The 105,473-nt window shown below is 44.0% G+C and overlaps 3 protein-coding genes and 1 non-coding gene across 5 annotated transcripts; all 4 read right to left on the bottom strand.

The window, feature by feature from the left end:
• Window positions 1-13,901: 13,901 nt before the first annotated feature.
• Window positions 13,902-29,529, bottom strand: LOC132566220 (cytochrome P450 2K6-like). The gene is made up of 9 exons (XM_060231023.1): window positions 29,101-29,529; window positions 25,639-25,801; window positions 23,165-23,314; window positions 21,736-21,896; window positions 20,186-20,359; window positions 17,073-17,220; window positions 14,747-14,931; window positions 14,413-14,554; window positions 13,902-14,117 (listed from the first exon to the last, which is right to left on the bottom strand). The coding sequence occupies exons 1-9, from the start codon at window positions 29,281-29,283 to the stop codon at window positions 13,930-13,932; spliced, it is 1,494 nt and encodes a 497-aa protein (XP_060087006.1). The 5' UTR covers window positions 29,284-29,529; the 3' UTR covers window positions 13,902-13,929.
• A 7,437-nt stretch (window positions 29,530-36,966) lies between these two features.
• On the bottom strand, window positions 36,967-56,149 carry LOC132566149 (cytochrome P450 2K6-like). The gene is made up of 9 exons (XM_060230902.1): window positions 55,753-56,149; window positions 53,619-53,781; window positions 51,164-51,313; window positions 47,477-47,640; window positions 46,557-46,730; window positions 42,819-42,966; window positions 39,724-39,908; window positions 39,011-39,152; window positions 36,967-38,195 (listed from the first exon to the last, which is right to left on the bottom strand). The coding sequence occupies exons 1-9, from the start codon at window positions 55,933-55,935 to the stop codon at window positions 38,008-38,010; spliced, it is 1,497 nt and encodes a 498-aa protein (XP_060086885.1). The 5' UTR covers window positions 55,936-56,149; the 3' UTR covers window positions 36,967-38,007.
• On the bottom strand, window positions 54,457-54,531 carry TRNAI-GAU (transfer RNA isoleucine (anticodon GAU)). Its single transcript has one exon. It is a non-coding gene; the product is annotated as a tRNA-Ile (tRNA).
• Window positions 56,150-59,313: 3,164 nt separating the features above from the next.
• LOC132566209 (cytochrome P450 2K6-like) lies at window positions 59,314-95,209 on the bottom strand. Of its 2 annotated transcripts, none has more exons than XM_060231002.1 (9): window positions 94,865-95,209; window positions 89,548-89,710; window positions 86,931-87,080; window positions 75,246-75,406; window positions 66,448-66,621; window positions 65,193-65,340; window positions 62,971-63,155; window positions 62,119-62,260; window positions 59,314-61,227 (listed from the first exon to the last, which is right to left on the bottom strand). In XM_060231002.1, the coding sequence occupies exons 1-9, from the start codon at window positions 95,036-95,038 to the stop codon at window positions 61,040-61,042; spliced, it is 1,485 nt and encodes a 494-aa protein (XP_060086985.1). In that variant the 5' UTR covers window positions 95,039-95,209; the 3' UTR covers window positions 59,314-61,039. The 2 variants fall into 2 exon arrangements, with proteins under 2 accessions (XP_060086985.1, XP_060086995.1); XM_060231012.1 differs by having other exon boundaries at window positions 65,193-65,334.
• Window positions 95,210-105,473: the final 10,264 nt, after the last annotated feature.

Here is a 105,473-nt window from a genome sequence, read left to right as displayed (position 1 = left end):
CATCCTAAGATCATTAAAAAGGTCCCCACCTGGAATTGGCAACCCTACAGTCAGTGACTGTAATCTAAGAGATGCCGCTTCTACCACACTGAGAAAGCAATCTACAAACATTTAGGGATTCAGAAGAGTAATCAAACAAAGTTTTGAACTGATCAGAAAGACCTCTAGAACTAGCAAAATATTAAGACAGCAGTGCAGCTTAAAACAATAGAAAATCATTCAATCGTATTAATGATATTATTAATTAATAATAGAAAAAGATGAAGAAGATATTGGATTTATATCCCGCCCTCCACTCAGAGGAGTCTCAGAGCGGCTCACAATCTCCTTTCCCTTCCTCCCCCACAACAGACACCCTGTGAGGTAGATGAAGATATTGGATTTATATCACGCCCTCCACTCCGAAGAGTCTCAGAGCGGCTCACAATCTCCTTTCCCTTCCTCCCCCACAACAGACACCCTGTGAGGTAGATGAAGATATTGGATGTATATCCCGCCCTCCACTCCGAAGAGTCTCAGAGCAGCTCACAATCTCCTTTACCTTCCTCCCCCACAACAGACGCCCTGTGAGGTAGATGAAGATATTGGATTTATATCCCGCCCTCCACTCCGAAGAGTCTCAGAGCGGCTCACAATCTCCTTTCCCTTCCTCCTCCACAACAGACACCCTGTGAGGTGGGTGGGGCTGGAGAGGGCTCTCACAGCAGCTGCCCTTTCAAGGACAACCTCTGCCAGAGCTATGGCTGACCCAAGGCCATTCCAGCAGGTGCAAGTGGAGGAGTGGGGAATCAAACCCGGTTCTCCCAGATAACAGTCCGCGCACTTAACCACTACACCAAACTGGCTCTCAATATCAATTTACATTTATAATTAATAATATTAATTAATATCAATAATATTAAGAATTAACAATAATATTAGTAATAATATTAAGATTAATTATTAAGATTAATTATATATCTATTTCTGTTTCATTGACTATGCTAAAGCCTTTGATTGTGTGGACCACAACAAACTGTGGCAAGTCCTTAAAGAGATGGGAGTACCAGACCACCTCACATGTCTCCTGAGAAACCTGTATAAGGGTCAAGAAGCAACTGTCAGAACGGGATATGGAACAACTGATTGGTTTAGAATAGGAAAAGGAGTTTGACAAGGATGTATATTGTCACCCCGCTTATTTAATTTATATGCAGAGCACATCATATGGAATGCTGGCCTGGATGAAGCACAAACCGGAATTAAGATTGCCGGGAAAAACATCAACAACCTCAGATATGCAGATGATACCACTCTAATGGCAGAAAGTGAGGAGGACCTAAAGAACCTCTTGTTGAGAGTGAAAGAGGAGAGCGCAAAAGTAGGCTTGAAACTCAACATCAAAAAAACTAAGATCATGGCATCCGGCCCCATCACACCTTGGCAAATAGAAGGGGAAGACATGGAAGTAGTGACAGACTTCACATTTCTGGGATCCAAGATCACTGCAGATGGTGACTGTAGCTGTGAAATTAAAAGACGTTTGCTCCTTGGGAGGACAGCTATGGTGAACCTGGGAAGTATAATAAAAAGTAGAGACATCACCCTGCCAACAAAAGTCCATATAGTCAAAGTGATGGTATTCCCAGTAGTAATGTATGGCTGTGAGAGCTGGACCATAAGGAAGGCCGAGCGCAGAAGAATAGATGCTTTTGAGATGTGGTGCTGGAGAAGACTCTTGAGAGTCCCTTGGACTGCAAGAAGATCAAATCAGTCAGTCCTAAGGGAAATCAACCCTGACTGTTCCCTGGAAGATCAGATGCTGAAGCTGAAGCTCAAATACTTTGGCCACCAAATGAGAAGGGAGCACTCGCTGGAGAAGACCCTGATGCTGGGAAAGACAGAAGGTAAAAGAAGAAGGGGACGGCAAAAGATGAGATGGCTGGACAGCGTTACTGATGTAACTAACACGAATTTGAACAGACTTTGGAGGATGGTGGAAGACAGGAGGGCCTGGCGTGACTTGGTCCATGGGGTCGCAAAGAGTCGGATTCGACTGTAACTAAACAACAAAATAACATTAACATCAATAATATTAATAACAGGCTTGAATGGAACAGCCCAGTCGAACTATGCAACCTCCACAGCCCTCCCTGCAGAGCCTCTAAATACCTTGCCACAGAAACCAAAAATACAGTGTGGAATGCGGATCCATCTACCTGTTTAAGCCAGCAATGGTTTTTTGTTTTGGGGGGGAGGGGTGGAAGGATGTTATAATTCCAGGAAATCCCCAGGTCCCACCTGGAAGCTGGCATCCCTACAGGATATCGTAAAGCTGCTGCATAAAAGGCTTCTGTACTTGGGGTTTCTTAGCCCCTTGCTTCTCTGCCTTCTGTCCATTGCCCCCCGCCCCTGCTCTCTGCCACTGGGAAAAAAAAATTACAACTTACAGTGGAGCTGAGGCAGAAGAAGGTGAGGTTTGCTTGGGAAACCACGTGTGCGAATCATAAAGAGCAACAAGGAAATCCTGGGAAGGAGGGGGAAACGCTGGTCTGGGAGGAGCCAGAAAGGTTTTGGGAAGGAAGACAGTCAGAGTGGGGAGGAGCCCAGCCCGAGGTGATGAGGAAAAAATCTAGGAGAACCTGCTTAAAGCTTGCCTTCCTTATCATTCTGGCAAAATAAGGTGTGGGAATGTTTTGTCCATTGCGAAATCGCTAGTTGTCATCTCATGCCTAACTTGCAAAATTAGCAAGAAGAATTTACAGCAGTATGGTTGCCAGCAGGGGTCGTTTTGTAGAAAAAAAGGTGGTGGAGCTCATTAGCATAACTCATTAACATATGCCTCCCCCCCAGCCAAAAGCAACCTGATGCAAAAAAGGAGAGCCCCACGCGAGCGAGGCCTGCTTGGTCTGGCTAGAGATCCAACCAGCCCAAGTAAGCCTCGCTCACCTGGGGCTCTCCTGGGCCGCCCCCCCCCCAGTCAAAAGGCCACCCCAAATCACATAAGAAGTGGTGGCATGGGCTTCTCCAAGGGTTAATGAGGGCTGCTGGGGGTGTGGCAAAGCCCCTGGTGGCTGGCTGGCTGCCCACTCTCCTAATCCAGGAATTGTTATGCAGCTGCACCTGCTATTCAGTGGATAAGGTAGGTGGGGAGGAGGAGGGGGAACCCTCAGAAAGGTTCAGGAGCTGCGCTCCCGTGAGTTCCTGCTGAATCTGAGGCCTGGTTTCCAGTAGTACCATATTTGAATCCGCAAAATGTGGTTCCTAATAAGGCTTATTATTGGGACTTGCTTTTTTCCTAACGCATGCCATTCCTTATTTGTATCTTCTCTGTAGCAAACATGTATTTGTCTTTGTTTTTATGTATTGTCATATTGGTTTGGCATATGTTAAAAATAGAGATTATTTTTTTAAAAAATATTTTTTTAAAAAAGGAGTAGGGACAATTTCTTGCTCCAAATGCATTCTACAGAGGGACAGGTCTTTGAGGAAAACCATGGGAGGTTTTGTTGATCTGGGAAAGTTTAAAAGAGAAGAAAGGCATCCTAGGAAGGCGGGGAACAGATCGGCTGATTTTAATGTGTGGGTGTGTGGCGGGGGGGTGGGGGGAACATCCAGCTCCAGAAAGTCAATTGAAGAGACGTGACGCCACTTCTCTCTCCTCCTCCTTTGCACTGATTCTGATACTTGGCTCCAGTGCTCATCCCCCCGACCCCCGCAGAGTTCCCAAAGCACCCCTTTGCTTACCATTCAAGAGATCCATCTACCTGTCCATCCTTTTGCAGCATGTTCAAGAGCCCCGTGGCACAGAGTGTTAAAGCTGCAGTACTGCAGTCGGGAGTCCTCTGCTCACAACCTGAGTTCGATCCCGGCGGAAGCTGAGTTCAGGGAGCCGGTTCGAGGTTGACTCAGCCTTCCATCCTTCCGAGGTCAGTCAAATGAGTCCGCAGCTTGCTGGGGGGAACGTGTAAATGACTGGGGAAGGCAATGGCAAACCACCCGTAAAAAGTCTGCTGTGAAAACGTTGTGAGAGCAACATCACCCCAGATTCAGAAATGACGAGTGCTTGCACAGGGGACCTTTCCTTTCCTTTCCTTTCCTTTCCTTTCCTTTCCTTTCCTTTCCTTTCCTTTCCTTTCCTTTCCTTTCCTTTCCTTTCCTTTCCTTTCCTTTCCTTTCCTTTCCTTTCCTTTCCTTTCCTTTCCTTTCCTTAATACTAAAAGACAGCTGGCGATTGAGAGCCCAGAAGGGGGAAGCCTTTCTCCAGCTAGCATTAGATGTGCTCAGGGCAGTTCTGCTTAAGGGAACTGGGAGGAAGCAGAGTCCCGGCTGGCCCTAGAGACTAGAGACCAGTGGCTCTCCACACACCCCGCACACACACACACTGCCTCCTGGGACAGCGCTGGCCCGGCAAAGAGCACTGGGCCATGCTGCCACTGCCAGTTCCACACACACACACACACGACCTCCTGGGACAGAGCCTTTGGACTTGGAACTGGGCCTTTGAATCCACTTTGTAGCCTCCCCACCCCCACTACTCATTCGGGGCTGGGGTGCCTCCTTTCTTCCGCCCTACTCACTTGGCTGAGTTGCCAGCTGGAGGGAGTATGCTCGCCTGCCCACCTTTTAGGCGGCTGGGGAGATAACGCATGTGGGGAGGGGCACTGGAGCCTCACTCTGTGAGAGGGCCAAGCAGGAGGTGGAGGTGGCTGAAGTGAGCAGGGGAGGCAGTCAGGCAACACAGCTCATAAATAAAATAGAAAACCATGCCGGGGGCGCCTAATTTGGCACCCTCCCCGGCAGGTGCCCTGGGCAAATGCCTAATTTGCCTAGTGGAAGGGCTGGCCCTCTTAGGGATGTAAAGGGAAAGAGATCTGCATTTTTCTGTAGCACAACTTAAGTCGCCTCCGGAGTTGTGTGATGTGCGAAAAAAAGTTTAAAAGAAGTGGTTCATTGTTGGTTCATTATAATGTCAGCGTCCTGTATCTTTGTTATTGATATTCCACTTCCTTTTTTAAAAGGATCTATTCATTTATTTCAAATTATTTCACATTTGGGGAACTTATTTCTGGCTGTAATTTCAACACACACACATGCCCCCTGCGCATCCACCTGAGGTAGAATTCTGAGTGACTGATAACTCTGTATCCCAAGGTATCCTTTTGCCTGACAAATTTCAGACAAAGGAGCTTTCTGCATTCAATCTTTACTCCCACTTTTTCCAGAACTCGAGACACTATGTCTTTGATTTGAATAGTTTCCCTTCATTCTCCATATGCAATTATTCTTCGGTACCTTGTGCCGTAAACTCAAGTCTCTGGGGATTATGCTTTCTGCATACTCATGGAAGAAAGAGTGCTTTGAGCCTTGATTGCTCTTATCCTTTGGAGAAGTAGCCAAGGTGCCAGCATGAGTCTTCTCTTCTCTCTTCCCTTCAATGCCCCATGTTCTCTCTTTTGCCAGTTTTCTGTAGCTTTCTCAGAGAGCCAGTTTGGTGTAGTGCACCGACTCTTATCTGGGAGAACCGGGTTTGATTCCCCACTCCGCCACCTGCACCTGCTGGAATGGGCTTGGGTCAGCCATAGCTCTCTTATCTCGGAGAACTGGGTTTGATTCCCCACTCCTCCACTTGCACCTGCTGGAATGGCCTTGGGTCAGCCTTAGCTATCGCAGGAGTTGTCCTTGAAAGGGCAGCTGCTGTGAGAGCCCTCTCAGCCCCACCCACCTCACAGGGTTATTGTGGGGGGGGGGAGAAGATATAGCCGCCCTGAGTCCATTTGGAATGGGCGGGATATAAATCGAAAGTAAATAGGAGATTGTAAGCTGTGAGTCTCTGATTCAGACAGAAGGGTGGGGTATAAATCTGCAGTCTTCTTCTTCCTTTTCACAGACATGGCTGGAGGGAGGAATTTGTCCAGTAAAATCAGAATGATATTGAGTGGGTGAGCCATTTCAGCATTAACAGGAGAATTATCGCTAACGTTATGTAATGTGATTAACCCAAGGATAATATACAAACATCAACAGTTAGCAGGCCTCGGATTCAGTGGGAGCTCACAGGAGCACAGCTCCTGAACCTTTCTGAGCGTTCCACCTGCTCCTTCTAAGAGTTCCACCTCCTTATCCATTGAATAGTAGGCGTAACTGCATAACAATCACTGGATGAGCTCCACCACCTATTTTTCTACAAAATGACCCCTGACAGTTAGTATCTGTCCTGCCGCCTCCTGGCCGGGACTTACCCTGCCAACCCCGGTCCCACACAGCACCCCTAACCTCAGAGCCAACAGCCCTGCGCTCAAGATGCTCACCGGAGAAGGAAGGGGTCGGGCAGCTGCTCCGTACACCCCCAGCAAGGAATGGGGTATTGTCAAGGACACAGGCCCCTGCCGTGATGCTGAAGCCGTTCCAATGGAAGCTGCCCCAGCAAAACACTGTGCTCAACTACAGGTGCGAGTCTCCATGTCACCTCCACAGGCTGACAGGTGGTCCGGAGACAGGGAAACCCAGTGGTGCTTGGAGCTGGTGCTTTGCCTTCCACCCAGCAGTGTATGGATCCTCCAGAACTGCGACAGGCCCGCTGTGAAGTTGTTGAAGATGCCCAGGCAGAAGAGGGCAGATCCGGGGATCACAATGGCCCAAAGCTTGTGCCTAAGCACCCCCGCTTAAAAGAGGGGGAGGGGGCAAGTGGACAGTGAATGGGGGAAGTCCAGGGAACCGAGAGGGGATATAACGAGGCAGCCAAGACAAGAGGGGGAGCAAATAGGAGTATACAGTAGGGTTGCCAATCTCCAGGTGGGGGCAGGGGATCCCCCGGTTTTGGAAACCCTCCCCCCACTTCAGGGTCATCAGAAAGCAGGGGGAGGGGAGGGAAATGTCTGCTGGGAACTCTGTTATCTCTATGGAGATTTATTCCCATAGAAAATAATGGAGAATTGTTCCACAGATATTTGGGGGTCTGGGGGGGCTGTTTTTTGAGGTAGAGGCACCAAATTTTCAGTACAGCATCTACTGCCTCTCCCCAAAATATCCCCCAAGTTTCAAAACGATTGGACCAGGGGGTCCAATTCTATGAGCCCCAAAAGAAGGTGCCCCTATCCTTCATTATTTCCTATGGAAGGAAGGCATTGAAAAGGTGTGCCGTCCCTTAAATGTGATGGCCAGAACTCCCTTTGGAGTTCAATTATGCTTGTCACAGCCTTGATCTTGGCTCCACCCCTAATGTCTCCTGGCTCCACCCCCAAAGTCCCCATATATTTCTTAAATTGGATTTGGCAACCCTAGTATACAGTGGAGCTGGTGTCTGGGCTGCTGATGAAAAGGAAGAGAGAGAGAGTGAGGAGGCCAGCTGAGCAGTGCCCCAGTAACAACTGACATGGTGATGTAACCGGCCTACTACCAGATCTGAGACCCTCCCCCCCCCCCCGGCCATCCTCAAGGCGAAATTGCAGCCAGGTGGGGCAATGGCCGCACGAGGGGAAAGGCCGCCTAAGGAGGCAGGGTACGACAGTCTCAAATCAAAATGCAAACCATCAATCCATGCATCCATTTTCGTTTCAAGGAAAATGTTTGTGGTTAAAGTATATTTAGTTTATTTAGAGAGTCAGTTTGATGTAGTGGTTAAGTGTGTGGACGCTTATCTAGGTGAACCCGGTTTGATTCCCCCCTCCTCCACATGCATTTGCTGAAATGGCCTTGGGTCAGCCATAGCTCTGACAGAGGTTGTCTTTGCTTTGAGAGCCCTCTCAGCCCCATCCACCTCACAGGGTGTCTGTTGTGAGGGGGAGAAGATATAGGAGATTGTAAGCAACTCTGCGTCTGATGCAGAGAGGAGGGCAGGGTATAAATCTGTGATTCTTCTTCTTCTTTAGAAGTGCTTCTTGAAAAAACTATTTTTCCAGTTGCTCTCTCATTCTCCTGACCTTCACTCTAAACAAATGTAAATGTTCAGCAATTGCCCAAAGAATAAACCTGTTAAATTGGCCACCTAACATAGACCAGAGATGAAGAGGCTGAAAAAGGGGAGGAAAGCGGGAGGTGTGTAAATATTTGCAGAAACAATTCTACTTTAAATAGTATCAATTTCAAAAAAGAGCAGAACAAAAGTTCATGGCAAAAGCCCTTTTGGGAAGTGCAGGGCAACAGTGTGCTGGAAGCGGTCTGAGTGCTGATCCACCTAAAATAAAATCAGAGCCACGAAGAAGCCCTGAGACAAAGTGGCAGTGAAAGTGGGAGGGAATGCTGAATGGGAGATTGAGATGCGCTCAGAAACTGAGGAAAAAAGACCGGTGCAGAAAGGGCCAAAGAGGAAAAAGCATCACCATTTTCAATAACGCACTTCAGATCACCATTTGATTTCTGATACAGTCTACTTTAAGCAGAAAAAAGGATAACATTGTTTGACATGGGTGCAAAATGATTGAGAAGAGAATATTTAGACTGCTGTATCCCAGTCATTCTTGGCTAATTTTTTATATAAGCTGTACGCAGTAATATGCTTGGAAACTGACATGTCTCTATTGGCGACCAGAGCTTGGCTTGCTGCTGTCAACTTCTGCTCCGTCTACACTACATCTCTGAATCTGAGAGCTTTTCCCACCATATGCTCTCTGAATATAAATTTTCCACCTGGTCAAAGTACATTGTGGGGAAAATCAAGTCTTTGGGCCTATCCCTGGAATCATTGTCCATGCTGTCATTTTCGGCAGCATTTCACCAAATTAAAAGTAGAATTTTGGACATTGAATGCTAGGAATTATGTAGTCTGGCCAATAAGACTTGTTGTCCGCTGTGGTTTGAGATTCCTCTCACCATGGGGAAAATGGCTTCATGCTTTCCCCTTTTGTTGACACCCCAGCATTGAAGAGCTTTCTCTCCTGCTAGCTGTAATGCTTTGCCTTCTACCACACTTCTTGGCACTCCTTAGCTTGGCTAGTAGTAGTAGTAGTACTACTTATTCTTAAATCCTTTTTGAAGGATTTAAGAATAAGAAAGCGATCATAGCTGCTGTTCAAGATGTACAATGGTCAAGAATCACTGTCGTGCGGTGAATAGAAAAGATGTGTGGAGACACAACTGAACAATTGTTGAAGGATGTTTCAGCTTTCTCACTCCAACTGGATGAATCTACAGACATAAGAGACATAGACCAGTTACTAGTCTTTATCCGGATGGTTTTTGAAGACTTCAGTGTTAAAGAAGAACTACTTGGAATTATTTCTTTAAAAGGGAGAACTACCGGTCAGGAAATATTCAGCTCTTTCCATTCTTTTGTGACAAAGTGTAATCTTCCATTGCATAAACTTGTTTCCATCACTACTGATGAAGCAAGAGCAATGACAGGTGAGGTTAACGGTTTCATAGGCCTCTGTAGACAGCATGACGACTTTCCAGATTTCCTTTCTTACCGCTGCATCATTCACCAGCAAGTTTTGGCAAGGAAGAGACTCAATACAAAGACTGTCATGGACATCACTTTCAAAATTGTAAATTCAGTTCATGGAAGATCACTTCAAAGACAGCTTTTCAATCTTACTCTTGGTGAAGGGGCAGCGGAAATCATTTTGCACACAGATGTATGGCGACTAAGTAGGCACAAATTTCTGCAAAGATGTTGTGATTTGCTGAATGAAATAAGAAGGTTTTTGAAGGAGAGGGGAGATGACAAAGCAGAGTTGGAAGATGAGTGGTTATGTGATCTGGTATTTCTCGCTGACTTTACAGGTGAATTAAGTGTTATGAACATTGAACTACAAGGTAAAACAAATGCATTGGCAAGATGATGAGTACAGTTTCATCCTACAAGAGCAAATTTGAGCTAATGATGACTGACCTTGCAAACAACACTTTTGATCATTTTCCTAATACGCAGGACCATCTGGAACAATATCCAAATTTTGTTTTTCAGAACAACATGTATGTGACAGAAATCTGCTCTGTTATCCAGGAATTTGAAAAAAGATTCTGTGACTTCCAAAGAATTGAAAAAGTTGTGGAGAACTTGTCATATCTATTCAAAGCAGATACGGACATTAAGGAAACTGCAGCTGTTATCAGTAAAAATTACTCATTGAACAAGGCATCTCTTGAAAACGAAATAGTAATCCTTAAAAATGACATTTTTCTCAATACCCGTGCTGAGCAAGAATCGTTTTGGAAGCTAGTGCCTAGAGACAAATTTCCCAACTTGAGAAGATGCAGTGAAGCTGTACACTCCTGTTTCGGTTCAACTTATTTGTGTGAATCTCCGTTTTCCCTTCTGAAAATGACAAAGAGTACACAGCGTTCCAACATGACAGATGAGCATCTCCAGGATTCCCAGAGACTGGCCCTCATGCAATATTCACCCAACTTCAAAAAGCTGGTGGATGAAATGCAGGCTCAGACGTCTCACTAACTAACAAGAGCGAAGTTTTAAAGATTGCACAAGATCAGCCTGGATAAATACTTGACCTACTTTTAACACTGATTACTCAATAAACGTTAAAGAAAGTTATTAAGACAGTGAAGTTTTAAAGATTGCACAAGATCAGCCTGGATCAATACTTGACCTACTTTTAACACAGATTACTCAATAAAAGTTAAATAAAGTTAGTGAGACAGTTAAAGAAAGTTATAAAATGAAAATTTAAGAAAAACTGTTCGCAGTTCTTTCTGGATCTTCGTCTCTCTGTTTTGGTTTTGCTTATTTTGCTTACCAGTAAATGACAGAAGGTGCATTGTAAATTTGAGGGGGGCAGTGGAACCCAACTTTGGAGGGTTAAAATTTAATTCGAAACTAATTTGAAACTTAGTTTTCATGGTGGTAGATCACCAGCACCTTTGTCCGGAAAAAATAGATCATGACCTGTTCGAAGTTGGACATGACTGCCATAGATTGGTGAGATTCCCAGAGTGCCACTTGACATGTTTGATGTCAATTCTGGGTCTTCATTAGAACTGATGCTGCATCGAACGATACTAGTCTTGCCCTCCCTTTCCACGGCTGCTTTAGTTAATGTTGATGGGGAATGTGGGAGAGCCAATGCAGTTTTATGCACCAGTAATGTGCACATGACATCCCTAGATTTTCACTTTTAGTGCAGATGGAAACTTGCTAAAGGTATCAGATTGAGGTATTACCTTTTCAGAGTTTTTACGGATCTTTATTCATACAAGGGTTTGGCAAATAATTTGCCCTCATCTGACAAATCTCTCAATTATTTAAAAGAAAATTGAAAGGGAAAGCAACTTCATTTTCATTAACTGCAGCATCACCGGCCTACAGCCCATGTCGACACTCCCTAAGTATCTCTTTCCCGTCATATAAAGGCTAGAATAACACTCTCTTCACTAAATCTTTGGCTTAAGTTAAATAAAAACCCTTGCCGTCTTGCATTGTTAATTTTTGCAGGACGATTTTCTATCAAGCTGACTTAAGGCAGTCCAAAACAAATAAGCACACCTTGGGTATTCCGCTGTTACAGTGCTCTATTTGGGCTGCGATACAGCTAGCCAGTTCTTTAAGCAGACTAAGAGCCCCGTGGCACAGAGTGTTAAAGCTGCAGTCCTAAACTTTGCTCACGACCTGAGTTCAATCCCCAGCAGAAGCTGGGTTTTCAGGTAGCTGGCTCGAGGTTGACTCAGCCTTCCATCCTTCCAAGGTCGGTAAAATGAGTATCCAGCTTGCTGGGGGGGGAAGTGTAAATTATTGGGGAAGCCAATGGCAAACCACCCCGTAAAAAGTCTGCCGTGAAAACATTGTGAAAGCAACGTCACCCCGGAGTTGGAAACGACTGATCCTTGCACAGGGGACCTTTCCTTTTCCTCTTTAAGGAGAATGTGGAAGATATAGAATGGCAATCTAATATTTCTAATTCACCTAATTTTATCATAACCCCTCAAAGACGTTATCAACTGCAACCAGCCTCTTATTTATATAGTCTGGGAAATGCAAATCAGAGAAGAGCTTTCTCTTTTGCAAGGTTAGCAGTATTGCCATCAGTACTGCCATTGCAATGTTCGAGGGCAGATACAACAATATCCCCTAAGCTGGAAGATTCTGTCCCTGTAATCCTGGCGCGATTGAGACAACAAAACATATTTTACTACATTTGTTTGCTATACAGTGAAATTCGCTCGGCTTGTATCTCATTGATATCAGAGAAAGGTTCTGAAATCTCCAATGTGGAGATTGTTAATAAGCTTCTCTCTGATGCGAACATGGAGACTATGAAGAAAACAGCGAAGTTTTGTGCTCAAGTGACAAAATTGCACTCAATATACCGGTATTTGACAGTCTGTTATTACTAGAGTTGTAAATTTGTGTTTTTAATTCTAGGAATGCTTTCTTTTTGTGTGCAATTGTTGTAGCACCTTTTTGTGCATACTGGCCGTGGTCCGTTAATAAACTGAATTTGAACTTTTCCCAACACACAAAGGCCCTTTTGCCTGACTTTGTCTCCTTTTGATGGCTGAACAATGCCAACCATTCTTGGAAAAAATAGATAACATGTCCACACTTTAATCTGGCATTCAACCTAGTTTTGGGACACAGGTGATCTTGTTCACTCTGACTGGGACACAAAGAGTGGAAGTGGAACCCCTTAATTCTTTCAAAAACCTTCAGTACAGTTGAGAATAGTGTTCTTTTGGAGCGGTTCACTGAGAGGGGTACTAGGAGCACTTTGCTGTGATGGTTCTGTCCCAACTTGGAGGGGCTCATATGCATATTAGGCCACTCATGTAGCCAATCCTCTAAGATGTAGCCAATCCTCCAAGAGCTTACAAAAAAGAGTCTTGTAAGCTCTTGGAGGTTTGGCTACATCAGGGGTGTGTGGCCTAATATGCAAAAGAGCTCCTGCTAGAATTCCACCCCTGGGGACAGCTATTGTCCATGCTGTTCAATATTTGCATTAATGTGCAGGAAGAGGTTTCTGGTGATTTAATATGCACAGTGTTTAATAATTGTAATGACAGGTACATACAGTAACACTATTAACAAAGGTCATTAATCTACTTATGATAAGAATAGAAAGACAGAAGAGAGAGATGTGCCCTCAAAGTAGTTGGTAACCAAGACTGTGACTGAAAGCAAAATAGATGAATGAATGTTCAGAAAGTTTGTGTCTTACTATTCTACTAAGTCAGTGTGGAGCTCTCTAGGTGGCAGTCCTTCTGGTTGCAGAAACACCCCACTGGATCAAAGCCAGTACCTTTCATTTTCCGCAGCATTTCCTCTACCACAAAAATTGTTTCACCAAGAAATCAGTCGAGCTTGCTTACTCATTCAGTGAACAGTGGTCTGTGCTTTATATCTTCTCTGACTTAAGGCAGTGTAATTTCTCTAATAAATTCCAGAATTAGCAAAATAGATAAGAAAACCAAGTGGCCTTACATGTTCGTGAAGCAGGTTTCATATGTAAAACCCAACACTATTTATTTTGTCTACATAGCTTGTACCATTAGAAGAATCTCACTTGGAAGAATATGACTGTTGTTGGCTCACTTTAGTTGTTTTGGGGATTGAAAGACATTTGTGATGCATCAGTACAAGAAATTAGACACAGAAACAGGCCTCAGATTCAGTGGGAGCTCACAGGAGCGCAGCTTCTGAACCTTCCTGAGAGTTCCACCTCCTCCTTCTGAGAGTTTCACCTCCTTGTCCATTGAATAGTAGGTGCACCTGCATAGCAATCTCTGGATGAGCTCCACTACCTATTTTTCGACAAAATGACCCCCGCACAGAAACATTGTTATTGTAGAGCAAACAATTCAAGAAGTGAAGTCCAAAGTTTGAACTACGTTATGTCTCTGATTAGCTTGTAGGGGTTCCACAGATAGCTATATGAAACATGAAGGTTTGTGAGTGACAAAGCACGGTGTGGTTCTGCTGAATCTGAAATGCGTCTAATAACAAAAAGATGCAGAAGAGGAGGCTGGTGTGCAGAGGAAGCTAAGCACTGTTTAATGTTAAGAACATGGCAAAGCACAGAAACTGAAGGGTATTGGAGGTGTTGTAAACCCAACTGCAGGGGTCAGGTCTAGATCTTCTTTAGATGTCCCTGGGGCTGGCTGGAAAGTGAATCTCTGCAGGAGACTTGTAAAGAAGAGGAAGAGCTCCATTTTAGCAAGGGTCTCACCAGCACACGCTCGCCGACCTGTGACAATGAACATGAGACAGAGGAGCCCTGTTTATTGAGCTTCTTTATCATACTTTTGTACCATTTCTCCCATAGAGTGATAGCCAACAGAATTTACCATAAAATACAAGAAAGTAGAGATGAAGTTCACTGGAATACATAAGGACACAATGATGAAGGGTACTGAGGAAGAACACTAATCTTGAATCAGTAACTCAGAAATCGGCTGCTGGGATGATGTTCTTCCAAGTAAGTGGGTTTGGTAACATGATCAATTAATTAAACCCACAGTGATTCATGTAAAAGAAGTTACCTGCAGAGAAAGGCAGGAAGGCATCTCTCTTGACAAACTTCCCTTCGGAATCAAGGAAGTGCTCAGGATAGAATTTAAAGGGTTTCTCCCACTCAGATTCATCGTACAGCACTGAGAACAGTAATGGAATAATATGTGTTCCCTGCAAAGGCAAGGCAATGAGTTATTGATGAAAATGAAGATGGCCCATCAGGCACATTAGCTATCCTCCAGACAAAGAAAATGCCATCTTACTAACAGAGTTACATGAGAATTCAGATGCAATGAAATGAAAGCAAAATTTAAAAATGTGCCCTATTCACTGGGCTATGAATGTAAGACAAAGAACGATCACCTTTGGGATAAAGTAGTCTCCAAGAGTGACATCTACTGTGGTGCCATGTGGCACACTGGTAGGGACAATATCAGCAAACCTCTGAACCTCGTGAATCACAGCATCCGTGTAGGGCAGTTTTGCTCGGTGCTCTATCCGCGGCGGAGCTGATCCGATTACCTTTCTTATTTCTTCTTGAACTTTCTCTGAGAAAACAGAACATTTCCCCCCAATGAATTATGTTTCTGTTTCAGATCTGAATTATTCCCTAAATATACAGGGGCCATCTTAATTAGTATGAATGGATCTTGCTTCATGCTCTTGAAAAAGGGTCCCTTGTCAAAGATCTGGTAGTGGAGGAGACTGTCCTGTTCTGCCTTGGACAGTGATTTCCAAGGGCGTTTTCGCACTGACCTTAATCGGCAGCGACGCCCCTCTTCACCGCGCAGGATCTGCGCGGATTTCACACTAATTGCCGCGGAGCACCCGGAAGAGCCGGAAAGTCCCGTGGCTTTTGCGGCGCAAATGGAAACTGGTTTTTGGCGGTTTCCGTTTGCGCCGCAAAAGCCGCGGGACTTTCCGGCTCTTCCGGGTGCTCCGCGGCAATTAGTGCGAAATCCGCGCAGATCCTGCGCGGTGAAGAGGGGCGTCGCTACCGATTAAGGTCAGTGCGAAAACGCCCCAAGAGACCTCTTGAGGGGGAAAGAAAGAAGGTGGAACCCACTTGGAAGTTTTGAATCTGGGGAAGGAGGACACTTAGTGAAAGACTTCAGGGAGTATTGATTTCTCCCTGGGCATCTGCTGCAGGAATAGCAGAGTCATTGCTTCTTGGAGAGCCATGTTTTGCTTCACAATCATAGTAAGTATCCACTTTTTAGCCTGCATTGGTCTATCACCTACAACAATCAAACAGAGACACTCTAGTGCAGGGGTCGTTTCATAGAAAAACAGGTGGTGGAGCTCATCCAGGGATTGTTATGCAGCTGCACCTACTATTCAAGGTGAGGAGGAGGAAGGTAGACACTCAGAAAAGTTCAGGAGCTACACTCTTGTGAGCTCCTGCTGAATCCGAGGCCTGCTCTGGTGTATTATGAAGCTCTTCCTCTGCCATTATTTTTGGCTGTCTAAATATTATCGTATACTCTTGACTGAAGAACAGTACACTCCTTCTATCTGGGATACTCATCCTCTTCCACTGTGTGTTCAGCTTCAGGAGGGACGCACACGGAGCAGTGAGGGAGGGAGGGGACAGTCGCCTAGCCGGCCAGATCAGCCGAATCAACTTTGGTGATCAATGGGGTGACAGATGTCACAGCCAGATCACTGTCACATCTGGCCACCAAAAGAGTCTTTGTGGCCACAGGAATGTACAATGTTTGTTTTGTTTATGTTTAATTTGATTTATACCCTGCCCTCCCCACCGAGGCGGGCTCAGTCTCATCTTTGAACGGTCACTCAGGTGGCAGGAATTAGTGAAGAGGAGAAAGGGGGTAAAATCACCACCCCCAAAATAATGTTTCAGAAGAATGGTAGAAACTGTAGGGCAGGGAAAGTGTCATATGCCCGGCTTTTGTGCTCAGTAGAGTACAACTAAAGTTCAGATCGAATTGAAAACACATACTGTTATTGATCTAGATATCACTATTTTTTCAGCAAAGAATCTGCTTTGCCAGTAAAGGTTGCTGTTCAGCAAAGAATAAATTTGAAGGGAGAGCCCATTGTAAACCTAGGGAATTAGACTGCATCAGGAAGTCTCATGTCACAGCAGCAGGACTTAACAAAAGCTTGGGATTTTGGAAATACTTTAGCAAAACTCGGGATACTTTATTATTACCCTCTGCTGTGAATTGTCAGTATACTTTTCTTTATTATATTTGCACTTTATGTGGTTACTTTGCATATGTATTTCTTGCATATCATACTTCTTTGAATCTGTTGTTTATCTTTTCTATTTTAAAAATTTTTATATGCATGCATACACACACACAAACACAGACGCACACACACACACACACACACAGAATCATTCAGTCATTAATGCTTGGATACCAATAGGTCATAAGCATATAAAAGGATTATATTAATATACAGAGAACACAGATATACAATATGGGAAACACAGATATAAAATTTTACATAGGAAATGATACCATAAAGTGTCATAGAGGTTAAACAGGAAGTACAACTCTCTGGTGCTAATGTAAAATTTTATATCTTGTTCTCCCTCATTCAAGTAACACTCAACAGTTTCAGGTGTCCCTCCCCCCCTTCCCCCATTCTTACCTCTATGCTAACTGGAATCCAGATATCTTAGAATAATGGAAACCAACCAATGGAAAGAACTTACTCTGAATATCAGGGTATTTCATCATCAGTAACAGGCCCCAACGCAAGGTAGTTGAAGTGGTCTCCATGCCAGCACCAAATAAGTTCTCCACAACAGCTTTTAGGTTTTCATTATGGAAAAATTCATTGCTCTGGTTCTTGTTCTTTTCCTAAGATATAAGATGAAAGAAAGCTTTTCTTTCCGCTCAATGCCTTGAGCAATACAGCAATCTGAAATTCCATTTGCAATTTCTATTTATTTCTCAAAAGTCAAAAGGATTTATTTTTGTGTCACATCCAAAATTATATTAGAATTTTGATCTGCAATGGGACCACCCTGCTTGGATTAGAGGTCAGGGTTCAGGTGTTCAATCCTCTAGGGGGAAACCCTAAACTGAATTTGGTCTCTGTGGTAACCAGGTGCTGGGTTTTTAGGAGACCTTGAGGCCAGGCCTCAGAACTGTCCTACAGGTAGAAAGACACTAAAAGGATACTGGTGGCAATGGTACCCTACTATAAGGAAGTGGAATAGCTCACTCCAGGAGTTGGCAACCCAACAGAGGAAATGGACAGAAAAGTTTCTGTAGGAAAAACAGGCCTGTTCCATCACAAGAACTATTATGATCAATTTGCCTAATCCATTGTTTACTTAATTTTACTTATTCAGCAAGCCCCAATGGCTTGATAGATTATGTGGTAAAAGCAATAGCTAACCATTTCTTGTCCATGATCTTAAACCAGAATGATTTATTACAGTCCTCCTTCAATAATGCCAGATAGCTATTAACACAAAAAAGTAACTTTAAGTGTAAATTAAGTGCAAGAATTAAAAAGTAAAAGCGTTAGCACTTTTACTAATTTAATTAATTAATTTTAAACTTAATCAGAAATTTAATGTTTAAATGTAATTTGTTTTCTTTGCTTTTTTGTGTAGTTGAAATTCAAATGATGTTGTCAGACGCCCTGAGCCTGCTCCGGCGGGGAGGGCGGGATATAAATAAAATTATCTATCTATCTATCTATCTATCTATCTATCTATCTATCTATCTATCTATCTATCTATCTATCTATCTATCTATCTATCATCTATCTATCTATCATCTATCTAAGAATTCATGTCCTATTTTCCAGTGATGGCTGACTGAATTTGATGTGCAAAGCCACACCAGCAACACAGCATGGAATGTTCAGCAGCTTTCTGAGGAAGTAAAAAAGTGGAAAATCAATAGATTCCATGACCGCCTTGTTATTGCCACCCCGTTTAAAAAATAGGGGTTACCTTTAGAATATCTCTTCTCTTAATTGTCCGAAAGAAATTCAGAATACTCACAATATAGGTTTATTTTTCTTTTCCACAGTTGTTTGAAGCAAGGCTCAGTTTAAATTCAAAGCATATAAAATTCCAAAATAAGTAAATTCTTTAACTTGTCCTAATTCACACACACACACCAAGGATCAACAATATTTTTTAGAATTCTATTTTTTTGTGAAGTCCACCACCTTGGACTTCTGACAATTTACTCTCAAACCTTCTTTACAACAGTAGTCAGGGGAAAGAAGCTTTCAAGATCTCTGCAGGGGGGGTTTTGGGAGAAAAAGCCCAGCAGCAACTCATTTGCATATTAGACCACACCCCCTAACATCGGTAGTTTCACATAGGGTTTTTTTTGTAGAAAAAGCCCAGTGGTTACTCATTTGCATATTAGGCCACTCCTCCTGACACCAAGCCAGCTGGAACTGCATTCCTGTGTGTTACTGCTCAAAAAAAGCCCCGAATCTCTGTGAAGCAAAACAAGGGATAACAGGACTACATCATCGGGATACGGCAAAATAGGAACACTATGGTGAGTCAGACAGGGATAGTGACAGGACTGAACAAAATGGTTTGTCAAATCATTTAGCTGTAAATTAAATAGGAAATGATGCAGCAGGTAACCTTGTCTAACAGTTCAGTTCACTTTATTAAGTTTAAAAGCCTATAGGCCGTACGTTCTCCTGCTTTTGCAGGCTCCTTCCTGCCCCAGTCAGCTGGCTGGCTGGGAGAAGCCTCGCCCCCACAGCCTACCATGTACGTGTCTTTCCACTTCCTAATGCTGGTGTCAAGTCTGCTGTATTTTTATTAATATGTTTTCTAACTCTGGTTCAGAAGCAAGGGATTCTGGTCCCATATTGAACACCGAATGCTGCTAGCTAACTCTCCTTCCCCCCCTCCTCTTAGCTATGCCTTTGTTGTGTAGTCTGCTTTGAAATGCTGATATGGGAACAAGATTGCGGAGCCTTCTCAAGCCGGGTGTCTGTGGGAGTGCGAAGCGCCAAGGCCTTGGCATGGGAACGAGGGAGTAACATCCTAGTGTGAAAATATACTGCCTAGAGTACCCCGCCCGTAGGAATCCTTTGATCTATACCTTAAATGCTTGGTTAATGTCCATGTCCCTCAGTCCTTCAATTGTTATCATGGTCTTTGTTTCTGCTTTCAATAAACTAGAAACTTTGTTTCAACCAAAGACTCGTTATTGAATTCAGCTGACTTGACAGCTGGAAGCTTGGAAAGGCTTCCTTTTGGGATGGTGCGTCTGTGCCTTTAAATATGTAGGACCCAGACTGAATGGGGGTGGGATGAGCCGGCAGAGCAACATGGCTGCTCCCAGTAGCTGTGAAAGCAGCCCAGACGCTCCATTTGTTGTCCAATCTTTTCAGAGATCATTTGCATTGGAAAGAGTAAACTGGAACTTTTGGCTTTCTTGTGTTAGAATTTGGGACTTCAGCAACTCGTGAGTAAATAGCCCCAGTGAGAACACAACAGTGTGGTATTGCAAACTGTTTATTTAGGCTGCTCTGTGTGTGTGTGTGTGTGTGAGAGAGAGAGAGATGACTTGCAGCTGCTTGGGTGAGGAAATGAAGACTGCATTCAGGGGAACTGCACTGGTGTATTTTCATTTATTTATTCTAGGGAAAGTCTCCTGGTTCCACCCCCAAAGTCTCCCGGCCCCACCGCCAAAGTCTCCAGGTATTATCTGAGTTAGACTTGGCAACCCTATCTAAACCAGCAGAGCACAGAAGGAGGAGAGAGCACATGGCAGCTTTAGAGAGAGGATGAAGCACTCGGCTGATTGCTGAGCAATGATCAGTGTTTACCTCTTGCTGTTGGATTAGATAAGTATCGATAAAATTTCTCTGGTCATTCACATCTAGTTCTTTGAGGTGTTCTATGAAGGTGGCCTGTATGAAGGTGAACAATTCATCCCTGTTCTTCAGGACAGTCTTGCGACCACCAGAAAGAAAACCCAGAGCAGGGAACATGTTGTACAGCTAAAAGAATAAAACATGATAAAGGACAAAATCAAGACATTTCCAATTCTGACTGCTGAGGCAGAAATCTCAATGGAATTTTGAAAATCTCCCATGACCTGGGCTTTTTTTTGTAGCAGGAACTTCTTTGCATATTAGGCCATGCCCCCTGATGTAGCCAGTCCTTTACAAGATTATGCATGGGATGGAGAAAGATTATGCATTTACAAGATTATGCGTAGGATGGAGAAAGTAGAGAAAGAAGTACTTTTCTCCCTTTCTCACAATACAAGAACTCGTGGGCATTCAATGCAATTGCTGTGCAGTCAGGTTAAAATGGATAAAAGGAAGTACTTCTTCACCCAAAGGGTGATTAACATGTGGAATTCACTGCCACAGGAGGTGGTGGCGGCTACAAGTATAGCCAGCTTTAAGAGGGGATTGGATAAAAATATGGAGCAGAGGTCCATCAGTGGCTATTAGCCACAGTATGTATATATATATGTGTGTGTGTGTGTGTGTGTATGTGTGTGTGTGTATACACACGCACACACATATTGGCCACTGTGTGATACAGAGTGTTGGACTGGATGGGCCACTGACCTGATCCAACATGGCTTCTCTTATGTGACACAGAGTGTTGGACTGGATGGGCCACTGACCTGATCCAACAGAGCTTCTCTTATGTGACACAGAGTGTTGGACTGGAGGGGCCATTGGCCTGATCCAACATGGCTTCCCTTATGTTCTTATGTGTCACAGAGTGTTGGACTGGATGGGCCATTGGCCTGATCCAACATGGCTTCTCTTATGTTCTTATGTTCTCTTATCCTCCTGGAGCTGACAGGGCTCTTAGTACAGGGCCTACTGTAAACTCCAGGAAGATTGGCTGCAACAGGGGCCTAATATGCAAAGGAGTTCCTGCTACAATAAAGCCCTTCCCATGATGCTTTATTACTAAACCTTCCCACTGGTTTCCTAGGAAAGCAGTGATTAGGGTTACCAGGCTGTGCAATCACTGGGAGATTAGGAATGGGGACATGGGAGATGGCTTGTTGGCATTGCATGTGGTATGACATCACTTCCAGGAAAAACCACAAGTGACATCACTCTATGTGCGACATCGATATCTTTTAAAATCTTTCTCCCACTATTTCAAGCAGTAACAAGCAGCACAGGTTGCCTGATGTGCTGGCGACAATTAAAGTGGTACAGTTCTGAAAGGACTCTTCCATATATTTTCTTAAAAATTTCAAATAACTTGTTTCTCCGAACAAATTTTGTACCTGCTATGACGTCTTGAGTTCATGCAGTGAATCTTTAAAGGCATGAAGTGTCCACTATACTGTTTGCATTGGTATTTTAACTATTTCAAAACCAAATTTAAAATAGTTTACCGTGACTGAGGGACTTCCCACAAGCCGGGCGTTTTCGTTGAGTAAGTTCAGTAATCTCATAAACATGGGATCTTCATATTCATATCGCTTGCTAAGTAAAATGGTCACTATAATATTGGCAACAGCAGCATTCATGATTGTAGTAGTCTCAAATGGTTTCCCTTTAGAACAAATATATTACAATGAAAACAGGACATTATGGAATCAACATCAGTATTACTTGTGCCTCCTTCATTAGCTTGCATATGCTTGGCTAGCATTTATCATTCATTCTGTGCTGACCCAGAATGCTCTGCTGTGTGCAGACACGAAATTCTAGTCCAGATCAGGTCAAAGTAATGCAAAGATACAAAGCCAAGTCACTATTGTGTACTGCCTCTTTAAGAGGCTGAGTAGGCCTCAGAGCAAATAGGACCAACATACCTGCAGGATCATCGCCTTCCATATATGCCCAGGAAGTCATTATGTTTGGCCTCACAACATTTGTTGGCCATCCCCGGCCCAAGAGACACCCGCCTTGCCTCAACTAGAGCCAGGGCTTTTTTGGTCCTGGCCCCGACCTGGTGGAATCAGCTCCCTACAAAGATCCGGGCCCTGCCTGGCTTATTAGCCTTTCATAGGGCCTGTAAAATGGAGCTGTTCAGCCAGGCTTTTAGTTGAGGCTGCGGGCATCTATTCTTGATCTGGTTGGCCTCCCCTATCAGCACTGTCACCTGTGAGATATCATGATGCGATATGCCCAGGCTGGGCAATATGTGATATGGTAAACTTCTCTGAGCGCTGTTGAGCTGTCTGTTTTTAAAAAGTTTTTATTATATTTTATTGTTTTATCATATGCTGTACTCCGCCCTGAGCTCTATGGGGAATGGGCGAAATAGAAATATACTAAAATAAATAACTAAATAGGAGAGTAGAAGGGACTGAGTGCTTCTCTTCTCTGTCTCCCTGTTAGCAGCCTGAAGGAATGCAGGGCCTACTTAGAATCTGCAGAACCAGGCCAGAACAACCGTGGCCTAGAGCTCCAGAATCAGCTTAGGTAAGTATCGTTATTCCTTATTCCAATAGCCCAGTTACCTGCCCTACAGTTACTGTTATGTAATGTACTGAGTGACGAGACGTGTTGAAGGCAACATACTTTATTGGCGAGTACATCACAAGAGGGGGGAACGCGGGCCGGGTCCCGTTTATATACATGCCCCGGAACAACCCTCCGTCTGGCCAGGTCCAATCCTGGCCAGTTAAACTTCCCGCCACAGATCTTGATTGGCGGAGCGTATTAGCGGGCTACATCCGGGGACCAGTAGTCACCTCTGTAGCGTTCGCTGTGTTGTACATGAAGACTTGAATGCAAGACATAACATGTTAATAAAGAGTGTTGCTTTCTCCGGTACACAACTGGATGTTGTTTGCTCCACTACACAAAACTGACCTTCAAAAGATTCAACCTTCTGTATTAGGAAGTGGCACTCCTCAACAATTCTGTCTTCTATGGTCTTCTTGCCCATTCCGTAGTCCCTTAAGGTGGTTATTGCAAATCGTCTCATCACTTTCCAGTTCTCACCATTAGAAAGAACAATACCTGGAGAGGAATATATGTTAGATTGATATGCAGGACAGCAGTTGAAGACCCATCGGCCTTGTTGGAGAAGCTAAAATTTTACCTACTAGTCGGGACTAATATAGGAAATGGGGGGGGGGGGGGCAGGAGAGAGATAAGAGAAGGTAGAGGAAGAAGTACTTTTCTCCCTTCCTCACAATATGAGAACTTGTGGGAAAATCGTGAAATTGCTGAGCAGTCGGGTTAGAATGGATAAAAGGAAGTCCTTCTTCACCCAAAGGGTGATTAACACATGGAGTTCACTGCCACAGTGGTGACAGCTACAAGCATACCCAAGAGAGGATTGGATAAACATACGGGGGAGAGGTCCACCAGTGGTTATTAGTCACAGGGTATAGATGGAACTCTCTGTCTGGGACAGTGATGCTCTATATTCTTGGTGGTAGTGAGGCAACAGTGGGAGGGCTTCTAGTGTCCTGGTCCCACTGATGGACCTCCTGATGGCACCTGGGTTTTTTTGGCCACTGTGTGACACAGAGTGTTGGAGTGGATGGGCCATTGGCCTGATTCAGCCTGGCTTCTCATATGTTCTGAAGTTCCTTGTTTCATTGCAAAACATTTTCAACAACCAGCAAAAGCAGGACTGAAATACAAGCAGTGAACAAAATGTTTACTGTCTGGGTTCCCACTGTTTGTCCCTAAGAATGGAACCAGCCCCTATCCATATAACCAGGCGTGTTTCTAAGTCACCCTGTTAGGGCTGCCAGGAAGATTTCCCAGAATGCCAGCTGCTTCTGAGGTACGTTGCCGCTTCACCCCATCGACTCTGTGCAAGGCTAGGGAAAGAACACTCATCGATCATGGATGCCCCTCTTCCCACGATGTGAGCTTCAATATGTCTACCCCTTCCTTTTCTCTCTCCCTGCCACCAGCCTCCCTGTTCATTACTCAGGGATGGGACGTTGTGTTGTGCATGTGTGTGTTTGTGTAAACTGTTGTTCAGTCACATCCATCTTACGGCAACCCCTTGGAGTTCTGAAGGCAAGAGACAAACAGACGTGTTTTGCTACTGTCTGCCTCCGCACAGCAACCCTGGACTGCCTTGGTGGTCTCTCGCCCAAGTACTAACCAGGACTAACCCTGCTTAGCTTCCAAGACCTGACAAGATCAGGCTAGCCTGTACAAGTGGCCTTGAACTGTAAGAGCCCTGCTGAAGGGGAGGGACGGTGGCTCAGTGGTAGAGCATCTGCTTGGGAAGCAGAAGGTCCCAGGTTCAATCCCTGGCATCTCCAAAAAAGGGTCCAGGCAAATAGGTGTGAAAAACCTCAGCTTGAGACCCTGGAGAGCAGGGGAGGGATGGTGGCTCAGTGGTAGAGCATCTGCTTGGGAAGCAGAAGGTCCCAGGTTCAATCCCTGGCATCTCCAAAAAAGGGTCCAGGCAAATAGGTGTGAAAAACCTCAGCTTGAGACCCTGGAGAGCAGGGGAGGGATGGTGGCTCAGTGGTAGAGCATCTGCTTGGGAAGCAGAAGGTCCCAGGTTCAATCCCTGGCATCTCCAAAAAAGGGTCCAGGCAAATAGGTGTGAAAATCCTCAGCTTGAGACCCTGGAGAGCCACTGCCAGTCTGAGAAGACAATACTGACTTTGATGGACCAACGGTCTGATTCAGTATAAGGCAGCTTCATATGTTCAAGATATACAAAAATGCTCAATGTTTTATCATATGGAGAAAGTGAAAGAGCTGCATGAGGGAAGTCCTCCTTTGATGAAGGAATAAATCCCCCGCCACTGTCGTTTGTGCCTCTGTTTTTGAATGCTTTCTCCTGTGCTTTTTCCATGATCTCAATTGCTTGGGGGTGTCCTTTGCCCTCAGGGTCGGGGTAGGGAGGAAAGAAGTGCTTGTATTGAAGTAGTTTACTCCAGCCTAGTTCTATAGATAGCAGCCCCATGGCGCAGAGTGGTAAAGCTGCAGTACTGCAGTCCGAGCTCTCTGCTCACGACCTGAGTTCAATCCTGGTGGAAGCTGAGTTCAGGTAGGTTCAAGGTTGACTCAGCCTTCCATCCTTCCAAGGTCAGTAAAATGAGTACCCAGCTTTCTGGGGGGACGTATAGACGACTGGGGAAGGCAGTGGCAAACCACCCCTTAAAAAGTCTGCCATGAAAATGCCGTGATGTGACGTCACCCCAGAGTTGGAAATGGCTGGTGCCTGCACAGGGGACGACCTTTCCTTAGTTCTATAGATGGGAAAACTTCAGATTGCATCAGTCATGGATCATGACTCTCGATGGCTGTAAGTCCTACCTACGTAAGCAAGACCAGCTATTCTTCAGAAAGAAGGATCTCACCATGACCATGTTCAAATTCTTCAAACATTGGGATCATGGGTCTGTCTGCAAAGGCATCCGCCTGGTTCACCAAAGCCTCCTTCACAGTCTTGTAGCCTGCCAGAACAACAATTTTCTGGAATCCCAATTGGATGGTGAAGACAGGGCCGTATTGTTTAGAGAACTGCAACGAAAGGAAAAGTAAATGAGAAACATAGATCATCTAATAAGTCAGGGGTGGGAAACCATTTTTCTGCCGAGGGCCGTTTGAATATTTATAACATCATTCGTGGGCCATACAAAATTATCAACTTAAAGAACAGTGTTCCGCCAAGGGAAAATGATTCAGGCTGGCAAAATTAATAGAAATAATTGTTTTTCTATTTGAAGTCTTGCGCGGAGAGCCTAATTTGGCACATACCTATACCGCTGGCCCGCCACCCTAGGCAAATGTCTAGGTCCAGGGGGGTTTTTTGTAGAGGCCACCACGTGGCTTGGCTCAGCCCAGCAATCCCCGAGGGCTAGACCAAGTGATCTCGGGGCGAACGTTCCCCACCCGTGTAATAAGTGATTAAGATAATATGTAGGTTATAAGGAAGGCTCAAATTCAGTGTTAAAATCTGCCTTAAAGCTAGAGATGTAACCTTTCACATTTCTATTACATTTCCTTTGAACATTTTGAAATATATTGTTTATTCTTTTAAAGAGAGAAAATATTTTTGAATGTTGTTATTATGATGTTTTATTATCTGCTACTATATCTGAAAATATATTTTATTAATATAGCTGATTTCCCTTGTTGCGTGTAACTATTCATGATATCTGATTTTTTTTTTGATGAATTGTTATCTCCCCTAACCCCCTCTTTCCCTTTCTATCCCAATTTTCCTTTGGAGAATCTTTTTTTTTAAATGGATCATCCAGCCAGGGTTTCAAATTGGTGTCAATGAAAATAGTTGACACATTTGGTTAAAATTTGTTGATCAAATACACACCAGAGGGAGCCACACAGACACACACACGAAAAGTGCCAAAAATGTCTCCTAAACAGAGGCTAGGGTTGTCAGTCTCCTGTATGGCTGCTGAGTGGAAGTTTCTGTTCTTTTCAAACCTTCCTGGCTACAATGGGGAACAAGTGCACAATGTGGTGTGTGGGTGTTGTTCCTTTATCAAGCCACAGGGGGAAGACAGAGCATGTGTATGGAGCTTGGCCTTCCTGGTTGCAGGTCTCTAGAATTTTCTCAGTTTTTGTTATGAGCAAAAGATCATTTTACTGACCCATGGGGTGACATCACATCATGATGTTTTCTTGGCAGACGTTTTATGGAGTTTTTTGCCATTGCCTTCCCCAGTCATCTACAGCTTACCCCCAGCAAGCTGGGTACTCATTTTACCACTCTCAGAAGGATGGAAGGCTGAGTCAACCTTGAGCCGGCTACCTGAACCCAGCTCCCACCGGGATCAAGCTCAGGTCATGAGCAGAGCTTGGACTGCAGTACTGCAGCTTACCACACTGCGCCTCGGGGGTCCTCACTTTGTTATGAGACAGAAAAGGAAAATACTGGAGTGTCCAGTTCAATACGTCCTACACAGCCCTTTCCCAAAGGAAGGAATCCTCCTGTAGATATGGTTCCAACAGAATCCAGATAACCAGAACTATACTCCTGTGCATCTTTACCTAAGATGAACCATTTCCCCCTGAGATGCAAGTTTTCTATATGTAGGGAATTTTTTAAAAATGTAAAGTGGCATTCAAACATGACTTTCCCCAGCTATAGCTCTTGGTGGAAAAAGTAGGAGGAGGACAAGGAGAAGAGGAGAAGGAGGAGGAGGAGAAATTGTATTTATACCTTGCCCTCCACTTGGAGTCTCTGAGCAGCTTACAATCTCCTTCCCTTCCCCTCTCAACAGCAGACACTCTGTGAGGTACGTGGGGCTGAGATAACTCTTTCAAGAACTGCTCTTTCAAGATCAGCTCTGAGAGGACTTGTGACTGACCTAAGGTGACATCAGCAGCTGCATGTGCAGGAGTGGGGAATCAAACCTGGTTCCCCCATATTAGAGTCCACTCTCTTAAGCACTACACCAAAATGGAAACACAGGTTGCAACTTCAGGGCACTTTCCACCACCACCTCTCTTAAGATAAGACTGCTGGAGTTTCAATGATCTAATTTCAGTCCCAATCAGTGCAATCCTAAAAACACAGAAAGCCCCACAGAAGAGACGTGAGTGAGATTCCTAGTTGATTCTCTAGTGCAGGGGTCCCCAACCCCCGGGCCATGGGCCAGTACTGGTCCGTGGCAAGTTGGCAACTGGGCTGCACAGCCCAGTTGCCCCCTCCGGCAGCGACACACAGCCTTGCCGCCCACCCGACCCCATAGTGCCTCCCCCTCCCTCCGTTCGTACAAGTGAAAGCCCGGGGAAGGCAGCGGCGAAGCAATCTGTGGCTCTTTAAAGGCCGACCCCCCCCCTGTCAATCAGATGTTCGATGGAAAAACCACGGCAGCCGCACGAGCGACTGGCTGAAAAAGCTGTACTACCTTTTGCCTCATTTCCACTTCCTTCCTGGGCATGGGAAGGAAGGGGAAACGAGCCAAAAGGTAGCACAGCTTTTTCAGCCAGTCACTCGGGCAGCTGCCATGGTTTTTCCATCGATCATCTGATCGACAGGAAGAGGGGGGACGGGGGAGTGGTTAGCCTTTAAAGAGCCACAGATCGCTTCACCGCCGCCTTTCCTGGGCTTTCACTTGTATGAACAGAGGGGGGAGTCGCCACGGAGGGGACAGGGCCAGTGCTAGGGGGTTCTGCCGCTGGAGGTAGACCCCTGCGCTGTGCCCCCCAGCCCCTTTTTGAAAGCTGAGTATGCGGGGAGGAGGAGGTGCTGCGGGGGTGGCAGGGGGAGAAGGAGGGGGCGAGAAGTAAATATGGTGTCCCCACGCTGCCGGCCCTGGGGCCACTATGGATAGGCCGGACCTGGGGTCGGTCCCTGGGACCAGAAAGGTTGGGGACCACTGCTCTAGTGCATGATCTGCCTCCAACATAGCTTTGATTTCAGCTTTCTATGTTTTCATTATTATTTATGGGGTCTTCTTCCCCAACTCAATTTTCAATATGTTTTCTTAGAACGGAAATAAAATCTGAAGTCCTTTTCAACTGGACTATGGCTTCTCCAGGAACAGGTCATTATCTTCTAAATTCTGTTGAAAGGGGGAGGGGGTTTGAGGAAGGTTTGGTTTAATTTGGTAAAGGTCTATGAATTTATTTTTGGCACTACAGCGATTTAGTTAAATAGATGTCAGTTACAGCATAACTTCTGATGTACTAATCTATTGAGTAAATTTTATTAATGCATAAGCACGTTATGTGACATATATTTGTCTTCACATTAAGGCTCACCTTTGTGTTGAGTAAACTTAAGGTCTCTCTTCTTTAAAAGATCTGGACAAGACAGGGATCTTGAACAAAACAAACAAGAAGGTTACCTTTAACATGGTTCTGTAAGGCCTCTTCAGATCCATTAGGTGAAGGTGTCCAATAAGTGGTAATGGGCATGGTCCTGGTGGAAGCTTTTGGCTACTGCTCTTCCAGAAATTGGTCCTTTTCCAAAGGAATGCAAGCGTAAGGATAAATAGGAACAGCACAGAAAAAGGATCCATCCAACCCATTTCCTGCTAACAAGAAGTTGTTTGTCGAGGTTACAGAGGAATTTGCAATGGATTTTGATAAAGAGTTTTTCCCCTTTATGAGCCACACAGATTTGTTTATATGGACATGGTCCAGTATAAGCTCTCACCACTCATCGAATCCATGCATTTTTGAAGAAATATCCCCCAATATCCTGTTTACTTCTTTCATAAAAACCCTGCGTTTGAATGGGTGGTGTCGAATTCATCAAATGGAAACTTGAAAGGACAGGTCTAAACTCTCTTGACTCCTGACTGAAAGTTCAGCCCAATATTATCTGATAGGTTAAGCTAGTTAATTATCTACTAGGTCCAAAGAGTAGTGTTGCCATTGTATAGTTGGGCTAACTACTGAACCTGCAATTATTGAAAAGTTCCGATGATGTGAACATGATTTTCTGAATTGTTTTCCAATTGGATTAATGGCAAATGTTTTGAAAGAAATGTAAGGTACCTGCTCCATTTCAACCTGTCTAGATATCAGGGATGCAAAGGGAAAGAGAACATTTTTCTGACCTCTGGAGTTGTGTGATGTGCAGAAAAATGTAAAAGTTGTTGGTTCGTTATAATGTTTACATCCTGTGTCTTTGTTATTGATATTCCACATGCATTTTAAAAAGATCTATTCATTTATTTAAAATTATTTCACATTCGAGGAACTTATTTCCGGCTGTAATCTCCCCACCCCCCCACCCCAAATCCACCTGGGATAAAATTCTGAATGACTGTAGCCCTATATCCAAGGACTCTTTTGCCTCCCAAATTTCAGACAAAAGCCCTTTCTGCATTCAGTCTTTACTCCCTACTTTTTGAAGACTTGAGATTGTGTGTGTCCTTGATTTGAATCGTTTCCTTTCATTCTACAAATGCAATTATTCTTCTGTGCAATTCTACATATGCAATTATTCGAGTCTCTGTGGATTATGCTTTCTGCATACTCACGGATGGAAGTGTGTTTTGAGCCTTGAATACTCTTATACTTGGGAGAAGTAGTCAAGGTGCCGGCATGATACTTCTCTCTTCCCTTCAATGCCCCATGTTCTCTCTTCATTTGCCAACGTCATGGATGGTGGGAGAAATTCGTCCAGTAAAATCAGAATGACATTGAATGAATGAGGCATTTCAGCATTAACAGGGCAATTTTCACTAATATTATGTAATGGGATATACAAATATCCCTCGTTAGTATCAAATCAAAATGCAAACCGTCAACACATGCATGCTTTTTTGGTTCGGGGAAAATGTTTGTGGCCAAAAGTCTGTTTGGCTTAGAAGTTCTTCTTGAAAAACTGGTTTTCTGTTTGAGCTCCCTTCCTCCAGACCTCTACTCAAAACAAATGTAAATGTTCAGCAATTGCCAAAAAGGAAACCTACTATCATATAAATCAGCCACCTAACATAGACCAAAGATAAAGAGGCTGAAAAAGGGGAGGTCAGTGGGCAGTGCAAGTCGTCACAGAAACAATTCTGCTTTAAATAGTAGTATCAGTTTCAAAACAGAGCAGAACAGAGGTTCACAGCAAAAGCCCTTTTGGGAAGCGCAGGGCAACAGTGTGCTGGAAGCGGTCTGAGTGCTGATCCACCTAAAATAAATACAGAACCAAGAAGTAGCCCTGAGACAAAGCAACAGTGAGAGTGGGGGGGGGGGTGCAGAATGGGACATTCAGTCGTTCTGTTATACAGTCGATTTTGAAGATGAATATAAGGTTGAAACCTGAAACTTTTCTGTTAGGACTAATGGACAGCCAACTAAAAAGTAGACATGGAATACTATTTTTGTACATGACGATGGCTGAGAGAATAATATATGCAAAGAGACAGAACTCAATGCCTATGATAGACGATTGGATTATAAAAATTCCTGACTTAGCTGAAATGGCAAAATTAACTGCTTTCGTTGGGGGAAAGTCTTTTTAATATATTTATAAAGAATTGGGAACCTCTGATTGACTTTTTGCAGGGACTGGAAAAAATGAATTATTAACTTCTGGATTTGTGGAGTGAGTAGCAAAAACATTATAGATAGATAAAAGAGAAGATTTGGTTATATAAGATTGTACTAATGGAATAAGTTAGTGATATGCTACCTGTAGATGCAAATGTATGTAATTTATTTCTTTTCCTTTCCCCTTTTCTCTCTCTTTATTTTTCTTCCTTTTTAAATGAAAATAAAAGTTAAATAAAAATAATATTAAAAGAAACGTAGAAAAAAACAGGTGCAGAAAGGGCCAAAGAAGAGAAAGCATAACCATTTTCAATAGCGCACTTCAACTCTCCATTTGATTTCTGATACAGTCTAAGGAAAAAAAGGATAAAATTGAGATATGTCTCATGTAGATGCAAAATGACTTGAAAAGACAAGTTAGACTGCTGCAACCCAGTCATTCTTGGGGTTTTTTTGTATAAACTTTTGCTAGCCTTCACCAGGTATGTTCCGTGTATATTATTCCGATATTACAGATTGTCATGTGAGAAATTTTCAAACTTCATTACAATAGAGTATTGAAACTCGGCTGTAGTTTCCCCCTCTGTATTTTAATCCCTGCTATGCAACACCTGTAATGGCACCTCTTTGTAGCGCTCCAAAATGTCCTGTATTATTCTCCCTCCTTGACTTCTTTAGAGTTTCATGGTGAACTTTTCCGCCACCTTTAGACCTCTTGGTTTAACCTGAAGAACAGAATGGGTTACTTGTATTGGGTAGGATGATGGAACAGTTATCACCTGGGGGTGTCTGTGAGGTAAAAGGGAATCTCCCTCGACTTCTTTAGTGTTTCCCAATGACCTTTGCTGCCACCCTTAGACCTCTTGGTTTAACCTGAAGAACAGGATGGGTTACTTGTATTGGGTAGGATGGTGGAACAGTTATCACCTGGGGGTGTCTGTGAGGTAAAAGGGAATCTCCCTCGACTTCTTTAGTGTTTCCCAATGACCTTTGCTGCCACCCTTAGACCTCTTGGTTTAACCTGAAGAACAGGATGGGTTACTTGTATTGGGTAGGATGGTGGAACAGTTATCACCAGGGGGGTGGCTATGAGGTAAAAGGGAATCTTGCTCCTTGACTTCTTTAGAGTTTCCTGATAACCTTTGCTTCCACCTTTAGACTGCTGCTTTAGACTGCTGCTTATGACACAGTCTGGAGGGATGGTCAGCTGTACAAGTTTTTACACATTTTCCCCTGCAAAATGCTGTTTTGACTCCTAAGTAACATGCTGAGCAGTAAAACTTTCCAAGAAGTTATGGGCCATTCAATCAGCAAGTAGGAGAAACTGAATAATACTCTACCCCAGGGCTCAGGCCTCGCTCCAATTCTTTTCAATCCATACATCTCTGATGTTATTGAGATGATATCCAGGAAGTTTGCTTATGCTGATGACATGGCAGTCGCAGTAAAGCACAAATCAATTGAAAGGACTGAGGAAATACTTAGGGACCTTGACGTTTTGGCTGACGCAACAGTAAATGGCAGCTTATCCCCTGGAAAAACAGAATGCTCCTGTTTCTATCTCACTAACAATCTTGCCAACCATTAACTGAATGTCTACTTTAATGGCACTTACACACAACCATACACCTAAGTACCTTGGCAGTACCCTGGACAGGACCTTGAGCTATAAACACCGTCTTATCAATGTAGCAACAGAAATATACAGACAAAACAACTTTCTCCAAAAGTTATGTGGTACAACGTGGGATGCATCTGCTACAACCCTTAAATGGCCAGCTTTTGGGCTGGTGGATAGTTCTGAGTAATGTGGCGCTTCAATGTGGTTCAACAGCCCCCCCTGGTTGCAAACTTGATGTCCAACTGAATACAACCATGAGAACCTGGGGGAGGGACAGTGGCTCAGTGGTAGAGCATCTGCTTGGGAAGCAGAAGGTCCCAGGTTCAATCCCCGGCATCTCCAAAAAGGGTCCAGGCAAATAGGTGTGAAAAACCTCAGCTTGAGACCCTGGAGAGCCGCTGCCAGTCTGAGGAGACAAGACTGACTTTGATGGACCGAGGGTCTGATTCCGTATAAGGCAGCTTCATATGTTCATATAACCATAAGTGGATGTATTAAACTGACTCCGACCTATTGGCTACTCACGATCTGCCACATCACTCCCCCACATCCCTGAATACAAGCTGCTCTTCTTCTCAGCCACTTTAACACTGCATCCCTTACTGCTCTCTTTGTAAATTTAACATGCGCTTCTTCTGGGAGGTGGTTTTTCCTAGCAAAGCTTGAATGGACCCTATAAATAAGGTCTCTCTCTCTTTGGAGTTCCTCTGGTTCTATTCCTATTATAAGTGCAAGTGCTTCACTCAATGATGTAGTGAGGTCGTCATCGTTTTCTGGTATATTTTGAAATCTAAGCATGTAGGCTGCCCTTTCCATTTCCGACTTAATCAAAAATCTTCTGTCCCTCTTTATATGTTTTTTCTATGCCTTCTACTCTCCGCTGTACTTTCTTTGCCATACTATCAACCTTTTTTGATGGCTTCAGCCAGTTTGCTTATCTTTTGTCTGTTCTCAGAAAGCTGCTTTTGCTTTGGTCGGACATCTGTGTCAGACTACTTTGTACTTGGCTCAAGCCTGTTGCAGAGGCCACTTGCAAGCTTGCTCACAAGTCTTTTAAGGACGCTTGAGATAGCATTGTTCCCACTGATTTAGGTTGGAGAGGGAGCTGGTGAGGGGGGTTGATTTAGTTTTCTTGTTTGTTTTACTCATCATATATTCTATTATATTCTCAAGTGCTGGAGAGGAAAGGGCTTCTAAACCTATCTTACAGAATCCTTTCCCATACACACTGGCAGGATGAGCGATAATTGAACATATGAACATATGAAGCTGCCTTCTACTGAATCAGACCCTCGGTCCATCAAAGTCAGTATTGTCTTCTCAGACTGGCAGCGGCTCTCCAGGGTCTCAAGCTGAGGTTTTTCATACCTATTTGCCTGGACCCTTTTTTTGGGAGATGTCAGGGATTGAACCTGGGACCTTCTGCTTCCCAAGCAGATGCTCTACCACTGAGCCACCGTCCCTCCCCTAACTGAAACCAACATAGCTTGTAATGTTTTCAAAGAAATTGTCACTTTAAGTATACCAATAATAAATATATCAGTCAATGATACGCAAAATGTGACACAAAATCAAAAGGCAAAAATTGACTGTTTTCATAACAGGTCAAATGCCGTTTAACTCTCTGAATTCTTCAAACAAAGTATTCCGCCGCCGCAAGTACAGACAAACAACAGAATGTTTGGAGTACACTCTATTTTGTCTTATTGATAGATCTCTGTGCTCCTAAAGTGTAAACCATCTCAGCTTCCTTAGGCACAGTTCATTCAACTTTACCGTATTCTACTTAGTTCAGTTGCATGTGAATTCAGCAGACTCCACACAGCTTCCTTCTATCACGTTCTCCAAAACAGTCACAAAAAATAATACGATATCCAGATATGTCTCTATACCTTTAATAAATTCCCCAAACCGCAATTAATGATAATCCACACAGGGGAGGCTGGCTGATGATGGATAATAAAAAACCACAAGGAGGAGGGTAGATCCCAAGTACAGTAACTCAAAAAAAGAGGAGGGGGGGGGTTTGAGAAAAACCACAAGGTGTAATCCATTCAATTGTAATCCGGTTCAAATCTGGTGCATCTGAAGTTTAGTTGTAATCCATTTGAATTAAGTCAGTCCCAGTAATGCTCCACCTTATAAATCCCATTGGTTGTACAGTCTAAAAAAGAAGTCTTTATGTCAAAGTTATTAGCTTTCATTAAAATCTGCCTTCTAGAGCAATATAAAGACTACTTAAAATTAAAGTAGTTTCAGGATCTCTCTGATTAGCTTCCAAAGAACCAGTCTCACCAGATAGTTATTAGTACAGGGATAGAGCTTCAGTTTATCTCCTTTCCAAAAATTATGATCCCCAATATACAGTTCCCATCACATGTGAGAAAGTCATAAGAGGTTCTCACAGGTTAAGAGTGAAAGCCGATTCTTCTGGGGGGGGGGGATTGCCCCCTACCCCCTCTTTTATAGTTCCAAATGTTGCCAAAACTGGTTAGGTTCTTAAAGCCCTCTTTCAGTAAGGCACTTAAACAACAGCAGACTTACAGAATTTAAAGATAATAATTCCACAAGGTAGATGGTAGAAATTCTGACTTACATCAGCTGTTTTTCCACCGGCATCCGCAGCTTGATGCCAATATGGCTCCCATGTCAGTCTGCACTTTGGAGCAGACTTTAGGGGCTCAGATATCCTGGCTGCCACCTGGAGAGAGCTCCCCATTGTGCTCCTTGCTGCTGGAGACCTTCTCCAGGAGTCTCCTAATATCTTGGGGTCCCCCAAGACCTACAAATCATGTGGTTTGGCTGTCCTCTGCAGCAAAGCTCAGAGGAGCATCTGATCACATCGCTCCGAAACCCAGAAGTCCCAACTTTGAATATAGAAGGAAATGAGGGTAAAATATTGATCAATATTTAAATGATTTTAAATAATTTTAAATGAGCTCTACACCCCTAGGTTAAAAACTTGCCCCTTTGACTGTGACTGTGTGGGTAGTTGGTGTCAGACTACCAGACTGGGACATGTGTGGAGACACTCACCAAGGTTTTGTATTATTTTCTGCTCTGCTGGTCCACCGAGGGACTGTGCTGCTGACCCTTCCCCATGAAGTACTTCCTGCTCAACTTTAAAGGCACACACACACACACATTTTGAAACGGACCTGTTTGCAGGCTTCTAAACCTTCTTGGGATCTAGAGGTGCATGGTGACTATGGGGGGCAGCTGGCTGGGGGCGGAGGGAAGCCTATAAAACTGGGAGATGCCCCACTGGGACCTGGGGATTGGGAAGCCTAGGTGCAGACTTTTTTTAAAGCTTCCCTAAATAGACCTAACCCTTATATGCAAAGGAGTTCCTGACAGAATTCCACACCCGGTTTTAGTGCAATTGAAAATTTGTAAAAGGTATCAGATTGACATATTACCTTTTAAGAATTTTAACAAATCTTTATTCACATAGTAGGGTTTGGCGAGTAATTTGTCCTCATCTCACAGATTTCTCAATTACTTAAAAGAAAATTGAAAGAGAAAGCAACTTTGCTTACATTTACAGCAACATCACAATAGGCCCATATTGACACTCCCTGGGTGTCCCTTTCCCATCACACAAAGGTCCTTTTACTTGTTCCATTTTGATGGCTGAACCATGCCAACCCTTCTTGGAATAGATCAGATGTCCACATTGAAGTCTGGTGTTCAACCTTGGAGAACAGGTTACAGAAGGAGACAGAGTCTGGAATATGTGGAACCAAGTGGGATAGCCAGGTCTCACTTTCTAGCAGGAGCTCCTTTGCATATTAGGCCACACCCCCTGATGTAGCCAATCCTCCAAGAGCTTACAGTAGGCCCTGTAAGAACAGCCCTGTAAGTTCTTGGAGGACTGGCTACATCAGGGGGATGTGGCCTAATATGCAAAGGAGTTCCAGCTAGAAAGTGAGACCTGGGGATAGCTAGATGCGATTATTCCCAACTTTCCCCTGTTTAGTGGAAGTCCTGAACTGTTGTCTGAAGTTGGTAAAGAGCTGGCAGTAGAGTAGCCACATAAACCTATGGCAACCATTTGCTAGTATAGCATAAAAGGTATGGAAGCAAAAACAAACTAGTATACTGGAGAATTATTTTTATTAGTACCATTTGCTAGTATAATATAAAAGGTGCAAAAGCAAAAGCAAAGTCACATATTTGGTGAATTATTTTTTATTATGACTAACTTTGACAACTTTAATATGCACAGTGTTTGATATTTGTAATTACAGGTACATAACATTAATCTACTTAAGAATAAAAAGATGGAAGAGAGGGATGTGCCCTCAAAGCTGATGGCTAAACAAGAGCGTGATGGCAAGTGAACTAGATGAATGAATGATCAGAATGTTTGTATTTTACCATTCTACTAAACCAATCTGGAGTTCTCTAGGAGGAAATCCTTCTGGCTGCAGAAACCCCCGCACTGGATCAAAGCCCATACCTTTAATTTTCTGCATCTCTTTCTCAACCACAAAAATTGTTTCACCAAGAATTCAGTAGGGCTTGCTTACTCATTCAGTGAACAGTGGTCTTTGTTTTGTACATTCTTCTCAAACCCCAGAATTAGCAAAAGAGGAAAGAAAACCATCTGGCCTTATTATATGCTTGTGAAGCAAGGTTTCATATGTAAAATGCAATACTAATTACATTTATTTTGCCTACATAACTGATAATATTGGAAGGATCTCACTTGGAAGTATATGATCACCGTTAGCTCACGTTGGTTGTTTTAGGGATTGAAAGTCGTCTGTAATGTCTCCATTCAAGAAATCAGACACAGAAACAATGTTATTGTACAGCAAGCAATTCACGAAGTGAAGTGCAAATTCTGAACTAAATCACGTCTTTGATCTAGTTTGTAGGGGTTCCACAGATAAGAATGGCTTTTTTTGAGCAGGAACATACAAGGAACACATTTCTGTCTGGCTTGGCATCAGTCCTAATAGGCAAATGAGTTCCTGCTGGGCTTTTTACACACACACCCCGCAGGTAAGTATTTCAAACACAAAGGTTTGTGACCAACCATAGCCTGGTTCTGCTGAACCTGAAATGTCCTTATTAAGCCAAAAGGGTCAGAAGAGGAGGATGGTCTGCAGAGGAAGCTAAACATGGTGGGATATTAAGAATGTGGCAAAGCACAGATTCTGAAGGGCATTGAAGGCGCTGTGAACCCAACTGCTGGGGTCAAGTCCAGATCTTCTTTAGAAGTCCCCGGGGCTGGCTGGAAAGTGAATCTCTGCATGAGACTCACAAAGAAGAGGAAGAGCTCCATTTTGGCAAGGGTCTCTCCAGCGCACACTCGCCGACCTGTGAAAATGAACATGAGACAGGGAAGCCCTGTTTATTGCGATTCTTTATCATACTTTTGTATCATTTATCCCTAGGATTGCCAATCCCCAGGAGGGGGCAGGGGATCCCCCGGTTTGGAGGCCCTCCCCCCGCTTCAGGGGCGTCAGAAAGCGGGGGGAGGGGAGGGAAATGTCTGCTGGGAACTCTGTTATTCCCTATGGAGATTTATTCCCATAGAAAATCATGGAGAATTGATCCGTGGGTATCTGGGGCTCTGGGGGTGCTGTTGTTTGAGGTAGAGGCACCAAATTTTTGGTATAGCATCTAGTGGCTCTCCCCAAAATACCCCCCCCCAAATTTTAAAAAGATTGGACCAGGGGGTCCAATTCTATGAGCCCCCAAAGAAGGTGCCCCTATCCTTCATTATTTCCTATGGAAGGAAGGCATTGAAAAGGTGTGCTGTCCCTTTAAATGTGATGGCCAGAACTCCCTTTGGAGTTCAATGATGCTTGTCACAGCCTTGATCTTGGCTCCACCCCTAATGTCTCCTGGCTTCACCCCCAAAGTCCCCAGATATTTCTTAAATTGGACTTGGCAACCCTATTTATCCCATAGAATGATGGCCAAAGTAATTTTCCATAAAACACAAGAAAGTAAACATGAAGTTTACTGAAATGCATAGGGACACAATGATTAAGGTACTGAGAAAGAAGACTAATCTTGAATGAATAATTGAGAAATAGCCAGCTGTGACAGCGTTCTTCTAAAGAAAGGGATTTGGGAAAATGACCTGTTAGTTAAACCCACAGTGATTAATCTGAAAAGGGAGTTACCTGCAGAGAAAGGTAGGAAGGCATCCCTCTTGGCAAATTTTCCTTTGGAATCAAGGAAGTGCTCAGGATAGAATTTAGAGGGTTTCTCCCACTCAGATTCATCATACAGCACAGAGTACAGTAATGGAATGATTTGTGTTCCCTGAAAAGGCAAAGCAATGAGTTATTGAAGAAAATGAAGATGGACCATCAAGCACATTACCTATCCTTCAGACAAAGAAAATGCCATCTTAGTAGCAGAGTTACAAGAGAATTCAAATGCAGTGATATCAACATAAAAATTGACTTGGATGGACAGTGCTTTCAGAGTTTGAAACTTTTGGCACAATCCAGACAAAGTCAGGCACACCGACGGTGGCTCAGTGGTAGAGCATCTGCTTGGTAAGCAGAAGGTCCAGGTTCAATCCCCGGCATCTCCAACTAAAAAGGGTCCAGGCAAATAGGTGTGAAAAACCTCAGCTTGAGACCCTGGAGAGCCGCTGCCAGTCTGAGTAGACAATACTGACTTTGATAGACTGAGGGTCTGATTCAGTAGAAGGCAGCTTCATATGTTTATATGTCCACCCCCATTGTTTCCATAATACAAACCTATGGGATGTAGAAGAACTTCATTAAGTGGCTTTCTTATTCCACGAAAGTAAATGTTAATTGCAATACATTCACAAAGGTGCCATATTCAGCTGGGCGATGGATGTAAAGCAAAGGACGATCACCTTTGGGATGAAGTAGTCTCCAAGAGTGACATCTGTAGTGGTGGCACGTGGCACGCCAGAAGGGAGAATATTACCAAACCTCTGGACTTCATGAATCACAGCATCCGTGTAGGGCAGTTTTGCTCGGTGTTCTATCCGAGGCTGAGCTGATCCAATTACCTTTGCTATTTCTTCTTGCACTTTCTCTGAGAAAACAGAATATTTTCCTGGAATGAATTGAATTTCTGTTTTGGATTTGGATTATTCTCTAAGGGTGTTTTCGCACTGACCTTAATTGGCAGCGAAGCCCCTCTTCACCGCGCAGGATCTGCGCGGATTTCGCACTAATTGCCGCGGAGCACCCGGAAGAGCCGGAAAGTCCTGCGGCTTTTGCGGCTCAAATGGAAACCGCCGAAATCCAGTTTCCATTTGCGCCGCAAAAGCCGTGGGACTTTCCGGCTCTTCCGGGTGCTCCGCGGCAATTAGTGCGAAATCCGCGCAGATCCTGCGCGGTGAAGAGGGGCTTCACTGCCGATTAAGGTCAGTGCGAAAACGCCCTAACTGTACTGGGGCTGTCTTATGGATCTTGCACTCTGCTCTTGGAAAAGGGTCCCCGCTCAGGGATCCAGTGACAGAGGGGGCGTCGCTGTTCAGCCATGGACTGTGATATCCAATAGACCTTGAGAAGAGAAGATAAAGTTTTGGATTTGGAAGTTTTGAATTTGGGGAAGGAGGACACTTAATGGAAGACTTTAGGGAGTATTGATTTCTCCTGGAGCATCTGCTGTGGGAAAAGCAAAGTTGTTGCTTCTTGGAGTGCAATGTTTTGATTCACAATCACAATAAGTATCCATTTTTTAGCCTGCATTGGTCTATTACCTACAACAACGAAACTGAGACACTCTGGTGCATGTCCTATGAAGCACTTCCTGTACCGTCACTTTTAGTCATTAAAATATTGTTTTTGTGGTCACAGGAATGCACAATGAACAGTCACTCAGGTGGAAGGTATTTGTGAAGAGGGGGTGAAATCACAACCCAAAATACTCTTTTAGAAAAATGGCAGAAACTGTAGGGTGGGGGAAGTTCTATATGCCTGGCTTTAGTGCTTAATAGAGTACAAACTAGAGTTCAGACCAAATTTGAAAACAGGGAAATATTGCATCCTGATGTATAATCACACTTTGAAGCTCTCTGTTTCTAAGGCTGCATAAATAGACCCTTGGTATTTTAATATTTTTTTTTTCTCATTAAAGGCTCTTCCAAACTCTTCTTGGGCTGTAGAATCTTGTTTTTCTCTGGAAATTTGTTAACTTGTTAATTTATGAGTTCTCATAAGATGGGTGTCATGGGTGCTGGGGACCCTGCAGAGGAAGTTGAGTCTGACGAGGAAACTGTGCCCCTGCCACCTGCACCAGTGCCCCTGCCTCCTGCTGGAGAAGATCCCAGCCCCCCTGCCTCGCCCTCTCGGGTGGCTCGTGTGCGTGACCGCCTTCGTCAGGACCTCAGGGATCGGAGGAGGGCGGCACGCTCACAAGCAAGACGCTCCCTGAGCCCTGAGTTCTGAGAGGATTCTGGCCCTCCTAAGAGCAAGGATGCTTGAGTTATGACAGGATCCTGGCTGCCTCCCTGAGCCAGCAATTAGCCCAAACGGGCAACAGCCAGCAGAGGGCTATATAGCTGTGGGCTTTGGGAGGAGGCTTTGTGGAAGCAACTAGTCATCTCCCTGACATCCTAGCATCCACTCTGGCTTGACTTTGGTTCCTGACTCCCTGACCTTGGCTTTTGACTTCTGGACTCCCTGACCTCGGCTTCTGGACCTCGGACCTGCGATACTTGTACACTGATTTGGATTTGGCGCCTCAGACCCTCCTGCTTACTGGCTACAGACCTCGGACTGCCTCTGGACTTTGCCTGACCCGGCCCCAGCCGTGACAATGGGGAGGAAAAGCAAGGGAGGATGAGCTCAGATCTGTGTTCACCAGCAAAGTCTATTAAACAATTAAGAACTGATTTCCTGGAATTATTCAAGGATATGGTAAGTAAAATATCAGCTTTCCCTGCTCTTTCCTTATTAAATAAATGGGAGAATTTAGAAAAAGAACAAGATTTAAATCTCTTCAGTCATCTCCAAGTTACCATTTCCAGGTTCCTCCTGATTCTCCTAAATTATCAGAGGAAGGCAAGCCAACTTTCTAGTGTGAGTGAGGAATGTGAACTCTCAAAAAGACCTTTAACTGAAAATTATAGGAGATCAGTGTCTCCTTACTGGTTATGCTGATTTTCCAGTAATTCAGTCATGTCTTGTTTCAACTTAATCAGTTCAGTCATGATTTTATCACTTTTACTGAGGTTTTAAGCTCCTTGTCTTTTTTGAAGAGGTACAGAAGATGGGGAACTAAATAGACCACAGAATAACTCAAAGTTTTCCATGCAGAAGTCATAATTCAAATAATTAAAGGAAGAACAGGATGTAGGAAGGAATCTCATTACAGAGGGGTATGCAGACTGCAAAACAACCATATAGCTATTTATATTACCAAAAATTATTTGAATCATGGGCACCGGTGAAATCCTAAAGATATTATCTATTCTTAAAGCCAGCCATTGGGGAAAACTCTGTAGTTTATCCATATGCACATAGGTGGAAACTGGAAGGGACAGTAATGCATTGCTGGTGAAGACCCCCCCCCCCTGCCCCCCGTAAGTTCCCTCCTTGCCCTCTCACTGATTTCCATTTTTAAAGTCACCAAAATCTTCTTCATGGCCATTGTAATGTCTGCTTTGGCTCCAAGAGTGAGCGTAAACGGTCACTCACTAAACATGATTGGAATCTTGGGGAAGGGCACAACAGATGCAACTTTAGAAGATAATTCAACCCAACCCTTCTGCAGCGTTACACCAAATGAGGAAGAACAGAAGGTATAACTCATTTGTTTGTTTATTGTTATTGCAGTCTTTAGACCAAACAGAAGTATAACTCACTGATTCTTGTTTGCCTTCATTCAGGTAACATCCAAATGGAATCTCAGGTTTCCCTCCGATTCTTACCTTTAAGCATAACTGGAGTCCAGATATCCTAGAATAATAGAAACCAACCAATGGAGAAGACTTACTCTGAATTTCAGGGTACTTCATCATCAGCAACAGGCCCCAACGCAAGGTAGTCGATGTGGTCTCCATGCCAGCCCCAAATAAGTTCTCCACAACAGCTTTTAGGTTTTCATTATGGAAAAATTCATTGCTCTGGTTTTTGTTCTTTTCCTAAGATATAAGATGAAAGAAAACATTTATTTCCTTTTAAGAACATAAGAGAAGCCATGTTGAATCAGGCCAATGGCCCATCCAGTCCAACACTCTGAATCACACAGTGGCCAATACACACACACACACACACTGTGGCTAATAGTAGGGTTGCCAAGTCCAATTCAAGAAATATCTGGGGACTTTGGGGGTGGAGCCAGGAGACTTTGGGGGTGGACCAGGAGACATTGGGGCGGAGCCAGGAACAAGAGTGTGACAAGCATAACTGAACTCCAAGAGAGTTCTGGCCATCACATTTAAAGGGACAGCACACCTTTTTAAATGTCTTCCTTCCATAGGAAATAATGAAGGATAAGGGCACCTTCTTTTGGGGCTCATAGAATTGGACCCCCTGGTCCAATCGTTTTGAAATTTGGGGGATACTTTGGGGAGGGGCACTAGATACTATATTGAAAATTTGGTGCCTCTACCTCAAAAAACAGCTCCCCCAGAGCCCCCGAAACCTCCAGATCAATTCCCCATTATACCCTATGAGAAGACGTTTCCCTCTCCACCCCCTCCCCCCCCCGTTTCTGGGAAATCTGATGCAGGGGACAGAACTCACTCACCTCCGGAGGTGCAAAGGCACATGGTCCTTTGGGGGCGTGGCTGGGCTCCCCTCCCTTCACCGGCCAGCTGACTGGGGGCGGGAAGCAGCCTGAGAAAACGGAAGAGCTCTGGCTGCCGTTCTCCTCCCTCCCCTCCCCCCGCTTTCCCTTTTATGGCCAGCGGGGGGAGGAGGCTCCAAATCTGGAGTCTCCAGGCCTAGCGGGGGATTTGGGAACCCTAGCTAATAGCCACTGATGGACCTCTGCTCCATATTTATAAGAACATAAGAATTCAAACACTATGGCTCAATGAACAGTACAGCAATCTGAAATTTCATTTGCAACTTCTGTTTATTTCTGAAAAGAAAGCAGGAATATTTTTTTTTGTCACCTCCAAAGTTAAATGAGAATTTTGATCTGAAATGAGACCATTCTGCTTGGATTAGAATAGTAGAAATTCAGCTACCACAGTAACTGCATCTTGGGTTGGAATATAAATGGCGTTCCAATAAAATAAGATAAATTGTATCTATTCTGCCAAGCAAGAAAGAACCGATCCTATCAGAGCAGGGGAAATGCAAACAGCAATCTCTCATAAACAGGGGTTGTTTTGTAGAAAAATAGGTGGTGGAGCTCATCCAAGGATTGTTATGCAGCTGCACCTACTATTCAATGGACAAGGAGGTGGAACTCTCAGAAGGAGGAGGTGGAACTCTCAGAAAGGTTCAGGAGCTGTGCTCCTGTGAGCTCCCACTAAATCTGAGGCCTACTCATAAACATCGTTGAATGGACATTCATTCTAACAAGAGTAAAGGCCCTAAGTAGACCAGGAGGTCTTCTGTTATGAATGAAGTCTAGGAGAAACCCCCTTCTGAGTTTAAAAAGTGTAATTGTTTTTCTCTTCTCTCTGAAAGGGCAGGAAACTAGGTTAACTATCAGCCATAGTTGTTTTTTTAAACTCTTTAAAATATTTTACTCTTTGATATTGGTGGTGGTTCTTGGTACCACATAGTCCTCCAACTGTTGCTGGAGGCCCCACAAGGGAGGGAAGAGATCATGGTGTAAGTGGCCAACTCTCCAAGGGGAAACTCTAAGCTGCATTTGGTCTGTATAACCAGGTGCTGGATTTCAGGAGACCTTCAGGCCAGGCCTCAGCACTGAGAAGGGGAGAATCAGGAGACTGTCCCCCTGATGGGAAGACCCCAAAAGGACGGCGGTGGTAGTGGTGCCCTACTGGAAAGAAGTGGAATAGCTCACTCCAGGAGTTGGTAACCCAACAGAGGGTGTGGGCAAAATAGGGTCTGTAGGAGAAGCAGACCTGTTCCATCATAAGAACTGTTGTGATCAACCTGCCTAATCCTTTTTTTAAAAAACTCAAATTTAATGATTCCGGAAGCCCCATTGGCTTGATAGAGTCTGTAGTAAAAGCAATAGCTAATCATTTCTTGTCCATGATCTTTAACTTAAATTTAATGATTCCGGAAGCCCCATTGGCTTGATAGAGTCTATAGTAAAAGCAATAGCTAACCATTTCTTGTCCATGATCATAAGCCATGATGATTTATAAGAACCCTCCTTCAATAAAGCCAGATTGCCATTAACGCACACACAAACACTTTGATATGCAAAGCAACACAAACAACAAGGCATGGAAAGTTTAGCAGCTTTCTGAGGAAGTAAAGAAGTGGAAAGTCAATAGATTCCATGGCCGTCTTAATTGTTATTTGCACCCCATTAAAAATAATACGGATTAGCTATAGAATAGCACCTGGTAGATATCTTCTTTTTGTCTGGGAAAAAAAAATTCAGAATACCCCCCAACACAGGTTGAATTTTGTTTTTTTTCACAGCTTTTTGATGTAAGGTCTAGTTTAAATTCAAAGCAAATAAAATTCCAAAATAAGAACATTCTTTAACTTGCTCTAATTCAACTCCCCACGCCCCAATGGGCCAACAATATATTTTAGAATTGTTTTTGGACTGCTGACAGTTTACTCTCTAACCTTCCTTACAACAGTAGTCAGGAAAAAAGCTTTAAGGATCTCTGTAAACCAATACGAGAGATAACAGGACTACACCATTTCCATAGGAATAGGAATACTATGGTGAGTCGGACAAGAAAGATGACAAGACTGATCAAAATGACTTGATAAAATAATTTAGATATAATTTAAATAGAAAATGATGCATCGGGCAACCTTGTCTAATACCGAAGTCAAGTGTCGTGGGCCAGTTAGCTTCCACGACCTCCTCTATGGAGGGAGAATGGGAAGTATGGGGGCTCGAACCAATGTAATCCCCACCCTAGCAGCTGGGGAAGACATTTGGAAGCGAGAAGACTTGCAAGTCATCGTCTGGCTGTTCAGTCTTTCAGAATTGACACCACAGAGACTGTCATCTCATTCTCTGCTGGCCTCTGCCGAACCAGCAGAGAACAGAAGGCGGAAAGAGCACTTCACGATTTGTGGTTTCTTGCGGAAACCCTAGCTAGTCTGAAGGGCTGCTCCCCAAGCTGAATTCCTTACCAGCTGGACCGACATTCTCATGCAAAGAGCCTTGAAAATCAATGAAACAAAGGCAGGGTTCAGTGCAATGTTCGCTCTAAGCCATGGAGTCTTGTGAGCAAGAGTTCTACTTTGTGAACTACTGGCATTACAGTTGTGAGCTACTGCAGAAATTAGTTTCCTCTGGGGCCATTTTCCCTGAGCTAAGACAAAAATGTGTGAGCCGGAGGCTAAAAATCTGTGAGGCTAGCTCACATTAACTCAGCATAGAGGGAACACTGGTCTGGTGGCATCTTTAAGACCAACGAAGTTTTATTCATTGTATGCATGTACACTTCCACAGACAGAGGAAGTGCGTGTGTACATGAAAGCGCATACCTTGAATAAAATTTTGTTGGTGCCACTGGACTCTTAACTTTGTTCTATCGCTTCCGACTACCCACCTGGATTTAACTCAGTGGGTGAGGGTGATTACATCTGTGATTACTTTCATCTTTACCTCTTGCTGTTGGGTTAGGAAGGCATCGATGAAGCTTCTCTGGTCGTTCACGTCCAGTTCTTTGAGGTGTTCTACGAAGGTGGCCTGGATGAAGGCGAACAGTTCATCCCTGTTCTTAAGGACAGTCTTGCGACCACCAGAAAGAAAACCCAGAGCAGGGAACATGTTGTACAGCTAAAAGAATAAAATAGGAGAAAGGAAAAGATCAAAAAAAATCCCCAAATCCGACCTCTGAGGTAGAAATTGGAATGGTGTTTTGAAAATCTCCCATGATGCTATACCACCCAAACCTTCCTGCTGGCTTCCAAGCATTTACCAGGCTATGCAATCGCTGAGAGATTAGGAATGAGGACATGGGGGGTGGGGTGTTCTCTCTACGCTGAGTTGGTGTGAGCTAACTCACAGTGTTTTAGCCTCCAGATCACACATTTTTGTCTTAGCTCAGGAAAAACGGCCCCAGAGCAAACTAATTTATGCAGTCACTCACAACTTTAATTCCATTCACTCACAAAGTAGAATTTTTGCTCACAGTAGTCCACAGCTTAGAGGGAGTATTGGTTACTGGCATTGCATCTGCTGTAACATCACTTCCGGAAAAAAACCACGGGTGACATCACTCTATATGTGATATTAGCATCTTTTAAAATCGTTCTCCCGCTACTATTTCAAGCAGTAACAAGCAACCAGGTTGCCCAAGATCCTGGCAACGCTTAAAGTGGTACTGTTCTGAAAGGAATGTTCCATATATTTTCCTCAAAACTTCAAATAAATTGCAAGTGTCTCACAACAAGTTTTGTGTCTGCTAGGAAACCTTGGGTTTGTGAAGTGAATTTTTAAAGGCACAAATATGTCCATGCTCCTTCCTGTACTGTTTGTACTGGCATTTTAGCCATTTTAAAACAAACTTTAAAATAGTTTACCATGACCGAGGGACTTCCAAACAGCTGGGTGTTTTCATTGACCATGTTCAGTAATCTCAAAAACGTGGGATCTTCGTATTCATCGAATCGCTTGCCAAGTAAAATGGTCACTATAATATTGGCAACAGCAGCATTCATGATTGTAGTAGTCTCAAATGGTTTTCCTATAGACAAATAGGAAAACGAAAGCATGACAGGCCTGTAGCTACAGGGGAGTTGTGGGGGCCCTGCCCCCTGACTTCCTGGTGAGGCCCCCTGGCTCAGGACCCCCGACCCACAGTCTTCCCTTCCTACTGCCTCTGCTGTTGCCTGGGAGGCAGGCAGGCAAATTCTGAGAGGTTGGTCCTCCCTGTTCAGAGACCTCGGGGAGGGGGGGAAATGGCCCTTTGGAAAGTAAGGAAGCCCCACCTGTGCCTTGTTGCCGCCAAGGACAGTGTGGAAGAGGTCAGACAGACCAAGCATCAGTGCCTGGAAAGAATTAAATTAATTAAAACGCTCCCTGAGAAATTTAAATGCCCCCCATTTGAAATCCTGGCTACGGGCCTGAAGCTTAATGTTATGGAATCGACGTCAGGATTCCTTGTGCCTCCTTCATTAGCTTGCGCATGCTTGGTTAGCATTTATCATTCGTTCTGTGCTGACCCAGAATGCTCTGCAGTGTGCAGACAGGGAATTCTAGTGTCGGCCACTTCAAAGTAATGGAAAGACTAAGATACAGAGCCAACTGTCTCTTTAAGACAGGGCCGGATCTAGGGGAGGCAGAGGGGGTGCTTCCCCCAGGCACCACTGGAGGAGGGGGCACCAAATTGGGTATGGAGTCCAATCTATTCTAAGGGCCCATAAGGTAGAATGGACCCATATGGGGGCGCCATTTTTTAATTTTGCCTCCCTAGGGTTGCCAGTCCCCTGGTGAGGGCAGGGGATCCCCCAGTTTAGAGGCCCTTCCCCCGTTTCAGGGTCGTCAGAAAGCAGGGGGAGGGGAGGGAAATGTCTGCTGGGAACTCTATTATTCCCTATGGAGATTTATTCCCATAGAAAATCATGGAGAATTGATCCGTGGGTATCTGGGGCTCTGGGGGGGGCTGTTTTTTGGGGTAGAGGCACCAAATTTTCCGTATAGCATCTAGTGCCTCTCCCCAAAATGCCCCCCAAGTTTCAAAAAGATTGGACCAGGGGGTCCAATTCTATGAGCCCCCAAAGGAGGTGCCCCTATCCTTCATTATTTCCTATGGAAGGAAGGCATTGAAAAGGTGTGCCGTCCCTTTAAATGTGATGGCCAGAACTCCCTTTGGAGTTCAATTATACTTGTCACAGCCTTGATCTCGGCTCCACCCCTACTGTCTCCTGGCTCCACCCCCAAAGTCTCCTGGCTCCACCCCCAAAGTCCCCAGATATTTCTTGAATTGGACTTGGCAACCCTATGCCTCCCCCTCAAAAAAACATGTTGATCCAGTCCTGCTTTAAGAGGCTATCTGAGTAGGCCTCAGAGCAGGAGAGTAGGAGGGACTCAGTGCTTCTCTTTGCAGTCTCCCTGCCTAGAAGTCAGGCAGGAATGCAGGGCCTACTAAGAATCTGCAGGATCAGGCCAGGGCAAACCTGGCCTAGAGCTCTAGAAACAGCTTAGTTAAGTATTGTCTGACGGCAAATGGAGCAGCTTGTTTTTGGGGGCGGTTCATCTGTGTCATTATGGGTGGGGCTCCTCCTCTCATGCTGATGGGCCCAGCGTGGTTACATCACCTGGAAGTGACGTTATCATGAGGTTGTCAAAAACTTATTACAGGTTACTTTCTCCCCCTAAAACCTGATGTTTATCTTTTACACGACTGGAATGATCAAAACCTTAGCAAAGGTTCTTTGGTGTCAATTAATATTTTGATTGCAGCAGCCAGACTTCCTATAGCTTCAAACTGGATAGCTCCCTCACCTCCATTATTAGAACATTGGTTTCATTAGCTGCGGGAATGTTTGTTCTTAATAAAATAGCGTGCGATTCATTTGATTTATCTATTGAGCAATATGAACGTCGTGTGGGAACTGCTTGGTTTCCTCTAGTAACATATTTAACTGAATACGACGTTGTACCCAATAATGTGTTCTACAAAACGTTGATTTATTTGTGATTTGTCCTGGGACGTTGTTATTCTTGATATGTCAGCAATGATGTGTGCTAGTTTTAATTTGTGATGGTTTGTCGGTTATGATACTCTGTATTTCATACTGGCAAATGATAAAGTTGTTATAAACTGTGGGGGGGGGGGGGGAACTCTCCAATCCAGGAGATTCTTGGTATAGACTGGCAGAGCACAAAATTACACAAAAACTCGAGGATTGTCTTCACACATGTCCTGATCTGCCACTATAGCAGGAGGCCAAGATAAATGAATAAATACCCTAAAGTCAATGCATAACCTATAACCAATGAAGCAGAAACGCAGGCTTTGATAAGGCAAACACAGATGGCTTTTAGCATTAAATACATAGCTTGGGCTTCAGCAGAAAGGAAAAAGGAACTGAACCGAGCAAGCTGTAAGGGTCAGTTGCAACATATCTAACCACAGTTGTTTACTGCAAAGGAAGGGTGGAAAGTCCCTGTTCCTACTTATCGGAAGGCCTTATATGGCTGGGCCTACTGTTCTTGTATGAGTTGGGTTATTGTTAAATGATGCTTCCTACTGTCACACCAAACGTTTCTATGTAGACACAAGAATCCCCCCCAACAAAGGATGTCCGAATAAGGAACAAATAAACTGTCACAACCAAGTACAGTAAGTAGATTTGAGAATGACTGAGGACAGTGGATAAAAACAAGAAGTTCCTGTATTTGAACTGATGGTAAAAGCCATGAACCATGCCAAGTAATAGGACATATCACATGACATCTGTACTGTATAATAGGGTAGTAAGGATAGTGAATATGGGGAAGTGTTACCACTATACTATAAAGGTATCAGTACTGTTAAGATGATATAAAAGCTGTGAGTTTTTGGTGTCCGGGGCTCAGACTCTCGGGTCTGCAGCCCGTGTACAGGGCCCATGTACACGTTAAATAAAAGAAAGCTGTTTTCCTGACTTCGCCTCTGCTGCCTCTGTGATTGATCCAACTGAAATTGGTAACGTATAAATAGGGTTTTCCCGCTACACCACCAGCTCAACAAATCCAGGAATGAGATGAGCAAGTAGAGAGGCTCACAACTTTGTCAGTGGGATTACATTAGTCAATAAAGCCGTGGAGGGCAACATAAATGAATTGAAGGCAGATTTGAGAATGCTGAGGGTCTACCTAAGGGGGAGGGGTGTTGCATATTGCCTCTTTAAAAGGCTATCCCAGTAGGTCTCAGAGCAAGCTGGAGAGTAGGAGGGGCTCAGGGCTTCTTTTCTTAGTCTAGACCTGTTGTCACCCAGAAGTGACGTTATCTCACCAGGCACATTGCCAGGGAGATACTCCATCACTTGGGGAAAACTGTTATCTCAGTGTCCCTGCCTAGCAGTCTGCAGGAATGCAGGGCCTACTAAGAATCTGCAGAACGAGGACAGGACAACTCTTGCCTAGAGCTCTAGAAACAGTTTAGGTAAATATTGTTATTCCTTATCCCAATAGCCAAGTTACCTGTTGTACAGTTATTGTTATTAAAGAGGCCTTCAGCCAAATGGAGCTGAGTGTTGCTTGCTCCACTACACAAAACTCACCTTCAAAAGATTCAAACTTCTGTATTAGAAAACGGCACTCCTCAACAATTCTGTCTTCTATGGTCTTCTTGCCCATTCCATAGTCCCTTAATGTGCTTATCGTAAACCGCCTCATCACTTTCCAGGTCTCACCATTAGAAAGAATAACACCTGCAGAAAAAATATCTATTATACTAGCATGAAACCTGTGCTTCATTATGGTATTTCTACCTTTAATCCAGTTATAAGACGTCTGGGTATATAATTTTTTTTTTGCATTTTACGAATTATTTTGTTTTTTGAATTTGCAATATAATAGCATAGTACCCGACTTTTACAAAGATTAGGGTTTGTAGAATCTTTCGGGATCAAATGCCGTGTTCTACTGGAGAAAGTTTTCCTTCCAGGCGTTTCGTTCTCAGCTGCGGAGAACATCTTCAGTGGCATTGCACTCCGCAGCTGAGAACGAAACGTCTGGAAGGAAAACTTTCTCCAGTAGAACATGGCACTTGATCCCGAAAGATTCTACAAACCCTAATGATGTTACCAGCCATGAAAACCTGAAATCTTTTACAAAGATGTTTGAATAATGTGAAGCGTATTGATGGAGAAAAGTGAAGAAGTGAATTTTGGAGCATAACATTTGTTGCAGTAAGAAAAAAGGAGAAGCCTGGTGCCATTGCAGAGTTTGGGTGGGTTGAGATTCTGCAGTAGCGTCACTGGAGACCCCACTTTGAGGAGAAACTTGTGATCATCCATTTTCACCGCTGAGTCCACAGATCTGTACTCCATTTCTGCCCCTTCAAAGGAGTTAAGCAGAGTGTCATTAATGATGGCAGCCTTGTCATTCTTGGGGGTCAGACTAGCACGCTCCCACAGACAGTCCATGCACACATCGAAATGGCTTCTAGAAAGGTCATGCACCATCTCTCCATGAACATTTAGAAACTCAATCGCCATACCGACTTTTATGAGAAATGCCTACTCAGGAGTCTTGAATCACTGACTTTATTACACAAAAGATCGAAGTTCCCTGAAGGCCAACTTGTCTTCAAGTGTCCGTAGTCTCCTTTAACTGATTTTTACCTCAGAGCTCCACAGCTGACCAATCAGAGAGAGGGGGAGATGGAACATTTATAAACTCAATCGCCATACCGACTTTTATGAAAAATGCCTATCCAGGAGTATTGAATCACTGATGTTGTTACACAGAATACAGAAGTTCCCTGAAAATCAACTGTCTTCAACTGTCTGCAGTTTCCATTAATTGATTTTCACCTCAGAACTCAGAGCGCCTCTGCTGACCGATCAGAGAGAGGGGGAGATGAACATTTATAAACTCAATCGCCATACCGACTTTTACGAAAAATGCCTATTCAGGAGTATTGAATCACTGATGTTCTTACACAGAATACAGAGAGAAATGAAGGAGGATGCCCCTCATGAACTTTTAAACTTTTTTTTTTTTTTTTTAGAATTTTGTTTCCACTAAGAAGTTCTGGAACTCTGTTCCACTCTGCCCCCCCCCCCAAAAGCCCTGGCTATCCCTCTTCCCATGATGTGAAGTTCAATATGTCTACCCCTTCCTTTTCTCTCTCTCTTCAACCAGCCTCCATATTCATTACTCAGGGATGGGACAATGTGCTGTGTTTGCATGTATGTGTGTGCACGTGTGTATTTGTGTCGTTCAGTCACAGCTACCTTCTGACATGGGGTTTCCAAGGCAAGAGACGTTCAGAGGCTGTTTGCCTTGGCCTGCCTCTGTGTAGAGACCCTGGACTGCCTTGGTGGTCTCTTGTCCAAGCACTAACCAGGACCAACCCTGCTTAGCTTCCAAGATCTGATGTGATTTGGGTAGCCTGTACAGCTGACTTTGAACTGTGAGGGCACTGATGAAGATTTTAAAAATTCTGAAAGGTTCATCATAAGAAGAATGTGAAAGAGCTGCATGAGGGAAGGTCTCATATGATGAAGGTATGAATCCCCTGCCACTGTTTTTGAAACCTTTTCTCTATGCTCAGGGCTTTTTTTGTAGCAGGAATTCTTTGCAGTCAATCCTCCAAGAGCTTACAGGGCTCTTCTTACAGCAGCAGGAACTCCTTTGCATATTAGGCTGCATCCCCCTGATGTAGCCAATCCTCCAAGAGCTTACAGGGCGCTTATACAGGGCCTACTGTAAGCTCTTGGAGGATTGGCTACCTCAGGGGTGTGTGGCCTAACATCCAAAGGAGTTTCTGCTACAAAAAATAAAGAAGTCCTGCTGTTTCCATAATCTCAGTTTCTTGGGGCTGTTCTTTGCCCTTGGGGGTGGGGATATAAGTGCTTGTATGAAAACAATTTAAGCCACCCTAGTTCTATAGACGGGAAAACTCCAGTTTGCATATCTCCTAGGATAATGTTTGGTAGAGACTCTCCGTGGCTGAAAGTTCTACCTATGCAAGCAAGACTAAGTACTCTTCCGAAAGAATGACCTCACCATGGCCATGTTCAAAGTCTTCAAATATTGGGACCATGGGCCTGTCTGCAAAGGCATCTGCCTGGTTCACCAAAGCTTCCTTCACAGTCTTGTAGCCCGCCAGAACGACCATTTTCTGGAATCCCAGTTGGATGCTGAAGACAGGGCCGTACTGCTTAGAGAACTGAAATGCAATGAAAGGTAAATGAGGATCATTTGATAAATGATTAAGATAATATGTAGGTTATAATGAAGGCTCAAATTTAATGTTAACATTTGTTAACATTTGTCTTAATGATAGAGATGTAACCTTTCTTATTTCTATTAGGTTTTCTTTGAATGTTTTGAAACATTTTATTGTTTTTAGAAGAAGAAGATATTGGATTTATATCCCGCCCTCCACTCCGAAGAGTCTCAGAGCGGCTCACAATCTCCTTTCCCTCCCCCCCCCACAACAGACACCCTGTGAGGTGGGTGGGACTGAGAGGGCTCTCACAGCAGCTGCCCTTTCAAGGACAACTTCTGCCAGAGCTATGGCTGACCCAAGGCCATTCCAGCAGGTGCAAGTGGGGGAATGGGGAATCAAACCCGGTTCTCCCAGATAAGAGTCCGCACACTTAACCACTACACCAAACTGGCTCTTTTATTCCTTCACAGAGTGAAAATACTTTTGAGAAATGTAACTATGATGTTTTATTATCTGCTAATTTCTGAAGAGTTTGAACATGAACATATGAAGCTGCCTTATACTGAATCAGACCCTTGGTCCATCAAAGTCAGTATTGTCTTATCAGACTGGCAGCGGCTCTCCAGGGTCTCAAGCTGAGGATTTTCGCACCTATTTGCCTGAACCCTTTTTTGGAGATGCCAGGGATTGAACCTGGGACCTTCTGCTTATCAAGCAGATGCTCTACCACTGAGCCACCATCCCTCCCCAATATATTTATTGCTATATTATTAATATAGCTGATTTTCCCTCATGATATTTTCTTTGATGAAATTTCTATCTCTCCTATCCCTCTTCCTTTTGTATTCCAATTTTCCAGATCTTGTCAACAAAAATACTAGACACATTTGGTAAAACTTTATTGACCTACATATATACTAGAGACCTACATCCTACATACACACACACACACACACACACACACAACAGCAGCAACATCAACAAAAGCTAGAAATGTCTCTTTAATAGTGGCTAGGGTTGCCAATTTCTTGTTTGGCTGCTGCGTGGTAGATTCCGTTCTTTTCTAACCTTGTTGGCTGCAATGGAGAACAAGTGGATGATCTGCGCGGATGTGTGTTTTCACTTTATCAAGCCACAGGAAGGAGACAGAACATGTGTGTGGAGCTTGGCCTTCCTGGATGTAGGTCTCTAGTATTTTCTCTGTTTTTGTTATGGGACAGAAAAGGAAAATACTGGAGTGTCCAATTCAATACATCCAGCACAGCCCTATATATAAAGCACCATTCAAACATGTGACTTTCTCCATCTTTAGCTCTCGGTGCTAATTTCATGGAAACACTGGCAATGACTTTACGGCATTTTCCACCACCACCTTTCAAGTCTCAAGATAATGACAGTTGGGGTCTCAATGAAGATCTAATTTCAGTCCCAGTCAGTGCAATCCTAAAAACACTGGAAGCCCCACTGAAGAGACCTGAGTGAGATTCTGAGTTGACTTTCTGGTGAATGATCTACCTCGAACATAGCTTTGATTCCAGCTTTCTATGTTTTCATTAGTATTAATGGGGTCCTGTCCCCCAACTCAATTTTCAATATGTTATCTTCGGACAGAAATAGAATATGAAGTCCTTTTCAACTGGATTATGGATTCTCCAGGAATAGATTACATTGTTATCTTCTAAATTCTGGGAAAAGAGGGTTTGATGAATGTTGGGTTTGGTTTAGCTTGGTAGAGGTCTATGCATTTGTTCTAAGCACTGCAGTGGTTTAGTTAAACAGACTTCATTTACAGCAATAATTATTTCCAATATACCAATATATCAAGTGCATTAATTCATAAGCAAGTTATGTGGCATATACTTGTCTTCACATTAAAGCTTGCACTTGGGATGGAGAAACCTAAGGTCTCTCTTCCCTATGAGACCAGCATATGACAGGGATCTAGAACAAAACAGACAAGGAGGTTACCTTGAGCATGGTTCTGTAAGGCCTCTTCAGATCCAGTAGGTGGAGGTTTCCAATGAGTGGCAATGGGCGTGGTCCTGGTGGAAGCTTTCGGCTACTGCTCTTCCAGAAATTGCACCTTTCCCAAAGAAATGCGAGTGTAAGGGCAAATAGGAACCACACAGAAATAAGATCCATCCAAGCCATTTCTTGCTAAGAAGAAGTTGCTTGTCGAGGTTACAGAGAAATTTGCAATGGATTTTGGTCAAGGGGTGTTTTTGTCCCCTGAAATGAGCTGCACAGATTTATTTTTTATAGACACAGCCCAGTATGAGCTCTCACCAAGCATCCAACCCATGCATTTTCTAAGAAATATTCCGCAATATTCTGTGTGCTTCACCTAAAAAACCCTGTGTTTGAATGGGTGGCGTCTAATTCATCAAATGGAAACTTTACAAGACAGGTCTAAACTCTCTTGACTCCTGATTGAAAGTTCAGCCCAATATTATCTGGAATGCTAAGCTAGTTAATTATCTACTGGGTCCAAAGATTAGTGTTGTCATTGTATAGTTGTGTTAATTACCGAACTTTTACTTACTGAGAAGCTCCCAACAGGTGAGCATGAAGCTCCCAACAGAAGCTTCCAAGACATGAACATAAGCCAATTTGGTGTAGTGGTGAAGTCCATGGACTCTTATCTGGGAGAACCGGACTTGATTCCCTACTCCTCCACTTGCAGCTGCTGGAATGGCCTTGGGTCAGCCATAGCTCTTGTAGGAGTTGTCCTTGAAAGGGCAACTGCTGTAAGAGCTCTCTCAGCCCCACCTACCTCACAGGGTGTTTGTTGTGGGAAGGGAGGAAGGTAAAGGAGATTGTGACCACTCTGAGATTCAGAGTATAGGGTGGGATATAAATCCAATAATTTCTTCTTCTTGAATCGTTTCCCCATGGAATTAATGACAAATACTTTGAAACAAATGTAAGACATCTTCTCCATTTCAACCTTCCCAGTTATCAGGGATGCAAATAGAGAGAGATCTGCCTTTTGCTGTGACTACAGTCACCTCTAGAGTTTTGTGATATCCACAAAAGCTTTTAAAAAGTGTCTCATTATAATGTTAACGTTCTGCCCTTTGCTATTAATATTGCAAATCCTTTTTTAAAAAGATCTATTTATTTATTTCACATCCCAATCGCCTGGAAATATTGTGATTGTATTGGAAATTATTGTGATTTTAGGTGTTCGTTATTGTTTGTTTTATTATTACTTATTTTGATGTACTCCTACCAGAACCCCCATGGGGGAATGGGCGGAATATAATAATAATAATAGTTATTTTCCAGGTGTGCTGGGAGCACTACACTGCGATGGTTCTGCTCTCATTCGGAGAACAGGTTTCAGAAAGAGACTGGGGTTGGGTGCAGACTGGCAGTTTAAGCCGACATGGGGACGGCTTGCAGACGGATTTAAAAATCAAGTTCAAGCATGCAGATCTGCCTTCCTTCCCACTCCCGTACTCACCCCATTCTCTGACATCTCTGAGGTGGCTCAAAAAGCTACCACTTAGATAGTAGTAGCAAATTCTCCTACTGCATGCCACCTGCCTTTCTGGGCGTCTGAATGCAAGTGAGGCAGATTGGTGGTGTGAACCCACCAATCCGGTCTAGGCGCTCGCTGGTATTATTATTATTTTCTTAAAACTGCCCTAGGCAAATGGGTGCATGAGTGCATGGCCACTAAAAATGTAAGGAACAAAAAAAACCCAAAGCACACTGTGGGGATGGTGCGTGACGACCATCTGTCCGTGCCAAAGTGCCTCTCGCATGCAATAGGGCACTTTCCGGGGGACCGTCTGAATGGGCTTCAGCTGCTCCTTTGTGAAGCGGCCAGATTTGGGATGCTTCTTGTGCACCTGACACTGCCGGTCTGGAACCAGCCAGAGTCTGGAAAATATGGGACCAAGTGGGATAGGTATTCTGTTTCTCATGCTGTTCTATATTTACACAAAGGTTCTGGGGAAAGTTGTCTAGTGATTTAGATTGGAACCAACCTAAATGAAATCATCCCCAACTTTCTCCTGTTTAGCGAAAGCCCTGAACTGTCATAAGAACATAAGAACATAAGAGAAGCCATGTTGGATCAGGCCAATGGCCCATCCAGTCCAACACTCTGTGTCATAAGAACATAAGAGAAGCCCTGTTGGATCAGGCCAGTGGCCCATCCAGTCCAACACTCTGTGTCACATAAGAACAGAAGAGAAGCCATGTTGGATCAGGCCAGTGGCCCATCCAGTCCAACACACTGTGTCATAAGAACATAAGAGAAGCCATGTTGGATCAGGCCAGTGGCCCATCCAGTCCAACACTCTGTGTCATAAGAACATAAGAGAAGCCCTGTTGGATCAGGCCAGTGGCCCATCCAGTCCAACACTCTGTGTCACATAAGAACATAAGAGAAGCCATGTTGGATCAGGCCAATGGCCCATCCAGTCCAACATTCTGTGTCATAAGAACATAAGAGAAGCCCTGTTGGATCAGGCCAGTGGCCCATCCAGTCCAACACTCTGTGTCACATAAGAACATAAGAGAAGCCATGTTGGATCAGGCCAATGGCCCATCCAGTCCAACATTCTGTGTCACACAGCGGCCAAATATATATATATATATATATACACACACACACACACACACACAAACACTGTGGATAATAGCCACCGATGGACCTCTGCTCCATATTTTTATCTAACCCCCTCTTGAAGGTGGCTATGCTTGTGGCCGCCACCACCTCCTGTGGCAGTGAATTCCACATGTTAATCACCCTTTGGGTGAAGAAGTACTTCCTTTTATCCGTTTTAACCCGACTGCTCAGCAATTTCATTAAATGCCCACGAGTTCTTGTATTGTGAGAAAGGGAGAAAAGTACTTCTTTCTCTACTTTCTCCATCCCATGCATAATCTTGTAAACCTCTATCATGTCACCCCGCAGTCGACGTTTCTCCAAGCTAAAGAGCCCTAAGCGTTTCAACCTTTCTTCATAGGGAAAGTGTTCCAGCCCTTTAATCATTCTAGTTGCCCTTTTCTGGACTTTCTCCAATGCTATAATATCCTTTTTGAGGTGCGGCGACTAGAACTGCACACAGTACTCCAAATGAGACCGCACCATCTGAAGTTTATTTATTATATTTTTTTCCCGCCCTCACCTGACAGTATATCCCTTCCCCTAATGTTGGTAAGGAGCTGGCAGTATTGTAGCCATATGAATCTATGAGAACCATTTTGCTAAAAAGGCAGTCCCCTGTGCAAGCATCGCGATGCTTTCATGGCAGACTTTTCACAGGGTGGTTTGCCATTGCCTTCTCCAGTCATTTACACTTTCCCCCCAGCAAGCTGAGTTCTCGTTTTACCGACCTCGGAAGGATGGAAGGCTGAGTCAACCTCGAGTCGGTTACCTGAACCCAGCTCCCGCCGGGATTGAACTCAGGTCGTGAGCAGAGAGTTCGGATTGCAGTACTGCAGCTTTACCACTCTGCGCCACAGGGCAATATAAAATAATATAAAACGTACAGAAGCAAAGGCAAAGTCATATACTCGTGCATTGTTTTTTATTATGACTAACACTGTCAACTTTAATACGTACAGTGTTTGATAACTGTAATGACAGGTACATAACACCGTTAACAAGGGTCATTCATCTCCCTGTGATAAGAACAGAAAGACAGAGTTGAAGTTGGCGGCTAAACAAGAGCACGATTGCAAGCCAAATAGATGAATGACTGTTCAGAATGTCCGTATCTTATGATTCTACTAAGCCAGTCTGGAGCTCTCTGGGAGGAAAGCCTTCTGGCTGCAGAAACACCCTACTGGCTCAAAGCCAGCATCTTTAATTTTCTTACAACTCTTTCTCAACCGCAAAAATTCTTTCGCCAAGAATTTGGGCTTACTCATTCAGTGAACAGTGGCTTAGTTTTTATGCATTCTTCCCTGATTTGAAGCAGTGGAATTGCTCAAACAAATTCCAGAATTAGCAGAATGCGTAAGAAAACCAAGTGGCCTTACATGTTTGCGAAGCAGGTTTCATGCATAAAACCCGACACTAATGATATTCATTTTGAGTGCATTCACACTACACTAAATAATGCATTCTACAACTGGATTTTGGCTGCTCTTACAAAGTGAAAACTCAGTTGCAAAACACATTATTTAGTGTAGCATGAACACACCCTTTGTCTACATAGCTCAGGGGTGTTAACATGCAGCCCAGGGGCCGAATCAGGCCCCCGGAGGACTCTTATCAGGCCCCCGAGTAACTGGCTGTCATCTGCTTCCTTCTCCCTCTCTCTTGCTTCCTTCTGAATCACAACATGCTTTGCCAGCCAGGCTTGATAAATCACACAGGAGCTACAGAGCAAAGCCTCTATTTTCTCCATTGGCTGAGGTTCCTCCCTTGGGGAGGAGGGGGGGGGGAAGGCAGAGCTTGTTTTTTTCCAGGCTCTCTCAATCTCCCAGCAGAAGTACTGAGCCAAGCCTCTCTCCCTCCTATTGACTGAGGCTCCTCCCCTCCCCATCCCTTGGGGGAGGAAGGAAACAGCCTTGTGTTTGTCTGTGTCCTTTATAAAGTTTATATCTCTGCTACCTAGTCTTAAATAGGTACACACATGGCCTGGCCCAGCATGGCCCGGTCTAACCTAACATGGCTCAGCCCAACCACGTCTCATTCATATCAGATCTGGCCCTCCTAACAAATGAGTCCGATACCCCTGACCAATGTCCCCTCTAAGCTGCAGAGTCTTGTAAGCAAAAATTCTACTTTGTGAGCTACTGGAGTTAAAGTTGTGGGCTACTGCATAAATTAGTGTGCTCTGGGTCCATCCTTCCTGAGCTAAGACAAAAATGTGTGAGCTGGAGGCTAAAAATCTCTGAGCTAGATCATGCTAACTCAGCTTAGAGGGAACACTGCCCATGACATAGCTGGTACCATTGGAAGGATCTCACTTGAAAGGATATGATCACTGTTAGCTCACTTGGGTTGTTTTGGGGATTGAAAGACATCTGTAATGTGTCAATACAAGAAATTAGGCACAGAAACATTGTTGTTTTCTCTGTAGAGCAAACAATTCAAGAACCGAAGTACAAATTTCGAATTAAGTTGTGTCTCTGATCTAGCTTGCAGGGATTGCACAGACGGGTATACGAAACATGAAGGTTTGTGGCAAACCGTAGCCTGGTTCTGTTGAATCTGAAAAGTCTTTATTAAGCGAAAAGGTGCCGAAGTGGAAGGTGGTGTGCAGAGGAAGCTCAGCATGGGGGGAGATTAAGAACGTGGCAAAGCACAGAATCTGAAGGGCACGGGAGATATTGTAAACCCAATTGCAGGGGTCAGGTCCAGGTCTTCTTTTGACATCCCGGGGGCTGGCTGGAAAGTGAATCTCTGCATGAGACTCACAAAGAAGAGAAAGACCTCCATTTTGGCCAGGGTCTCTCCGGCACACGCTCGCCGACCTGTGACAATGAAGATGGGATAGGGAAGCCTTGTTTGTTAAACTTGTTTATAAAGCTTTATGCCAGTGTCAAGTCTGCTTTAACTATGGTCAAGCCTGCACTCAAACTTTGGTTCAGGAGAGAAGCATCCTGGGTAAAGCCATACTGTATGCCAATGCTGCTAGCTTGAACTCTCCTCGCCCCCTCCTTCTTCCCTTTGTTATGTAGTTGTGCTTTGAAATGGGAATATGTGAAAGAGATTATCGTGCTTTCTCAGGCTGGGCATCGGGGGAGGTTGGAGCCGAGGAGACGCTCAAGGTCAAAGCAGGCCTGAGAACGAAATCGTAACATCAATGTGTGAATGTGCCCTGCATAGTACCCCTCCCTCAAGAATCCCTTTGAAGTGTACCTTATATGATTACATTCTACTGTATAATCTTTAGTCTTTCAATCTCCTTGTAGTCGAGAACCATGATATCAATAAACTAGCTACTTTGTTATCAACAAGGACTCATTATTGAATCTGCCAACTTGACAGCCAGGGGTGGCCAACAGTAGCTCTCCAGGTGTTTTTTGGCCTACAACTCCCATCAGCCCCAGCCAGCATGGCCAATGGCTGGGGCTGATGGGAGTTGTAGGCAAAAAAACATGTGGAGAGCGACCGTTGGCCACCCCTGCTTTATGCCATTCCCTCCATGGAATGATGCCCAAAGTAATCTTCCATAAATAGAAGAATGAAACACAAAAGTAGACTGAACTACATAGCATCAGAATGACTAACAGCACTGAGGAAGAATGTTAAGCTTGAAATAATAAGTGAGAAATGGTCAGCTGGAACGATGTTCTTCAAAAGTGGGCTTGGCTATCTGATCTATTAGTTAAACCCCCAAAGATCATTCTAAAAGGAGTTACCTGCAGAGAAAGGCAAGAAGGCATCTCTCTTAACAAACTTTCCCTCAGAATCAAGGAAGTGCTCAGGATAGAATTTAAAGGGCTTCTCCCACTCAGATTCATCATACAGCACAGAGTACAGCAGTTGAATGACATACGTTCCCTGCAAAGTGAAAGCAATGAGTTAATGACGAAAGTGAAGATTAAGTACATTAGTTATCCTTCCGTCGAAGAAAATGCCATCTTACAGAGTTACAGGGCTCTTTTTCTAGCAGGAGCTCCTCTGCATATTAGACCACGCCCCCCCTGATGTAGCCAATCATCCTGGAGCTTACAGTAGGCCCTATACTAAGAGCCCTCTAAGCTCTTGGAGGATTGGCTACATCAGGGGTATGTGGCCTAATATTCAGAGGAGCTCCTGTTAGAAAAAGAGCCCTGGAGTTGCATGAGAATTCAAATGTGATTAAAGCAGGGGTGGAATTCTAGCAGGGGCTCCTTTGCTTATTAGGCCACACACCCCTGATGTAGCCAGTCCTCCAAGATCTAACAAAAAAGAGCCTTGTAAGCTGTTGGAGGATTGGCTACATCAGGGGTGTGTGGCTTAATATGCAAAGGAGCTGCTAGAATTCCACCCCTGAATGAAAGCAAAATAAAAAAAATTGACTTGGAAGGACAGTGTTTTCAAAATTTGAAACTTTTGGCACAATGCAGGCAAAGTCACAAATATCCCCATTATTTCCACAAGACAAATCTATAGGACATAGAAGAACTGCATTTATTGGCTCCCTTATTCCACGAAATTAAGTGTTTGCGAAAAATTCGCCAACATGCCATATTCATCTAAGCAATGAATGCAAAGCAAAGTATGATCACCTTTGGAATGAAGTAGTCTCCAAGAGTGACGTCTGTATTGGTGGAATGTGCCAAATTCAAAGGCAGAATATTACCAAACCTCTGAACTTCGTGAATCACCGCATCTGTGTATGGAAGTTTTGTTCGGTGCTCCATCCGTGGCTGAGCGGACCCGATGACCTTTGTTATTTCTTCATGCACTTTCTCTGAGAAAACAGAACATTCCCCCCCCCCCCCCCAATTAATTAAATTTCTGCTTCTGCTTTGGAATTATTCCCTAAATACAAGGTGGCCAACTTAATTAGTATGAATGGATCTTCCTTTCTGCTCTTGAAAAAGGACCCCCAGTGTGGTGACGGAGGAGACCTCCCTGCTGAGTATTCAGCTGTGAGATCCGACAGACCTCAAGAGGGGGACAGAAGGAGACAAACAGACAAACTGCCAACCTGCTATTAGTTATGGTGGGCAAAGTGTATACATACAATGTGATTGTGGGACCTCTGGAAACAGTTCCTGACAGCTCTTTAAGATTTGAAAATTCGTCAGAAGAAAGTTCCATGTATGCTTTTAATGAACGAACAGAGCCAGTAGGGACCTCCAAGTGAAGTTGTCCAGTCTACCCCAGTGTCCCCTGTTTCCTTTGCTGACACTTTTTTGTGGTCATGGGCAGGGCTTTTTTTGTAGCAGGAACTCCTTTGCATATTAGGCCACACACTCCTGATGTAGCTAATCCTCCAAGAGCTTACAGGGCTCTTCGTACCAGACCTACTGTAAACTCCAGGAGAAATGGCTACATCAGAGGGGTGTGACCTAATATGCAAAGGAGTTCCTGCTACCAGAAAAGGCCTGGTCACGGGAATGCAGTGATGAACAGTCACTCAGGTGGAGGACTTCTGTGAAGAAGGGGAACGGGGTGAGATCATTACCTCAGAATAATCTTTCAGAAGTATGGTAGAAACTATAGCGTGGGGAAAGTTCTATATTCCAGCAGCTGCAATTGGAGGAGTGGTTCTCCCAGATAAGAGTCCGTACACTTAACCACTACAGCAAACTGGCTTTTCTTAAGTCCTGCTGACATGATATAAGATTTCCACACGGCCTGAAAGACTACTCTTTTCCAGCTGGCCTTTATTTAATAATTTCACAGCAATCAATTTTACCGTTGAAGGAATACGGTCGCCACGGAAAAACTGTACGATGCATAACATCAAGATTTTAACACCAATCTAATCTTAGAAGGTATTTAATTGTAAAAATGATTAATTTTATAGAAGTATGGTTTATAATATGTATATACTTATAATATGTATTGTTTTAATTGCTGAAGTGTCTATGTTGTGAGCCGCCCTGAGCTTCGGCGGGGAGGGCGGGATACAAATTAAATATTATTATTATTATTATTATTATTATTATTATTATTATTATTATTATTATTATTATTATTATTATTTCTTGATGCACTCTAATTCAGTAGGTTTCCATTGGATGCTCCCTTCAAATTTATTCTTTGCTGAAGAATGGGGATTTTTAGATAAATAACAGTATGTGTTTTCAAATTCAGTCAGGGGGTGTGGCCTAATATGCAAAGGAGCTCCTGCTAGAATTCCACCACCAATGAGTTATACGTCCTGTTTTTCCCCATTTGGTGTAATGTTGCAGAAGGGGTGAATTGAATTCTCTTCTAAAGTCACTTGTGTTGTGCCCTTCCCCAATGCTGCAGTCAGACAGGCTTGGTGTGTTTTGGCTGTGCCTCTAATTTGATCCTTCTGTTTTTTGTGCTGGAGAATTTTGGCTAAAAATCCACCCTTAACCTGCTGCTCCGCTTGCTCACCCCATAGTTGGTAATTCAGAAAACAGGAAGTATAACTCATTGGTGCTTCTTGTTCTCCCTCATTCATAGACTCATAGAATCATAGAGTTGGAAGGTACCTCCAGGGTCATCTAGTCCAACCCCCTGCACAATGCAGGAAACTCACAAACACCTCCCCCTAAATTCACAGGATCTTCATTGCTGTCAGATGGCCATCTAGCCTCTGTTGAAAAACCTCCAAGGAAGGAGAGCCCACCCACCACCACCCAAAGAGAAAGCCTGTTCCACTGAGCAACCGCTCTAACAGTCAAGAAGTTTCAGTTAACATCCAACAGCAGTCTCAGTTCCTCCCCCCACCCCATTCTTTCCTCTATGCATAACTGGAATCCAGATATTCTAGAATAATGGAAACCAACTTATGGAAAGGACTTACTCTGAATTTCAGGGTACTTCATCATCAGCAATATGCCCCAACGTAAGGTAGCCGAAGTGGTCTCTGTGCCGGCGATAATTAAGTCCCCCAGAAGAGTTTTTAGGTGCTCGTTATCGGAAAAAATGTTGCTCTGGTTCTTGTTCTTATCCTATGAGATAAGATGAAAGAAAGCATTCCTTTCCTTTCTCCAATTAAAACTCTATTGCTCAGTACCTTGAACAATATAATTTCTTGAGCCGGGAAGAACAGTTTAAAAATTGGAATGAATGAATGAATGAATGAATGAATGAATGAATGAATGAATGAATGAATGAATGAGGTTGTCCTCAACTAGAGCCAGGGCCTTTCCCAACCCCACTCCACTGGAGGGCTTTTTTAAAAAATTGACAATTAATATTATGCTATAGTGTTTAAAAAGTTGCATATAGTAAACTGTAACCATGATTGGTAAGTTCCTCTGATTTCTCAGCTTTTCATTTTTTTTTAAGTTAGTGTCACCATTTTTGTTGTAGAGACATAAGGGGAAAGACAGCTGGGGAAATGAAGAAAGCAGAATAATGTTTGTGCTGCATATTTAATATCTGGAGGGGGTTTTTTTGTGAAAAAACAAGCTAGTTTGATGGGCTGCTGCCCCTTCCCCCAAGCTGTCCCAGCAGTCACATGGAAAGAGACTTTAAATCAATGGGTAGTTTCACACCGGAGATTTACCCCGACCTAGCCTTGCCTCCCATTCAGATTAGAAGTGCACAATCACACGACCACATCTGCCCTCCAAGCTGCACCCTCTCTCACCGTCTCCAGACGCCTTCTATCCGCATCAAAAAGCTACCTGGATTTTCCCGGTAGCATCCCCCTGAATCGGATGTAGGTTGCATAATCAGTGCTGTCTGAATGCCCTGGGGAGACTCATAAACGCAAGCTGTGTGATCTGCTGAGCCAGGTTTTTTTTTCTCCCTCACCCCTCTCGAGGTGTGCTTGTCCGCTTCTCCGATTGCGCACGCACGCAGGGGCCTTTTTTTAAAAAAAGACAACCCTTTCTGCATTAGGTCCATGGTTGAGCCCAGCTAGCAGTGTGAATGGGCAACCACGGATCGCTGCCGGGGTCCTGCTGCTTCAGCAGGGGCTGTCTGATAGCCCAGAAACGGTTCAAACAGAAGCGGATTTTTTCCACAACGGGATAAAATAGTGTCAGTTTCACAGTGTGAAACCAGCCAATGGGTGAGAGAAGTTCACCTGTGATTATTGCCATGTTTACCTTTTGCTGTTGGAATAGATAAACATCGAGAAAGCTTCTCTGGTCATTCTCATCCAGTTCTTTGAGGCGTTCTGTGTAAGTGGCCTCTAGGAAGGCAAACAGTTCATCCCTGTTCTTAAGGACAGTCTTGCGATCACCAGAAAGAAAACCCAGCGCAGGGAACGTATTGTACAGCTAAAAGAATAACATATGAAAAAAGAAAAGATCAAGAAATTCCCAAATCCTACTGCTGAACAGTGTTCCATCTAAGCTGAGTTAGTGTGAGCGAGCACACAGATATTTGGCCTCCGGCTCACACATTTTTGTCTTAGTTTAGGAAAAATAGCTCCAGAGCAAACTAATTTATGCAGTTGCTCACAACTTTAATGTCAGTAGCTCACAAAGTAGAATTTTTGCTCACAAGACTCCATGGCTTAAAGGGAACATTACTGCTGAGGTAGAAATCTCAAAGGTGTTTCAAAAATCTCCTGTGACATTGTACCACCCACGGCCTCCCATTGGTTTCTAAGAATCGCAGTGATTAGGAGATTTGGAATGGGGACAAAGGGGTGAGTTGCTGGCATTGAATGTTCTGTCTAGAAAAAGAGGAACCACGAGTTAAATGAATACAAAATAAGCACAAAACCTCACCATGCTCAATATGTAACTGTAGATTCTTATATAATAAATATTCCTTTACCAAAAGAATCATTTATTCTGTTCCTTATATATTGTTATATGGATCATACAAAAGACAACATTTCTAAATCTCCAGTATTGGCTTCCGGTCTGGAAATCAAGCCGGGCTGACGTCCCCTGAATAAGGGGAACTTAATCTTCTGTTCAGGGTAGTAAAAAGCCTTTCTTTTGGCTTTCTGCCTACATTTCTCAGTTAGAGATTTGTTCAGGATATGCGCAATAACTCTAAGGCGGTTAACCTCGGCTGATAAAAGATCTCGGAGGAGATGTTTTTAAGGCTTTGAGGACCACCGCAGAAGAGTGGCATTTTCATTATCTACAGAGGATTATAGAGACATTTAATTGGCATAAGCCTGTCAAGGTCCCATTTTCTTTTGGAACTGATAAACATCTGAAACTTGAGAAGACCGAAATTTAAGCTGCGTAGCTGTAAAGAGGTACTTGATTATAATCTCTTGCTCCGGGACTTTTTAAAACTAATCTAAATAACTTTGGAAGGTGGGAAAGACAGAATAACAAAGACGGGGAAGTGAAGGGAAAAAAAGCTTAAAATTTGGACTCTGTTAAATTAAGGACTTTGTTAGAAACTGTGAAAGAAAAGAATTGTTTTGAATACCTGTGGTGACTGAGGAATGCATCGGCGTCACAGCTCTGCACTCTCTATAATCAACATAACAAGCACTTCAAAGATCGCGATAATTGGAGAACATTGAGAATGTGAACTGGGGCCTAGAGAAGCAGGAAGTAAAGACTGGAATGAGACTAACAAAGACTGTGAGTTTTGGATTCCATTGAGAATGAGATCTGGGGCCTAGCACAACAGGAAGCAGTAAAGGTGAGGAGCAAGAAGAAGGCCTACACCAGGAATTTTAACCATAGAGAAATTACGATCGCCATTTTGAAGAAAAAAAATTGTCAACAACTGTCAAAATTCAATATTTAAGCTCAGGAAGGTCGGAGAACGGCGAAATTAGTCTCATTTTAAAGGGCAAGCTCTAAGCTATTAGACTTGGTGTTTGATTTTGGACTTGGAAACTTTAAAATTTTTGAGGGTTTTTTTTATGTCAGAAGAAAGAAACTCGTGCAAGAGCCCACTCTCTGGACAGAATGCAAGGTCAATTAGATGCTATGGAAGCTAGGATTATGAAGGGTGTGGAGAAGATGTTAACATCTTGTAAAAAAAGAACTTAAGAAGGACATTGGAGATCTTAAAAAAGAAATGGAAGATTTCAAAAATGAAGTGCTGGTAGTGACAAACAGAGTCAAGGATGCGGAAGAGAAAGTTAATGTACATGCTTCCACCTTATTAAAGCTGCAAGAGAAGGTAACAGTAGATGACTGCAGACTAACAGAAACTCAAGTGTGTCTGAGAGGAGTACCTGAAGGGGAGGGAACTGATTTAATGGAATATATGCTGGAAATAATTGCTGACTTTTTGGAGGAAGATCCTGAAAGGTCTAGAAACATGTTTGACAGTATGTACAGAGTTAACTCATCATATGCAAAAGATAAAGGCCTACCAAGAGATATAGTCATAAAATTAAGGACAAAAGACATGGCAGGAAAAATTCTGAATAAAAATTTCCAAAAGACTTTGATAGTGGAAGGGAGCAGAGTTAGAATAATGAAAGAGCTGCCAAGAACAGTGATAAATGACAGGAAGAAATATAAGAAACTGACAGAGAAGATTCGTGCTGAGGGACCGAGATACAGATGGATAATACCTGAAGGTTTGAGCTTTGAGTTACGTGGAAGAAGGATTACAATAAGAAACGAGCAGGAGATGTGTAGCTTTTTTGAAGAAAATAAAGATTTTGCACCATGATGGATTACAAATCACTATCTTGGAATGTAAATGGATTGAATTCACCACAAAAAAGAAAAGCAACATTTCATTGGATTAAAAAACAAAAGTGTAATATAATTTGTCTACAGGAAGTTCATATACAACAAAAGGATTACAAATTTTTATGGAATAAGCAATTGGGGTTGGAATTTTTTTCATTGGCGGATCAAAAGAAAAGAGGTGTGTTTTTTTATATTAAGGAACAATTAGAGCCAAAATTGATATTTAAAGATAAAGATGGAAGATATGTGGCAGTGGAAGTAATGATTAATGCAAAGAAAACATTGTTATTAGGATTATATGCACCAAATGGTGCAAAAGATGTTTTTTTAAAAGACATTAATCGACAATTGGATGAAGTGTCCTATGACCAGATCTTGATGATGGGTGATTTCAATGGAACAATACAAAATAATATAGATAGGTCTGGCCAAAAGGGCAACAACAAAGAAGGGAAACTACCAAAATCTTTTTTTGAGTTGGTTAAACAAGAACGTTTGGAAAATATTTGGAGAAAATTTAACTCTGAAGTAAGAGACTACACCTTCTTTTCAGCAAGACATAATACTTTTTCTAGAATTGATATGTTATGGGGTTCTAAAAATTTGGGCCTCATAACTAGAAAAGTAGAGATTCTACCAAAGATATGTCCAGATCATAATCCAATATTTTGGGCCACGAAATTGCAAATGAAAACAAGAAGATGGAGAATAAATGAGGATTTGTTACAAGATAAAGAAACTGTGACAGTTCTAGAAATGGAAACCAAAGCTTTTTTTCCAAATAAATGATACTGATGATATAGAATTTCAGATGGTTTGGGATACTTACAAAATGGTAATGAGAGGAATATTGATTACATTGAATAATAAAGATAAGAGGGCAAAAGAAAAACAGATATTGGACATTCAAAATAAAAGAAAAGAAAAAAGAAGGGGAACTGAGAAAAAGACCAGGGAAAAAGAAAATAATAAGGGAAATTACTATATTACAAACTCAAATGAGACATTTGTTGAATAAAGAATTGGAATGGAATTTGAAAAATTTGCAACAGAAATCGTTTGAAGGTGCAAACAAACCTGGAAAGTATTTAGCCTGGTAATTGAAGAGAAAGAAAGAAAAGAAAATTATTAATAAAATTGTGGCTAATGGAAAAAAGATAGTAGACCAAGAAGGAATAAAAAGGGAATTTTTCAAATATTATGCAAATTTATTCAAAGGTGTGAAAATAAAAAAAAATAAAAAATGGAGTATTTACAAAATATTAAAATAGCACCCTTGACTGAATATATGAAAAAGATTTTGAATGATCCAATAGAAAAAATTGAAATTGAAGACCTGAGTCAGATTGAGGTGACAAAAGAGGAGGTCCTACAACTGATAGACAAATTAAAAACTAATACGTCACCGGGTCCGGATGGCATACATCCGAGAGTTCTGAAAGAACTCAAAGTTGAACTTGTGGATCTTCTAACAAAAATCTGTAATCTTTCATTGAAATCTGCCTCCGTTCCTGAGGACAGGAAGGGAGCAAATGTCACCCCCAACTTTTAAAAGGGTTCCAGAGGAGATCCAGGAAATTACAGGCCAGTCAGTCTGACTTCAATACCGGGAAAGTTGGTAGAAAGCATTATCAAGGACAGAATGGGTAGGCACATGAACACGGGTTATTGAGGAAGACTCAGCATGGGTTCTGTAAGGGAAGATCTTGCCTCACTAACCTGTTACATTTCTTTGAGGGGGTGAACAAACATGTGGACAAAGGAGACCCGATAGATGTTGTTTACCTTGACTTCCAGAAAGCTTTTGATAAAGTTCCTCATCAAAGGCTCCTTAGAAAGCTTGAGAGTCATGGAGTAAAAGGACAGGTCCTCTTATGGATCAAAAACTGGCTGAGTAATAGGAAGCAGAGAGTGAGTATAAATGGGCAGTCTTTGCAGTGGAGGACGGTAAGCAGTGGGGTGCCGCAGGGCTCGGTACTGGGTCCCATGCTCTTTAACTTGTTCATAAATGATTTAGAGTTGGGAGTGAGCAGTGAAGTGGCCAAGTTTGCGGATGACACTAAATTGTTCAGGGTGGTGAGAACCAGAGAGGATTGTGAGGAACTACAAAGGGATCTGTTGAGGCTGGGTGAGTGGGTGTCAACGTGGCAGATGCAGTTCAATGTGGCCAAGTGCAAAGTAATGCACATTGGGGCCAAGAATCCCAGCTACAAATACAAGTTGATGGGGTGTGAACTGGCAGAAACTGACCAAGAGAGAGATCTTGGGGTTGTGGTAGATAACTCACTGAAAATGTCAAGACAGTGTGCGTTTGCAATAAAAAAGGCCAACGCCATGCTGGGAATTATTAGGAAGGGAATTGAAAACAAATCAGCCAGCATCATAATGCCCCTGTATAAATCGATGGTGCGGTCTCATTTGGAATACTGTGTGCAGTTCTGGTCGCCGCACCTCAAAAAGGATATTATAGCATTGGAGAAAGTCAAGAAAAGGGCAACTAGAATGATTAAAGGGCTGGAACACTTTCCCTATGAAGAAAGGTTTATAAATATATATATATAATTTTTTTGCCACTGTGTGACACAGAGTGTTGGACTGGATGGGCCATTGGCCTGATCTAACATGGCTTCTCTTATGTTCTTATGTACTTGGGTTTAGAGATAACAATGAAGAATATTGATTTGTACAAAAACAATTATGAAAAGTTATGGCGTAAGATGGAAGAAGATATGGTGAAATGGAATAAACTTAATTTGTCTTTGTTGGGTAGGATTGCTGCAATTAAGATGAACATTTTGCCAAGAATAATGTATTTGTTTCAAACTATCCCGATTGTGAAAGACAGTAAACAATTTAATAAATGGCAAAGGAAGATTTCAGAATTTGTATGGGCTGGGAAAAAGCCAAGGATTAAGATGAAAATTTTAACAGATGCTAAAGAGAGGGGAGGATTTCAGCTTCCAGATTTAAGATTATATCATGATGCAGTTTGTTTGGCATGGATAAAGGATTGGGTGATGTTGTTAAATAAAAAACTTTTAACTCTGGAAGCTCATGGAAACAAATTCGACTGGCATGCTTATATGTATTATGGGGGGAAAAAGATGGATGTGTTTTTTTTTCTCACCATTATATCAGAAATAATTTGTTAAATACATGGATAAAGTACAAGAAATATGGTGGTGAAAGAAAGCCATTATGGATAGTACCAGCAGAAGTAAAAAAAAATAATGGTTGAATCTGATGAAGAGAGAAGGTTGTCATATAATCAGTTATTAAAGATGCAAGGTGGCAAAATTGAACTGAAATCTGCTGAAGAGCTGAACAATAAGTATGATTGGTTTCAAATGCAACAAATAAAAAGCTTGATGGAAAATGACATTAAATCTGAAGGAATTAGACGCAAACAAACAGAAATGGAAAAGGTTCTGCTTGGAGATAATGAAAAATTAATATCGAAAATATATAAGTTATTGTTGAAATGGTCTACAGAAGAAGAAGTAGTAAAATCTCAAATGATTAAATGGGCAATTAATGCAAATAAGGAAATACAAATGGATACATGGGAATATCTTTGGAAGAACTTTTTGAAAATATCAACATGTCACAGTATTAAAGAGAATTGCTTCAAGATGATGTATAGGTGGTATATGACTCCTAAAAAATTTGCAAAGATGAGTAAAAAGATGTCGGATATATGTTGGAAATGTAAAAAACATGAAGGTTCTTATCATATGTGGTGGACATGTGGAAGAGTGAAAAAGTTCTGGCAGATTATGCAACAAGAAATATCTAAAATTCTGGGATAGGACTTTAAGAAAGTAGCAGAGACTTTTCTGTTGGGATTACAAATGGAAAAATTTCCAAAAGAAGATAGAACTTTAATTTGGTACTTGCTCTCAACTGCTAGGACATTGTATGCGCAAGAAAAAATACCAGAGAAATGGGATTGGATTGTGAAAGTTTTATCATGGAGTGAGATGGATAAACTAACAAGAATTCTAAGAGACTATGATTTGGAAGTGTTTAAAAGGGAGTAGAAGAAATTTAGATATGTAGAGAAAGAATGGAATGTAAAAAGACATTGGACAATTTTTTAGTAATGATTAAGTATTAGGAAAAAGGTAGAATATGAATTTTTATAGTTAAGGGTACCTTTATAAATTAACTTTAAGTATATAACTTCGGTGGGAGTCTAGTAATGGAGGGAGGGGGGATTAGAAAATATCATATGGGTTAGAGATAGAGACGATATAAATGGATATTGTTACCATATGTTATCAATAAAATTGTTTAAACTAAATCTCCAGTATCAACGCTCTCCATCTACTCCATATATTTCACAACGGTCCAGATTCAGATTATTTATTATTATGGTACATAACCAATAAAAACCATTTAAGAAGCCAATCCATTCAAATCTGATGTGCAAAGGACTCAAACATTTAGGCGTGGTTGTTACAGAAAATTAAAAAATATTTGAAAAAGGGAGCTTCCTTTTTTGAATTTTTTATTTTTAAAATTTTATTTTTTTAAAATATTTCTTAAATATTTTTTAAAAAAATTCTGTATTCCTCCAACCGACTCTACTTCACTACAGAATCCGTTTCGAATATTCCTTAGGAGAATATATCAAAATTCATCTGATGTCCAGAAGTTCTGGTTACTGGCTGGCTCCGTGAAGGTTGCCCCACCATGATCTTCTTACACCACTTTAATTTGACAGGTTAAAATGGATAAAAGGAAGTACTTCTTCATCCAAAGGGTGATTAACATGTGGAATTCACCGCCATAGGAGGTGGTAGCAGCCACAAGCATAGCCACCTTCATAAGGGAGCTAGATAAAAATATGGAGCAGAGGTCCATCAGTGGCTATTAGCCACAGTGTGTATATATGTATACATATATATAATTTTTTTTTGGCTACTGTGTGACACAGGATGTTGGACTGGATGGGCCATTGGCCTGATCTAACATGGCTTCTCTTATGTTTTTATGTAATTCAAATTGACTTGGTCAAGGTCACAACATTATTACATAAGTCATATTTGCATATCTTGCTTTGAAAGGCCAAACTTTCTTGCTTGCTGCTAAAAGCGTGTGATGTATTTGTGATGATGAACTGATATTGTGAAATGTTTGTATAAGCACTGTATGTCAAGGCTAGTTATACACTGCAATTATTGGACTGTTCTAACACACAGATGGAGTAGATGGAGAGCATTGATACTGGAGAATTAGAAGAAGACGATGACCGCAGATTTGTACCCCGCCCTGCTCTCTGAATCAGAGTCTTAGAGCAGCTTACAATCTCCTTTTTCTTCTTCCCCCACAACAGACACCCTGCGGGGTAGGTGGGGCTGAGAGCGCTCTCCCGGAAGCTGCCCTTTCAAGGACAACTCTGCCAGAGCTATGGCTGACCCAAGGCCATTCCAGCAGCTGCAAGTGCAGGAGTGAGGAATCAAACCCGGTTCTCCCAGATAAGAGTCCGCACACTTAACCACAACACCAAACTGGCTCTCTCTGTAGAAATTTTGTATGATCCATATAACAATATATAAGGAACAGAAAAAATTGAGTCTTTTGGTAAAAGAATATTTATTATATAGGAATTTAAAGTTACATATTGAGCACGGTGAGGTTTTGTGATTATTTTGTATTGAATGTTCTATATGATATCACTTCCAGGCAAAACCACAAGCGACATCACCCTGTGCCATCTTTTAAAGCCTTTCACTACTATTTCAAGCAGCAGCAAGCAATGCGGGTTGCCTGAGGCCCTGGCAACACTTAAGGTAGTACAGTTTTGAAAGGGCTATTCCATGTTTTCCTAAACATTTCAAATTAGAAGACTGAAGAAGAAGAATTGCAGATTTATACCCCGCCTTTCTCTCTGAATCAGAGACTCAAAGCGGGTTACAATCTCCTATATCTTCTCCCCCCACAACAGACACCCTGTGAGGCAGGTGGGGCTGAGAGAGCTCTCACACCAGCTGCCCTGTCAAGGACATCTCCTGCAAGAGCTATGGCTGACCCAAGGCCATTCCAGCAGCTGCAAGTGGAGGAGTGGGGAATCAAACCCGGTTCTCCCAGATAAGAGTCCGCACGCTTAACCACTACACCAAAGTTGCACGTTTCTCAGAACAAGTTTTGTATCTGCTATGAAGCCTTCAGTTTGTGGATCTTTAAAGGCATGAATAGGTACACAGTCCTTCCTGTATGGTTTCTATCGATATTTCAGCCATTTTAAAGCCAAATTTAAAATAGTTTACCAGGAGCTGAGCAGATCCCAAGAGCCGAATGTTTTCATTGACCAAGTTCAGTAATCTTATAAATGTGGGGTCTTCATATTCAAATCGCATGCCAAATAATATGGTCAGTATAATGTTGCTAGTAGCACCGTTCATGATTATTGTACTCTCAAATGGTTTTCCTGCAGAACAAATATTAGAATGAAAACATGATGTTATGGAATTAACAACAGTATTACTTGTGCCTAGGGTTGCCAAGTCCAATTCAAGAAATATATGTGGACTTCGGGGGTGGAGCCAGGAGCAAGGGTGTGAGAAGCATAATTGAACTTTAAAGGGAGTTCTGGCCATCATATTTAAAGGGACTGCGCACCTTTTCAATGCCTTCCTTCCATAGGAAATAATGAAGGATAGGGGCACCTTCCTTTGGAGCTCATAGAATTGGACTCCCTGGTCCAATCCTTTTGAAACTTGGAAGGTACTTTGGGGAGAGACAGTGAATGGTATACTGAAAATGTGGTGCCTCTACCTCAAAATACAGCCTCCCCAGAGCCCCAGATACCCACAGATCAATTTTCCATTATTTCCTATAGGAAAACGTCTCCATAGGGAATAATAGAGTTCCCAGCAGACATTTCCCTCCCCCTCCCCCTGCTTTCTGATGACCCTGATGTGGGGGGAGGGCCTCCAAACTGGGGGATCCCCTGCCCCCACCTGGGGATTGGCAACCCTACTTGTGTCTCATATAGTTGGTTAGCATTTATCATGCTCTGAAGTGTGCAGAGAGGGAGGAACTCCTTTGCGTATTAGGCTACATCCCCCTGATGTAGCCAATCCTCCAGGAGCATACAGTAGGCCCTGTACCAAGAGCCCTGTATGCTCTTGGAGGATTGACAACATCAGGGGTGCATGGCCTAATATGCAAATGAGTTCCTGTTTTAAAAAAAAGCAATCGGAAGATAAAATGCCAACTCACTGTTGTGTATTGCTTCTTTATGAGGCTAACCCAATAGGAGAGTAGGAGGGACTCAGTGGGTGATAACAGACAGGTAGTTTGGGGTGGTCGGGAGGCCTCACAAGCAATGTTCCCTCTAAGCTGCAGAGTCTTGTGAGCAAAAATTCTACTTTGTGAGCTACTGGCATTAAAGTGATGAGCTACCGCATAAATGAGTGTGCTCTGGGGTCATCCTTCCAGAGCGAAGACAAAAATGTGTGACCAGGAGGCTAAAAAGCTGTGAGCTAGCTCACGCTAACTCAACTTAGAGGGCACACTGGTCCCGAATTGGACTAGCTCAAAAAGAGCCATTCCAAAGACTCCGCACACTCCCCAGTGAAGTGTCTGCATCCCATCCGCCAGGCTGCCGCACGCCTCCAGACGTGGAGGCCCCTCAGAAGCTGGACTGCTCTTTCTTCCCCCCAACAAATTAAGCGCTCAAGTGGTCCAATCAGTTTTCAAGGGGGGAAAAAAGGTGGCAGAGGCTTGGGGCATCTTGGCGCTTTCACCCAGTCACGTCACCTCACATCCATCCTGCCACTTCCAGCTGCCAATGGGGAGACTGGCTGTCGACTCAGAAATTTGCTATCACTTCGGAAGTGGTAGCTTTTTCAGCCAGCCTGGGGAGGACGCAGGATGGGGTGAGTACGGGACTGGGACAGGGACAGGCGGCAATGTTTGTGTGTGGAAGGATTTTTGGGGTCAGTTTCAAAGCCATCTCTGAGTCGGCCCAAATTGCCAGTCTGTAATCACCCGGTGTTTCCCTTCTCAGTCTCCCTGCCTAGCAGTGCGCAGGAATGCAGGGCCTACTAAGAATCTGCAGAACCAGACCAGGGCAACCCTGACCTTCAGCTCTAGAAACAGCTTACCAAGTATTAGCTGACTGGGGAAGTCAGCCCTTGCTATATCTAGATGTTTTCTTGAGGCTTTCCCACACAGTCAGCATCGACCTGTAATCCTCAAACTCAAAATCCAAATTAACAGCTATCAGGTATTTTTAAGTGTGAAAATTGGAAAGGTTTTAGTGAAGATCTAGATAGTTGTGTTGGATGGTCCCTCCGCCAACATATAGTAACCACTGTCAGTTGATTGGAGCTGTTGTATTTACAGCCAAAAGGCACATTCCTCAAAGACACTGGAAAGAATGTCTTCCAGGCTGGAGTGAACAGAGCGAGAGGCTGTAACAAAATTTCCTTGACGGCAAAGATCCAAAGGTAGCAGATGAACTACTCTATGAATTTGACTGGATATAGACAAAAATGGACCTAAGCAACTGTGAATTTGGATTTCAGCCATTGCAGTATGAAAGCCTGAATCCTGTAGGAAAAAACTAGATGCAAGCCCACCTGTGCTCTGAGGAAATCCACAGGTAACAATAAACCAGGTAGCTGCCTGACTGGTATCCTTATCCAGAGCTCTGAAGGATTGAGATTTTACAATCAGGATAAAAAAAAAGAACTCCAGATTCTGAAACATATCTGCCCTGAAGTGTGAGCTGTCAGGGGATTTCCAAGGCATTGAAAGACACTGATTAGGCACCAGGCTTTGACTGCATCTACAATGAATTCCTGATCAACAGCGGCCCATTAACTATGAAGTGGCTTGCAGAGTTTCTCACTGACATCATGAGACTCCCAGGGGAATTCAAGAAAGCTACGATAGCTGCTATTCTGAAACCTGGAAAACAAAAACATCTGGCAGAAAGTTACAGACCTATTTCCCTTCTGAGCTTCTGTTATAAACTCCTTGAGGTGCTTATCCTGAACAGAATCAGTGACAGGCTTAACAAACGTGTCCCCATAAAGCAAGGGTGTGAAACATGCGGCCCATGGGATGTTAATTGCTGTTGCTGCTGTTGCTGCAAAACAAAAGGACATGCATTTCCTAGTGATGTTCTTGTCCACCTAGGAAATACATGTGCTTTCGTTTGCAGCAACAGCAATTAACAGGCAACTTTTATTACCTTTCATTTATTAATTTATTACCAAATGGTCTTCCAATTACACTACATCGCCATACACTATTACACTATATCGCCATTTGATTCTAACTTTGTATCAGTTTACATTCTTAACCCACCAGCTACATGTATTTCAGACCACCGTACCCCATCCCGTCATCTGAAGATGCATGCATGCATAGGAAAGCTTACATTCTGAATAAAACTTTGCTGATCTTAAAGGTGCAACAGGACTTCTGCTTTGTTCTATTGCTTCAGACCAGCACAACTGACCACTTGGATCTATCATCATGAAAACAAGAAGACTCCGGCTTCCGGTGTGAGTTTTCAACAGAGCTGCTGCCCTCTGAATAAGGGGCGAACTTAATCCTTTGTTCAGGGTAGTAAAGAGCCTTTTTGGGGTTCTCTGCCTGCATTTCTCAGTTAGAGATTTGCCCAAGATGATGCCAGAAACCTGGAGCCGTTGATCTCAGCTGAAGATTGATAACAAAGGTTGTCTTTCTGAGGCTTTGTAGAGCCGGCAAGGAGGGAGAGCGTCGTTCAGCATCTACAAAGGATTAAGAGCCATCCAATTGGCTTAAGCATGCTTGGTGTCACGGGCTGGGGCCAGGCCAGGCGAAGTCCAGGGGCAGTCCAAGGTCTGTAGCTGGGTAGCAAGGAGGGTCCAAAGCGCCAAAACTGAATCACAGTCCAGGTATCATAAGTCAGAGGTTCAGAAGCTGAAGTCAGGGGGTCCAGAAGTCAATGCCAGAGTCAGGGGGTCCAGAAGCCAAAGTCAGAAGCCGAAGTGGATGCTAGAACGTCAGGTAAGTGACTAGTTGCTTCCACAAAGCCTTCTCTCAAAGCCCACAGCTATATAGCCCTCTGCTGTCTGTTGCCCATTTGGGCTAATTGCTGACTCAGAGGGCAGCCAGGATCCTGCTGAGACTCAAGCACCCTCACTCCTAGAAGGGCCAGAATCCTTTCAAAACTCAGGGCTCAGGGAGCGTCTTGCTCGTGAGCGTGCCGCCCTCCTCTGATCCCTGAGGTCCTAAGGAAGGCGGTCACGCACACGAGCCACCCGAGAGGGTGAGGCAGGGGGGCTTGGATCTTCTCCAGCAGGAGGCAGGGGCACTGGTGCAGGTGTCAGGGGCACAGTTTCTTCTGCAGGCTCGGCTTCTTCTACAGGGCCCCCAGCACCCATGACACTTGGATCTCACTCTCTTTTGGGACTGTTATGCATTTGAAAGACCAAGAAGACCGAAGGATAAGAACATAGCCACTAAGGTACTTTGATCATTATCTGCCGCTCCGGGACATTTCTAAGCTAATTTAAATAACAGTAGAAGCTGAAAAAGTCTGAGCTGGAACGAAAATAAGAGGGAGAGAAGAGACTGTTTAATTTGGACTCTGTTAATTTAAAGGCATTGATAGAATTTGGAAAAGAAGGAAATTGTTGTGAATACCTGTGGTCAGTGACGTAGGCTTCTGTGTTTGACCTCTGTACTTGCAATCAACATAACAAGCATTCAAAGACTGCGATATTTGGAGAACGAGGGTTGAGCTTAATGATCCAGGAAGTGAAAGCTGGTGGTGCACTGATAGCCAATGTAAGGAGGATTACAAAGATCGCGATAGTTGGAGAACGTGAACCAGGAAGCAAAAGTTGAAGGAGAGAAGACCAAGAAGGTGGTCCTTGCTAGGAATTTTTAACCATAGAGAAAGTACAATCGCCATTTTGAAAGAGGAAAAATTGCTAAAAATTGTTAAAAATTAATATCTCAGCCTGGGAAGGTAGGAGAAAAACGAAATTAGTCATATTTTATACAGCAAGTTCTAAGCTACTGGACTTGGTGCTGAATTTAGATTTGGAGACCTTTTGAGTTTGCGGGGGGGGGGGTTATGTCAGAAGGAAGATTAACTCGTGCAAGCTCTCACTCTTTGGATAAAATGCAAAGCCAATTTGATACCATGGAAGCCAGGATTATGAAGGGTGTGGAGAAAATGATAACAGCTAGTAAAAATAACTTTAAAAGGATATTGGAGATCTTAGAAAAGAAGTTGAAGATTTTAAAGATGAACTAGGAATGGTTAAAAACAGAGTCAAGGAAGTTGAAGAGAAAGTGGATATACATGCTTCCACCTTGCTAAAACTCCAAGAGAAGGTTACAATCAATGACTGCAGATTAATGGAAACCCAAGTGCATCTGAGAGGACTACCTGAGGGGGAAGAGACGGATCTAATGGACTATATGGTGAAAATTATTGCTGATTATTTAGAGGATAATTTGTTTACAGGAAGTTCATATACAACAAAAGGATTATAAATTTTTGTGGAATAAACATTTGGGATTGGAATTTTTCTCATTGGCGGAACAAAAGAAAAGGGAGGTGGTCTTTTCTATTAAAGAACAATTAGATCCAAAATTGATATTTAAAGATAAAGATGGACGAGATATAGCAGTGGAAGTGATGATGGTGGCAAAAAGACCATTGTTACTAGGACTATATACGCCCAATGGAGCGAAAGACAATTTTTTTAAAGACATAAACCAACAGTTGGACGAAATGTCATATGACCAGATCTTGATGATGCAGCCACTGTGGCCGGACCTGCCTGTCCCGCATTGGTCTTGTCAGCCACCAGCGAGCCTGCAGCAGACGTGGACTATTGCACCCTTCTTAAATCTTCGTTCGCGAAGCCAAGCCGAGAGAGAGAGAGAGAGAGAGAGAGATGATGGGTGATTTTAATGGAACTATACAAAATAATATAGATAGATCAAGCCAAAAGAAGAATGATAAAGAAGGGAGACTGCCAAAATCTTTTTTTGAGCTGGTTAAACAAGAAAACTTGGAAGATATTTGGAGAAAATTTAATCCTGAAGTAAGAGACAATACCTTCTTTTCAGCAAGACATAATTCTTTTTCCAGAATAGATATGTTATGGGGCTCCAAGAGTTTGGGCCTCATAACTAAAAAAGTAGAGATTCTACCAAAGGTTTGTGCAGATCATAACCCAATATGTTGGATTACAAAATTGCAAAAGAAAACAAGAAGATGGAAAATAAATGAGGACCTGCTACAAGATAAAGATATTGTGATCTTTCTAGAAAAGGAAACTGCAGCGTTCTTTCAAATAAATGAGACTGATGATATAGAATTCCAGACAGTTTGGGATACTTATAAAGCAGTTATGAGAGGACTATTAATCACATTGAATAATAAAGATAAGAGGGCCAAAGAAAAGCGGTTGTTAGATCTACAAAATGAAATAAAGAAAAAAGAAGGTGAACTAAGAAAAAGGCCAGAAAAAAAGAAATTAATAAAGGAAATTACAATACTACAATCCCAAGTAAGACATTTGTTGAATAAAGAACAAGAATGGAATTTAAAAAGTTTGCAACAGAAATCGTTTGAAGGCGCGAACAAACCTGGTAAGTATTTAGCCTGGCAATTGAAGAAAAAGAAAGAAAATAAGATCATCAACAAAATTGTGGCAAATGGAAAAGAGATAGTTGATCAAGAAGGAATTAAAAGAATTTTTTAAATATTATGCAAATTTATTTAAAGGCATGAAAATTAGAAAAGAAAAAATGGAAGAGTATTTACGAAATATCAAGATAGCACCCCTGACTGAGTATATGAAAAAGATTTTGAATGACCCAATAGAAAAAACTGAAATTGAAGCAGCAATAAAGGTAATGAAAGTAGGTAAGGCTCCCGGGCCGGATGGATATACAACTAAATTTTATAAAACTCTTAAAGATGAGATAGTACCAAAATTGCAAAAATGGTTGAATACGATAAGAGAAAAAGGGAAAATTCCAAATACCTGGAAAGAAGCTGTAATTTCGTTGATCCCCAAGGAAGATAGAGATGTCACAAATGTAAAGAGCTATAGACCAATTTCACTATTAAACAATGACTATAAGATTTACACAAGAATCCTGGCAGAACGACTTAAGCAATATTTGATTAACTTTATAAAGGAAGATCAAGCTGGATTTCTCCCTAAAAGGCAAATAAGAGACAATGTAAGAGCTGTTGTAAATATTGTGGAATATTATGAGAAACACCCAGAAAAAGAGGCGGCATTATTTTTTGTGGATGCAGAAAAAGCCTTTGATAATCTGAACTGGGACTTTATGTTTGCAGTAATGGAAAAAATAAACTTAGGGGAACATTTTATAAGAATGACGAACGCAATATATACGGATCAATATGCAAAATTGTGTATAAATGCAGACCTTACAAAAGAAATGAAGGTGAGCAAAGGTACAAGACAAGGATGTCCGCTTTCACCATTGTTGTTTATAATGACTCTTGAAATTTTGCTAAGGCAAGTACAAGATGACAAAGAAATAGGATTGAAAATTAGAGGGTTTTCTTATGAGTATAAAGCATTTGCAGATTTGCAGATGATATTGTGTTTATAACTGAGAATCCGATTCAAGTGATACCTTTGTTGATAGTTAAGATAAAAGAATACGGAGAAATGGCAGGATTATATATAAATAAAGAGAAGTCAAAATTTCTATGTAAAAATATGCAACTAAACAGACAGAAAGAGTTGCAGACTTTGACGGGATGTGAAGTTACTTCTAAAGTTAAGTATCTAGGTCTAGAAATAACTATGAAGAATATCGATCTGTTCAAAAATAATTATGAAAAGTTATGGTGCAAGATGGACAGATATGATGAAATGGAACAGACTTAACTTGTCCTTGCTGGGCAGGATTGCTGCAATCAAGATGAATATTTTGCCAAGAATAATGTATTTGTTCCAAACTATTCTGATTGTGAAAGATAGCAAACAATTCAATATATGGCAAAGAAAGATTTCCAATTTTGTATGGGTCGGGAAGAAACCAAGGATTAAGATGAAAATTCTAACAGATGCTAAGGAGAGGGGAGGTTTTCAGCTTCCAGATTTAAGCCTGCATCATGATGCAGTTTGCTTGACATGGATAAAGGATTGGATAATGCTGTTAAATAAAAAACTTTTATTGTTAGAAGCTCATGGGAATAAATTCAGCTGGCATGCTTATATGTATTATGGGAAAAATAAGATGGACGGTCTTTTTTCTCATCACTATATTAGAAATAACTTATTAAATACTTGGATAAAATATAAGAAATATGGTGATGAAAGAAAGCTGCTTTGGATAGTGCCAGCAGAAGTAATAAAAAGTAATAAAAATAACAGCTGAATCTGATTAAGAGAGAGGGATGTCATATAACCAACTGCTAAAGATTCAAGGTGATAAAGTTGAATTAAAATCTGCAAAAGAGTTAAACAATAAGTATGACTGGTTTCAAATGCAACAAATAAAAAGCTTGATGGAAAATGATATTAAGTCTGTTGGAATTAGACGTGAGCAAACGGAATTGGAAAGGATTCTGCTAGGAGATAACGAAAAATTAATATCGAAAGTATATAAATTATTGCTGAAATGGTCTACAGAAGAAGAAGTAGTAAAATCTCAAATGATTAAATGGGCAATTAATGTGAACAAGGAAATACAAATGGATACATGGGAGTATCTTTGGAAGAACTCGATGAAAATATCAACATGTCAGAGTATTAAAGAGAACTGTTTCAAGATGATATATAGGTGGTATATGACTCTGAAAAAACTGGCAAAGATGAGCAAAAAGATGTCGGATAGATGTTGGAAATGTAAAAATCATAAAGGTTCTTTTTTTCATATGTGGTGGACTTGTGAAAAAGTGAAAAAGTTTTGGCAATTCAAGATAGTTGCTATCTCTGCAATTTCTCTCATTAGGGCTATCACAGTGGCACCACATGGACGCCAAACAAATAGGCAAGCAGAGCCTACAAAAGATGTTCTGGAAAGGATAGTTCCTGGGTGAACAGATTGGCAAGTTTCCTGTTGGCACGACATGTTACCCCCTGCCCTTCAACTGGGTCCAACCCAGCTGAATCGCTTGTGGGATGCCGTCTCAGGATATACTAAATTCATGCCCACCCTGGTATTGCAAGCGGCTTGCAGTCTCAAAAAGTACAGGGACCAAACTGTCCACAGGAGTTACAGAAAAAGAACCGCTCTCTAGAAAAGTTATATATTTCTCCCTTGTAGCTATTATGCTGCAATTTCAGTCCAGTGTTACTGAGGGATTATTTTGTACAAAGTTCATTGCTGAAATTACATAATCCTTTGAAGCTATTATGGTGCAACGCCAGTCAACTGCTACTGAGGGATTATGCTGTATCAGCAATTGATATGGGCCGGTTTCGTAAACAGGTTCACCAGCTGATTTCAAGGACGAGCAATAACCTCTCCTGTTAAATTTACATTGGAGTAGGGGAAACCCCTTTTTAAATGAAGCATCCAAGCTTCCTGAATTCAGCATTCAGCATCAAAATCTCTTGTCCGTTTCCAGGGGTGGAATTCTAGCAGGAGCTCCTTTGCATATCAGGCCACACCCCCTTGATGTAGCCAGTCCTCCAAGAACCTACAAAAAAAGAGCCTTGTAAGCTCTTGGAGGATTGGCTACATCAGGGGTGTGTGGCCTAATATGCAAAGGAACTCCTGCTAGAATTCCACCCCTGTCCGTTTCTAACAGGCACAACGGTTTTTAACAGAGCATTGTGCCTGTTAGAAACGGACAAGAGATTTTGATTCTGGATACAGTAGGCTTGGATGCTCTATTTTAAATTTTTTTCCCTCCCTCCAATATCCATTTTACAGGAAAGGAGGGTATCACTCGTCGTTGAAATCGGCACATAGGGTTTTGCTAGGCTTGCCTTTGGCTTTGGAAGAAAACAAAGTATTACTGGTCTAAGCGTCTTCGTATTGGGCTGGCCTTGGTTCAGGGGTGCTAGCAAAAGTGTCTGCCCACCCTGCACTTTTGAGCATTCAGCAGGGCTTTTGCTGTACCCTTACTTCTGCCAAAAAGGTTTCTTAAAAAAATAAAAACCCTGCTGGGATTTTCTGCTTTGACATTGGTTAGTTCTGTGGGCGTAACTTTGCAGTGCTGCCAAATTGGCACAGGATTGTGCTGATGGGCACTACTGCGCTGTTCGTGCTGTCCTTGAAACCCCTCCCCCCCTTGCTTTGATTTTGATTCTCTGCTTGATATCAGTCCTGTTGAGCTGGCAGTTTCTTTTCAGGAGAGCCTCCAGCAAGTACATTGCAAATTTGGTGCCTCGACTTCAAACCTCCTCCCCACAGCCCACTGAATAATGGAGCCAAATATATTCGGTATTCCTGAATATTTCCTAAATCTGAATACAATACCAATATTGGTATTTGTCGATGTTAAGTATGATAGTCAATGCTGTATCAATGGTGTTCCTGTCTGGCTCATTGTAGCCTGAAGGACTGAGCTTGGGAACAATGAGCAGGAAGATCCAAATCCCTGCTGCCCTGCTCCAATCACAGGCCCCCTGCTGGTTTGAATGACCCAATAACGTGCTAGTGCAGTAACCCAGTGTTGTATATAGTTAGCCCAGTGGGCCTTTCTCCAGTCTTGTTAGTGCAGCCACCTACCATGCTGTACTCAATAAAGAGCTTGTTATCACTGCCCCGTGGCACAGAGCGGTAAAGCTGCAGTACTGCAGTCCTAAGTGTGGCTCATGACCTGAGTTTGATCCCACCGGAAGCTGGGTTCAGGTAGCTGGCTCAGGTTGACTCAGCCTTCCATCCTTCCGAGGTCGATAAAATGAGTACCCAGCTTGCTGTGGGGAAAGTGTAGATGTAGAAGGCAATGGCAAACCACCCCGTAAAAAGTCTGCCGTGAAAACATTGTGAAAGCAACGTCACCCCAGAGTCGGAAATGACTGGTGCTTGCACAGGGGACTACCTTTACTTTTTTATCACTTCCACCTCGCCTCTTCAATGCCTAAGAACCCACTATATTATAGGCGATATTCAGGAATACTGGATATATTCAGGTCCAATATACCAGCATCTGAAAAACCCTGATTTTCTTTCTTTTTTTGCACACCCCTAGGAGGGACTCAGTGCTTCTGTTTTCACTCTCCTTGCTAGCAATCTACTTAGCAGGGCCTACTAAGAATCTTCAGAACCAGGCCAGGACAACCCTGGCCAATAGTTCTAGAAACAGCTTAGGTAAGTATTGTTATTCCTTATGCCAATAGTCAAGTTACCTATCCTGCAGTTGCTGTTGAAGAAGAAGAAGACACTGGATTTATACCCTGTCCTCCACTCTGAATCTCAGAGTCTCAGAGTGACTCACAATCTCCTTTACCTTCCTCTCCCACAACAGACACGCTGTGAAGTGGATGGGGCTCAGAGAGCTCTCAAAGAAGCTGCCCTTTCAAGGGCAGCTCTGCAAGAGCTAAGGCTGACCCCAGGCCATTCCAGCAGCTGCAAGTGGAGGAGAGGAGAATCAAACCCAGTTCTCCCAGATAAGAGTCCTCACGCTTAACCACTGCACCAAACTGGCCTTCAGCGAAACAGAACTCGATGGCCGTTTTCCCACTCACGTTTTACTGGCGCCACGACCATCCTGACGCCGGCGAATCTGCCTGGATTTCGCATCAGAAGCTCCGGCGCTCCCAGAAGCGCCGGCTACTTCCGTCGCTAAGCCAGCGCAAACGGAAATCGCAAAGATGCAGGAAAACGTTTGCGCTGGCTTAGCGACGGAAAGCGCCGGCGCTTCTGGGAGCGCCGGCGCTTCTGTTGCGAAATCCAGGCAGATTCACCGGCGTCAGGATGGTCGTGGCGCCAGTAAAACGTGAGTGGGAAAACGGCCCATGTTGTTTGCTCTAGTACACAAAACTCACCTTTGAAAGATTCAAACTTCTGTATTAGGAACTGACCCTCCTCAACAATTCTGTCTTCTATGGTCTTCCTGCCCATTCCGTAGTCCCTTAACGTGGTTAGTGAAAACCTCCTTGTCATTTTCCATTTCTCACCATTAGAAAAAAGAATACCTGGAGAGAAATAGGCATCCTATTATATTGAGATGCAGAATGGCAATTGAGCCCACACTGTTTGACTCTTGGACCACAAAAGACCCATCATCCTGGTTGGAGAAACTAAAACATTCACCCTACTAAGGAGGACTAATATTGGGAGGGGAGGGAGCAGAAGAGAGCTAAATTCCTTGCTTCATTGCAGAACATTTTTATCAACAAGCAAAAGTAGGACAGAAATACATGAAATAAATATAATGCTTACTGGGTCCCACTGTTTGCCCCTGAGAACTGAGCCAGCTCTTATTTACATAGCAAGGCATGTTTATAGGTCACCCTACTAGAGCTGCCAAGACCATTCCCCAGAATTACAACTGCTTCATCCCGTCAACTCTGTTCTGGCTGGCTGTGCAATCATCCCTTATTCCAGGCTACATGTAGAGTAGTCTTCCATTATGACTGTCCCCAGGGGTGGGATTCTAGCAGGAGCTCCTTTGCATATTAGGCCACACACCCCTGATGCAGCCAATCCTCCGAGAGCTTACAAGGCTCTCTTTTTTGTAAGTTCTTGGAGGACTGCCTACATCAGGGGTGTGTGGCCTAATATGCAAAGCAGCTCTTGCTAGAATCCCACCCCTGACTGTCCCTCTTCCCACGATGTGAACTTCAATATGTCTACCCTTTCCTTTTCTCTCTCCCTGAAACCAGCCTCCCTATTCATTACTCAGGGCTGGGATGCTGTGCTCTACATGAGTGTGTAAAGTGTCGTTCAATGACAGCTAGGGTTGCCAATTCCAATTCAAGAAATATCTGGGGACTTTGGGGGTGGAGCCAGGAGACTTTGGGGGTGGAGCCAGGAGACATTGGGGGCGGAGCCAGGAACAAGGGTGTGACAAGCATAATTGAACTCCAAGGGAGTTCTGGCCATCACATTTAAAGAGACAGCACACCTTTTTAAATGTCTTCCTTCCATAGGAAATAATGAAGGATAGGGGCACCTTCTTTTGGGACCCCCTGGTCCAATTGTTTTGAAACTTGGGGGGGGTACTTTGGGGAGAGGCACTAGATACTATACTGGAAAATTTGGTGCCTCTATCTCAAAAAACAGCTCCCCCAGAGCCCCCGAAACCTCCAGATCAATTCCCCATTATACCTTATAAGAATCGATCTCCACATAGGGAATAATGAAGTGCTCAGCAGACGTCCCCCCCCCCTTTTCTGGCGACTCTGAAGTGAGGGATTGGCCTCTCTACTCACGAGTTGCTGCCAACTTCTTCCAAGTAACACAGACACCCCATCCCAAGAGGAAGCCTTTCCAATCGGAGACTGGAGCCTCCGGAAGGGGGAAGTCACAAGGTGGCTTTGGGGGCGGGGCTTCCCCCCGCCGGCCAGCTGACTGGGGGCGGGAAGGAGCCTGGGAAAGTGGAAGAGCCCCCGCTGGGACCTGGGGATTGGCAAGCCTAATGACAGCCAGCTTATGGCAACCTCATGGGATTTTGAAGGCAAAAGACAAACCGAGTTGTTTTGCCATTGTCTGCCTCTGCATAGCAACCCTGGACTGCCTTGGTGGTCTCTCGTCCAAGTACTAACTAGGACCAACCCTGCTTGGTTTCCAAGATCTGATGAGATTGGACTAGCCTGTCCTTGAACTGTAAGGGCACTGCTGAAGATGGAGGGGGAAAAATCTGAATGTTTCGCCATAAGGAGATAGGGAAATTGGTGCATGAGGGAAGTCCTCAAATGATGAAGGCATGAATCTGCTGCCACTGTCGTTTGTGCCTCTGTTTTTGAACCGTTCCCCTTGTGTTGTTTCCATGATCTCAGTCTCTTAGGGCTGCTCTTTGCCCTTGGGGTTCAGGGGTTCTGGTAGAAGTGCTTGTATCAAAACAGTTTAAAGCAGCCTAGTTCTATAGATAGGAAAACTCCAGTTTGCATAACTCCTAGGACCAGGCCATGAATTCAGCAGGAGCTCACAGGAGCACAGCTCCTGAACCTTTCTGACACTCCTCCTCCTCCTCTCCACCTGCCTTGTCCATTGAATAGTAGGTGCAGCTGCATAACAAAACCTGGATTAGGAGAGCGGGCAGCCAGCCAGCCACCAGGGACATTGCCACGCCCCCAGCAGCCCTCATTATCCCCTGGAGAAGCCCACGCCACCCTTTCTCCACTTGGACAGCAGGTGGCTTGCTGGCCTTTTGACTGTGGGGCCCTGGCCAAGGAGAGCCCCAAGTGAGTGAGGCCTGCATGGATCGCTAGCAAGCCCAAGCAGGCCTCGCTCACCCGAGGCTCTCCTTTCTTGCGTTAGGTTGCTTTTGGCTGATGGGGGGGGGCAGCATATGCTAATGAGTAGTGCTAATGAGCTCAACCACCTTATTTTTCTACAAAACAAACCCTGCCTAGGACAATGTTTGGTACAGACTCTCCATGGCTGTAAATTCCACTGCTGTAAGCAAGACTAGCTACTCTTCAGAAAGAAGGACCTCACCATGGCCATGAAAAACGTCTTCCAACATGGGGAGTTTGGGCCTGGCCGCAAAGGGATGTGCCTGGTTCACCAAAGCCTCCTTCATAGTCTTGTAGCCCACCAGAACGACTGCTTTACTGGATCCCAGCTGGATGCTGAAGATAGGGCCATACTGTTTAGAGAGCTGAAATGTAATGAAAAGCGAATGAGAAACAGTTAGGCTTCCCAATCCCCAGGATCCCCCGGTTTTACAGGCTTCCCCCCTCCTCCAGCCAGCTGGCCGATGGGGGAAGCCCCGCCCCCACAACCATCATGCACCACCATGAACGATTCCCATAGGGAATGATGGGGAATTGATCCGCGGGTATCGGGGGCTCTGGGGGGGCTGTTTTTTGAGATAGAGGCACCACATTTTCAGTATAGCATCTAGTGCCTCTCCCCAAAATACCTCACAAGTTTCAAAAAGATTGGACCAGGGGGTCCAATTCTATGAACCCCAAAAGAAGGTGCCCCTATCCTTCATTATTTCCTATGGAAGGAAGGCATTTAAAAAGATGTGCCGTCCCTTTAAATGTGATGGCCAGAACTCCCCTGAAGTTCAATTATGCTTGTCACACCCTTGCTTTTGGCTCCGCCCCCAATGTCTCCTGTCTCCACCCCCAGAGTCTCCTGGCTTCACCCCCAAAGTCCCCAGATATTTCTTGAATTGGACTTGGCAACCCTAGAAACAGTTCCAATCGGTGCTTTTTTTTTTTTTTTTTGTACAAGGAACTCCTTTACATATTTGGCCACACACCCCTGGTGTAGCCAATCCTCCAAGAGCTTACAGAAGGCCCTGTAAGAAGAGCCCTGAAAGCTCTTGGAGGATAGGCTACATCAGGGCTTTTTTTTGTAGCTGGAACTCCTTTGCATATTAGGCTATGCTCCGTTGATGTACCCAATCATCCTCGTTTGATGGGCTGCACCACAATCACATTCTGGTCTTGCTGTTTTGCCCTTTTTTAACAACAGGTTTGCACAGCTGCCAAAGCCAATTCATAGTCTATTATCTGTCTTCCATACTTATCAAATCCTGCAAGTTATGGATATTGGGTGGAAATGATTGCATCCAAGGCTTTTTTTTTTTTTGTAGCAGGAACTCCTTTGCACACCCCTGATGTAGCCAATCCTCCAGGAACTTACAGGGCTCTTTGTACAGGGCCAACCGTAAGCTCCAGGAGGATTGGCTACCTTAGGGGTGTGTGGCCTAATATGCAAAGGAGTTCCTGCTACCAAAAAAAAGCCCTGTTTCCAATCATCCAGCTAGGGTTGTCAGATGGTGTCGGCAAAATTACTAGACACGTTTGGAAAAAAAAAAATTATTGACCAAATATAAATGCGAGTATTCACACACACACAATGTCAGATATATCTCTTCAACAGAAGCTCAGGTTGCCAAATCTTGTTTGGGGAATTCCTGGAGAGTTTCTAGCAGTACTGATGTGTGGAAATTTATGCAGAGATCTCAAATGGCTGCTGTGGTGCTATACCCCTCCAAGGTATGTGTGTGTGGGGGGGAGAAAGCTGAAAGTGGGCTCAGGGCAGTCACAAAAGTAAGCTCTAAAATACATGAAATGCCACAGATAAATAATAATACCCTGAAACACAATATGTAAAAGCAAGTCATGTTATTTGTCTGTATGCCTAGTTACCAAGCCGTAGGCACTGAATCTCATAGGGTTGCCAGGTCCAACTCAAGAAATATCTGGGGACTTTGGGGGGTGGAGCCAGGAGACTTTGGGGGTGGAGCCAGGAGCAAGGGGGTGTTAAGCAGGACTGAACTCTGAGGGGAGTTCTGGTAATCATGTTTAAAGGGACCACACACCTTTAAATGTCTTCCCTCCATTGGAAATAATGAAGGATAGAGGCACCTTCTTTTGGGGCTCATAGAACTGGACCCTCTAGTCCAATCTTTTTGAAACTTGTGGGGTGTTTTGAGTCAGGCGCTGGATGCTATACTGAAAATTTGGTGCCTCTACCTCCAAAAACAGGCCCCCTGAACTCCCCTCCATCCATCCTAGCCCCCTGACTTCTGATTCCATACTGCAGGGGTGGCCAGCGGTAGCTCTCCAGATGTTTTTGCCTACAACTCCCATCAGCCCCAGCCAGCATGGCTGATGGCTGGGGCTGATGGGAGTTGTAGGCAAAAAACATCTGGAGAGCTACCGTTGGCCACCCCTGCCATACTGCCCTCTCTTTCAGTAATGAGAGAGGGGGGGCTACAAAATTTTTTTATTTAATTAGCCAGCGCCCCCCTAAGGAATTTAAATGCCCCCTGCCTTAAAAATTCCTGGCTACATGGCTGGTCTCTAGTATTTTCTCAGTTTTTCTTAGGGGACAGAAAAGGAAAATACTGGAGTGTCCAGTTCAATACATTCAGCACAGCCCTTCCCCAAAGGAAGAAATACTCCTGCAGATATGGTTTTAGGGTTGCCAATCCCCAGCTGGGGGCAGGAGATCCCCCGGTTTGGTGGCCCTCCCCCTCTTTCAGGGTCATTTGAAAGCGGAGGAAGGGGGGGAATGTCTGCTGGGAACTCTATTATTCCCTATAGAGACCGATTCCCCCCTCTGGGGGGGGCTGTTTTTTTGAGGTAGAGGCACCAAATTTTAAGTATAGCATCCAGTGCCTCTCCCCAAAATATCTCCCAAGTCTCAAAAAGATTGGACCAGGGGGTCCAATTCTGTGAGTCCCAAAAGAAGGTGCCCCTATCCTTCATTATTTCCAATGGAGGGAAGGCATTTAAAAGGTGTGCGGTCCCTTTCAATGTGATGGCCAGAACTCCCTTTGGAGTTAAATTACGCTTCTCACACCCTTGCTCCTGGCTCCACCCCCAAAGTCTCCTGGCTCCACCCCCAAAGTCTCCTGGCTCCACCCCCAAAGTCCCCAGATATTTCTTGAATTGGACTTGGCAACCCTATATGGTTTGCACAGAACCAAGACAACACTCCTATCTATCTTAACCTAAGGATGAACCACTTCCCCCTGAGATGCAAGTTTTCTATATGTAGGGAGGTTTTTTAAAAAATGTAAAGCAGCATTCAAGCATATGGCTTTCCCCATCTATAGCTCTTTGTGCGAGCATTTGGAAAAACTGGTTCTGTCTTGAGGGGACTTTCTTCTACTATTTTTCTTCTGTCAAGGTACAACTGCTGGGGTTTCAAAGCAGATCTACTTTCAGTCCCAATCAGTGCAATCCTAAAACCCAGAAAGCCCCACCGAAAAGGCCTGAGTGAGATTCCAAGTAGATTACTAGTGCACGATCTACCTCATACATAGTTTTGATTCCAACTTCCTTTGTGTTCATTATTATTATTAACGGGGTCCTCTCTCCCAGCTCAATTTTTAATATGTTCTTTTCAACTGGATTATGGATTCTCAAGGAATAGATAAGATTGTTCTCTTCTAAATTCTACCAAATAAACAAGGAAACCACAGACCAGACCAGGGGTGGCCAAACTGTGGCTCGGGAGCCACATGTGGCTCCTTCACTCATATTGTGTGGCTCTTGAATCCCCCACTGCCCCATTAGCCAGCTTGGAGAAGGCATTTGTCTCTTTAAATCCTTTGCCAATCCAGTCAGTAGCTTGGAGAATTAATTTCCACCTCTCCCTCCCTCCCTTCTCCTTCCCTCCATCTATTTGTCTTCCTTCCTTTCTGTCTTGTGGCCCTCAAACATCTGATGTTCATGTCTTGCGGCTCTCAAACATCTGACATTTATTCTATGTGGCTCTTACATTAAGCAAGTTTGGCCACCACTGGACCAGACTATCAAAACAAACTTGAATATCCATGCAATGAACTCAAGTTCATATAACCTTTCACTTTTAGTCACTCATAAATTCACTTTGTTAACAAATCATACGGACACTGTTTAGTCACTCATACAATTTCCAGCAAACTCATAACATAAAAACAGTCATTAAAACAGCATGCTGAACTTCATGTAAATTCTGGGAAAATGGGGTTTGAGGAATGTTTGGTTTGGTTTAACTTGGTAAAAGTCTAGGAATTTGTTCTTGGCATTTCAGTTTAAGTTAATCTGTGTTCAGATGATGATATTGGATTTATATCCTGCCCTCCACTCCGAAGAGTCTCAGAGCGGCTCACAATCTCCTTTAACTTCCTCCCCCACAATAGACACCCTGTGAGGTAGATGAAGATATTGGATTTATATCCCACCCTCCACTCCGAAGAGTCTCAGAGCGGCTCACAATCTCCTTTCCCTTCCTCCCCCACAACAGACACCCTGTGAGGTAGATGAAGATACTGGATTTATATCCCGCCCTCCACTCCAAAGAGTCTCAGAGCGGCTCACAATCTCCTTTACCATCCTCCCACACAACAGACACCCTGTGAGGTAGATGAAGATACTGGATTTATATCCCGCCCTCCACTCCAAAGAGTCTCAGAGCGGCTCACAATCTCCTTTACCATCCTCCCACACAACAGACACCCTGTGAGGTAGATGAAGATATTGGATTTATATCCCGCCCTCCACTCCGAAGAGTCTCAGAGTGGCCCACAATCTCCTTTCCCTTCCTCCCCCACATCAGAAACCCTGTGAGGTAGATGAAGATACTGGATTTATATCCCGCTCTCCACTCCGAAGAGTCTCAGAGTGGCCCACAATCTCCTTTCCCTTCCTCCCCCACAACAGACACCCTGTGAGGTGGGTGGGGCTGGAGAGGGCTCTCACAGCAGCTGCCCTTTCAAGGACAACCTCTGCCAGAGCTATGGCTGACCCAAGGCCATGCTAGCAGGTGCAAATGGAGGAGTGGGGAATCAAACCCGGTTCTCCCAGATAAGAGTCCGCACACTTAACCACTACACCAAACTGGCTCTCCAAATCAAGTGCTAATCAAGTACTTTTTATTAATGCATAAGCAAGTTTAAAAGGTAAAGGTAGTCCCCTGTGCAAGCATCAGTTGTTTCCAACTCTGGGGTGACATCGCATCACGACGTTTTCATGGCACACTTTTTACGAGGCTGTTTGCCATTCCCTTCCCCAGTCATCTACACTTTCCCCCCAGCAAGCTGGGAACTCATTTTACCAACCTCAGAAGGATGGAAGGCTGAGTCAACCATGAGTTGGCTACCTTGAACCCAGCTTCCACTGGGATCGAACTCAGGTTGTGAGCAGAAAGCTCAGACTGCAGTACTGCAGCTTTACCACTCTGCACCATGGGGCTCTTAAAAAACAAGCTACATTACATACATTGTTCTTCACATTAATACTTGAATTAAACTACAAGAGCAGCATAAGATAGGAAACCAGAAGAAAACAAACAAGAAGGTTACCTTGAACAAGGTTCTATAAGGCCTCTGAAGATCCAGAAGGTGGAGGTTTCCAATGAGTGGTAATGGGCGCGGTCCTGGTGGAAACTTTTGGCTATTGCTCTTCCAGAAATTGCTTCTTTCCCAAAGGAATAATAGTGTAAGGGCAAATAGGAATAACACAGACATAGGATCCATTTCCTGCTAACAAGAAACTGCTTGTTGAGGTACAGAGAAATTTGCAGTGGATTTTGATCAAGGAGTGTTTCTGTCCCCTGAAATGAGCCGAAGAGATTTTTTTTATATAGACACGCCTATATAAGCTTTCACCAAGTATCCAACCCATGCATGTTCTAAGAAATATTTCCCAATTTTCTGTGCGCTGCTTCTATAAAAAGCCTGTGTTTGAATGGGTGGTGTCTAAGTCAATAAACAGAAACTTCGCAGGCAGGTCTAAGCTCTCTTGATTGAAAACTGAGCACAATTTTACTTGGAAGGCTGCGCTAGTTAATTATCTACTGGTCCAAAGGGTAATGTTCTTCAATTTCTCAACTGGTGAAGATGACATTCTGAATTGTTTCCCCATTGAATTGGTGACATATCTTTTGAAACATATGTAAGACATTGCCCACCCACCCCCTCAAATGAAACACCACACAAGTTATGGGTTAAACTGGGACTTTATTTACGCAAAAGCTGATCTCCACCATTACATACATCATAAAGCACGGGTTGCCTTGAGCTTGCAAAGCAAGCTTTCTGACAGGGCAAATCCACCCCAGCTCGGGCTAGGTCCGGAAACTTCCGGACCCTACCTGTCACGGCCCGTACACCAGTGCGTAGAGGGGATGGGCGCACATAACCCCGGTCCACAACTGCGAAGCCTTAGGGGCGGTCGTATGCTCCCCCAACCCCAAAGAGGCCCCCAACCAAGTCACCCGGACTGCCAAGTCTCTAGGTAGCCCAATTGAGGACCCCCCTCCATAGCTGATATCTCGGGGTGCTTGCCAGTTCCAACTCCTTTTAACCCGTGCTTTTCCCGCCTTCCCAGTCAGGGCCTAACCAGTGACACCAGGCCTATTTATGCCTCACCCCCTTTGACCATGTGGAGCAGGCGAAAAAAGGTCCCCTCTGGCCAATCAGAGTGAGGCCCAAAAAATTCCTGCTCAGCTCCGTAACTGGTGACTAGTTAATCTCACATGGTCTTACCAAGAGGCTGGGTGGGAAGCTTTGCCACCCTACCTGGCCAGCCAGTCACCTCCTAGACTGGCTAGATCTTCCTCGCCATATCTGAATAGGCTCATTCAACCCCTTGTGGTTTCATTTGAGGAAATGGGGTGTGGTCAATCTTCGCAGCTGCTCTATGGCACCCACCGGTTTTTGCTCAATTTCAGCCTCTCTAAATGTCAAGTATGCAAAGGGAGGGAGATCTGGAGTCTTCTGTAGTGTGACTTCAGGAGGGCTTTTTTTTTTTGTAGAAAAAGCAGCCATGAACTCATTTGCATATTAGGCTACATCCCCTGACATCACCATTGGCATACATTGGATGGCATACATCCAAGAGTTCTGAAAGAACTCAAAGTTGAACTTGTGGATCTTCTGACAAAAATATGTAATCTTTCATTGACATCTGCCTCCGTTCCTGAGGACTGGAAGGTAGCAAATGTCAGCCCATCTTTAAAAAGGGTTCCAGAGGAGATCCGGGTAACTACAGGCCAGTCAGTCTGATTTCAATACCGAGAAAGTTGGTAGAAACCATTATCAAGGACAAAATGAGTAGGCACATTGATGAACATGAGTTATTGAGGAAGACTCAGCATGGGTTCTGTAAGGGAAGATCTTGCCTCACTAACCTGTTACATTTTTTTGAGGGGGTGAACAAACATTTGGACAAAGGAGACCCGATAGATATTGTTTACCTTGACTTCCAGAAAGCTTTTGATAAAGTTCCTCATCAAAGGCTTCTTAGTAAGCTCGAGAGTCATGGAATAAAAGGTTAGGTCCTCTTGTGGATCAAAAACTGGCTAATTAATAGGAAGCAGAGAGTGAGTAAAAATGGGCAGTCTTCGCAGTGGAGGACGGTAAGCAGTGGGGTGCCGCAGGGCTCAGTGCTGGGTCCCATGCTCTTTAACTTGTTCATAAATGATTTAGAGTTGAGAGTAAGCAGTGAAGTGGCCAAGTTTGCGGATGACACTAAATTGTTCAGGGTGGTAAGAACCAGAGATGATTGTGAGGAACTCCAAAGGGATAGGTTGAGGCTGGGTGAGTGGGCGTCAATGTGGCAGATGAGGTTTAGTGTGGCCAAGTGCAAAGTAACGCACATTGGGGCCAAGAATCCCAGCTACAAATACAAGTTGATGGGGTGTGAACTGGCAGAGACTGACCAAGAGAGAAATCTTGGGGTCGGGGTAGATAACTCACTGAAAATGTCAAGACAGTGTGCGATTGCAATAATAAAGGCCAACGCCATGCTGGGAATTATTAGGAAGGGAATTGAAAACAAATCAGCCAATATCATAATGCCCCCGTATAAATCGATGGTGTGGTCTCATTTGGAATACTGTGTGCAATTCTGGACACCGCACCTCAAAAAGGATACTATAGCATTGGAAAAAGTGCAGAAAAGGGCAACTACAATGATTACAGGCTTGGAACACTTTTTCTATGAAGAAAGGTTAAAACGCTTGGGGCTCTTTAGCTTGGAGAAACATCACCTGCGGGGTGACATGATAGAGGTTTACAAGATAATGCATGGGATGGAGAAAGTAGAGAAAGAAGTACCTATCTCCTTTTCTCACAATACAAGAACTCGTGGGCATTCAATGAAATTGCTGAGCAGTCGGGTTAGAATGGATAAAAGGAGGTACTTCTTGACCCAAAGGGTGATTAACATGTGGAATTCACTGCCACAGGAGGTGGTGGCGGCTACAGGCAAAGCCAGCTTCAAGAGGTGGTTAGATAAAAATATGGAGCAGAGGTCTATCAGTGGCTATTAGCCACAGTGTGTGTGTGTGTGTATAAAATTATTGGTCACTGTGTGACACAGAGTGTTGGACTGGATAGGCCACTGGCCTGATCCAACATGGCTTCTCTTATGTTCTTATTGTTTCACACAGGGTTTTTTTTTTTGAGAAAGGAGTGCAGCAGGAACTTATTTGCATATTAGACCACACACACACACCGATGCCAAGCCAGCCAGAACTTCGCTCCTGTGCGTTCCTGCTCAAAAATGCCCTGGACTTCAGTCACCTCCAGAGTTCTGTGAACAAAACTTTAAAAGAAGTGTTGATTCATTTCCATGTTAACGTCTTGTATCTTTGGTATTGATGTTGCCAGGCCTCAGATTCAGCAGGAGCTCACAGGAGCACAGCTCCTGAACCTTTCTGAGGGTTCTCCCTCTTCCTCCCTACCTTGTCCATTGAATAGTAGGTGCAGTTGCATAACAATCCCTGGATGAGCTCCACCATTATTTTCCTAAAAAAAAATGACCCCTGGATATTGCATATCCTGTTTAAATATATCTATGCATGTATTTCAAATTATTTCAAATTTGGGGAACTTATTTCTGGGTATAATTCCTGCCATCCCCGACCCCCCCACCCCCGGGATAAAATTCTGACTGACTGATAATTCTGAATCCAGGGAATCCTCCTGCCAGACAAAGAGGAGAAAGCATCACCGTTTTCACAATAGTACACTTTGCATTGCCATTTGTGTTCTGACACAGTCTAAGCCAGGGGAGTCAACTGTGCAGCCCAAGGAGTAGATCAGGCCCCTGCAGGTCTCCTATCAGGCTCTCAGGCGACTCACTGTCTACTTCCTTTTCCCTCTCTCCTGATTCCTTCTGCCTTAGTTGGTCTTAAAGGTGCAACTTGACTCCTGCTTTGTTCAACTGCTTCAGACCAACACGGCTGCCCACTTGGATCTATTCTGCATCACAGGTTGCTTTGCCAGGATTGCTCAGTCACCCAGAAGCTACAGAGGAAAGCCTCTATTTTCTCCATTGGCTGAGGCTCCTCTAGGGTGGCCAGACCGTCCCGCCCACCCGGGAAAGTCCCACCCCTGCCCCCAAATTCCCGCCTCACGGGTTGGCTACCCGGGACCAATGAAGTCCCGAGTTCACCAACGCCGGTGAGGCTTCACTTCAGCAGCCAGCCTGCCAGCCATTGCTGAGAGATAGAGAGAGAGAGAGAGAGAAGAAGAGCGGAGAAGAAGAGAAAAGGATTCCCCAGTAAGTGGCCTTCCCCCTCCCCTTCATGGGCTCCGCTCTGCCGACTGCCGCTGTCCCGCTGCTGCCCGCCGCCATGTGCGCTGAGCGGCCATTTGCAAGGAGCAGGCTGGCTTGCTTCCCGCCCCCTCCCCGTCTTCATGGGCTCCACTCTGCTCTGCCGCTGTCCCGCGCTGCTGCCGCCAGGGGCCCCCACCTCCCATCCGATTGCAATACATTTGCCGCTTTTTGTTTGTTTGATGGTTTGAAAACGGGGATTTTGAATACCACCAGCGCACCTCATGCGCTGCCCAAAGGACGAAACAGTCCCCTCTAGCTGTCTTGGAAGTCCGTCCCAGATGTCAGCAGTCGACTCCCGCGTCGTGTGGGCTCTGGCAGCGTCCCCGGCGCTCTTTGCCTTTAAGTCCGGGGTGGAGAATCGCTTCAGCACCAGCAGGAGCTCGCCGGGCTTTGTGCCTTCTCCTCGCGTTGCTCATCGCATGTGGCGCTTCTTGTCCGTGTCTCGCAGCAGCAATCCTGCCTGCCTCCGCCTCCTTCAGTCTCCCACCCCGGCCAGCGAGGCAGCTCCTGCTCCTACAGAGGGAGAGCAGCAGCTGCAGACGGGTGGTGCCGGCGGCTTCCTCTGTCGTCTCGGTCCCTAATGTCAAGTCTGATGTTTCAATAATGAGACCTTCTTGATAAAAAAGTTTCTAGTTTATTGTAACATGTTGCAAGACTATAGAAGCAGATTGAGAGACTGGCGAGCATGCACAAAGAGCAAACATTTAAGGTACACTTCAAAGGGATTTCTGAGGGTGGGGACACTCTATGCAGGGTACATTCACACATTGTTATTGTTTTATCGTTCTCAAGCACCGGTTGGCCTTGGGGCGCTCTCTTAGCGCCGGCTATCTCTGAGAAGGCACCACAATCTTATTCCCATATTCTCGTTTCCAAGCTTTGCTACATAACAAAAGAAAGGGGGAGGGAAGGAGAGTTTAAGCTAGCAGCATCTGAATACAGAGTGGTTTTACCCAGGATCCTTTTCCTGAACCAATGTTTGTGACTAAACTACTCAGGCACTATAGCAGACTTGACATACTGCCCCCCCTAAGCCCCCTCCACCGCCAGGGGAAGAGTTCTTGGGGGTTCGCCCTCCGGGGTATCTGGTGCGGTGCGACAGCTGTCGACCAAGGCAGGGGTGGGCCCCGTGGGTGGAGGGTGCCAACTGGATGGCCCGGGATCCTGGCGAATCAAGCGTCAGCGGCGCCTCGTCTCGATCGACCTGCTGGTGGGCACCCTTCAGAGCAGCAGGTCGGGCTCGTTTCCCACCGGCTCTTCCAGCCAAGCCAGGTCGGCCAGCTCCGCAGAAAGGAGCACCTCCTCCTCCTGTAGCTCTTCTTGCACCGTTGCCGCGCTGCTTTTCGCCGCATCCTTAGGGCGGCTGGGGGCTTTCTTCAGGGCTGGTGTGGCGGGCTTGGGGGGGTCCGACCGGAGTTCGCACTGGCAAGGGTTGCGGGCAGCCGGAGGCCAGGTGGTTTGGGTCCCCGCACCTGAAGCACCGGCGGGGCCCCACTGGTACCGTGGCCGTGGGTTTCTTCCCCCTGGGGGGCTCCACCTTCGCGGGACTCCCCTTCGCCTGAGATTTCCTGGACTGGTGCTGGTGTAGCATGGCCACCCGTCTCAGGTTGTTCTCTACCTCTCCCACCAGCTGGATCCACCCCACTAGGGTAGCTGGCCGAGCTTGGGTGAGGGCCTGATCCAAGATGCTTGCGTTCAGCCCATTAGTGAATTTATCTATTTTCATCACTTCGTTCCAGCCTCGTACTCACGCCACGTTGGCCTGGAAGTCAGCAGCATACTCGCGGATGGATCTGGCCCCCTGTTGCATGTCATGCAGGGTCGCCAACGCTCGTGACTCTTGCAGCGGATCCTCGTACTGGGTCAGCAGGGCTTGCAGAAAGGTGTGCACATCGTCCAGGATCAGGCTCCTGGTCTCGCATAAGCTCACATACCACCTCTTTGCGGCCCCTCGTAGCTTCGACCCCAAGTAGTCGACTCGGCTGAACTCATCGGGGAAGGAGTGCCCCCAGTAATGCATATAGCTGTTCGCCTGGATCCCAAAGTAGTGCACTTCTTCGGGGTCCCCGTCGAAGGTGGCATCTAGTTCTCTCCCCACGTGGCGTGGCCCCGCTGGCGGGGCCGGGGGTAGGGGGGCAGGCACCGGCACGGCGCCTGCCCTGGCGGGGGCCGTCGCCACCACTGGCTGGCTCGGTTGGCTCCGGGCTCCCGCCTGGGTTGCGACGGGCCTCCGGGAGGCTGTTCCCCCCAGAGCCCTTCCCAGCTGGATCGTTAGGTCGCGGACCTCGTTCTTCAAGTCTCCCAGGGCCCCGTCGATCTCTTTACGGACCATCGATCGGAACATCTGGTAGTCTTCCTCGTACGGGTCTTTGGCCTTTGGTTCGCTGCTGTCCGCTCCCTGGCTGCTTGCTCCGCCATTCTCGTCCTCCCCGACTCGTACCACGAGGATGCTATCCACCTCGCCCGTTCCTCCGGAGCTCGGGCTTGCGGCCTCCATTCCTGCCCCCTGGATCGGCCTGGTGTGGCGGTTCAGGATGGGTTCCCGGCGTAGAGGGGCTGATCCATGATGGTGGTCGAGGTCCTTGGTTGATACTGCCGGGGGGAGATCACCAACTGGAACTCGGGAGGAGATTCCGTGGCTCTCCTCAGGTCTACTATGTGCCACGGGGTTGCTCCCTCTCATCCCGTGTTGGGTGGGAGTTCTCCGTTGTCCGGAATCTGGTCAGCCATCTGGCTTTTCAAGTTGCCGGAACGGTTGAAACTCCAAAAAGGGAGTCTCTCAAAATGTCAAGTCTGATGTTTCAATAATGAGACCTTCTTGATAAAAAAGTTTCTAGTTTATTGTAATATGTTGCAAGACTATAGAAGCAGATTGAGAGACTGGCGAGCATGCACAAAGAGCAAACATTTAAGGTAAACTTCAAAGGGATTCCTGAGGGTGGGGACACTCTATGCAGGGTACATTCACACATTGTTATTGTTTTATCGTTCTCAAGCACCGGTTGGCCTTGGGGCGCTCTCTTAGCGCCAGCTATCTCTGAGAAGGCACCACAATCTTATTCCCATATTCTCGTTTCCAAGCTTTGCTACATAACAAAAGAAAGGGGGAGGGAAGGAGAGTTTAAGCTAGCAGCATCTGAATACAGAGTGCTTTTACCCAAGATCCTTTTCCTGAACCAATGTTTGTGACTAAACTACTCAGGCACTATAGCAGACTTGACACCTAAGGGAGGCGGAGCGGAGACTAGCCCGGGAAGGCTGCTTTCCCAAGCGGGTCCCACCGTGGCCCTGACGGTGTTTCCGGGGGTGTGCATGTACGAGAGTAGGTGGGAGCGAGCCGGGATGTGCATCTGGGTTGGGCCGGCTCCGCTTCTCCTGGCTGCCGGTCTTCTCACGCGCCCGCCGCTGATAACCTGGCAAGGGACGCGGCTGGTTAGTGAGCCACCGCCGGGGCTGGGCTGCGGACGGTTGCGAGGCACCGCTTCTGTGCCGGTTGGGAGGGTCTCTGGTGGGGTGTGGAGGTTATGGCCTGTGCAGAAGGGCGGGAGTGTGTGTGGCGGCGTCGTGGCTGGAGAAGGGGGGTGTCTGCCTGGGGGAGCTGCGCCTGCCCTGGAGATAGGAGAAGGCGCCGCCTGTGCTGTTCAGGGCTGAGCGTTGCAAAATGTTGCTCTGTTTTCTCTGCCCTTCTCTTCCCAAGAAACACTGGGGGTTTCCCTTCAGCCGTTGGCAAAACTTAATTTGTAATAAGGGCAGAATGGATAACATTGCGGGGAAGGTATGCAGGAAGTGTTGCCAACAAGTACATAGTTGTTATCTGTTATAGTTTGTTTGGTTTAGCAACTCAGCAGCTGGATCATCATTGCAAACACTTGCAGAATCTTATTGTAGGGAAGGTCCCTGAGGCTGGGAAGGTAGTGCATGTCTCTATTCTACATCCTCCACAGGATAGCTTTTTAATGCAATGGCTGTAATGTGTAGCACAATTTATTGTGCTCATCCTGCATGCTGCACAGAATATCACCAAGCCAGCCCTGCACATTTCTGTAGGCAGTAGGCACTGAGCACAAAGGTGTAGGGCATGTTGCAAGTCTGTGGGGTGTACCTTTTCTGTTGGTCTCCACAGTGGGGCTACATAACTTTTGCCATTACTTGCCCTGATCTTGTAACTTTAATGGTTTTTATTCACCTGAAGAGCTTGACTAACTATGTCTAACTCTTAAGAACCATTACCTTAAGTCCATCAATAGTGGCATAGGAGCCTGTTTCTTAAAACAGCTAAAATATGTGAAGTAGGAAGGAGCTGGGTTTTTTTTTTGAGGGGATGCGTGGGAGGGACACAGTGTGGATTTATGGGATTAAATTGATATTGGAAGGAAAGAACAGGGTGGGGAAGGAAAAGAGTCAACAGATTGTACTGAATGGAATGAGGTCAAATTCTTTGAGAGGGGAGAGGAGAGGAGCTGCACTGACATCTGGGTGTATCTTTGGGTTTTTGCCAAATAGGAGTGTGCGTGCCTAGAAAAAATGACAGCAATAGATAGCATATAGATTACTGGAATGAGATAATGTGCAACCATAAACTATGTATTACTGTAGAGACTTTAAATTGCAACAGTAGATGGCAATAGCTTTTACGTTTAAATCTGGGTTTCAGATAGTCCTGTGTTTTCAAATAATATTTTGTATAGTACAGTTGCAAAAAAACCCCAGATTGAGTTGGAAATGTACACTGCAGTCCTAAAACAGATTGCTACTTATAAACCCACTGACCTCAATGAATTTAGGTGGGTATAATTCTGATTTTAGGATTGTACAGATTTTCAGTTGAATTTGGGTGTGGGAATTGGATATTTCAGTTATGTATAATTGCTATGTGGTGGTATTTAGTAGAAGAAGCCAGTAGACAAAGGCGGTGTATATATCATAATCATTCCTCTTAATTAGTGAATTTTATGTCCCTGTGCGTATCAGTAGAGCAGAGAAATGTGGTAACTCCTAGACAAGGTAAAGGTTTCTGCAGACTTGGGGAGATATTGCTTTGGGGAAACAAGAATTGAGCAACTAGATAAAGTGTTATCTGAAGGATGCAGATTATAGTAGAAAGACTGTTAGGGCTTGTAGAGTGTTCTATCTCAGCAGTGGCATTCCCCTTCCCATTAAAATGGCAAGGCATTCTCTTCTACAATATCCAGGTAGAAGGGCATTTGTTAGCAAGGCTGAATATGTTACCATCTGTCATTTTAATGGGAAAGGTACCAAGGTATACCATTTTCTCATCCTGTGGTTCAGACAGAATAGATGCTATTGACCATATAGTTTTAGATTGTCCCGTATTTTCAAGACTTGATTGAAGCTAGCTCTCCTGTTACTTGGAGCTAGTTCTAATTCCCCACATGAGAAAATTTCCTAGTTCTTTAAAGGATGTAGAAAAGCAAGTTACTGTAGAGGTGGCAAAATATTTGGTGATAGTTATAGTGCAGTGTATTTAAAACCAAACTTCCCCCCTCAAGGTGTCCCTGGCTGGCCTGCAGATATTATGGCCACCCTAGGCTCCTCCCTGAGCTTTTTGCCTCGCTACAGAGGGAGAGAGAGAGAGATTTCTAACTCATTATGCCCAAACTTTCCTGGGTGCAACTGGGTTAGTGTCCCCCTTTTCTCTGCATTCATGCCTTCATGATCCAGTCTTTCTCAGTGGGAAAGCAATGTGAACTATTTAGACTGTGGATTTATAAACCTAGGCTTCCCATATAAGTAGGCTGATACTGCCTGCTATACATTACTCTGTATTCTTGCACTGCCTCATAGGAGTCATAGTTATTTCTCTGGGGAAGACTATAGTTTTGTAGATAAAGACATAACCCTCAGTTTGTGTCATGGTCCCTTCACATGTTCTTGACCAGCGCACAAAGCAATTTATGTAAATAAATCAAAATAAGTTCGCCACTTACACACCTGAACAGCATACTCAAGATTGCTACAGCACAGACATTGTCTCCAGATTTTGATTCAATAATTCAGAGCATGAGGTGTCAGTTATCAAACATTGTTAAATGAACAAAATATTGAAAGAGTTCTAATCTTTTAAGCAGCATGCTTTATTTTAAGGGTTTTTTTAAAAAAAAAACTTTAAGTGTGTCCTTTATAAAGTTTATATCTCCACTACCTGTCATTACATTTTATGACACACATTTCCTGGCCTGATGAAGTCTCATTTATGTCAGCTCTGGCCCTCAAAACAAATGGGTTCACCACCCCTGGTCTAAGCAGAAAAAAAGGAGAAAATTGAGAAATGTTTGAGGTGGATGCAAAATGACTGAAAATACACCAGAATACTTAGACTGCTGT

The sequence above is a fragment of the Heteronotia binoei genome, chromosome 1, assembly GCF_032191835.1.
Source record: "Heteronotia binoei isolate CCM8104 ecotype False Entrance Well chromosome 1, APGP_CSIRO_Hbin_v1, whole genome shotgun sequence".
NCBI lineage: Eukaryota > Metazoa > Chordata > Lepidosauria > Squamata > Gekkonidae > Heteronotia > Heteronotia binoei.
Note: the sequence above shows the minus strand (reverse complement) of the source record. Positions and strands in the feature narration are given on the sequence as shown.

What these genes read in the sequence shown, in the direction of transcription:
- LOC132566209 (XM_060231002.1), bottom strand. Translation starts at nt 95,038, where the DNA reads ATGGATCCTATGTCTGTGTTATTCCTATTTGCCCTTACACTATTATTC. An exon ending in GAAGTACCCTGAAATTCAGA is followed by an intron (nt 63,156 to 65,192) that starts GTAAGTCCTTTC and finishes CTGTTTTCTCAG; the next exon opens with AGAAAGTGCATGAAGAAATA. An exon ending in CTTCTTGCCTTTCTCTGCAG is followed by an intron (nt 61,228 to 62,118) that starts GTAACTCCTTTT and finishes TCATTGTCACAG; the next exon opens with GTCGGCGAGCGTGTGCCGGA.
- LOC132566149 (XM_060230902.1), bottom strand. Translation starts at nt 55,935, where the DNA reads ATGGCTTGGATGGATCTTATTTCTGTGTGGTTCCTATTTGCCCTTACA. An exon ending in CTTACAGAACCATGCTCAAG is followed by an intron (nt 53,782 to 55,752) that starts GTAACCTCCTTG and finishes ATTGCATTTCAG; the next exon opens with TTCTCTAAGCAGTACGGCCC. An exon ending in CTTCCTACCTTTCTCTGCAG is followed by an intron (nt 38,196 to 39,010) that starts GTAACTCCCTTT and finishes TCATTTTCACAG; the next exon opens with GTCGGCGAGTGTGCGCTGGA.
- LOC132566220 (XM_060231023.1), bottom strand. Translation starts at nt 29,283, where the DNA reads ATGGGTTGGATGGATCCTTTTTCTGTGCTGTTCCTATTTATCCTTACG. An exon ending in TGGGAAGTCCCTCAGTCACG is followed by an intron (nt 20,360 to 21,735) that starts GTAAACTATTTT and finishes TTATTCTTTTAG; the next exon opens with CTGTACAACATGTTCCCTGC. An exon ending in ATCTAATCCAACAGCAAGAG is followed by an intron (nt 17,221 to 20,185) that starts GTAAACACTGAT and finishes CTTATATCTTAG; the next exon opens with GAAAAGAACAAGAACCAGAG.